Source organism: Pristiophorus japonicus, chromosome 1 (genome assembly GCF_044704955.1).
Source record: "Pristiophorus japonicus isolate sPriJap1 chromosome 1, sPriJap1.hap1, whole genome shotgun sequence".
In the NCBI taxonomy this organism is placed as follows: domain Eukaryota; kingdom Metazoa; phylum Chordata; class Chondrichthyes; family Pristiophoridae; genus Pristiophorus; species Pristiophorus japonicus.
The window spans coordinates 517,505,364-517,649,542 of record NC_091977.1 but is presented as its reverse complement, the minus strand read 5'-3'; the positions used below and the strand labels follow the sequence as shown (position 1 = coordinate 517,649,542).

The following is a 144,179-nucleotide window of genomic DNA, read 5'->3' as shown; positions in this document are numbered from 1 at the left end:
TGAGTCCATGATCTTATTGAATGGTGGAGCAGACTCAAAAGGCCATATGGCCTACTCCTGTTCCTATTTCTTATGTTCTTTCTGTATAAAGACTTCAGCCACTTTGTCCCAGGAGGTTGTTTTCGAATGTTGATTTGATCTTATTTTAATTTTTAAAAATTTTACTTCACAAAGTTGCATTTTCTTTGTCATGTATTGTCTTCTGACCTCCTATTGAAATGTAATTAATTTATTGATATATAAAAGAAAGTAAATATTTGAATTTACATAGATCCTTTCACAACCTCGAGACATCCCAAAGCGCTTTACTGCAAATGAAGCACTTTTGGCATGTAGTCACTGTTGTCATGTGGGAAACACAGCAGCTAAATTGCGCACAGCAAGGTCCCACAAACTGCAAAGTGATAATGATGTTTTAGTGATGTTGGTTGAGAGCCATTACTAGAGGCAGCCTGTGTCCACAGCCAATACCTTCAGGATAGGAGGGAATGAGATAAGAGGGAAAAAGAGGGCTCTAACCCTTTGAGGCCGTGTGTATTCAGGGGAAGCTTACAGAGTGCCAGGCTCTGAACACTAGCTGCAGCTCAGCAAAGACAAGAGTGAGTAGTCAATGGCAGTGACACTTCCTCCCACCATTTCCATCTCCCGCGTAGTCATCCTCCAGTCCGAGGGACTGCCTAAGGAAAAGAAATTGAGAAGGATTGGTGCCCATCACATCACAACTGGCAGACATGGCGGGGATTCTTGTATTGTAGATCATTGATGTAATGTACAGGTGTAAATACCTAGAAACGTTTTTAGATGAGGTAGCCTGTTTGGAGTTGCATGCGTGAGAGGAGTACCGGTGTTAGCGTGTGTGCGGAGGCCCGACCCGGCATTTGGCGCAGTGGCCCGACCTGCCAGGACCATCAGCAGGTCGGGGCCTTCAAAGAAGCGGCATGCAGAGACATTCCACTTCAGGTTACAGCTGGTGCAGGAGAGCGACGGCTGAGAAGAGGGCAACTGGATTGAATGTCACCATAACCCAGGTCAGTGATTGGAGCGTAGGCTGGTACAGCAGGAGCGGTGAGAGATCGTGGAGCGACATGATCGGGGCCCAGGAGAGGCGTGAGTTCGGGGCCCAGAAGAGAAATGGGCCCAGGGGCAGCACGGGCCAGCCCACACTGCGATATGTGTGCGTACTAGGTCCGTTCACCAGAGCTGGTCTCCAGTCGTCTTGGTTAATCCTTGCCACTGGACCAACACCTCGCTCTGTCAAGCCCGTGTGGTGGCTGGTGTGCAACGGCCACCACGCGTTAAAAAAATCCACGCACAGGCATTTTCCACCCTTCAACATGTAGTTCAGGATCTGGAATATTAGGTCCTTCATTGAAACACCTGTGAACTCATCCCTTTTTGGTGTGGAAACAAGTCATCCTCACGTCGAGGGACCGCCTAGGATGAAATATTGGCCAGGACACTGGGGATAACTCTTCTTCTGCTCTTCTTTGAAATACTGCCATGGGATCTTTTATGTCCACCTGTGAGGGAAGACGGGGCCTTGGTTTAATGTCTCATCAAAAAGACAGCACTTCTGAGGGGCAGCACTCCCTCAGTGCGGCACGAGAGTGGCTTTTTCTACTCCACTTTGAGAAGGAGCAGTCCTCGATCAGGAGTCACCCAATGCCCGCGGAGGCCCCTCCATTTCTGGACAGCGCTCCCACCGAAACTCTGAGAGCTTTAAGGCAGAAGTCAGGATAACTCTGCACTTAAACCCTCAGCCCAACATTTTCCTCACATTAACTCAGGTATTGTGTCTCTGTCTCGATGTCCAGATGCTGTGTGGCCTGCCGACCATTCCCAACATTTTCTCTGTATTTAACTCTCACCCTCGCCACTGGTGTCACAGCCAAATTTAGTGCTCAAGTCAGCCACAGCACTCACCTTAGAATCAGAAGCTTGTGTATTCAAGTCCCCTCCTCCTGAGACTTGAGCACAACAGTGACTACACTTAAAAAGTACTTTATTCACTGTAAAGTGTTTTGGGATGTCCTACAGTCAGGAAAGGCCCTATGTAAACACAAGTCTTTATTTTTTTTTCTTTTATGTCTCTGGAGTGGGACTTGAAGCCACAGTCTGCTGGCAGAGGCGAGACTGAGTTGAATGTTCAGCTTCAATATCAAATGATAGCTGATCAGTGCACAAGACATGCTTGCACTATATAAATGTTCCAAAAAGACATGACCCAAAATGTGGTTCTTCCTGTCACTTCGGTCTCACTGTGCTAGTGCTGTGATCACAAGGAGCATCACTGTGCTCCTGTGAACATGTGATGCCGCTGCTTATGAGTCACTTCACAGTTTTTTTCAAATGCCAACTCAAGGTGACAACGATGGAGATTTTCTGTCAAACTATGAAGGTATTTATACACTGATAGTTTTCTGCTGGCATTACCCCCTCTATTCCCCTACCACTGATGCCATATTACAATTAAAGGTCGTTGAATGTCTAATGCTCAGCTTTAGGTGGATCCTGAAAATGTAGATTAGAGGTGTGATCCCAATCTCTGTAATCTCCTCCAGCCCACCAGCACCCCCCAACCCCCCCGCCCCGAGATATCAGCGCTTCCCTAATTCTGCCCTCTTGAACATCCCTGATTATAATCACTCAACCATTGGTGGTCATGCCTTCCGTTGCCCACACCCTAAGCTCTGGAACTCCCTGCCTAAACCTCTCCATCTCTCTACCTCTCTTTCCTCCTTCAAGACGCTCCTTATAACCTACCTCTTCCTGCCCTAATTTCTCCTTATGTGGCTCGGTGGCAAATGTATTGTCTCATAATACTCCTGTGTAGCGCCATGGGATGTTTCACTACATTAAAGGCGCTATATAAATACAAGTTGTTGTTGTGATAAAAATGTGCCTCTTCCTATTGATAAATGATATATATTTTAACCCCTCCAAGGTTCTCCCCTTCTTCCCCTGCCCTCCTAAAGGTGTTGGCTCCCTCACTGTGAACTGGTTCCATGGGCAGCAGTCACTCTCCGCTACCTCATCCAAGCCCAACCCTGTCTTCAGTCAGCTTACACGTTCACACAGTTCCAGCAGAGGTCACGGTACAGTTGTCAGAAATGGAAAAGCTGGTCAACTTTGGTACATTTACTGCTGACCCGATTGAGATCAGCCATCTCAGCACCAGTCAGAGATAAAATCTGGGACTTTCCTGGTCTGTCGGGCTCTGAGACAGGATCTCCACTTCTGAGCCATTGGAGGACCGAGGCTCATCTTTTTGAAGCTCTTGTGAAAAGCAGTGTTTTGCTGTATCGCCAATATTGGTGCTCCACCTTGCTGCACCATAGATTGCCAAATTGCAGCTTCTCTATATAATGATTTACTATTTCAACCATTCATCATAGTCGGTCCCTCGAACCAGGATGACTTGTTTCCAAAAGAGTTCACAGATGTTTCAATGAAGGACCCGATATTCCGGTCCTGAACTCCAATTGAGGGGTTGGAAGATGCCTGTGCGTGGATTTTTTTAACATGTGGTGACCGTTGCACATCAGCCACCACACAGGCTTGACAGAGCTAGGCCTTTATCCAGTGGCAAGGATTGAACCAGGACGATTGGAGACCTGCTCTGATGCACGGACCTAGTGCGCACACATATCGCAGTGTGGGCTGGCCCGTGCTGCCCCTGGGCCCTTGGCTCCTCTGGGCCCGTAACCCTCATTCGTCGCACCCCCGCCACAATGTTCCAGGGCCCGGCACTCCAGTTCTATTTATCGCCCCGACCTGCGGGCCTTGGAACATCATGGGCGAAGGTGCGGCGAAGGTATGTCAACCATACCATACGGAGAAGCATAGATTGGAGGCTAGATAGTTACCTTGAGAAAATTAAATTTAAAGGCCCATGGCCTTCCGACTTCTACCATCTGGCTCAAGAGCCGCACTGGCACAGGCTAGTTTGCCTTTGAAGCAGGGAACAATATCATAGAGTCATAGAATGATGCAGCACAGAAGGAAGTCATTTGGCCTATTCTGCCTGTGCCAGCTCTTTGAAGGAGCAATCCCACTCCCCCGCATTATCCCCATAGACCTGACATTTTTTTCCCTTCAAGTATTTCTCCAATTCCTTTTTTGAAAATTACTCTTGAATCTTCCTCCAGCACCCTTTTAGGCAGTGCATTCCAGATCAAAATAACTCACTGTGGACAAAAATGTTTCCTCGTGTCTCTCCTGATTCTTATGCCAATCACCTTAAGTCTGTGTCCTCTGGTTACCCATCGTTCTACCACTGGGAACTGTTTCTCCTTATTAACTCTATCAAAGCTGTTCATGATTTTGAACACCTCTTTCAAATCTCCTCTTAAACTTCTCTGCCCAAGGGTAAACAACCACAACTTCGCCAGTCTTTCCACATAATTGAAATCCCTCAACCTTCGTACCATTCCAGTAAATCTCTTCTGCACCCTCGCTATGGCCTTGTCATCCTTCCGAAAGCGTGGTACCCAGAATTGAACACAATACTCTAGCTAGGGCCTAACCAGTGTTTTATAAAGGTTTAGTATAACCTTCTTGCTTTTGTACTCTATGCTTCTGTTAATAAAGCCAAAGCATTTGACAAGGTGCCACATAAAAGGTTACTGCACAAGATAAAAATTCACGGGATTGGGGGTAATATATTAGCATGGATAGAGAATTGGCTAATAAACAGAGAACATAGAGTCGGGATAAGTGGTTCATTCTCTGGATGTCAACCAGTAACTAGTGGGGTGCCACAGGGATCAGTGCTGGGACCCCAACTATTTACAATCTATATTAACAACTTGGAAGAAGGGACTGAGTGTAAAGTAGCCAAGCTTGCTGATAATACAAAGATGGGAGGAAAAGCAATGAGTGAGGATGACACATAAAAATCTGCAAAAGGATATAAACAGGCTAAGTGAGTGGGCAAAAATTTGGCAGATGGAGTATAATGTTGGAAAGTATGAGGTCATGCACTTTGGCAGAAAAAATCAAAGAGCAAGTTATTATTTAAATGGAGAAAGATTGCAAAGTGCCACAGTACAGTGAGACCTGGGGGTACTTGTGCATGAAACACAAAAGGATAGTATACAGCTACAGCAAGTACGGGAAGGCCAATGGTATCTTGGCCTTTATTGCAAAGGGGATGGAGTATAAAATCAGGTAAGTCTTACAACAGCTATATAAGGACACACCTGGAATGCTGCGTGCAGTTTTGGTTTCCATATTTACGAAAGGGTATACTTGCTTTGGAGGCAGTTCAGAGAAGGTTCACTAGGTTGATTCCGGGGATGAGGGAGTTAACTTATGAGGAAAGGTTGAGTAGGTTGGGCCTCATTGAAATTCAGAAGAATGAGGGGTCATCTTATCGAGACGTATAAGATTATGAGGGGGCTTGACAGGGTGGATGCAGAGAGGATGTTTCCACTGATGGGGGAGACTAGAACTAGAGGGCACGATCTTAGAATAAGGGGCCGCCCATTTAAAACTGAGATGAGGAAAATTTCTTCTCTCAGAGGATTGTGAATCTGTGGAATTCGCTGCCTCAGAGAGCTGTGGAAGCTGGGACATTGAATAAATTAAAGACAGAAATAGACAGTTTCTTAATCAATAAGGGGATATGGGGAGCGGGCAGGGAAGTGGAGCTGAGTCCATGATCAGATCAGCCATGATCTTATTGAATGGCGGAGCAGGCTCGAGGGGCTGTATGGCCTACTGAAATGAAGAAAGGAACACCTCATGCACCATTATGGATACTGACTTCTGCTTTGCTCCACTTGACGAGACAGATATAACAGGTTTATTATAACCCCTGAGCTAAAGGAGGAAACCATGGATGGGACGATGATGGACATTACCTGAGGGGGTTATGCGAAGGCCATCCGGCCACAAGGAAAACCGATACTCGAACTGAATGAGGTACAAACTCGACTGAATTGGACACCATTCGACAACATAGAGAAGACCCCAGGTGGAGGAAAGATAGAAGAAACAGAGGATACCCCAGGTGGGGCATAATTCGAACACTGAGAAAATGTTGGCTCGAAAGGATTTATACACGAACTATGCTGGACTAACTATACTGGTTGTAGTGCAAGGGAACTCATCTTGCTAGTATTATCCTGTAAAAAGTGTGACTTACGTAAGAGGCAGGCCCTAGCCCATACTATCGTTACAACATTGAATAAAGGGAATACAGACAGTCCAGCAGAAAGGACTTATTTAGTATAACCTTGATGGGAAAGCCAACAGATAGGTCCTGGCCTATCTTGGGCATATAGCCAAGGGCCATAAGGGAGGAACTATAAGGGATATAGAGTTTTAGCAGACAAAGAGCAGACAGATAGGTGGTCACAACACAACGTTGAAGGTAGTGAACTAATCAGTATTAGGAGGATCTGAGGAATCGGTGATGGTATGGATTATAATTGCCTATGTATGTAGCACTTGCTTATGTATGAAAAGCACAATTATAACGAATTAAGCCTGATGGTTAATGAGCCATCCTTAACCTTAGTAACACATAACAAGACAGTAGAGGTCAGCAGTTGCATATACATAACATTTTAATTAGAAGTCTCTGAGAAGAGATAAGAAAGCCAGTATTTTGGAACAGTTACTTCAGACGTCATATAGACTAAGGCAAAGTGCACATCAATGAACAAACATAATTAACATTTGATGGGAGATGGACAATTGCATGTACCACTCAGAGCCAGTCTGATAAGAGACGAAAAATGAATGTAACTTCGCTGATAGCAGTAGACCTATTGATGATTTTGTAGGAGGGTAAACCCCCTCCAAAAACTGTACAAATTGTACTTGAAACCTCTTGTACTTTGAAGGTTCCATGATTGAACTTTCCCTTGCATTTGCTCGAAATAAAGCCAGTTGAACCAAAGGTTTTGTTTGTTCAATTCCGTGGTCGTTATACGGAGGGCGAGGGCGAGCTGTCGATTGCCTATATCAGGTAGTCCGCCTCGAGGAAGAGAAGCTTTCCTTTTATCCCAACAGAAAGGGCAGGTGTCGACTTCCTATATCAGGTAGCCCGCCTCGAGGGAGAGGTCTTCCTTTTACCCCACAGTGTGTTACAAGGGAAATTGTTGGAGTGGATGAAATCCAGAAGTCATGACATTGTCACTATTCATTTCATACCCAATAAACCTGTTAACAATCCGTGACCCACACGCAATGCCCCATCTCTGGCGGGGGGGGGGGGGGGCGCGGGGAGGAGTAAGGTCATTCACTGATGCTGGACTTCGGCTTGGGGAAGCAGCACTTGCGCTTGGGTAAGGGACTTCAGCTGGAACTTGGTGGCTTTTGCTGGGTTGTTTGCATTTCTGTCCTCTCTGGCTTCTGAAGTCAGAATGGATCAAATTACAATTTGCAAAGTCAGTCAGAACTTGGGATGGGCGGTTCCAGTTACACATTCCAGAGAAAAGTCAGGGTGTGGCCTATCCTCCAAGGGGACCAATCAGCAATAGATCATGTGATAATGGAGAGCCAATCAGAGAAATGGTGGCTATTTTGTTAGTACAAATAAGTGCATTCCAAAAAAACCTAGTCTGACACTCCAGTGCAGTGCTGAGGGAGCACTGCACTGTCGGAGATGCTGTCTTTCAGATGAGACATTAAAACTGAGGCCCTGTCTACTCTCTCAAGTGGATATAAAAGATCCTATGGCACTATTTTGAAGAAGAGCAGGGGAGTTATCCCCGGTGTCCTGGCCAATATTTATCCCTCAATCGACATAACAAAAAAACAGATTATCTGGTCAATATCACATTACTGTTTGTGGGAGCTTGATTGTACACAAATTGGCTGCCACATTTCCTACATTACAATAGTGACTACACTCCAAAAGTACTTCATTGGCTGTAAAGCACTTTGAGACATCCAGTGGTTGTGAAATGCGCGATATAAATGCACGTCTTTCTTTTATATTAGGATAACTGAAGTCCTCATTATCACTACATTGTAGTTCTTGCAGCTTTCTGTAATTTGCCTGCAAATTTGCTACTCTATCTCCTTCCCACCATTTGGTGGCCTATAATATACACCCAGTAGTATAATAGCTCCTCTATTGTTGCTTAACTCGAACCAAATAGATTCAGTCTTTGACCCCTCACCTACATCATCCCTCTCCTGTGCTGTAATAGTTTCTTTGATCAATACTGCCACCCTCACCCCCCCCCCTCTATAATTCCTTCCTTATCTTTTCTGAATACCTTGTAGCCAGGAATATTAAGTTCCCAATCCTCCCCTTCTTTGAGCCAGATCTTGTGCCCGTAGCTCACCGACCTTATTTACCCCGCCACGTGCATTTACGCACATGCACTCCAAACTCATCTTCGACTGCCTCGCAATTGCCTCCTTGTCTGATCCCTCCTGAACTATTATTTACTGTAGATTTGACTATTCCAACGCACTCCTGGCTGGCATCCCATCTTCCACCCTCCACCTGAGATCTCTGCGCTCCTCCAATTTTAGCCTCTTGCACATCCCCGGTTTTCATCGTCTCACTGTGGCACTGTGTCTTCAGCTGCCTAGGCCCTAAGCTTTGGAATTCCCTCCCTAAACCTCACTGCCTCTCTACCGCTCTCCCCTCCTTTAAAATGGTTCTTAAAATCTACCTCTTTCTGTCCTAATACCTCCTGGCTCAGTGTTAAATTTTGTTTGATAACGCACCGGCGCTATATAAATGAAAGTTGTTGTTGTCTCTCCCAGTCCTCTGTGCACCTTGCATTTCCTCTCTAATGTTTCATTGTGGTGCCTATCCCCGCCCTGCCCCCGCATCCACCACAGAGGAGAAGATCTGGTGGTATTTGCAATTACATCTTGAACCCATTGACAAGACTACAACCAATTCTTGTACCATTTTGTACCATTACATTAAATCTAAATCTATTGTTACATTTTTGAACATTAACATTCTGCACAGACGGTTTCAAAAAATAAAATAAATTCCTAATCCACTTTAATAAGCGAAAGCCCGAACAATACCTCAGTTAGCAAGTGAGCAGGTATTCCTGCGTCAAACATCATTGAAGAATGTCGGCAGGTTGCACAGGCCATTATTCTTGTGATGTTCTGTGCTGCAATGTTCCAGTTGACACGTTTCCAATCTTGGCTCTGATGCTGGGGAGGAGTGAGATCAAGAACACGAGCTTCCTTAGAGGGTTGGAAAATTGGCTGATTGTGAGTTTCTTTTGGCAGAAGCTTGTGAAAAGGTTTCAGCTTGGAAACAGGGAGCGGCTCATTGAGATCTAAACAAGAAGGGGGGAAAGGGGGAAAATAAAAATATCTATGTATGTTTTTAATTTAATTTTGAACACTTTCTAAGGATAAGAAGTAAGCCATTTAGGACCGAGATGAGGAGAAACTTCTTCACTCAGAGAATAGTGAGCATGTGGAATTCTCTACCACAGAAAGTTGTTGAGGCTAGTTCATTAGATATATTCAAAAGGGAATTAGATGTGGCCCTTACGGCTAAAGGGATCAAGGGGTATGGAGTGAAAGCGGGAATGGGGTCCTGGTGTTACATGATCAACCATGATCATATTGAATGGTGGTGCAGGCTCGAAGGGCCGAATGGCCTACTCCTGCACCTATTTTCTATGTTTCTATGTTTCTCTCTCTCCCTCCAGTTTTCCCCTTCTAGCCTGAAGGCAGCGACTCATGATAGAATTTGGTTCCATGTTCCATGGGCACTCCCTGGACTTCCAATGCTCTGCCCGTTCTTCATGTGTGAACCTAGACCATTTGTGTTGGTTGCTATTTGACTGTAGGAGGTGGAACTGTCAGGCCTGATCACAGCCTCACTCAATATCATCATCATCATCATCATAGGCAGTCCCTCGGAGTCGAGGAAGACTTGCTTCCACTCTAAAAGTGAGTTCTCAGATGACTGAGGAGTCCAATTCAGAACCTACTGTCTCAGTCACAGGTGGGGCAGACAGTGATTATAGATAGGAAAGGGGGTTGACACACGCTCCTTCCGCTGTCTACGCTTGGTTTCTGCTTGTTCTCGGCGATGGGACTCGAGGCGCTCAGCGCCCTCCGGATGCTCTTCCTTCACTTTGGGCGGTCGGGGGGGGGATGTTGCACTTTGTCAAGGAGGCTTCAATATCACATCAATTTCAGAGGACCATCATCAACAAAGGAATGATGGGCATGCACACGTAGGGGGAAATGTATAAACATTAGACAGTGCCACAGGCGACGGCTCGTTTCCTTTATTGCCAGTGATACTGCTAACCCGCAGAAGAGCCCAGCCCTGGAAAACAATCAGCTGATGTGGTTCATTTCTCCTGTAGCGGCAGTCACACTGCACCATTTATACTGCAGTGTTGTCATTGAAGAAGGAGCTGCTATTGGCAACAGTGCTGTAATATAACAGAATCACATGAAGTCTACAGCACAGAAACAGGTCCTTCAGCCCAACAGGGTCCGTGCCGGCATTTGTACTCCACATGAGCCTCCTCTCACCCCTCTCCATCTAACCCTGCAACAAGGGTGTTGGGTACAACCTAATACCTGACATAAAAAGAGAAAATGCTGGAAATTCTCAGCAGGCCAGGCACAAACGGCTTCACACTTGTGGTGGAGGAAAGAAAAAAGACAAGTCAGGATAACTCATAGTTGGAATGGTGCCAAGATAATTCAAAGCTACTTGACACCTCATGCATAATTAATTGTATCAGGCACATTAGGCACACTGTAAAGCATTGCCACTTAGCACCTCGTTTTCCCAGCCTAATCCACTCCCAGAGGTTAGTTAACTATTTAACTCTTCGAGAGATTAGCATTTTGAAACACTGTATTGATTGTACTGTGCATAACATTTATAATAAGTGGTTCCACACAGAAGCAGCTTTGTGGGTTCCCTTGTGCTCCGAGAATGTGCGTCATTTACGTTGCAGGTTGGATTACAGAATACCTGCAGCAGTACAAAATAACAACTGCAACAGCCGTTATCGTGGCCTTCACTTCTAGGTACAGGACCAGACTTTCTCTGCTGACAGGACAAGATCCATTAAAAAAGAAAAAAGAAAGACTTTCATTTATATAGCGCCTTTCACGACCATCGGACTTTCCAAAGCACTTTACAGGCAATTAAATACTTTCTGAAGTGTAGTCACTGTTGTATGTGGGAAACGCGGCAGCCAATTTGCACGCAGCAAACTCCCACAAACAGCAATGTGATAATGACCAGATAATCTGTTTTAGTGCTGTTGATTGAGGAATAAATATTGGTTGGAACACCAAGGATAACTCCCCTGCTCTTCTTCAAAATAATGCCACAGGATCTTTTACATCCACCTGAGAGAGCAGACAGAGCCTTGGTTGAATGTGAAAGTCGGCACCTCCAACAGTGCAGTACTCCCTCAGTACTGCGTTGGAGTGTCAGCCTAGATTTTTGTCCCCAAATACCTGGAGTGGGACTTGAACCCACAACTCAGAGGCAAGAGTGCTACCAACTAAGCCACAACTGACACATGATTTCCAGCAACATGACACCTGTAATGATGGGCATCTCAGTAAATGTGCAACATAGATCCATTCCTACAAGTCACTTGGTCTACCTGGAGCCTGAGCTTTGAGCTTCTTTCTCAAATGGTAGCTTAAAGTGCATCCTAAAAACTGGATGGCCCCAGTAATTTACTACCATCCTGGTCTGGGTTTTTGAGTTAGTGATCTCTCAAGTTCAAAAATAGTCAGATCGGCTGCAGCATGCCACTTACTTTAGGGCTCAGAGGGTTAAATTATGAGGACAGGTTGCATAAACCTGCCTTCTATTCCCTTGAGTACAGGAGATTGAGGGGTGATCTGATCTAGGTGTTTAAACTGTTACAAAGGATTTGATAGGCGAGAAACTGTTTGCTCTTGTGGAAGAATCAAGAACAAGGGAAGATGATCTTAAAATTAGAGCAAGGCCACTCAGGAGCAAAAACAGGAAGCACTTTGTCATGCAAAGAATGGTAGATATTCGGAACACTGTCCCCTAAAAGGCTGTGGATACTAAGTCAATTGAGTTCTCAAGACTGAGATAAATAGATTTTTGTTAGGTAAGCGTATCAAGGGATATGGAGCAAAGGTAGATAAATGGAGTTGAGGTACAGATCAGCCATGATCTAATTGAATGGTGGTACAGGCTCCAGGTGCTGTGTCCTAGGCCCAACCATCTTCAGCTGCTTCATCAATGACCGTCCCTCCATCAAAAGGTCAGAAGTGAGGATGTTCGCTGATGATTGCACAGTGTTCAGTTTCGTTTGCAACTCCTCAGAAAATGAGGCAGTCCATGCCCACATGCAGCAAGACGCCTCTATCGCCTGTATATAGCTTGGCTGATAAGTGGCAAGTAACATGCAAATACCATCTGCAACAAGCAAGAGTCCAACCACGTCCTTTGGTATTCAACAGCATTACCATCACCAAATCACCCACCATCAACATCCTGGGGATCACCATTGACCAGAAACTTAACTGGACCAGCCGCATAAAAACTGTGGCAACAAGAGCAGGTCAGAGGCTGGGTATTCTGCAGCGAGTGTCTCACCTTCTGACTCCTCAAAGCCTTTCCACCATCTACAAGTCAGGAGTGTGATGGAATACTCTCCACTTGCCCTGGATGAGTGCAGTTCCAACAACACGCTGACAGCTTGACACCATCCAGGACAAAGCAGCTCGCTTGATTGGCACCCCATCCACCGCCTTCAACATTCACTCCCTCCACTATTAGCGCACCGTGGCTGCTGTGTACACTATCTACAAGATGCATTGCAGCAACTCGCCACAGCTTCTTCGGCAGAACCTCCCAAACCCGCAACTTTCACCACCTAGAAGCAGGCGCATGGGAGCACCATCACCTGCAAGTTCCCTTCCAAGTTAAACACCATACTGACTTGTACATATATCGCCATTCCTTCATTGCACTGGGTCAAAATCCTGGAACTCCCTCCCTAACAGCACTGAGGGAGTACTTTCACCCACGGACTGCAACGGTTCAAGAATGCAGCTCACAACCATCTTCTCAGGGGCAATTAGGGATGGGCAATAAATGCTGGCCTTGCCAGTGATGCCCACATCCCGGAATGAATTTTTTTAAATGGCCTACTCCTGTCCCTAATGCTCCCACCAATCACTCAGCTACTTCTGCTGCTTTGCTCAAATAGTTTTGCGCAATACAGGAGGGTAAGAGTTCAGTTTGCTTATAGCCATGAGAAATGGCAGTTGTGGGTAGGTGGCTTACAGCTCCAGACAGAATAGATCATATTATTGTACCAGTTTTACTGCCTCTGACATAGCGAGAAACAAAAAGCTGCTCTCTGGGTAGTTTTTATCACCGCTGGAGGCAGCTGTGCCATCTCATTTATCTGCATAGAAATTGCAACACGGAAATTCGACCCTACCAGTCTGTGTTGTTTATCCTTCAAGCAAGCATTAGTCCTAATCTCATTTGCCTCTCCTGTTACCAAATCCATTTCCCCTCCCTATCCTTTATCCACTTATCTAACCTATTGTTAAATGTTGACATGATCTTGCTTCAATCACGACCCATTCCACAATCGCGTAACCCTCTGTAAAAAAAGGTTTCTCTGTCTTAAATCTCTTGCAATTAATTTTAGATCTATGTCCCTTCATTCTAGGCACCACTGGAAACAGTTTGCTTAGATCAGCTGTGGCTCAGTAGGTAGCACACTTGCCTCTGAGTCAGAAGGTTGTGAGTTCAAGTCCCACACCAGAGATGTGAGCATAAAAATCTAGGCTGACATTCCAGTGCAGTGCTGAGAGAACACTGCACTGTCTGAGGTGCTGTATTTCAGAAGAGATGTTAAACCAAGGCCCCTTCTGCTCTTTCAAGTGAATGTAAAAGACTCCATGGCACTATTTCAAAGAAGAGCAGGGGAGTTTCCCCTGATGTCCTGGCCAGGATTTATCCCTCAATCAACATAACGAGAAAAGAAAATTACCTTTTTGTGGGAGCTTGCTGTGTGCAAGTTGGCTGCCGCGTTTCCCACATTACAATAGTGACTACGCTACAAAAAAAATGTACTTCATTGGCTGTAAAGCGCTTTGGGACGTCCGGTGGTCATGAAAGGCGCAAGCCTTTCTTTCTTTTAACTGTGTCCCACCCTTTCATAGCTTTAAACCCTTCTATAAAATCACCCTGTACAATCACCCTCTGTCCAACAAAAAGAGCCTCAATTTTTCAAGTTTTTTTTTTCTTTTTGGACAGGTTGCAGTTTGTGAAGGATCGAGCTCTGGAGGCCAGCATTGTCCAATTGCCTGTCAGTAATCACCAATACAGTAAGGGAGAGAATCTGAGCCTGTCCTTTTCCTCAGCTGATCTGCACACATAGCCCACAAACGTTCAGTCAGGGTGACTTTTCCTCCGACTGGCCTTCACATGGTTTCTAGTTTCCCTCCGGCAGCCCATTCTCTATAGTGCTGCACTTGAGAGAGAGAGAGAAAGCAACATTAAATTCCAACACCAGAAAATCAGGCCAGCGGCCAAATAAGTCAGACAGACCAGCGGGCAGGCCAAGGGATTTCTTTTGGACAAAGTCCAGTACATCAGGTGTCAGTCTGACAACTGCAACAACTTGTGTTACTGTAATGCAGTCAAGCATCTCAGAGCATTTTATATTGAAGAAAATAAATAACCAGAGACAGGAGGCCGAATTTGGTCAAGGCCCCGCCCGCCCAAGTGCCGCCCAAAGTGCCGCCAATGGTCGCCGAGATACCGGACGGTACGTTGGGCGGGATATTCATCACCGAGGTCCCTTGAAGGTCGGTGGGCGGCAAATGGACGACGTACACCGCCAATCTGGGTGGCAGCGGGCGGGAGGTCTCATTCTCGGCGGCAGAGGCACTTGCCGCCCAAGTGCCGTCGAGGGTGGAGTCGGGGTCACGGAGGGTCGAACAGTTGGAAAAAAAAACCATCAGGAAAAAATTTAAAAACTATCGGAAAACCTTCGGGGGACCCCATCCAGGTAAGTTGGTGTGGAAAAAATATATATAAAATGTTCACTAACCTTTTTTTCAGGATCTTCATACCTACTGTCGAGGATGGACCAGCCTCCAGCCAGCGATCCACCCCCGTTCTGCGCCGACTCCCGCCCACATGAATATGGGAGCTTGGCGGGAGGGAGGTCAGTTGCGGCACTCGGCCGTCCGCTGACGTCAGCGGGCGGATCCAAGCGGCTCTTCTGTCCCGCCCGCTCCAGGTCACGTCGAAAGTGGCACTGGGCGGATGTTGCGGAGGAATGTCGGTGGCAATCGCCGGCAGTGGGCGGTAAGTTGATCAATTTCGGCCCCAGGGAATTGAAGCATAGTTTTTTCATGCTAGTGGTATATCTGTACAACCCACTTCCATCACAGGCGGAGACAGATTTTTGAACTATAAGGGAGTGAAGGGTTATGGGCAGCGGGCAGGGAAGTGGAGCTGAGACCAAGATCAGATCACCCATGATCTTATTATATGGTGGAGCAGGCTCGAGGGGCCAAATGGCCTACTTCTGCTCCTGTTTCTTATGTTCTTATGTTATCCCCTGAACTGCTCATGATGTTCTAACACTTGCCAAGACTCCTTACTAGTAGCCATATGTGATTGTGTTTATGCTTTCACTGCTGGGCCACTAGATGGGGGCATCTCACCATAAGGAAGAAGCTTGCAACGCATGTTCAGTTGAAAATGGAACTGCTTATAAGAACATAAGAACACAGGAAATAAGAACAGGAGTCGGCCATAGAGCCCCGCTTGTCTGCTCCGTCATTCAATAAGATCATGGCTGATCTTCGACCTCAACTGAACTTTCCCGCCCGATCCCCATCTCCCTTGATTCCCTTAGTGTCCAAAAATCTATCAATCTCTGTCTTGAATATACTCAATGACTGAGCATCCACATCCCTCTGGGTAGAGAATTCCAAAGATTCACACCCTTTGAGCGAAGAAATTTCGCCTCATAGAATCAGCGAAATTTACAGCACAGAAGGAGGCCATTTCGGCCCATCATGCCCACGCCGATCGACCAAGAGCTATCCAGCCTAATCCCACTTTCCAGCTCTTGGTTCGTAGCCCTGTAGGTTAAGCTAAGTGCACATCCAAGTATATTTTAAATGTGGTGAGGGTTTCTGCCTCTAGCACCCTTTCAAGCAGTGAGTTCCAGACCCCCACCACCCTCTGGATGAAGAAATTTCCCCTCATAGCTCCTCTAAACCTCCCCCCAATTACTATAAATCTCTGCCAAGGGAAACAGGTCCTTCCTATCCACTCTATCCAGCCCCTCATAATTTTATACACCTCAATCAGGTCTCCCCTTAGCCTCCTCTGTTCCAAAGAAATCAGACCCAGCATCTCCAATCTTTGCTCATAGCCAAAATTCTCCAGTCTAGGCAACATTTTTGCAAATCTCCTCTGCACCCTTTCCAGTGCAATCACAACTTTCCTGTAATGTGGTGACCAGAACTGCACACAGTACTCCAACTGTGGCCTAACCAGTGTTTTATACAATTCAAGCATAACCTCCTTGCTCTTGTATTCCATGCCTCGACTAATTCCATATGTCTTCTTAACGACCTTATCTACCTGGCCTGCTACCTTCAGGAATCTGTGGACCTGCACTCCAAGGTCCCTTTGTTCCTCTACACTTTTCAGTGTCATACCATTTAATGTCCCTTGCCTTGTTAGACCTCCCCAAATGCATTATCTCACACTTATCTGGATTGAATTCCATTTGCCACTGTTCTGCCCACCTGACCAGTACATTGATATCTTCCTGCAGTCCGCAGCTTTCTTCTTCATTATCAACCACACAACCTATTTTAGTGTCATCTGCAAACTTCTTAATCATACCCCCAACATTTAAGTCCAAGTCATTGATATATACCACAAAAAGCAAGGGATCCAGCACTGAGCCCTGCGGAACCCCACTGGATACAACCTTCCAGTCACAAAAACACCCATCAACCATTATCCTTTGTTTCCTGCCTCCGAGCCAATTTTGGATCCAACTTGCCACTTTGCCCTGAATCCCATGGGCTATTACTTTCATGAACAGTCTGCCATGTGGGACCTTATCAAAAGCCTTGCTAAAATCCATATACACTACATCATATGCACTGCCCTCATCGACCCTCCTGGTTATCTCCTCAAAAAATGCAATCAAGTTAGTCAGACATGGCTTTCCCTTGACAAATCCATGCTGACTGTCCTGGATTAGTCCATGTCTTTCCAAATGAAGATTTATCCTGTCCCTCAGGATTTTTCCAATAATTTTCTCCCCACCGAAGTTAGGCTGACTGGCCTGTAATTACTCGGTATATTCCTTACTCCCTTACTCATCTCAACCCTTATCCTGAGACTATGGCTCTTAGTTCTAGACTCTCCAGCCAGGGGAAACAACCTCTCAGCAGTTACCCTGTCAAGCCCTCTGAGACATCACCTCTCATTCTTCTAAACTACAGAGAATATAGGCCCAATCTATTCAAAAAGGTTTGTAAACAGTGATAAAGGGGAACAGTTCCCCTAGTGCAGATACTGCATGCAAGTGTACCAGACTTTTACTCCTTTTATCCGTTCTGCTGCTTAACTGTTGTTGGTCATCCATTCGTAGGTGACCCAGTAGGTTAACATTGGGAAGACTGAAGCCATTATCTCCGGCCCACATCACAAGTTCTGTATCCTCGCCACCGATTCCATCCCTCTCAGGCAATCGCGGTGTCTTTTTCAACCTCAATCTGAGCGTCCAACTGTTAATCCACTCCATTGCAAAGACTACCGACTTCTGGAACAGGCTATGTAGTAGATGCTAATTTACTGAATTCCTTCAAGCAAGAGTTGGGCCTGTTTCTGGCTGGAGCAGAGATCACCTCTTACAAAAGGTAGGTACTGTTAGGAATTAAGGGCCAGAGTCATCTCCTAGATCAGTTTTGATCACCGAGCGAGTTTGGAGAGGAATTCCCAGATTTTTTTCCCTAAATTGGCCTGGGTTTTTATCTGGGTTTTTTCACTCTCTGAGGAGATCACATGGTTTTTGGGTGGGGTGGAGAGTGTACATTTTGTGATACACAATTGTGTGGGATAGGCTGGATGGACCAGAGGGTCTTTTCCTGTCCATCACTTTTCGTATGATCGAACCTCTGTACAATCGCCCGTCTCCACCATTGCCTTAATCCATCTGCAGCTGAAACTTTCATCCATGCCCTTGTTACCTACAGATGTCACTTTCGAATGGTCTCCTGGCTACTCCTCGCCAACCCCACCATGCTCCAGCCTCTATAAATTTCAACTCATCCAAAACTCTGCTGCTTGTATCCTATCCCACACCTTGGGTCTTCTGTAACGAGAGAGGATTAATTAGCAATCTGGTCGTGCGTGGCCCCTTGGGAAGAGTGACCATAATATGGTAGAATTCTTCATTAAGATGGAGAGCGACATAGTTAATTCAGAGACTAAGGTCCTGAACTTAAAGAAAGGAAACTTCGATGGTATGAGACATGATTTGACTAGGATAGGCTGGCGAATTATATTTAAAGAGTTGATGGTGGATAAGCAATGACAGACATTTAAAGATCACATGGATGAATTATAACTATTGTATATCTCTGTCTGGCGTAAAAATAAAACAGGAAAGGTGGCTCAACCATGGCTAACAAGGGAAATTAGGGATAGTGTTAAATCCAAGGAAGAAGCATATAAATTGGCCAGAAAAAGCAGCAAACCTGAGGACTGGGAGAAATTTAGAATTCAGCAGAGGAGGACTAAGGGTTTAATTAGGAGGGAGAAAATAGAGTTTGAGAGTAAGCTTGCAGGGAACATAAAAACTCACTGCAAAAGCTTCTATAATATGTGAAGAGAAAAAGATTAGTGAAGACAAATGTAGGTCTGTTGCAGTCAGAATTAGGTGAATTGATAATGGGGAACAAGGAAATGGCAGACCAATTGAAGAAATACTTTGGTTCTGTCTTCACCAAGGAAGACACGAATAACCTCCCGAAAATACTAGGGGACCGAGAGTCTAGCGGGAATGAGGAACTGAGGGAAATCCTTATTAGTCAGGAAATGGTGTTGGGAAACTGATGGGACTAAAAGCCGATAAATCCCCAGGGCCTGATAGTCTGCATCCCAGAGCACTTAAGGAAGTGGCCCTAGAAATAGTAGATGCATGCTGGTCATTTTCAAAAATTTCATGGACTCTGGATCAGTACCTATGGATTGGAGGATAGCTAATGTAACCCCACTTTTTTTAAAAGGAGGGAGAGAGAAAACGGAATTATAGACCAGTTAGCCTGATATCGGTGGTGGGGAAAATGCTGGAATCAATTATTAAAGATGTAATAGCACCGCATTTGGAAAGCAGTGACAGGATCAGTCCAAGTCAACATGGATTTATGAAAGGGAAATCATGCTTGACAAATCTTCTAGCATTTTTTGAGGATGTAACTAGTAGAGTGGATAAGGGAGAACCAGTGGATGTGGTGTATTTGGACTTTCAAAAGGCTTTTGACAAGGTCCCACACAAGAGATTAGTGTGCAAAATTAAGGCACATGGAGGGTAATGTATTGACATGGATAGAGAACTGGTTGACAGACACGAAGTAAAGAGTGGGAATAAACGGGTCCTTTTCAGAATGGCAGGCAGTGACTAGTGGGGTACCGCAAGGTTCTGTGCTGGGACCCCAGCTATTTACAATATACATTAATGATTTAGACGAAGAAATTGAACGTAATAGCTCCAAGTTTGCAGATGACACTCAGCTGGGTGGCAGTGTGAGCTATGAGGAGGATGTTAAGGGGCTGCAGGTTGACTTGGACAGGTTAGGTGAATGGTCAAATGCATGGCAGATGCATATAATGTTGATAAATGTGAGGTTATCCACTTTGGTGGCAAAAACAAGAAGGCAGATTATTATCTGAATAGTGACAGATTAGTAAAAGGGGAAGTGCAATGAGACCTGGGTGTCATGGTACATCAGTCACTGAAGGTAGGCATGCAGATACAGCAGGCAGTAAAGAAAGCAAATGGCATGCTGGCCTTCATAGCGAATGGATTTGAGTATAGGAGCAGGGAGGTCTTCCTGCAATTGTACAGGGCCTTGGTGAGACCATACCTTGAGTATTGTGTGCAGTTTTGGTCTCCTAATCTGAGGAAGGACGTGCTTGCTATTGAGCGAGTGCAGCGAAGGTTCACCAAACTAATTCCCGGGATGGCAGGACTGACATATGAAAGACTGGATCGGCTAGGCTTATACTCACTGGAATTTAGAAGAATGAGAGGGGATCTCATAGAAACATATAAAATTATGACAGGACTGGACAGGTTAGATGCAGGAAGAATGTTCCCGATGTTGGGGAGTTCCAGAACCAGGGGTCACAGTCTAAGGATAAGGGGTAAGCCATATAGGATCGAGATGAGGAGAAACTTTTCCACTCAGAGAATTGTGAACCTGTGGAATTCTCTACCACAGAAAGTTGAGGCCAGTTCGTTGGATATATTCAAAAGGGAGTTAGATGTGGCCCTTACGGTTAAGGGGATCAAGGGGTATGGAGAGAAGGCAGGAGTGGGGTACTGAAGTTGCATGATCAGCCATGATCATATTGAATGGTGGTGCAGGCTCGAAGGGCCGAATGGCCTGCTCCTGCACCTATTTTCTCTGTTTCTATGTTTCTGTGTTAAGTGCAGCTTACCTCTCACCCCTTGTCCTTGTTGACTTGGCTCCTGGTTGACATCTCCAATTTAAAATCATCATCTAAGGGATATGGAAATGGGAAGTAAATGGAGTTGAGATGATTGAATAGAATCTAATAGAATGGCAGAACAGGCTCGAGGGGCTGATTAGCCTACGCATATTGCTATGTTGTGATGTTTAAATCCCTTCAAAGCCATGTCCCTTCCTATCTCTGTAACCCCTGCCCTCCCAAAATCATAGTTCCTGTGACTCGAGCATTTTGAGCATCATCTCCCTTCACTCCACCATTGGTGGTGATGCCTTCATCCTTCCAGGACCTCACGCTATGGAATTCTCTCCCGAAATGCCTCCACCTCACCTTCTCCTTAAAATCTACATATTTGACTAAGCTTTCAGTCACCCAAGATTTCCTTCTTTGGCTTGGCATCTATTTTTGGCTAATTACACCTCTGTGACGTGAAGTGCCTTGGGACATTATTCTATGCTAAAGGCATTATATAAATGCAAGTTGTTGTTGGCATTGTCGTTGTCGCTGCTGATATCGTTCAGCAGAGTTTTAAAGCAAGTTCTAATTTGAACAGTTTCAGTCCATAAACAAAGCATATAAAAGCATTAGAAAGCAAACAGAGAACAGCAGCACAGGTGCAAAGAAGATGAGCAATAAGGAAAAGATTCGGGAAATTTAAGCTCTATCGTCAAGGAGATTAAGAAGGTGAGGCTCGTTGCAGTATACAAAGGGCATAGATTGGGTAAACGCTATAATTACTTCAAAACAAACCAGGAAAGCAGGACCAGAAGACACAAGGTTAGATGAGTGAAACGTATATTTAAATCAATATTAGGAAGAACATCTTTATTGAAATAGCGGTAAATGTTTGGAACGACCTGGCAGTGTTAGAGGCAGAACATCGGGAACGTTCGAAAAGAGACTGGTTGCTATGATGGATAACACGAACAGAAACTATTGGAAACGTACAGAATGTCAGTCAGTATCACAGGAGATCACATGGCTCCGGTTGGGGTGGAGTTGTAGAATGTTCCGGTGCAAGGGATGTCACAGTTGTGTGGGGCGGACTGGTTGGACTGGATGCTCTTTACCTTTCCGCCATTGTTCATTGTTCATAGGTTTATATGTAACCTTCAGGGCTGCTGACCGATGGCTATGCAGCTCTTTGTTGACTGGCGCGGACATAATGGGCCGAAATGGCCTCCTTCGGCACTGTGAATTTCTTGTTTCTATGTTTCTATCTGTGGAGAGAACTTCAAGTTCATGTTTCATACTGGGTGTTCCCTCTGGCCTATTGCCTTCTCTTGAACATTTTGTACTTCCCATATCTTAATTTTCCCACCATGCCATCTAAATATATTTTCAACATGTCCAGTCTGGCAAACTGTTCCAAAAACAGATCATTCATTATCACTCTTTGAGTAGAAACATAGAAATTTTTAGAAACATAGAAATTTACAGCGCAGAAGGAGGCCATTTCGACCCATCGTGTCCCCGCTGACCGACAAAGAGCCGCACGGCCCTTGGTCAGCAGCCCTAAAGGTTACATATAAACCTATGAACAATGATGGAAAGGCAAAGAGCACCCAGCCCAATGAGTCTGCCTCACACAACTGCGACACCCCATACACTGAAACATTCTACACTCCACCCCAACCGGAGCCATGTGATCTCCTGGGAGACTAGATAAAAACCAGATAAAAATTTAGGTTGAAAAAAATCTGGGAAAATTCCTATCCGACCCATACAGGCGATCGACACTAGTCCAGGAGATCACCCTGGCCGTATTCTATTCCCTGCAGTACTTGCCATTATATCTGCTCCGTCCAACAAAAGGTCATCCAGTCTAATCCCAATTACCAGCTCTAGGTCCATAACCCTGCAGGTTACTGCACTTTAAGTGCCCATCCAACCATCTCTTAAAAGTGGTGAGGGTTTCTGCATCCACCACTCTTTCAGGCAGCGAGTTCCAGATCCCCACAACCCTCTGCGTAAAGAAGCCCCCCCACTCTAATCCCCTCTAAACCTTCCACCAACCACCTTAAAACTATGCCCCCTCGTAATTGACCCCTCCATCAATGGAAATAGACCCTTACTATCCACAATGTCCAGGCCCCTTAATATTTTGTACACCTCAATGAGGTCTCCTCTCAACCTCCTCTGTTCCAATGAGAATAAACCCAGCCTATCCAATCTGTCCTCATAACTAAGATTCTCCATTCCAGACAGCATCCTAGTAAATCTCCTCTGCACCCTCTCTGGTGCAATCACATCCTTCCTATAATACGGCGACCAGAACTGCACGCAATACTCCAGCTGTGGCCTAACCAAAGTATTATACAATTTAAGCATAACCTCCCTGCTCTTATATTCTATGCCTCGACCAATAAAGGCAAGCATTCCATTGCCTTTTTAACCACCTCATCCACCTGGCCTGCTACTTTCAGGGATCTGTGGACAAGCATTCTAAGGTCCCTTTGTTCATCTACACTATTAAGTGGTCGACCGCTTAATGTGTATACCCTTTCTTTATTAACCCTTCCAAAGTGAATCACCTCACATTTCTCTCAATTAAATTCCATTTGCCGCTGCTCTGCCCACCTGACCAGTAGATTGATATCCTCCTGCAGCCCATGACTTTCCTCTTCTTTATCAACCACACAGCCAATTTTAGTGTTGTCTGCAAACTTCTTAATCATACTCTCTATATCCCAGGCATTTATGTCCACCAGCGATAACACCAAACAGATTTCGCAGAGTAAAGAAGTTTCAGCCAGTACTGTGCACAAAGTAACGTCGTTTTCGAGCAGAAATATACATGGCAGAATGTACATGCCGGCTGCTGCTGCACGAGCTCAGATGACCCAGAGTCCGTCATCAATTGTTAATGCGAGGCAGTTAACACCTTGTTGGCATTGTGGAGGTATCATCGGGCCCATCAATGCTGCTTCAAGCATGATGCGTACAACGGTTGCAGAACAATGGGACACCTCCAGCGAATGTGCAGGTGAGCTGCAAACCCTGCAAGCCCTGCAAACCACCACATTGCAGAGGAAGATAGATCCACTGTGGATCAGGCTGAATTGGGACTCATACCGAGGAGGCAGAAGTGTACAGGGTACACACATTCACCACAAAATGTCCACCACTAATGTTGAAAGTTGAACTGAACGGAATTCCAGTATCTACGGAACTGGACATGGGTGCGAGTCAGTCCATAGTGAGTAAAAAGGCCTTCGACAGTGTTGTATATGCATGCCAGTTTACTGTGTGATGTTTGTAACACTGTTATGCAACACTGAATGTACCCTTACACTGTATACACCTTACCTGTACACCACAGGGTGCTGCTGTTGGAGACCTAAGGGTTACCTGCACATTAAATGTAGTATCTCCAAATTTGCGGATGACACTAAGTTGGGTGCCAGTGTGAGCTGCGAGGAGGATGCTATGAGGCTGCAGAGTGACTTGGATAGGTTAGGTGAGTGGGAAAATGCATGGCAGATGAAGTATAATGTGGATAAATGTGAGGTTATCCACTTTGGTGGTAAAAACAGAGAGACAGACTATTATCTGAATGGTGACAGATTAGGAAAAGGGGAAGTGCAAAGAGACCTGGGTGTCATGGTACATCAATCATTGAAGGTTGGCATGCAGGTACAGCAGGCGGTGAAGAAAGCAAATGGCATGTTGGCCTTCATAGCAAGGGGATTTGAGTACAGGGACAGGAAGGTGTTGCTACAGTTGTACAGGGCCTTGGTGAGGCCACACCTGAAGTATTGTGTACAGTTTTGGTCTCCTAACTTGAGGAAGAACATTCTTGCTATTGAAGGAGTGCAGCGAAGGTTCACCAAACTGATTCCTGGGATGGCGGGACTGACATATCAAGAAAGACTGGATCAACTGGGCTTGTATTCACTGGAGTTCAGAAGAATGAGAGGGGATCTCATTGAAACGTTTAAAATTCTGATGGGTTTAGACAGGTTAGATGCAGGAAGAATGTTCCCAATGTTGGGGAAGTCCAGAACCAGGGGTCACGGTATAAGGATAAGGGGTAAGCCATTTAGGACCGAGATGAGGAGAAACTTCTTCACCCAGAGAGTGGTGAACCTGTGGAATTCTCTACCACAGAAAGTTATTGAGGCCAATTCACTAAATATATTCAAAAAGGAGTTAGATGTAGTCCTTACTACTAGGGGGATCAAGGGGTATGGCGAGAAAGCAGGAATGGGATACTGAAGTTTCATGTTCAGCCATGAACTCATTGAATGGCGGTGCAGGCTTGAAGGGCCGAATGGCCTACTCCTGCACCTATTTTCTATGTTTTTATGTTTCTAACCCAGTATATAAAGGAGCTCACAGCTTGGTGTCCTCACTTGAGGAGCTGCAAATAAAGGACTACAGGTCTACACAGTTTAAGTATCATACCCTGCCTCGTGGAGTCAATACTAAAGGTGCCGACAACTGGCGACGAGAATACGAGGTCAGAAACCACACGCTCAGCATTTCGAATCTCAGCACCTTTCAGCAATTTACCAATGGGCAAGATTGGGACGCTTTTGTAGAAAGATTGGAACACTTAAAGAGACTGGCTGCACCGTGCGACTTTGGTGACCACCTAAATGAAGAACTAAGGGACTCTAAACCGACAAGAGCAGTGTACCGCATGGATACTTCTACGGGCGGAAATTCTGCCCCGAGTCTTGCAACCCTGAGTCCGCTACATGGGGCAAACCAGATGACCCCATGGTGGCGCTGTGGAGGAAACCACAGGGCCCACCAGTGCCACCAAAAAGAGAAAAGGCACCTCCAAAGAATGTGCAGAGAAAGCTTTACTCACCGCATCTCTGATGAGTTGGCTGATCACCGGGGCTCCGACACAGATGAAGGTGAAGTTGCTCAACCCCTGGAAGAGGAGTATGGAACTCATACCTGCTTCACCGAAAGTTCCCCGTGGACGATGAACGCAGGCGTCGACAGGGTCCCAGTTTATATGGAGAGCAACACAGGGGCAAGCCAGTCTGCGATGAGCCAAGCAACCTTTGAAGAACTTTGGATGAATCCCACCAATCGACCACAACGGCATCCTGTCCAAGCGAAGCTGCTCCCAGGCCTCTGGTCCCCAGCAATCGACCTCGAGCATGGATCCATTGCAGCATCCGGAGGTTCCACTGTCCAGCTCGACGGCGCGGCGACGACTCCACAACACCACGGCGAAATCTTCGGGACCGAGGATCCAAACTCCACCTTCCAGGCCGGGGCAGCACTCCAAGAGGTGAACATTGACGAAAGGAATGGACTCCCGATGTCCAGGGTCGAACCTGTGGAAGAAAAGAGCACCACAGCCTACCTGCAGGAGAGCCAGAAGATGGCTGCCGCACCACGAGGATCAGAACCTAAAATCGAAATGGCCGCGGCCATACTACGAGGGGCAGCGTTGGAGGAGCGTCACGTGGCACGGAGCAGCCAATCAGATGGGAAGGCTCCCTCAAAGGAGACCGGTAACCAAATAAATTTAAAAGGACAGTTCCAACTATTTGAGTACACGGACTTTAAAGCTAAAGATGCAATTAAAGGGTGCAAGTATGAAAATATATGCAATGTAACAATGAATTGTGGTGCTGGTTTAACTAATGTGACTAATGAGATGAATGCAGGTGTCAGTAAGGTTAAGAACAAGTTTATTATGCTTAACAATAATGATAGAGAATGTGAAATGCCTAATGTAACCATGTCTGTTGAGACCAGGACACCCAAAAGTGATACAAATGCTGTAATGTATAATGCAGGCTCGACTATGTGTGATCAGTGCCAAGGTGTCATGTATACTGGTAGGACACTGCCAAAGGACATTGGGTCCTACAGGGACCATGCTGATGCCAATGGAATCCCCCTGTGGGAGACCCCCAAGTCCAGCAGGCTACATGACCATGTAACCTGGACCTTTGGAACAAATGTGATACCCCTTGCAGGACACACACACACCCAGTGGGAGCAGACCCACTACAGTGGTCAAGGAGCAGCATAGCCACCACCAATGGCAACCTGCACCAGACCAGCCCTACATCCCCTGGCCACCAGCGCCAACACTAGGAGCATGAGGCTAATACCCTCCAGCTTCCCTGGCAAACCCTGGGATGACCTGACCCTCATCCCAATCGGTGGACAAGGAGCCCACCCAGTCCTGTGGCCCTGTCCACCACCCCACAACTACCCACATCACAGTGTATACACACCACCCACTGCTGCTGTGGCTACCTCCCCGAGGGATCCCACAACTGTGACACCCACTTGGTTTGTGTGTGAGGGAGGGGAAACGTACGAGGCCAGCATCAAGCACAGGGGTCACACCTGGCAACCACACAACCCTCACCACAACCTCCCATAGCCCACCACTGATCACCTCCCCTGGTCATGACAATAAGGATATAAAAAATGCTTAGGGGGAAGTGTTGTTGTATATGCATGCCTGTTTACTGTGTGATGTTTGTAACACTGTTATGCAACACTGAATGTACCCTTACACTGTATATACCTTACCTGTACACCACAGGATGCTGCTGTTGGAGACCTAAGGGTTACCTGCACACTGCAGGTAACCCAGTATATAAAGGAGCTCACAGCTTGGTGTCTTCATTCGAGGAGCTGCAAATAAAGGACTACAGGTCTACACAGTTTAAGTATCATACCCTGCCTCGTGGAGTCATTACTAAAGGAGCCGACATACACGACAGATAGGCTGTGATGCAACAAGGCACACAGGCCCAAGCTCAGCCCCATTCACACCAAACTAAGGACTTACACCAAAGAACTAATCCCTGTAATTGGCAATGCAGAAGTCAAAGTCTCCTATGATGGAGCAGTACACGAACTCCCGCCGTGGATTGTTCCGGGGATGGCCCCACACTGTTTCGCAGAAGTTGGCTGGGAAAAACGCTGGAACTGGGATGACATTCAAGCGTCGACGATGCCTCATGTGCCCAGGTTCTGAGCAGATTTCCATCGTTGTTTGAGCCAAGCATTGGAAGCTTCTCGGGGGCGAAAGTGCAGATCCATTTGGTTCCCAGTACACTACCCATCCACCACAAGGCATGGGTGGTACCATATATGATGCTTGAGAAAGTGTAAATTGAACTGGACAGGCTGCAGCGAGAAGGCATTATCATGCCGGTGGAATTCAACGAGTGGACCAGTCTGATTGTCCTGGTACTTAAAGAGGACGGCATGGTCAGAATTTGTGGGGACTATAAAGTAGCGATTAACTGTTTTTCGCGACAGGATCAGTACTCGCTACCCAAGGCAGACGACCTATTTGCGACCCTGGCTGGAGGGAAGACGTTCACCAAGCTGGACCTGACCTCGGACTACATGACGCAGGAGCTGGAGGAGTCTTCGAAAGGCCTCACCTGCATCAACACGCACAAAGGTCTGTTCATCTATAACAGATGCCCGTTCAGGATTCGGTCGGCCGCGGCGATCTTCCAACGGAACATGGAGAGCCTGCTAAAGTTGGTTCCTCGCACCGTGGTTTTCCAGGACGACATATTGGTTACAGGTCGGGACACCATTGAGCACTTGAAGAATCTGGAAGAGGTTCTTAGTCAGTTGGATCACGTGGGACTCAGGTTGAAACGCTCGAAGTGTGTTTTCCTGGCGCCGGAGGTCGAGTTCCTGGGAAGAAGAATCGCAGCAGATGGCATCAGACCCACCGACGCCAAAACGGAGGCCATCAAGAACAAGCCGAGACCATAGAATGTGACGGAGCTGCGGTCGTTCCTGGGACTCCTTAACTATTTAGGTAATTTCCTACCTGGGTTGAGCACTCTGATAGAACCCCTACATGTGCTACTGCACAAGGGAGATGACTGGGTATCGGGAAATTCACAAGAGGCTGCCTTTGAGAAAGCCAGAAATCTGTTGTGTTCAACAAACTGCTTGTCCTGTATAACCCTTGTAAACGATTAGTGCTAGCTTGCGATGCATCATCATACGGGGTCGGGCATGTGTTACCACAGGCTAACGAATCGGGGATTTTGCAACCGGTCGCTTATGCAGCCAGGAGTTTGTCCAAGGCCGAAAGGGCCTACAGCATGACTGAAAAAGAGGGTTTGGCGTGCGTTTACGGGGTAAAAGAAAATGCACCAGTATCTGTTTGGCCTCAAGTTTGAGCTGAAACTGACCACAAGCTGTTCATATCGCTGTTCTCTGAGAGCAAAGGGATTAACACCAAAGCCTCTGCCTGGATCCAAAGATGGGCGGTCACGCTGTCGGCATACAACTATGTAATCTGCCACAGATCGGGCACAGAGAGCTGCGCTGAAGCTGTGCCATTGCCCACCACCGGGGTGGAAATGGCACAGCCTGCAGACTTGCTCATGGTAATGAATGCATTCGAAAACAAAAAGTCACCTGTTACGGTCCGCCAGATCAGGACCTGGACCAGCCAGAATCCTTTACTGTCCTTGGTAAAAAACTGTGTCCTCCATGGGAGCTGGTCCAGCATCCCAGCAGAGATGCAGGAGGCAATTAAGCCGTTCCAGAGGTCCAAAGACTAAATGTCCCTGCAGGCGGACTGTCTGTTATGGAGTAATCGCGTGGTCTTGCCCAAGAAAGACAGAGATACGTTCAGTTGTGAACTGCACAGCACCCACCCAGGCATTGTAATGATGAAAGCCATAGCCAGATCCATGTGTGTTGGCCCAGCATCGACTCAGAATTAGAGTCAAGCGTGCGCCAGTGCAACATTTGCTCTCAGCTGAGCAATGCACCCAGAAAGGCGTGGCCCTCCAAATCGTGGTCAAGGATCCACGTGGACTATACGGGCCCATTTCTAGGCAAAATGTTTTTGGTTGTCATGGATGCTTACTCAAAATGGATTGAATGTGCAATAATGTCTGTAAGCACGTCCACGGTCACCATTGAGAGCCTACGAGCCATGTTTGCCACGCACGGCCTGCCTGATGTCCTAGTCAGCGACAATGGGCAGTGTTTCACCAGTGCTGAATTCAAGAAATTCATGACCCGCAATGGGATCAAGCATGTCACATCTGCCCCATTCAAGCCCGCATCCAACAGCCATGCAGAACAGGCAGTTCAGACCATCAAGCAAAGCTTGAAACGCATGTCGGAAGGCTCCCTGCAGACCTGACTGTCCCAAGTGCTGCTCAGCTACTGCACCAGACCCCACTCACTCACCGGGGTTCCCCTAGCCGAGCTGCTCATGAAAAGGGCGCTCAAAACAAGGCTTTCTCTTGTCCACCCTGATCGCCATGATCACGTGGAGGGCAGGCGGCATCAACAAAGTGTGTACCATGATCGCGCAAATTTGTCACGCGATATTGAGGTCAATGACCCTGTGTTTGTACTCAATTATGGACATGGTTCCAAATAGCTTACTGTCACGGTCATAGCCAAAGAGGGGAGTAGGGTGTTTCAGGTCAAATTGGCCAATGGGCTAACGTGAAGAAAACATTTGGACCAAATCAAATTGCGGTTCACCAACAGCTACGAACAACCCAAAGAAGACACCACCAACTTTGACCCTCCAACACACACACAAGTAGCAACTGACATCATGGTTGACTACGAAGCTGAACTCAACATCCCCAGCAGCCTGGCAAGGCTGGCTATCCAGCAGTGAATAACTAACCAACTCACCCACACCCGCATTTGTACTGAGACGATCGACAAGGGAGCGAAAGGCCCCAGATCGTCTCAACTTGTAAATAAGTGCACTATTAACTTTACGAGGGAGTGACATTATGTATTTTAACCCCTTACAACCTGTATCACACTATCCCTTGGGAGCACGGTATATAAGCAGGCCTCCCATGCGGTACCTGCACTCTGGAGTCTTATTAAAGGAGCTAAGGTCACACTTGCTCATTGTTCACAGTACTCAGTTTCATCCTTTATTATGAGTGTATCAATTAACACAACTTTTGGAACTCAAGATGAATCATTTCCATTATTTGTTTGATTATTAACACAACTTTTGAAATAAACAAGAATCATTTCCATCATTTGTTCCATTAAAACAACACAACATTATGGAACAGTTCCAAACAGTAAACATGGTCCATGTGGAATAGTTGCTGCTGAGCCCTCCTCCGCCGTCGTGCTCCAGGTTCAGGTAGTTGCATGGCTTCCTCATCCTCCCCCTGCTCCTCCTTGTCATCTGCATCTTCCTCATCATTATCAGCCACTCTCACCTCAGGTGGGTCTTCTACTATCTGCTGCCTCATGATGGCTAAGTTATGCAGCATGCAGCACACAACAGTGACTGACCGACAATCTCAGGGGAGTATTGCAAGTAGCCTCCGGAATGGTCCAGGCATCGGAAACGCTGTTTCAAGATGACAATGGTCCTCTCTATGATGCTGCGCATTGCAACGTGCGACATGTTGTATTACCGGTCAGCTTCCATTCGGGTTACGCGTAAGGGCGTCATGAGCCAGGTGGCAAGGCCATACCCTTTGTCTCCCAGTAGCCAGCTCTGTCCTTCTGGTTGCTGCTGAAACATGGCATGTATAGCGCTCCTGCGTAGGATGAACGTATCATGTGTGCTCCCAGGGTATCTTGCATGACTGACATGATGCAATGCATGTCGTCACACATGAGCTGTACATTAATGGAGTGCAAGCCTTTTCTGTTCCTGTATATCTCGGAATCCTCCAAAGGTGCTTGCAAGGCGAGGTGGGTACAATCAATGCAGCCCTGTACCTTTGGGAAGCCAGCAATCCTGGAGAATCCCACAACTCTGTCACGCATTGCTTGGGTGGTCTTGAGGACCTTTACATAGTCATTCCTCAGTGCATATACTGCAGCTGTCACCTGCCAAATGCAGAAATGTGTTGCATGTTGAAAGATGGTGCACACATCCCCAGTTGTAGCTTGGAATGATCCAGATGCATAGCATGAAAGTGCAGCAGTAACTTTTACTTCAACTGACAAAGCAGTCTTCCTGACACTTCTAGGTTGCAGGTCTTCTTTCACCAACTCACAGATCTCAGTTACAACTTCTTTACGGAAATGCAACCTTCTGACACAGTCTGCATCACACAGCTGGAGGTACGAAAGCCTGTCTTGATATACCTGATGTGGGTAAAGCCACCTGCCCAACATCCTACAGGCTCTGATGTTCCTCATGCGATGACGTCGATTCAATTGTCTCCTACATAGCACCATCATGCAGAAGGCTCGCACGTGGTATGGCATTGTTGGTATTGCCCCTTTAGTTAAATTTTACCTTTGCAACAAGCTCAAAACAGCAGAAAGGCAGGGAGGACAGGTTCTTAGAAACATAGAAATATAGAAATTTACAGCGCAGAAGGAGGCCATTTCGGCCTATCATGTCTGCGCCAGCCGACAAAGAGCCGCACAGCCCTTCATCAGTAGCACTCAAGATTACATACAAACCCATGAACAATGACGGAAAGGCAAAGAGCACCCAGCCCAACCAGTACGCCCCACACCACTGCAACACCCCTTATACTAAAAAACATTTACACTCCACTCCAAACAGAGCCATGTGATCTCCTGGGAGAGTAAAAACTAGATAAAAACCCAGGCCAATTTAGGGAGAAAAAATCTGGGAAAATTCCTCTCCGACCCATCCAGGCGATAAAACTAGTCCAGGAGATCACCCTGGCCGTATTCTATTCCCTGCAGTACTTTTCATTATATCTGCGCCGACCAACAAAAGGTCATCTCGTCTAATCCCAATTACCAGCTCTTGGTCCGTAACCCTGCAGGTTACGGCACTTTAAGTGCCCATCCAAATATCTCTTAAAAGTGGTGAGGGTTTCTGCATTCACCACTCTTCCAGGCAGCGAGTTCCAGATCCCCACAACCCTCTGCGTAAAGAAGCCCCCCCACTCAAATCCCCTCTAAACCTTTCACCAACCACCTTAAAACTATGCCCCCTCGTAATAGCCCCCTGCACCAATGAAAATAGACCCTTAGTATCCACTATGTCCAGGCCCCTCAATATTTTGTACACCTCAATGAGGTCTCCTCTCAACCTCCTCTGTTCCAATGAGAACAAACCCAGCCTATTCAATCTGTCCTCATAACTAAGATTCTCCAATCCAGGCATCATCCTAGTAAATCTCCTCTGCACCCTCTCTAGTGCAATCACGTCCTTCCTATAATACTGCGACCAGAACTACATGCAGTACTCCAGCTGTGGCCTAACCAAAGTATTATACAATTTAAGCATAACCTCCCTGCTCTTATATTCTATGTCTTGGCCAATAAAGGCAAACATTTCGTTTGCCTTCTTAACCACCTTAACCACCTGGTCTGCTACTTTCAGGGATCTGTGGACAAGCATTCTAAGGTCCCTTTGTTCATCTACACTATTAAGTGGCCTACCGCTTAATGTGTATACCCTTTCCTTATTAGCCCTCCCAAAGTGCATCACCTCACATTTCTCTGAATTAAGTTCCATTTGCCACTGCTCTGCCCACCTGACCAGTAAATTGATATCCTCCTGCAGTCCATGACTTTCCTCTTCATTATCAACAGCAAATTTTAGTGTCGTCTGCAAACTGCTTCATCGTATTCAAATCTAAATCGTTGATATATACCACAAAAAGCAAGGGACCAGTACTGAGCCCTGCGGAACCCCACTGGAAACATCCTTCCAGTCACAAAAACATCCATCAATCATTACCCGTTACTTCCTACCTCTAAGCCAATTTTGGATCCAACGTGCCACTTTGCCCTGTATCCCATGGGCTTTAACCTTCATGACCAGTCTACCATGCGGGACCTTATCAAAAGCCTTGCTAAAGTCCATATATCATACACACTACCCTCATCGACCCTCTTAGTTACCTCCTCAAAAAATTCAATCAGGTTAGTAATACACGATCTTCGCTTAACAAATCTGTGCTGACTGTCCATAATTAATCCTTGCCTATCCAAATGCAGATTTATCCTGTCTTTCAGGATTTTTTCCAATAATTTTCCCACCACTGACGTTAGGCTGACAGGTCTGTAATTACTCGGCCTATCTCTTTTTCCCTTCTTAAACAAAGGCACTACATTAGCAGTCCTCCAGTCCTCGGCAACCATGCACATATCCAAAGAGGACTGGAAAATGATGGTCAAGGCCTCTGCTATTTCCTCTTTTACTTCGCTCAACAACCTGGGATGCATTTCATCCGGGCCTGGGACTTATCTACTTTCAAAGCTGCTTAACCCTTGAATACTTCCTCTCTCACTATATGTATTTCATCCAGAATATCATACACCCGTTCTCTAGCAATATCTGCATTACCTCTTCCCTTTGTGAAAACAAAGTATTTGTTAAGAACCCTACCAACATCTTCTGCCTCCACACAAAGATTACTCTCATGATCTCTAATAGGCCCTACCCTTTCCTTAGTTACCCTCTTACTCGTAATATATTTATAGAACATCTTAGGGTTTTCCTTAATTTTACTGGCCACGAATTTCTCGTGCTCTCCCTTAGCATTCTTAATATCCTTTTTAATTTTGCCTTTTAACTTTCTATATTCCTGGAAAGATTCTAAAGTATTTAGCCGTTGATATGTGACATAAGCGTCCCTTTTTAGCTTAATCCTCCCTTGTAAGTCCCTAGACATCCAGGGGGCTCCAGAATTATTTTTCCGAGCCTTTTTCTTAAAGGGCACTGTCATGTATTCAACCAGCATTGTAACCCATGTATAATCTGACCATGTTGTACACTGTGAGAACAATGACCACTAGGTGGGAGACACTCATAACCTGAACCTTCAGGTATAAAAGGGGAAGCTCCACCCACCTTCATCACTTGGAGTGCTAAGGAATAAAGGACAGCTCACAGACTGACCTTCTCTCAAGCATGGGCCTCGTGTGCATTTATACTGTATAGTAAGGACCTATCAATGGCAACGAGAAAATGGGATTTAAACCACGCGAGCATGGCCACTAGCAGAACAGACGAGAGGTACTGTGTTAAGGAATGGTTAGGACAGAGATTCAACATTGTTAAAGCAGCACACAGTTCTCCAGGCAGACAAAGGCAATCGGGCATGCCTCCACAAGTAGTTGAACCCAGAGGGGGAGTTCGACAGAGACAATGGCAAGTTGAACGGCGATTCACGCCATTGCAAGAGACAATGCGGCCAGTAATGGGGCCATCAACACCTGTTAATGGCGCATTCAAGGACAGTCACAGGGGCAGTCAGAGACGATCGACTGGCAAGGGACCTTTTGTTTCCAACAACAGCTCATGTTGGAGGCGTGGAGGCACACACTCAGCCGTAGTTTGCAGAGATGAGCAAAATACCTGCAGAAATTGCAGAAATGAACGCTGGGGGAAATGGCTGGAAGCTGAAGTTCAGCAAGTTGATGTGGAGCACGTATACAGTTCATACACCAGGACGCCACCAATAATGATGAAAGTGCTCCTCAATGGCATCCCAGTATCAATGGAGCTAGACACGGGGGCCAGCCAGTCCCTGATGGGTATCAAACAGTTCGAAAAGTTGTGGGCGTCCAAGGCCAGGAGGCCAAAATTATCGCCGTTTGACGCACAGCTACGGACTTACACAAAGCAGATCATTCCGGTGCTAGGCAGCGCCACTGTAGTCGTGATCCACAAAGATTCGGAGAACAGGTTGCCACTCTGGATTGTCCCAGGGGATGGTCCCGCACTACTGGGGAGGAGTTGGCTTGCTGTCATGAACTGGAAATGGGGCGATGTCAATGCAATTTGCTCTGTGGAGCGAGTATCATGCTCACAGATGCTGGACAAATTTGACTCATTATTTCAACCCGGTATCAGCACTTTCATGGGAGCCAAGGTAGTGATTCACATAAACCCGGACACCAGGCCAGTACACCACAAGGCCAGAGCGGTGCCGTACGTGATGCGGGAAAAGATAGAAGGCGAATTGGACCTCCTGCTGAGGGAAGGCATTATCTCGCCAGTCGAATTCAGTGACTGGGCGAGCCCGATTGTGCCGGTGCTCAAGGCGGATGGGTCGGTCAGGATATGTGGTGATTACAAGGCCACCATCAATCGGGTGTCACTCCAAGACCAGTACCCGCTACCGAGAGCGGAGGACCTCTTTGCGACGCTACCCGATGGCAAACATTTTTCAAAATTGGACCTGACCTCAGCTTACATGGCCCAGGAGCTGGCGAGTGAGTTGAAGAAGCTGACCACCATCACGACACACAAGGGGTTGTTTGAGTACAACAGATGTCCGTTCGGGATTCGCTCGGCCGCCGCGATCTTCCAACGAAATATGGAAAGCCTCCTAAAGTCGATTCCAGGGCTGGTGGTTTTTTAGGACGACATTCTCATCACGGGTTACGATACTGAAGAACACCTCCACAACCTGGAGGAGGTGCTTCACAGACTGGACCGGGTAGGGCTGCGACTAAAAAAGGCGAAGTGCGACTTCCTAGCTCCAGAGGTAGAATTCCTGGGGATGAGGGTAGCAGCAGACGGGATCAGCCGTACTTCGTCCAAGACGGAAGCGATCCAGAGAGCACCCAGACCACGTAACACGACGGAGCTGCGTTCGTTCCTGTGGCTCCTGAACTATTTTGGCAACTTTCTTCCCAAATTGAGCACGCTGCTAGAGCCACTACACGTGCTCCTACGCAAAGGTCACGAATGGGTCCGGGGGGACAGCCAGGAAAGGGCTTTTAATAGAGCACGCAATTTGTTATGTTCCAACACTCTGTTAACACTATACGACCCATGTAAGAAACTTGTGTTAACGTGCGATATGTCATCCTATGGTGTCGGGTGTGTGTTGCAGCATGTCAATGTCAAGGGTCAGTTACAGCCGGTAGCTTATGCCTCCAGGAGTCTATCCCAGGCAGAAAAGGGTTACTGGAAAAGGAGGCGCTCGCATGTGTATATGCTGTAAAGAAAATGCACCAGTACCTGTTTGGCAGGAAATTTGAGCTGGAGACAGATCACAAACCCCTAACGTCCTTTTTGGCCGACAACAAGGCCATAAATGCAAATGCATCGGCCTGCATACAGAGGTGGGCACTCACGTTAGCCGCCTATGACTATACAATTCGGCACAGACCGGGCACCGAAAACTGCGCTGATGCACTCAGCAGGCTCCCACTAGCCACCACTGAAGGGGCTACCGAGCATGCTGCTGAGATGGTCATGGCTGTTGAAGCTTTTTGGAAGCGAAGGCTCACCCGTGACAGCCCGTCAGATTAAAGTCTTGACAAATAGAGACCCGCTATTGTCTCTAGTCAAGAAATGTGTCCTGAATGGGGACTGGGCAGCCATGTACGGGGCATGCCCTGAGGAATTTAAACCATTTCACAGGTGCAGGGATGAACTCTCGATTCAGACCGATTGCCTACTGTGGAAACCACGTAGTCATGCCCCAGATGGGCAGAGAGGTGTTCATTAGAGAAGTCCATAATGAGCACCCGGGCATTGTCATGATGAAGGCAATTGCCAGGTCACACGTTTGGTGGCCAGGGATAGATGCAGATCTGGAACTTTGTGATCGCAGGTGCAACACGTGTGCCCAGCTGGGCAATGCGCCCAAGGAAACCCCTCTTAGCCCCTGGCCATGGCCCGCCAAGCCTTGGTCACGCATCCATGTGGACTACGTAGGTCCTTTCATGGGAAAAATGTTTTTGGTTGTAGTAGACGCCTACTCCAAATGGATCGAGTGTGACATTTTAAATTCAAGCACATCCTCTGCCATGGTAGAAAGTCTACGGGCAATGTTCACGTTGATAGGTCCTTACTATACAGTATAAATGCACACGAGGCCCATGCTTGAGAGAAGGTCAGTCTGTGACCTGTCCTTTATTCCTTAGCACTCAAGTGATGAAGGTGGGTGGAGCTTCCCCTTTTGTACCTGAAGGTCCAGGTTAGGAGTATCTCCCACCTAGTGGTCATTGTTCTCACAGTGTACAACTTAGGTCAGATTATACATGGGTTACAATGCTGGTTGAATACATGACAGGCACATGTTTGGCCTGACCTTTCGGATCTCCTCCTTGAATGCCTCCCACTGTTCCAACACCGATTTACCCACAAGTAGCTGTTTCAGTCCACTATGGCCAACTCACTCCTTAACTTAGCAAAATTAGCTTTTCCCCAATTCATAACTTTTACTTCAGACCTTATCCGTAACCAACTTGAATCTGACTGAATTATGGTCACTGGCACCCATATGCTCCCCCACTAATACCCCTTCAACCTGCCCAGGTTCATTCCCCAAAACTAAATCCAAGGCCACCTCCTCTTGTGTTGGGCTTGCTACATACTGACTAAAAAAGTTCTTTTGAATGCATTTCAAAAATTCCGCACCCTCTACACCCTGCACACTAAATTTGTTCCAATCAATATTTGGATAGTTAAATCCCGAACTATTACTACCCTATGATTTTTAGACTTCACAGCAATTTACCTACATATTTGCTCCTCTATCTCCCTCCCACTGTTTGGGGGTCTATAATACACTCCCAGCAGTGTGATCGCCCCTTTTTTATTTTTCAATTCGATCCATATGGCCTCAGTTGATGATCCCTCTAACATATCATCCCTCCTCACTGCTGTAATAGTTTATTTAATCAGTACTGCAACTCCCCCGCCCTTTTTACCCCCCTCTCAATCTTGTCTAAAAATCCTGTAGCTAGGAATATTGATCTGCCAAACCTGCCCCTCGTTCAGCGATGTTTCTGTAATGGCTATAATATCATACTCCCAAGTGCTCTTAGCTCATCCGCCTTATTTGCTATGTTCTTTGCATTAAAGTATATACCATTCAGCACAGGAAGACCTCTTTGCTTACTAAATACTAAGCCCTGTTTCCTCTGTCTTAGATTCGCTTTCCAGATTCTTGCTATCCAACTTCTGCTTTACTTCCTTCCCTTTTGAACACGTTCTCAGGTTCCCATCCCCCTGCCAAGCTAGCTTAAACTCTCCCCAACAGCACTAGCTAATATGTCCTTACTACAGTATAAATGCACACGAGGCCCATACTTGAGGGAAGGTCACTCTGTGACCAGTAACCTTTATTTGCCAGCACTGAAGTGATGAAGGTGGGTGGAGCTTCCCCTTTTATACCTGAAAGTCCAGGCTAGGAGTGTCTCCCACAAGTTCACCACCTAGTGATCAATGTTCTCATGGTGTACAACTTAGGTCACTTTATACATGGGTTACAATGACAGTTAAATACATGACGACATCACCTCCCCCCAAAGTCTTATTGGGATCACAGGTTAAGTCTCTCTGGTGGTTTACACTCCCTTGTAGAGCGCCTGAGTTGGGGCTCCGGTTGTTGGGGGCTGGCCTGAGTATCTGATGTTTGCGGTGCCTCAGGCCTGTCCGGACTGCCCACAGTGGCTGGGCTCTCCTCCGCTTGGTTCCGGTGTTCAGTCACCTGTGGTGGAGTAAACTCTACGTCATGTTCTTCCTCTGCTTCTTCCAAGGTGTTGCTGAACCTCCTTTTTGTTTGATCCACGTGTTTGCGGCAGATTTGTCCATTGGTAAGTTTAACTACCAGAATCCTATTCCTCTCTTTGGCAATCACAGTGCCTGCGAGCCATTTAGGCCCTGCAGCGTAATTGAGGACAAAGACAGGGTCATTGACATCAATACATCGCGCCCTCACACTCCCGTCATGGTAGTCACATTGTGACTGGCGCCTGCTCTCAACAATTTCTTTCATGGTGGGGTGTATAAGGGATAAGCTGTTTTGAGCGTCCTTTTCATTAGCAGCTCTGCGGGTGGGACCCCTGTGAGCAAGTGTGGTCAGGATCTATTGGCCAACAGGAGGCGTGATAAGCAGCTTTATAGGGAACCCCCTTGGATTCTGAGCATCCCCTGTTTGATTATCTGCACTGCTCGTTCCGCCTGGCCGTTTGAGACCCCGGCTTGAACGGTGCCGTTCTGACATGGTTGATACCATTTCCTGCCATGAAGTCCTGGAATTCAATGCTTGTAAAGCACGGGCCATTGTCGCTGACCAAGACATCCGGTAGACCGTGGGCGGCGAACATCGCCCGTAGACTTTCTACCGTGGCAGAGGATGTGCTTCAATTGAGAATGTCACACTCGATCCATTTGGAGTAGGCGTCTACTACAACCAAAAACATTTTTCCCATGAAAGGACCTGCATATTCCACATGGATGCGTGACCATGGCTTGGCGGGCCAGGACCAGGGGCTAAGGGGGGCTTCCCTGGGCGCATTGCCCAGCTGGGCACACGTGTTGCACCTGCGAACACAAAATTCCAGATCTGCATCTATCCCTGGCTACCAAACGTGTGACCTGGCAATTGCCTTCATGATGACAATGCCCAAGTGCTCATTGTGGAGTTCTCTGATAAACACCTCTCTGCCCTTCCGGGGCATGACTACTCGGTTTCCCCATAGTAGGCAATCGGCCTGAATCGAGAGTTCATCCTTGCGCCTGTGAAATGGTTTGAATTCCTCAGGGCATGCCCTGTGTGTGGCTGCCCAGTCCCCACTCAGGACACATTTCTTGACTAAAGACAGTAGCGGGTCTTTATTTGTCCAAACTTTAATTTGACAGGCTGTCACTGGTGAACCTTCGCTTTCGAAAGCTTCAATAGCCATGACCATCTCAGCAGCATGCTCGGTTGCCCCCTCGATGGTGGCTAGTGGGAGCCTGCTGAGTGCATCGGCGCAGTTTTCAGTGCCCGATCTGTGCTGAATTGTATAGTCATAGACGGCTAACGTGAGTGCCCACCTCTGTATGCGGGCCGATGCATTTGCATTTATGGCCTTGTTGTCAGCCAAAAGTGACGTTAGGGGTTTGTGATCTGTCTCCAGCTCAAATTTCCTGCCAAACAGGTACTGGTGCATTGTTTTTACAGCATATACACATGTAAGCGCTTCCTTTTCTACCATCCCGTAGCCCCGTTCTGCTTGGAACAGACTTCTGGAGGCATAAGCTACCGGCTGTAACTGACCCTTGGCATTAACATGCTGCAACACACACCCAACCCCATAGGACGACGCGTCGCACGTTAAAATGAGTTTCTTACATGGGTCATATAGCATTAACAGATTGTTGGAGCATAACAAATTTCGTGCTCGATCAAAAGCCCTTTCCTGGCTGTCCCCCCAGACCCATTCACGACCTTTGCATAGGAGCACGTGTAGCGGCTCCAACAGTGTGCTCAATTTGGGAAGAAAGTTACCAAAATTGTTCAGGAGCCCCAGGAACGAACGCAGCTCCGTCGTGTTACAGGGTCTGGGTGCTCTCTGGATCGCTTCTGTTTTGGACGCAGTAGGTCTGATCCCGCCTGCTGCTACCCTCATCGCCAGGAATTCTACCTCTGGAGCTAGGAAGACGCACTTTGCCTTTTTCAGTCGCAGACCTACCCGGTCCAGTCTGCGTAGCACCTCCTCCAGGTTGCGGAGGTGTTCTTCAGTACCACAACCCGTGATGAGGATGTCGTCTTGAAAAACCACTGTCCTAGGAATCGACTTGAGGAGGCTTTCCACATTTCGTTGAAAGATCGTGGCGGCCGAGCGAATCCCGAACGGACATCTGTTGTACTCAAACAACCCCTTGTGTGTCGTGATGGTGGTCAGCTTCTTCGACTCACTCGCCGGCTCCTGGGTCATGTAAGCTGAGGTCAGGTCCAATTTTGAAAAAAGTTTGCCACCGGGTAGCGTCACAAAGAGGTCCTCCGCTCTCGGTAGCGGGTACTGGTCTTGGAGTGACACCCGATTGATGGTGGCCTTGTAATCACCACATATCCTGACCGACCCATCCGCCTTGAGCACCGGCACGATCGGGCTCGCCCAGTCACTGAATTCGACTGGCGAGATGATGCCTTCCCTCAGCAGGTGGTCCAATTCACCTTCTATCTTTTCCCGCATCACGTACGGCACCGCTCTGGCCTTGTGGTGTACTGGCCTGGCATCCGGGTTTATGTGAATCACTACCTTGGTCCCCATGAAAGTGCCAATGCCGGGTTGAAATAATGAGTCAAATGAAATAATGAGTGACCATTGATACTGGGATGCCATTGAGGAGCACTTTCATCATTATCGGTGGAGCCCTGGCGTATGAACTGTATATGTGCACCACATGAACTCGTTGAACTTCAGCTTCCAGCAATTTCCCCCAGTGCCCATTTGGCCTCATAGGGCTTACATCGTCTCCATCCTCCTCGTACATCAACCTGGCTGCAGGCTTTCTGCACATACGCGCCAAGTGACTGCTGACATTGCAGTTTCTGCAGGTATATTGCTCATACCTGCAAGCTCTGGCTGAGTGTTTGCCTCCACACCTCCAGCATGAGCCGTTGTTGGAAACAAAAGGTCGATCATCTCTGACTAACTCTGTAACTGTCCTTAAGTGCATCATTAACAGGTGTTGATGGCCCCATTACTGGCCGCATTGTCCCTTGCGATGGCATGAATCGCCGTTCAGCTGGCCATTGTCTCAGTTGAATTCCCCCTTTGGGTTCGACTACATGCTCGGGCATGTCCGATTGCCCCTGTCTGCCTGGAGAACTGTGTGCCGTGTTAACAATGTTGACTCCCTGTCCATTTGCTGCATTTAAACCAAGATTTTTGTCAAACATCATTCTGGTCTCTTCCTCCCCTGAGATAAATGTCTGGACCACCAAAACCGCCGTTTCCAGGGTCAAGTCTTTGGTCTCAATCAGTTTCCTGAAAATCCCAGCTTGCCCGATGCCCTCAATAAAAAAGTCTCACAGCATCTCCGCTCTGCGTGCATCTGGGAACTTACATAGGCTCGCCAGTCGCCGGAGATCTGCCACGAAGTCTGGAACGCTTTGCCCTTCTCGCCGCCGGTGCATGTAAAACCGGTGTCTCACCATGTGCATGCTGCTCGCCGGTTTAAAGTGTTCCCGATCAACTTACTGAGCTCTTCAAAAGTCTGGTCCACCGGCTTCTCTGGCGCTAGAAGGTCCTTCATTAGGGAGTATGTCCTGGATCCACAAAGCGTCAGGAAATGAGCCCTGCGTTTGTCGGCCGAATCCTGTCCCAGCCATTCCTTAGTGACAAAACTTTGCTGTAGTCTCTCAATAAAATCGTCCCAATCATCACCAACACAGTACCTCTCATCTGTGCTGTTAGTGGCCATGCTCGAGTCATTTAAATCCCAGTTTTTCGTTGCCAATAATATGTCCTTACTACACAGTATAAATGCACACGGGCCCATATTTGAGAGAAGGTCAAGTAACCTTTACTTGCCAGCACTGAAGTGATGAAGGTGGACGGAGCTTCCCCTTTTATACCTAAAAGTCCAGGTTAGGAGTGTCTCCCACAAGTTCACCACCTATTGGTCAGTGTTCTCACGGTGTACAACTTAGGTCAGTTTATACATGGGTTACAATGACGGTTAAATACATGACCCTAGCAAAACTCATCGAGAGGATATTGGTCCCAGCGCTGTTGAGGTGCAACCCATCTGATTTGTACAGGTCCCATCTCCCCCAGAAGCGGTCCCAATGCTTCAAGAATTTAAAGCCCTCCTTCCTGCACCAATTTTCCAGCCACGTGTTCATCCTCTCTATCTTGTATTCTTATACTCATTAGCACGTGGCACTGGTAGTAACCCAAACCTTTGAGGCCCTACCCTTTCATTTTCTTCCTAGCTCCCGACATTCTTCCTGTAGGACCTCATCCCTCATTTTACCTATGTTGTTGGTCCCGATATGGACCACGACCTCTAGCTGTTTACCCTCCCCCCCACTAGGATGCCCTGCGTCCGCTCTGTGACATCCTTGACCCTGGCACCAGGGAGGCACAAAACCATTCGGGAGTCACGTCTACGGCCACAGAAACGCCTGTCTGTTCCCCTAACTATAGAATCCCCCCCTCGAGCTTTTTTGTTCTTCGTCCCTCCCCCCTGTGCAGCTGAGCCACCCGTGGTGCCTAGGAATTGGCTCTGGCTGCACTCCCCACAGGCATCATCGTCCTTACCGATACTCAGAATTGAATATTGGTTTGAAAGCGAGATGGACTCATGGGGAGACTCCTGCGCTACCTGCCTAGCACACTTACTACGTCTGGTGGTCACCCACTTCCCCTCCACCTGCACGCCTTTAAGCTGCGGGGTAACCACTTCCTGAAATGTGCTATCCACGTAATTCTCAGCCTCGCGGATGCACCTGATTAACTCTCCGAAACGCAGAGCTCGAGCAGTTGAAGCTGGAGACACCTCCTGCACACATGGCTGTCTAGGCTGCGCGGAGAGTCCAGGACTTCCCACATGCCGCAGGATGTGCACTCCACGGGGCTGAACTGCGCTGCCATCCCTCTAGTTAGACTTATCTAGTTTAAAATCGACTTAAAAAGAAATAGAGAAAAGAGAGCTGCTCACCAACTCAGCTCACCGACCTCAGTGGCCTCCCGAACTCACCAACCTCTGTGACCTCACGACCTTTCAGCCTCCAAATTCCTGACCTCTCGGCCTCCGAACTCCCGATCTACTTAAAAAGAAATAGAGAAAATAGAGAAAAGAGAGCTACTTACCAACTCACCTCAACGATCTCCCGGCCTCTGAACTCCCGGCCTCCGTACTCCCAACTCGCCGATCTCAGGACCTACCTACGCGCTGACCTCAGGACCTACCGAATCGCACGACCTCAGGACCTACCGTCTCGCCAACCTCAGGACCTACCGTCTCGCCGACCTCAGGACCTACCGAATCGCCGACCTCAGGACCTACCGAATCGCTGACCTCAGGACCTACCGAATCGCCGACCTCAGGACCTATAGACTCGCCGACCTTAGGACCTACCTACGCGCTGACCTCAGGACCTATTGACTCGCCGACCTCAGGACCTACCGAATCGCCGACCTCAGGACCTACCGACTCGCCAACCTCAGGACCTACCGAATCGCCGACCTCAGGACCTACCGAATCGCCGACCTCAGGACCTACCGAATCGCCGACCTCAGGACCTACCTACGCGCTGACCTCAGGACCTACAGACTCGCTGACCTCAGGACCTACCGTCTCGCCGACCTCAGGACCTACCGAATCGCCGACCTCAGGACCTACAGACTCGCTGACCTCAGGACCTACCGTCTCGCCGACCTCAGGACCTACCGAATCGCCGACCTCAGGACCTACCGACTCGCCAACCTCAGGACCTACCGACTCGCCGACCTCAGGACCTACCGAATCGCCGACCTCAGGACCTACCGAATCGCCGACCTCAGGACCTACCGACTCGCCGACCTCAGGACCTACCGAATCGCCAACCTCAGGACCTACCGAATCGCCGACCTCAGGACCTACCGAATCGGCAACCTCAGGACCTACCGAATCGCCGACCTCAGGACCTACCTACGCGCTGACCTCAGGACCTACTGACTCGCCGACCTGAGGACCTACCGACTCGCCGACCTCAGGACCTACCGACTCGCCGACCTCAGGACCTACCGACTCGCCGACCTCAGGGCCTATTGACTCGCCAACCTCAGGACCTACCTACGCGCTGACCTCAGGACCTACCGTCTCGCCGACCTCAGGGCCTATTGACTCGCCGACCTCAGGACCTACCGTCTCGCCGACCTCAGGACCTACCGTCTCGCCGACCTCAGGACCTATAGACTCGCCAACCTCAGGACCTACCGAATCGCTGACCTCAGGACCTACCGTCTCGCTGACCTCAGGACCTACCGTCTCGCCGACCTCAGGACCTACCGAATCGCCGACCTCAGGACCTACCGTCTCGCTGACCTCAGGACCTACCGTCTCGCTGACCTCAGGACCTACCGTCTCGCCGACCTCAGGACCTATAGACTCGCTGACCTCAGGACCTACCGTCTCGCCGACCTCAGGACCTATTGACTCGTCGACCTCAGGACCTACCGTCTCGCCGACCTCAGGACCTACCGACTCGCCGACCTCAGGACCTACCGTCTCGCCGACCTCAGGACCTACCGACTCGCCGACCTCAGGACCTACCGAATCGCTGACCTCAGGACCTACTGTCTCGCTGACCTCAGGACCTATAGACTCGCTGACCTCAGGACCTACCGTCTCGCCGACCTCAGGACCTATTGACTCGCCAACCTCAGGACCTATAGACTCGCCGACCTCAGGGCCTATTGACTCGCCAACCTCAGGACCTACCTACGCGCCGACCTCAGGACCTACCGTCTCGCCGACCTCAGGACCTACCGACTCGCCGACCTCAGGACCTACCGAATCGCCGACCTCAGGACCTACCGTCTCGCTGACCTCAGGACCTACCGAATCGCCGACCTCAGGACTTACCGACTCGCCGACCTCAGGACCTACCGTCTCGCCGACCTCAGGACCTACCGACTCACCGACCTCAGGACCTACCGTCTCGCCGACCTCAGGACCTACTGTCTCGCCGACCTCAGGACCTATTGACTCGCCGACCTCAGGACCTACCGTCTCGCTGACCTCAGGACCTACTGACTCGCCGACCTCAGGACCTACCGACTCGCCGACCTCAGGACCTACCGTCTCGCCGACCTCAGGGCCTATAGACTCGCCGACCTCAGGACCTACCGACTCGCCAACCTCAGGACCTACCGACTCGCCGACCTCAGGACCTACCGTCTCGCCGACCTCAGGGCCTATAGACTCGCCGACCTCAGGACCTACCGACTCGCCGACCTCAGGACCTACCGACTCACCGACCTCAGGACCTACCGACTCGCCGACCTCAGGACCTACCGTCTCGCCGACCTCAGGGCCTATTGACTCGCCGACCTCAGGACCTATAGACTCGCCGACCTCAGGACCTACCGTCTCGCCGACCTCAGGGCCTATTGACTCGCCGACCTCAGGACCTACCGTCTCGCTGACCTCAGGACCTACTGACTCGCCGACCTCAGGACCTACTGAATCGCCGACCTCAGGACCTACCGACTCGCTGACCTCAGGACCTACCGTCTCGCTGACCTCAGGGCCTATAGACTCGCCGACCTCAGGACCTACCGAATCGCCGACCTCAGGACCTACCGACTCGCTGACCTCAGGACCTACCTACTCGCCGACCTCAGGACCTACCGAATCGCCGACCTCAGGATCTACCGAACCATCGACCTCAGGGCCCACCAAATCGCCTACCTCAGGGCCTACCTACTCGCCGATCTCAGGCCCTACCAAATCGTCGACCTCTTTGTTCTCTTTCTCCAAGGTCTGTATGGATGGACAACACCCAGGTCTTGTGGCTTCTCCTCCCTCTCCCCCCACCCCAACTAATTGCAATCTTGTGACTTCTCCCCTTCTCCCCCCATCCCTCAAACTCATTGCAGCAGCCTTCCGATCACCACCTCCCTCCCCGGGCTCAGTGCAGAAGCCTTCTGATCGGCACCACGCTTTCCCCCCACCCCGCCCTGGGCTTGTTTTCCAGCCGAGCTCCGAGTCCCTGTGCCTGGGCGCGGGGGCCGATTCTGACAGCCAATGCTATGACTCCCCCCTCCAGCCCTGCTTGAAGATGTTCGGTGGTGGCGTGTGAGTAAAAAAAAATGAAAACTTCAGAAATCCAAGAAACTTCCTTGTACTCCGTTAAAAGGCAAAACAAGTTGCACTTTATTATAGATATTTCAGGTGTTAGAGACTCCCTCCAAAAATTTCGATGACAAACAATGGCGTCTTTCAGCATCGATTTTTCAATGTGCGCTGCTTTCTGTTAACTCACCAGAAGGTTTTTTGGGAGTGGCCAGATACGCCGAACTAGGATTATAAATTTTGGGGCAAACTGCGAAAAATACCAAAAACTGGCACAGATATGAGGTCCCTATGATGTCAAAAAAACCTAACGTAGAAAATCATAACGAAAGCAGTTACACCGGCGCAGATTCCGGGGGAAACTTTGAATTAAATAATTATGCCAGAAAAAAATGGCATGTGCCAAAAAAACAGTGCAAATGACCCGGGAAAATTGAGCCCTATGTCCCCTAGTTTTAGTTTCCCCTATGTGTGGAAATATCCTCTCAGCATTCACCTTGTTGAGCCCCCTCATTATCTTTTATGTTTCGGTAAGATCACCTCTCATTCTTCTGAACTCCAATGTGTATAGGCCCAACCTACTCAACCTATCTTCATCTCCGGAATCAGCCTAGTGAACCTTCTCTGAACAGCCTCAAATTCAAGTATATCTTTCCTTAACTACGGAGACCAAAATTGTACGCAGTACTCCAGGTGTACTCTAGGCTCACCAATACCCTGTACAGTTGTACCAGGACTTCTCTGCTTTTATACTCTATCCCCCTTGCAATAAAGGCCTACATTCCATTTGCCTTCCTGATTACTTGCTGTACCTGCATACTCACTTTTTGTGTTTCATGCACAAGGACCCCCGGGTCTCTCTGTACTGCAGCACTTTGCAATTTTTCTCCATTTAATTTATAATTTGCTGTTCTATTTTTTCTGCCAAAGTGGATAACCTCACATTTTCCCACATTATACTCCATCTGCCAAATTTTTGCCCACTCACTTAGCCTGTCTATATCCCTTTGCAGATTTTTTGTGTTTTCTGACAATTTGCTTTCCCACCCATCTTTGTATCATCAGCAAACTTGGCAACATTACACTCAGTCCCTTCATCCAAGTCATCATTAATATAGTTTGTAAATAGTTGAGGACCCAGCACCGACCCCTGCGGCACCCCACTACTCACTGTTTGTCAACCGGAAAATGACCCATTTATCCCGACTCTCTGTTTTCTGTTAGTTAGCCAATCCTCAATCCATGCTAATATATTACCCCCAACCCCGTTAACTTTTATTTTGTGCAGTAACCTTTTATGTGGCACCTTATCGAATGCCTTCTGGAAATCTAAATACATCACATCCATTCGTTCCCTCTTATCCACCCTGCTCATTATATCCTCAAAGAACTCCAGCAAATTTGTCAAACATGATTTCCCTTTTATAAAGCCATGCTGACTCTGCTTGATTGAATTATGCTTTTCCAAATGTCCCGCTACTGCTTCTTTAATAATGGACTTCAGCATTTTCCCAACAACAGATATTGGGCTAACTGGTCTATAGTTTCCTGCTTTTTGTCTGCCTCCTTTTTAATATAGGGGCGTTACATTTGTGCAATAGAGGATTATGTTGATAGATTTCGATGAGGAAAGATGGGAGGAGGCTCGGCTGGAGCATCAACGCCGGCAGGGACTGGTTGTGCCGAATGCTCTGTTTCTGTGCTGTCTCCCCTATGTAGTCCTATGAACTTTCTTGAAGACTAAATTATTGCCAGGAATGATACTGAGCCATGACAACCAGGGCAGTCCAGGTTCTGTTTCTATTCTATGTTGAGTTAACTGATCTTTGCATGGGCAGCTTTAGGGCAGTAGAATTAGGCCTGAACTAGGGAGGTCGGCACTTATCCAGGACTTCCATTACTGATGAGGAAAGGATCGTGGCTTGGCTGTGATGGCCCAGGAGCCTCCTGAACCACATTGTCAAAGTTTCCACATGAAGAATTGCCACCTGGGAAAGATATCTAAGCATCTGTGGAACCGCACTGCAATAAGAATTTAAAATGACAATACTAAGGAAGAGGGAGAAAACAGATAAGCAAAGTAGATTAATGTTTGGGTTTGACCTTTCAGGAGTAGATGGGAGAAAATTGAAAGAAAAACAGAAAGGCAAGCCACCTACAGACAGTACCATTCCGCTTGTCATGTAGGTGAGGACAAGGTCAAGTTGGTTATGTTGCCATCCAAAATTGAAGAGCCCACCAATATTCACTATCCAAACTCACACATAAAAATGGGATACTTTGGACAGGTACAGGCCCAATAACATTTTGATTTAAAACACATGAAATATCTCATCTCAGTTAGCAGAGGTTCTAAACATGTTTTAAATTATAATGTTATGGAGGAGGAGAAGCGTTTCATTTGATAATACAGTACTTCTCCCAGAGTACTGGTAAAAAGATAAAAGTTTTTTTTACCAAACTATTAACTTATCTTTCAGATCTGCGGCAGACCTTGACTATTTATGTTCTGTTTTTCCTCCTACAGTATTTAAATTCTTGTCACGGAATCCCTTGGAAATTTGATAAGTTCCTGATGATCGTTATGCAGCAATGAAATGATGATTCATTCTTGCTGTAGAATCTATGTAACTATGTATGACCACTCGACTCTTACATATTGATACAGTAATAACCATTCATACAGCCTAGTGTAGAGGATAATGGGTCCTTGTAAGTGAACTACAGCATATGATCCAATCATAAGGTTCAAATGATATTACAAACCTTGATGCGGCATTCCCGGACTCAGATCAGATGCCTCCTCCCCTCTTTTCTGTCCGTCTTTTGGCTGAGACCTTAAACCGAGGCCCTGTCTGCTCTCTTAGGTGGCACTATTTTGAAGAAGAGCAGGGGAGTTCTCCCCGGTGTCCTGGCCAATTCTTATCCCCCAACCAACATCACCAAAAGAGATTAACTGGTCATTATCACATTGCTGTTTGTGGGAGCTTGCTGTGCGCAAATTGGGCTGCCGTGTTTCCTATATTATGATAGTGACTACCCTTTAAATAGTACTTAATTGGCTCTAAAACGCTTTGGTGAGTCCTGAGATCATGAAAGGCGCTATATAAATGCAAGTTATTTATTTCTTTCACTGCTCCGACCTCATATTAGTATGATTCCACAGGTGCCAGCAGCCCTCCTGTACCTCAGCAAAGTACCCATTCTTTATATGTGAGTTTGGATAGTGAATATTGGTAGGCTATTCAACCATGGATGGCATCATAACCAAGCCGAATCGTGTCCTCATCAACATATGTACAGACTTTCTAGTGTGGAGTCACTACATAGTGATCAGGAATGGAAACCCGGCCCTTTAGTTGACCTCCCTAGCCTGGGGACAATGTTGTGTCATTATCACTACCCTGACTAAGATTTGTAATGCAGCACCGATCAGAGATTGAACCCAGGACCTTCCTGGCTTTTAAGGACTCAATACCATCTTCTTCTTCTTTTTCTTAGGCAGTCCCATGGAGTCGAGGCTGACTTGCTTCCACACTAATATGAGTTCTCAGGTGACTGATGAGTCCAATGCGGAACCTGCAGTCTCTGCCACAGGTGGGGCAGACGGTGGTTGAAGGGACGGGTGGGTGGGGTGTTTGTGTTGTCGTGCGCTCCTTCCACTGTTTGTGCTTGGCTTCCGCTTCCACATTGTACACTTACCCACCAAGCCATCAGAAGTATCCTCCCAATTAGAATGTTCTTATACTTAACAATTTGTTTCCTACATTTCCTTGTTGGTTTGCCAGTGCACACATTTATTTTGGTCAAGAGATAGGTTTTAAGGAGCATCTCCAAGGAGGAAAGAGAGGTTGATAGGCAGAGAGGATTAAGGAGGGAATTTCAGAGTTTCGGGCCCAGGCAACAGAAGGCATGGTGGAGTGATGAAAATCGGGGATTCTCAAGAGGCCAGAATTAGAGGAGTGTAGCAATATTCCCTCTTTTTTTTAGGTGTCCTTTTATGTGGCTGAGCAGCCGATTCAAATTTTTGCACATTCACGGTTTCTCCCATATAAAAGCTGGTGAGCGGCCTGCGCAGGACCTAGTGGGAACATTGGAGTGCAGATATCTCGGAGGGTTGTGGGGGTGCAGGAGATGGCAGAGATAGTGAGGGGCGAGGCAATGGAGGGATTTGAAAACAAGGATGAGAATTTTTAAATCGAGGCGTTGCTTCACCGGGAGCCAATATAGGTCAGTGAGCACGGGGGTGATAATGCAATTGACTGTACTTCTGAGAGCCACTGCCATATTTCTTAAGGAGAAACAATGTTAAATAAAAAAAAGGCCGCTGAGAATTTCAGAGCATATGCATTAGAATCACATCTCTTCCCAAAGCTGACATCGGAATCATTTACAGCCATTCTTAAAGCAATCATATACATTTTCCATCTCATTCTCCTGGATTTCCAATAAGCCCAGGAATTCCTACTAATCTTGAAGCACAAAATGTTCACCACATTTACAAATCCTATAACTGGGGACTGCAGGTTTTTTTTTGAACTACTGGATTATAGTCCATTTACAGCCTTACAAAATATTCCCACATATCTCTTGCCCTTACAGAAGACACTATCTTATATTGCACATTGCGTTGCCACTAATTTGGTGTTGGGGCCAGACAATCTAGTTTTTATTGGGCACCAAAGGTCTAATTTCAAAAACATGCTTAGTTTATTCCCACGAACCTCCGTGTCTTACGATGAGTTTTTAAGTTTTCCAATGAATTTTGGTCATCAGCTCAGAAAATATCAGAAGTCACGTCCCGATTCCACTTCTCTACTCTAGCCACTGTCTTTTGGATGACATGGTAAACCAAGGTCCATGAAGAGTAGGTACCCCCAGTGTCCTGGCTAACATTTTGAGCAGATTTGAGGACCTCTTCTTGGGTCTGTTCCTTGTCTTGTACATGCCTGGGGTGGCCTTGAGAGGGATAATGCAGTGTTCACTGGTACACTTGAGGCCTTCCATGACTGGAGTGCATCACAGGATGTTAACTGTATCATTAATGAAGAAACACAATTAATTTGGGCAAGTTGAAGGGGTATTACTGGGAGAGCACTTGGGAGCCAGTGACCATCATTCAGTCAGATTCAAGTTAGTTATGGATAGGCCTGGAATAAAATTCCCAAATTGGGGAAAAACTAACTTTGCTAAGTTGAGGAGTGATTTGGCCACAGTGGACTGGAAACAAGTACTTGTGGGTAAATTAGTGTCGGAACAGTGGGAGGCATTCAAGGAGCAGATCCAGAAGGCTCAGGCCAAGCATGTGCCCTTAAAAAAAAAGGAAAAATAATTCTAGAGCCCCCTGGATGTCTAGGGACTTACAGCGGAGGATAAAGAAAAAAAGGAAAGCTTATGTCATATACCGATGGCTAAATACTGCAGAATCTTTGGAGGAATATAGAAAGTTAAGAGGCAAAATTAAAAATGATATTAGGAATGCAAAGAGAGAACATGAAAAATTCTTAGCTAGTAAAATTAAGGAAAGCCCAAAGATGTTCCATAAATATATTAAGGACAAGAGGGTAACTAAAGAAAGAGTAGGGCCTATTAGAGATCATGAGGGTAATCATCATGTGGAGGTGGAAGATGTTAACGAATACTTTGCATCTGTTTTCACAAAGGAAAGGGACAATGCAGATACTGCTATCGAGGAGGAGTGTGATATTCTGGATGACTAACCATAGTGAGAGAGGAAGTATTAAGGGGTTTAGCAGCTTTGAAAGTAGATAAGTCCTCAGACCCAGATGAAATGCATCCCAGGCTATTGAGCGAAGTAAAAGAGGAAATAGCTGAGGCCTTCACCATCATTTTCCAGTCTTCTTTGGGTTTTGGCATGGTGAAGGAGGATTGGAGGACTGCTAATATGGTACCCTTGTTTAAGAAGGGAGAAAGGGATAGGCCGTGTAATTACAGGCCTGTCAGCCTAACTTCAGTGGTGGGAAAATTATTGGAAAAAATCCTGAAAGACAGGATAAATTTACATTTAGAAAGGCAAGGTTTAATTAGGGACAGTCAGCACGGATTTGTTAAGGGTTTGACTAACCTGATTGAATTTTTTGAGGAGGTAACCAGGAGGATCGATGAGGGTAGTGCGTACGATGTAGTATATATGGACTTCAGCAAAGTTTTTGATAAGGTCTAACATGATAGACTGGTAATGAAGGTTAAAGTCTATGGAATCCAAGGCGAAGTGGCTAGTTGGATCCAAAATTGGCTTAGAGGTAGGAAGCAAATGGTAATGGTTGATGGATGTTTTTGTGACTGGATGTTTCCAGTGGGGTTCCGCAGGGCCCTTGCTTTTTGTGGTATATATCAATGATTTAGATTTGAATATAGGGAGTATGATTAAGAAGTTTGCAGATGACACTAAAATTGGCTGTGTGGTTGATAATGAAGAGGAAAGTCATGGACTGCAGGAGGATATCAATCTACTGGTCAAGTGGGCAGAGCAGTGGCAAATGGAATTTAATTCAGAGAAGTGTGAGGTAATGCACTTTGGGAGGGCTAATAAGGAAAGAATATACACATTAAGCGGTAGGCCACTTAATAGTGTAGATGAACAAAGGGACCTTGGAGAGCTTGTCCGCAGATCCCTGAAAGTAGCAGGCCAGATGGATAAGGTGGTTAAGAAGGCATATGGAATGCTTGCCTTTATTGGCCAAGGCATAGAATACAAGAGCAGGGATGTTATGCTTAATTTGTATAATACCTCGTTAGGCCACAGCTGGAGTACTGCGTGCAGTTCTAGTTGCAGTATTATAGGAAGGACGTGATTGCACTAGAGAGGGCGCAGAGGAGATTTACTGGGATGCTGCCTGGAATGGAGAATCTTAGTTATGAGGACAGATTGGATGGGTTGGGCTTGTTCTCATTTAAACAGAGGAGTTTGAGAGGAGACCTCATTGAGGTGTACAACATTTTGAGGGGCCTGGATATAGTGGATAGCAAGGGTCTATTTCTCTTAGTGGAGGCGTCTGTAACGAGGGGGCATAGTTTTAAGGTAGTTGCTGGAAGGTTCAGAGGGGATTTGAAGGGGGGCTTCTTCACACAGAGGGTTGTGGGGGTCTGGAACTCTGGAACTGCCTGGAAGAGTGGTGGATGCAGAAACGCTCACCACATTTAAATGGTGGTTGGATGGGCATTTAACATGCCGTAACCTGCAAGATTATGGACCTAGAGCTGGTAATTGGGATTAGACTGGATAACCTCTTGTTGGCTGGCACAGATATGATGGTAAGTACTTTAGGGAATCTAATACAGCCAGAGTGATCTCCTGGACAAATTTCGAATGCCTGGATGGTTTTTGCCTCTCCCAGGAGATCACATGGCTCCAGTTGGGATGGAGTGTAGAATGTTTCAGTGTAAGGGGTGTTGCAGTTGCGTGGGGTGAACTTTTGGGCTGGGTGCTCTTTACCATTCCGCCATTGTTCATTGTTCATAGGTTTATATGTAACCTTCAAGGCTGCTGACCGAGGGCCGTGCGGCTCTTTGTCGGTCGGTGCGGACACGATGGGCTGAAATGGTCTCCTTCTGCGCTGTAGATTTCTATGTTTCTATGTTTCTATTTGTACATTTCTTAGTTTGATTGGACCATTGTTAGTAGTGTTGTATCAGTATTGCCTTACTCTTGAAGGTGGCACTTGCCTTTGTCATGGTGGCACTGGTATCCAGTCATGCTATAGGTGGCAATAAAAATAGTCCCTATCCTATCTAGGGTTGTCATGACCTCCCACTGTGTACCACCCCACTCCCACTTCCCATCATTGATTTAGTCTCCAGGCACACTGCCTTCCCATACCAATTGGAATATTACGCAATACATCCACTCCCTCCACTGGCGCAAAGTTGTTGCAGTGTGTACCATTTGCAAAATGCACTGCAGCAACTCACCAAAAGGGAGTTAGATGAAGTCCTTACTACTAGGGGGATCAAGGGGTATGGCGAGAAAGCAGGAAGGGGGTACTGAAGTTGCATGTTCAGCCATGAACTAATTGAATGGCGTTGCAGGCTCGAAGAGCCGAATGGCCTACTCCTGCACCTATTTTCTATGTTTCTATGTTTCTACCAAGGCTTCTTCGGCAGCACCTCCCAAACCCGCAACCTCTACCACCTAGAAGTACAAGGGCAACTTGCAGCTTGCCCTCCAAGTCACACACCATCCTGACTTGGAAATATATCACTGTTCCTGGGTCAGAATCATGGAACTGCCTCCCTAACAGCACTATGGGAGTACCTTCACCTCATGAACTGCGGCGATTTAAGAAGGCAGCTCACCACCACCTTCGCCAGGGCTATTAGGGATGGGCAATAAATGATAGCTTTACCAGCAACACCCACATCCCAGGAATGAATTAAAAAAATTAATCTTGACTGTTCAGTTAGCCAAAAATCTTTTTTCCCATCTCCAATATTTTTTTATAACTAATAGATGAAAATGTTCAAAGAAAATGAATAAATGCAATTTTGTTTAATGCCCCTGTGATTGTTCTCCTGGGTTGCTTGCAGCAGTGCCTCGGAGATTAATCTTCACATCCTGGAGTAAACGTTGGCAATCTCAGGAGATACTTTCTATGTTTCTATGTTTCTACTCTTCTTATTGGTCGGTGAGGATGACACTGGGTTGGCCCCAGTTGCCATCAATTAAAATCAAATGAATAAAAGTTATCCCTCTTTTTAAAGGGGCACAAACAATAGACAGCAATTTATAATTAAAAAAGCAAAGGCAACTTATCAAATGAAAGCAGAGTGACATTATTTTCTGGGTTGACAAGAGGCGCTTGTGTAGTGCGCTGCGGTGCGGAGGCCTTTTCTTCCGGGCAATGCACGCTGCCCGGGCAGTCAGGGCGGAGACGCGCACAATCGCGTCGAGAAGCGAGGGTTTGGGGAGCGCTTTAAATGTAGGACCAGGGGGCAAGATGGCGGGTAGGCGAGAGCTGGCTCCCAATTATTTATTTATTTCTTTCAGAACTACCGAAAAATCATTTGCACAAACTCTCGCTCGTTTGAGTTTTCTGTTTTTAAAAAAAAAAATCTCAACAACTTTATGAATATCTTTAAAAGTTTTTTTAAAAAAGTTGGTTGTGTCAAAAACCCTGAAATTTTCAGGAGTTTGCCCCTAATTTTTTTTTAAAAATGGCTTTTTTTTTCTAATTTTGTTTTTTTGTTGTTGTTGTTTCTGGCAGATTTGTCGCTGGTACAGGAGGAGCTGCAGGAGGATGTGGACGGATGTGAGTGGGGCCGGGGTTTGGGGGGGGCCTGCTTCTCTCTCCCCTCCCTCCCTCCTCACTCGAGCTGCTGCTTTTTCCCCTTTCGGGGTTTGTGGTGCAGCCTCCGATGGGCCGAGGCCGGGGCGGAAATTAAAGCCGAGACCGTGCCGGAGCCCAGCAATCCCTAGACCCGGGGGGCTGGGGGGGAAGAGGTGAAAGGGGCTTCGGCCTCCGAGAGAGAGAGAAAGGGGTGTGGGAACATGCTCGCTTTCTTAAAATGTTTTGATTTTAATTGCTTTTCGAGTTGACAGGAGGGGGGAAAGGGGAGGGGAGTCAGTGGTTAGGACTTGAGGATTGGAGCGGAAATAAAGAAGCCGGGAAATTGGTAGGGGAGGGATATAAAAAAATTACCTTTTTTTAAAAAAAAAATGAAATATATAAGGAAAGGTTTGTTTTCTGGCAAGTGTCCTAATGGTCTTTAAAAGTAGAGGAGAAAACCTTTTATTTAAAGAGGATATCAGCGGCATTTTGCGCTCCGAGATAGCAATTTCGTGCTGTCAGTTTGCCTGACAAAGCGCCAGTTGAAAATGTTTGGGGAGGGGTGGTGGGGAGTATTAACGTTTCACAGGCTTTGTACAGCAGTAAGTTGAAAGCATCAAATGTAGTTGTCAAACGAATGCAGTCCAGTTGATTTTTTTTTCTCCCTTTTTTTTCCCTGAAGGTGCTTACTCCATGCTGGGTATTGATTTTGTGCGTAAGGGCGCCCTCCAGTAATTAGTCCAAGTGGCCATTTTTCATGTGTGACTTGGATGGTGAGTGGCAGCAGGCTGTTCAACTGCATCACAGCTGAGTCTGATCCTATCTTCATCTGATGTCTGAATGTTAGGAGTTTCCAGTAGGGGTTTTTGATGAGAGTAGGCATCCTGTCAGAATTGTTTTTTCCTTCTCTGGCTCAGGAGAGACCAATTATAGCAACTCTGCTGCTGTTGGCCTGACCTGTTAACACAATAAAGACTGAGGATTGTTGTGGTCTATATGATTTGGATTTTAACAGGCTTTACAGAAACAATGCAGGGAAAAAAAAGCAATTGTGAGAGCACCACCAATTCTTTTTTGAATTGTCTTTGGCCTATTCTATTGAGTGTAGACTGTCAAAAATGCTTTTTTTTTGACAATTGTGACAGCAGAGTTTGTGGTCCTCCATGAAACTGCAAAAAATGTTTTGAATGTGGGATATTTTGGAATGAACATTGAATATTGTCATGTTAAAATTGAATGAGAAATGGTATTGTTGGAGATGAAATCTGAAGCATAAGGTGCACTATTTGTGTGCATTAGCCATTTCTGTATCCCTTTCCAATTGTACAGTTGGCATCTGGTTTTGACTGTCCTTTAGACTTTTGTTCATTTGGCACAATGTCTAATTTAGTAATGTGTGTTTACATACTTGTAGGTCTTAAATTTTATGTGTACTTGTTGCAAATATTAGGTAGTTTTATCCCCCAAAAGTATACATATTGTATTGCTTTGGTGTTGTGATCTCTGCATCTGTAGCGGCTGATGTAATATGTACACAAGCTTTGTCTGCATGCATACACTATGACAGGGAATAGCCTTTAATTGGAAAATGAATATCTAGAAACATGGGAATTGCTAGAGCAAAAAAAGGTCCATCTGGTTGACTCTTATGAACCTGCTAGTCACATGAAAGATGGTGGTATGAATTTGTTTTTCATTTAATTAAAAGTGGTATTATTTGTGATGTACCATGTGGGCTCAGCCATCAGTTATTCAAGATCATGTTTTATGTACCCTTTTAATAATTTACTGAATTTTTATAATGTAGGACTTTTAACTTGAAGAGGTGCCACATAATTAATCCCCACTGTGCTATCCCATGGAGCAGCGCATTACATCTTTGCATCTGTTTTCCCTACATGTTGGTTTCCTGTTCTCCTCTAGGCTGCTTGAGGAAGCCACTGAGTGTAACTTGAGGTACTTCCCTGGAGGGATGGCAAACTAGAGGGTATCGTTAACTTGGCCGTGTTTTGCACACTGCACTTTCAAATGGTATTGGCAGAAGCCTAAAGTAAACCTGTTAGTTTCTGTTTGCAAAATTTAGCTGAGGGAGAAGCGGACAGATAACCACATTTCTAAGAAAAATGTAATTTTTGTATTCATTTTAATTTGAATTATTTGCAAAGATAATAAACATACTTTCAAGATTATTGACTTTAGTGGATGTTGCCTATAACTTGGCATTCAACAGTGTTATTGTTGGGGAAGTCTTAACCCTTTATAAAGATGGGTGAGGAAAAGAAAGGAGGAAATTGTCCCTCATTTCATGGCGTATATGTCTTGCAGAACCAGTTCGGGAAGTGGATCTGTAATCATACCGATGACTCCTCGCAACTGACCCCTATGCATTCCAGGGTGGTTTCTACTCGCGTGAAAGCAAGCTTTTGGATAAACACTTGTTTGAAAGTCACTATTTGCAGCTTTTAGCAGATTGCTAGGGAGGGTAATGTACAGGTCAGCAAGAGCAAAAGTGCATTGCTGTATGGCTATCTGACAGCAAATGCTTTACCTTGTCAGAGGTGTAGACTTATGCCATCTCTCTCTCGATTCTTCACTTTCACCATCTATACAAGTGCCATCTTGTTTGTTGCTGACTGCAAAGTAGTAAAGTCAGTGGGTTGTTAAATAGAGTGACATGGACAGCTTGGGTTTCAGCATATGGAGGTCTTTCATCGCAAGCACCAATACTTGGGTTTCCTATTACCAATTGAAGCATTCTTGCTATGGGAGCTATTTATCAGTTCAAGTTGAGATATATAAATAATAACTGAGATGCCAGCAGTGCAGACTGTATACTTTTTTTGAATCATTAGTGTGAGAAGAAATAATCCTCCAATATTCAATAGTATTTCCAAATCACCTGTAATATAATTGGAAATTTCCTTTCCAAGCCACATAATGCCCTCGTGAAGTAACTTGAAATATTTTGGGCTGATTTAGTTAGTAAACGGCATGTTCGTGAAACTATTTTATAATAAAAAAAAGTCTTTTGGATTTTGCTAGAAAGTTGAAATGGGATCCGTAGTTAATGGTTTAGATTATATAGGCTTCATGTGTCCATATTTTGGCTGGGTTATAGTGGCAGTGCAATCCTACAGATAGATGGGTTGTGCCAGGGACAGGTTTCAAGTAATGAAAGATAATTGAAATAGTTGTGACAATCAATGTGCGGATTGCTGTAGTCTGGTTTTCAGTTCTCACTTGGATGCGTCAGTCGTATTCAAATATGTTAATGCCTGTTCTAGTGCAGAGGCCCAGTCTAATGGGCGTGGACTGAAAACTAAAGGGGAGAAAAGAAACTGCCAGAAGAGGTGATCTAAAGCTGAAAAAGTATAACAGGGGAGACCTTTGAATCTTCAAAGAAAAGCGCTGGAAATAAAGTTTACAATATAACAAAGATTTGTATGCAAATTTCAGGACATTTATTTAAGGGAAAGATAACTAGGGGTAGGAGTTACTTAACGGTGTTTTCCTCTTGATTGAGATTGAAATGAAACAACAAGGAGTCTTCTGATAAATGTCAGGTTAATAATAGTCGAAATTCAAACAGAATAAGAAATAAGAAATAGGAGCAGGCGATGGCTGTTTGGCCCTTCGAGCCTGCTCCGCTGATCTACTTCAACTCCACCATCCCGCACTATTGCCATATCCCTTGAATACAAGAAGTGCAGAGGGGAACAGGCACGAGTGCATGAGAAACTATTAATAGTGTCAGAAGGGAACACTGAAGCCTTCTCTAAACATAGAGTAAAAGGGTAGACAATGGAAGGGTGGGGCTAATTGGGGACCAAAAAGGAAATCATTTTATGGAGGTAAAGAGCATAGCTGAGGTACTAAAGGAGTACTTTACATCTGTCTTCACAAAAGAAGATGCTGCCACTGTCACATTAAAGGAGATGGGCTAGAGAAATTAGAAAGAATAAAATAGATAAAGAGGAGGTACTTAAAAGGTTGGTAATGCTCAAAGTAGAAAAGTAATTCCATCCGGATGGGATGTATCCTGTATTTCTGAGAGAAGTAAGGGTGGAAATAGTGGAGACTCTGCCGATAATCTTCCAACCCCCTTGGATAGAGGAGTGGTGCCAGAGGACTGGAGGGTTGCAAATGTTACACCCCTGTTCAAAAAAAGCAGCGAGGAATAAACCAGGTTAACCTATGCTGATGGAGAGAATAATCTGAGAATTCATTTTCAGTTGGAAAAACATGGATTAATAATGACCGCCAGCATGGATTTGTTAATAGCAAATTGTGTCTGACAAACTTGAATTCTTTGAAATAAGAATTGATGAAAGTAGTGCAGTTGATGTGTGTATGGATTTTCAAAAGGCATTTGATAAAGCGCCATAAAATAGACTTGTAGAAAAATTTAAGACTTTGCAAGAGGTAGTGGCAACATGGATATGAAATAGTGCACATTGGTGTCCCCAAGGGGTAGCTATTAGGGCAACTATTTTTTTGATATTTTATTGCTGACCTGAACTTGGGTATGGGGCATAATTTTAAAGTTTGTAGGGGAGCAGACTTCAGGACAACAGACAGATTGGTGAAATGGGCAGAAACCTGGCAGGTGAAATTTAATGCAGAGAATGTGAAATGATGCATTTTATAACAAAGAATAAGGAGAGGCATTTTGAAATAAATAGTCTGATTTTGAAGGGGATGTAGGGACAGACACCTGGGGGTTCATATACATAAGTCTTCAGCTTTTCGCTATAGTTATAAATGACTTGGATGAAGCAAATAGAGAACCATATATCTAAGTTTGTTGACGCCATGTTAGGTGAGTAAATAACGTTGATAGGAATAAAGTTGCAAAAGGATATTGATGGATTAAGTGAGTAGGTAAAACTGGCAGAGTTGAATATGGAAAAAATTAGGTCATCAGCTTTGGATCCAAGGAAGACCAATCAGAATTTTCTACAAAGCTAGGAACTGTGAAGGAGCAGAGAGATTTAGGGCTCCAAGTAGAGGTGTCAATAAAAGCTAGTGCACAGGTACAAACCATTTATAAGGCTAATGGAATGTTGGCATTTATCTGAGGGATGGAAGTTGTATAGAGCTCTGGTTAGACCCTGTCTGGGGTACTGTATTCAGTTCTGGGCACAGCATCTCAGGAAGGATATATTAGCCTTGCGACAGGGCGTTGTGCAGATTCACCAGAATGATACTGGTGCTAAAAGGGTTAAATTATGAGGACAGGTTGCATAGACTAGGCTTGTATCCATGAGCATTAGAAGATTAAGGAGTGATATAATTGAGGTGTTTCAGATAATTAAAGGATTAGATAGGGAGAAACTCTTTCTCTGGTGGGAGAATCCAGGACAAGGGAGCAAAATCTTAAAATTAGAGCTAGGCTATTCAGGGCTGATATTGGGTGTGATCTGGAATGCAATGTATGATAGGGTGGTGGTATTTGATTCAATCGTAACTTTCAAAAGGAAATTGGATATATATTTGAAAAGGAAATATTTGCAGGGCTATGGGGAAAGAGCAGGAGAGTGAGACTAGTTGGACAGCTTTTGCAAAAGAGCAGGTACAATGGGCCTAATGGCCTCATTTAGTGCTGTATGGCAAAGTGCCCATATAGCATTGTTTTAAAAATGAATTATCCTCTTATTCAGTAACACCCTGAAAGTTACATTTCCTTTTAAATGATCCAGAATTTTAACTCTTCCCTCTTGCGTACTTTCAACATAGCATGATAGTTGATTTTTTTTTTTTAGGAAAGCACCTACCTTGGCTTGTTAGCTTAGCTGTGCAGCTAGTAAAAAGGCCTGGCATCTTGCACAAGTCTCAAGTCAGTCTGCCACTTTTTTTTTTTTGCAAGCTTCATTCTTTAGTTGGACCACCAGTTGAATTAAGTATTCTTTCTCTGAAGGATAGCGACAACAATATGTAGATCTAACTAGTAAGAGAAACAATATAGAGAAGGAAAGATCAAATTGAGTTAAATAAATAAATAAATAAAATAATCCGCTTGGAACTCAGGCCTTTTGTGATTTTTATAATTTGAGTGACTGAGCTGTGTACCACAACGGTCTCCAGTTCGTTTTTTTTTGGTGTTGGCTAAGTTTGGTGATCTGTTGAGATTGCAGTTTGCCACAGTGTCCCTGGATTAAGGAGGAAAACATTTAAGTCAAGTTTCCTACTCTTGATTGCCACCTACCAACCCCTGTGGTCAGTGCATGCATGGGTGAAGACCGGCTCAGGATGAGCTTTGGTATCCACCCCTCTCTCAGCCACATTTAAATAGCCTGCCAATACTTGTTGAAGCTTGTATGGCCAATTGGTTGAGATACTAGCGGATGCTCATGGAACTGTATCCAAGCAACTTGCATTTTATAGCATTCTTTATGCAAAAAGGTGATCTGAGCACCTCACAGGAATGAGAGCTGTTCAAGCAAGGGGAGGTTAGAAAATGTGCTGCTTGGGACAAAGCTGCATTTGTAACAAACTGCAAAGAAAAGAGGAGACAGAGCTCACTTTAACTAAACATCTTTCAGCAGTCCTTTGTGGAAGGTTTCTGATATTAAATTTTACTTTTAGGCTACTCATTCTAGGTTTACGAGTGCATTCAGGATCGTTTTCTAGAGCAGCATGCCTCAAGGCCATGAAGAGCATGAGTGATATTTAATTTAGCTGAGTGCAAAGAAATACTGATCTGGTAAGAAGCAAGAATCTTGGCATTAGTGACTACAATGTGTTTGAAATATTGGACTAGTAAATCCAGAAAGAATGGTGTATGAGAAGGTGGCCTTTTTGTAAACATATTGTGTGAAAGTAGTGGACAATTTTAATCCGGTCTTTAGTGAAAAAGGAGGCTAGAGTTTTTGCAACATTAGAGAAAGGAAAATGCCTACATTCATTAGGATAAGAATATTGTAAGGAATAAACGAAGGGTATTGAAAGAAATAGATGAGAAAATTGAAAATCTGTACTTTGGCTCGGTGTCAATTTTTGTCTGATTGCGCTCCTGTGAAGCGCCTTGGGATGTTTTTCTATGTTAAAGGCGCTAAATAAATGCAAGTTGTTGCATCATCTCAACTTTGGGGAATTGTAAATACAACACTTGCAAAACTGGAGCAAACGACAAATCAAGTAACTACAGGCCAATAAATTACACATCATTACACGGGATATACGGCACAAATGGGCCATCCGGCCCAACCTGTCCATGCCGGCGTTTATGCTCCACTCGAGCCTCTTCCCGTCTTTCCTCATCTAAATCTATCTGCAGAACCCTCTAGTCCCTTCTCCTTCATATGCTTGTCTAGCCTCCCCTTAAGTACATCATTCGTTTCAACCACTCTCTGGTTGCTAGTTCCACATTCTCACCACCCTATTGGATTTCTTGGTAACTCTTGTATTGATGGCCTCTAGTTATGCTCTTCCCGAAAAGTGGAAACTTTCTCTCCAGTATCCACTCTTTCATAATTTTAAAGATCTCTTTAAGGTCAACCCTCAGCCTTTTTTTTCCAAGTTTAAAAAAAGTGACCCAGCCTATTCATCCTTTCCTGATATGTATACCCTTGCAAAACTTCTCTGCACCTTCTCCAGTGCCTCCTATATTCTTTTTATAATATGGCGACCAGAACTGTGTGCAGTACTCAATGTGGTCTAACCAAGGTTCGATACAGGTTTAGCATAACTTCCCTACTTTTCAAGTAGTGTAAAAATTGCTAGAATCCATAATCAAGGATATAGTTGCTATGATTTTGAATAACCTATTGAAGTCCTTTTTGGGGAATTTAAATGACTAATTCCCTACCTTTCCGATTATGTGCTTCTGACAGGTAAGGCTCCTCTTCAGGAGCTTGAAATGACCAAAATAAGCCCTTAAATCTGTTGGGTCCAGTGTTAAGCATGTAATGCCTTTGTGTCTTGCCATTTAAACTATCTAATTTGAACAATTTTAAGGTGTTGTAAATTCAAACTAAACAATTTTAATGCTGTAGATTTCAGTGCAACACCAAAATGTGAAGATAGAAGTAGGGCTGCATTTGTCAAAATGTTGCTTTTAAGATTGTAGCTTTGGGTGCCCTTTATAATTTTTCTTTTTCCCCTCCCTGAAAGCTCCACACATTCCATGACCGAGAAATCAGATTGGAAGTCAGCTTCCTCCTGTGCTGTGTTCTCTCTCTGGTCATGGGCATTTACCAAGTGCCTGAGCTAAGAGAGGGAGCACCAATTGAATTCTGTTCTGTATCCAGCTGGTACTGATTATAGTCACTCTAAGATCAATATTGAGACTGGTCGTAAGCTTGTTGATGTGTGGTGTTGGTCACCGATGCAAATGTAAACTATCAACAGAGCAGCTCTCTGGTTCAAGGACACATATGATTGTGGATTTGGAATAATTAGAACTATAGTCCTACAGTCTTTTGTTTAGATATTCTACAAATATGTACTTGGGGCATTTGTGACGAGTGATTTTGTTATTGCTCGAATCTGCCTAGAAGCTGGTATTTTTGCTGCTAGTGGGATTTTTTTTTTAATGCCAAATTGTTGTAGTCGGAGAGCTCTATGTGGTAAGTGTAGAAATGTGTAATGTTTGTCATGGGATGTTGCATCCTGCTAAATTGTTTGGTGTATCTGTATATTTATATTCTATGCATTCCACCCTCCAACACTTTTTTTTTCCCACCAATTTTTTTTTCACTCCCCATGTCTCCCAAATCTTTTGGGACCAAATTTCTGGTGGCAGAGTGGGTTGTAAGTCTGCGATCCCTGAAGATGCAGACCCTGTCTCAAATTATGAGGACCGAGTTAGTGCCATAGCCAGGGTGGCTGCCACGTGTAAGAGCTTCATTTGCATCCTCCCTTTAAAGCTGGAGTGCCTGTTGACTGCTCTGCCTGAGGCCCTTTCTGGGGCAAAGACAAAAAGGAGTTTACAAATTCTTCAGCTGCTGAAGGAACTAGTTCATTGAGTAACACACATAATACCTTTTGGGAATCGATTATCTTTCAGAGGCTTTCCTTATGCCTCGTCCGAACTAGTCAGCTCTCTGGGGATAATGGACAGAATTCCTGTTGTAGCCTGGCTACTCCCCAGATGTGCCCCTTAATGTTGGAGAAGTGAGTTGGAAGATTCACTCCTGCCACTGCCCACCGCCCCCCAGCTGAAATTTCTTGTAAGGGTGAATACAGGGCAGAATCCTGGGGGAAACCAACTTCTACCTATTTTCCAGTCCCTCGACCAGAGAGCCACTCCGCTTGCACCTTGGCCCAGACTGGCATTTCACGCCCCCATGACTCCATCAGATATTGGGTGTCATTTTGAAAACTCATTCAAGTGGTCATTATTTATTGACCTTTACAAGCTAGTTAACTGGCGGAGTCTTGTCCCATCCTACATTTGCCTGACATCTGTGCACTTCCAGATAGTATTATTGGATAGGAGCCATGGCTGATTATACTCTTGGGCACTTGGGTCAATTTAGCATCCCTACTGCAAGGCCACCTGAGAGCTAACTTTTCCCAGACTGGGGATTAAATCTAGTACCTTCTTTCTAAATAGTTCAGTAGGTCATTGGATAAACTGGCTGAACCTTCGGTGAGCCTACAATACTCTCCCTTTAACCAAGCAGATGTATTGGAGCCGCAGAGGTACCTGAGGAGGAGCACTCCCTTTTTAAATCAGCAGTCTAATTTTGATACTTAAAAAAAAAACAATGTTAGCGTTTCTGTCGGGGAAACTTGATGGAAGCGACACTACTGTCTTCAAGTAAAGTCCTTTCGTTGTCTCTTTCTAACTTTTTTAAAAAAAAGTCAGACTAGTAAATCAAAATAAAATAACTATGACTCCATTTTACTGTTTGAGCTGTGCTTTGCAATGACCTGTTTGAAAGTAAGTCTCCTGAATAAAATAAATGCTTGCATTGATATAGCGCCTTTCACAACCACCAGATGTCTCAAAGCACTTTACAGCCAATGAGGTACTTTTGGAGTGTAGTCACTGTTGTAATGTGGAAATCGCAGCAGCCAATTTGACCACAGCAAGCTCCCACAAACAGCAATGTAATAATGACCAGATAATCTGTTTTTGTTATGTTGATTGAGGGATAAATATTGGCCAGGACACTGGGGATAACTCCCCTGCTCTTCTTCGAAAGAGTGCCAATGGATCTTTTACGTCCACCTGAGAGGGCAGATGGGGTTTCGGTTTAACGTCTCCTCTGACAGTGCAGCACTCCCTCAGCTCTGCATTGGAGGTACAGCCTAGATTTATGTGCTCAAGTTCCTGGAGTGGGACTTGAACCCACAACCTTCAGAGGCAAGTGTGCTACAGCTGACTTAATGACTTCTAATACATCAAAAACTTATTTCAACCAGTTCAAATACAATGTTTATCAAAGCAACACTGTCCCAGAAGCAAATACTATTTTACACCCTACAATGCCTATAGTTCCTGTAGCCGCCCTGAACAGGCAGGTGATTTGTGACTTTATACTACAGTACATCGATTTGCCTGTTATGTCAGCACTGTGTATAAGGAGTCATTCAGATTTATAGTTCAAACCGGTTGCAATTACAAATAACATTTCTGATGTCTCTGCCAGTTGGTGTGGATGACTACAGCTCAGAGTCTGATGTCCTTATTATACCTTCAGCCTTGGATTTTGTCTCTCAAGACGAGATGCTAACACCGTTGGGCCGACTGGATAAGTACATTGCTAGTGAGAACACGTTTAACAGGTATGATGTGGTGAAGTACACTTGTGCAGATAATCCCTGTGAAATAAGTATTTATCTCTTCTATTTTAAACTTCTAAAGGTTAAAGTTTCTGTTTCAATGGTAAGCATATTTCATACCAAAATTTCTGATATACATTAGATGGATTATAGAATCAACTTAAAATCAAACGGGACAATATTAGATTCATCCCATTTTTGTTCTGAGGAAGTACAGCCACAATACATAATATTGCGATTTGATCAGTGCATGGTTAAGATAAAACCTAATTATAAAGCACTTATTTGCATTTAAAACTTTAAAATAGTTTTTCACAAGTAGCCTGCAATGTTAGACTTGGTCTAGTACCATTTGAATATAATTTTGTAATATACTCTTTGTTGCTAAACTGGAAACCTAACTAAAGTTTGCTGTTCCATGTTCAGATGTTTATCGTGTAGGTAACTGGGATGGTACTGAGTCATGTAAACTAGGCAGGTTCAAGTTTGATTTCTGGTCTGTGCTGCCCTAGCTGATCTTGGGGCACTGTAATGGCCTTGTCTTGACATTAGGGAAGAGCAATCACCAACCCCTGATCCACTGACTGCTGAAAGGTGTTAATGTGCGGACATTGAGCAAAGACAGGCTCAGCCTTGATTATGATACTTACCTTGGTCAAGTAACCTAAATATCACTGTGGTGGCTGTCGTTACCAGTGGAGCTTTACTCCAACATGAATTACTACACTTGGGAGGGGAATCGGGATAATATAAGATTGATGGGGAAAGTTCATCGTGGCTCATTTCTGTAATTTTATTTTTGACTTAAATTTTCTAGCACCTCGTAACATGGCAAACAACAATTGTAAATGATTTTTTTCCTACATTTTCCTCCTCGAAGTGACTGTTTCACAGCCCTTTTCTGGCCAAGAGGTTGGATTGGAGACTAGTTCTTAAGCCTGTGCAAGTGCTGCTTTCTGAACAGCTCCTGAGAGGTGTGTGAATACAGACCAAGTTTATTTTCCTGTAAAGAAGCACGTGACCTACACTCTGAATTGGTAACTTGCTAAATGGTCATTGAGGCTATAATCTTTCCACTCAACCCCAGATAATTTTGCTAGACAATGCTTTTTTTAATGAAGACCTAGCTGGATAAATAGAAGTTTACTGAGACACTGCATTGGTAAAATGAGAGCTTTTGCTAGGTAAACAGCAGTGCCTCTAAGGATGTTGAACTAGCTGGAAGAGGGGGCGTAGAGAAGAGAAAATGTTTAAGCCTTGGCTCTTGCCAACCTGCACCTGACTTCTCTGGGTTGGGCAAATGGGGTGTGTCTCTGTGGGGAAGGGTGTGTGCATTTCACATCAGGAGAATAGAAACTCTACTTGCATGATCTGTCGCTATGTTTTTCATTCATTCATGGGATGTGGGTGTCACTGGCAAGGCCATCATTTATTGTCAATTCTTAATTGCCCTTGAGAAGTGGTGGTGAGGCGCTGCCTTGAGCCACTGCAGTCTATGTAATGAAGGTACTACCACAGTGCTGTTAGAGGGAATTCCAGAATTTTGACCCAGCAATGATGAAGGAACAGCGATCTATTTCCAAGTCAAGATGGTGTGTGACTTGGAGGGGAACTTGCAGGTGATGGTGTTCCCATGCGCCTGCTGCCCTTGTCCTTCTAGGTGGTAGAGGTTGCAGGTTTGGGAAGTGCTGCCGAAGAAACCTTGGCGAGTTGCTGCAATGCATCTTGTAGCTGGTATACACTGCAGCCACAGTACGCCAGTGGTGGAGAGGGTGGATGGGGTGCCAGTCAAGCGGGCTGCTTTGTCCAAGATGGTGTTGAGCTGCTTGAGTGTTGTTGGAGCTGCATTCATCCAGGCAAGTGGAGAATACACTCCTGACTTGTGCCTTGTAGACGATTGAAATGTTTTGGGGAGTTGGGAGGTGAGACACTTGCTGTAGAATACCTAGTTCTTGCTGCCACAGTCTTTGTGGCTGGTCCAGTTAAGTTTCTGGTCAATGGTGACCCCCCCCCCCAGGATGTTGATGGTGGAGGATTCGGCGATGGTCATGCTGCTGAATGTCATGGGGATGTGGTTAGACTCTCGCGTGTTGGAGTTAGTCATTACCTGACACTTGTGTGCCATGAATGTTACTTGCCACTTAGCAAGCCCGAGCCTGAATGTCATCCAGATCTTGATTCATGTGAGCATAGACTGCTTCATTACCTGAGCAGATGCGAATGACACTCAACACTGAGCAGTCATCAGCGAACATGCCCATTTCTGACCTTATGATGGAGGGAAGATCATTGATGAAGCAGCTGAAGATGGTTGGGCTTGGGGCACTGCCCTGAGGAATTCCTGCAGCGATGTCCTGGGGATGAGATGATTGACGTCCAACAACCATAACCATAACCATCTTCCTTTGTGCTAAGTATGATTCGGCCAGAAGGGCGTTTTCTACCTGATGCCTATTGACTTCAGTTTCACTAGGGCTCCTTGATGCCACACTCTGTCAAATGCTGCCTTGATGACTCTTGCCTCCCCTCTAGAATTCAGCTCTTCTGTCCATGTTTTGGCCAAGGCTGTAATGAGGTCTGGAGCCGAGTTGGAAAATGCTTGATCATGGTAATGGGTTTCTGCCTTTTATAAGGCGCCCAGCTGACCCTGAGCAAAAATGTGGTGAATCATGGGTACGAACCCATGTTCTACTACATTGTGGCATGGCATACTGGCGCCATTGCTGCTTGAATATGCAGCGTTTTTTTTTAAAGTCACTTACTGAACATTTCCGAAATAAACATTTGAAATGTTCAGATGCACTTTGTTACTAAAAAAGGTAACTAAGTCTTGTATAGGTGTTTGTGTTTCAGTCACAGTGATAGAATCGTACAGAAGTCAATGCAGAAGCTGGAAAGGGCTTTGTGCCAGCAGTCCTTTGGGTCTGTCCTGACATGGCGTTTGTTGAACAGAAACAATTCTGATTGTGTCTGTTCCTGTTACTCTAGAATCTGCTATGTTTACATTGAGAAGCAAATTTCTGAGGCAAAAACAAATGTTCATTAACCCATGTTTAAATGTCAACTGCAACTTTTAATTTTCTGCCTGTGAACTTTCCGCAGTATCGGAAGATCCAGACAGATCTGCAATGGGGTAAGCGCTTATTCCGTCCATGCCAAAAATACAAGTGCTATGTGGTGTCCAGCACCTCTGCTAGCAGCCAGTTGGTGGGAGAAGACAAGATGTGTTCTTTCATGCTACCGAATTGCAATGCACCATCTGATTAGAGTAGCAGTGCTATCATATAATTGCAACAGAAGCAACAAGTTTGGGTGTAGATGGTGTGATACTCTCTCCAAATATGGCAACGTAATTTTTCTATGAAAAATTCTGTGCTTGAGGCAGGAAAACGCAATGACTGTTTTGTTCATGGTTAGTTGAGTCAGCAATTGTCCAAATTGGCAGTGTTGAAGTGATGAGTAAGATTAAGGGGAAGGGTGTAGCCACATGATGAAGTGTACTTTTTAGAATCATAGAATTGTTACAGCACAGTCGGAGGCCATTCGACCCGTCGAGCCTGTGACGGCTCTCTGCAAGCGCATTTCAGCTAGTCCCATCGCCCCGTCCTTGCCCCATAGCCCTGCAATTTTTTTCCCTTCAGTTGCTTATCTAATTCCCTTTTGAAAGCTACGATTGAATCTGCCTTCACCACCCTTTCAGGCAGTACATTCCCAATCTCAAATCTGTCGTCTTTGGTTCTCGACTCTTCCGCCAATGGGACCAGTTTCTCTCTCTCTACTCTGTGTAGACCCCTCATGATTTTGAACACCTCTATCAAATCTCCTCTCAACCTTCTGTTTTGGTTTCCATACTTACGAAAGGATATACTTGCTTATGAGGCAGTTCAGAGAAGGTTCACAAGGTTGATTCCGGGGATGAGGAGGTTGACTTATGAGGAATGGTTGAGTAGGTTGGGCCTCTACTCATTGGAGTTCAGAAGAATGAGAGGTGATCTTATCAAACCGTATACGATTGAGGGGGCTTGACAAGGTGAATGCAGAGAGGCTGTTTCCACTGATTGGGTAGACTAGAACTAGAGGGCATGATCTTAGAATAAGAGGCTGCCCATTTAAAACGGAGATGAGGAGAAATTTCCTCTGAGGGTTGTAAATCTGTGGAATTCGCTGCCTCCGAGCTGTGGAAGCTGGGACATTGAATGAATTTAAGACAGAAATAAACAGTTTCTTAAACGATAAGGGGTCATGGGGAGTGGGCGGACGGGGAAGTAGAGCTGAGTCCATGATCAGATCAGCCATGATATTGAATGGTGGAGCAGGCTCGAGGGGCCGTATGGCCTACTCCTGTTCCTATTTCTTATGTTATGTTCTCTGCTCTAAGGAGAACAACCACCCCAGCTTCTCCAGTCTAGCCACGTTACTGAAGTCCCTCATCCCTGGAACCATTCTTGTAAATCTTTTCTGTGTCCTCTCTAAGGTCTTCACATCCTTCCTAAAATGCAGTGCCCAGAATTGGACGTTGTGGCTGAACCAATGTTTTTTAAAGGTTCATCAAAACCTCCTTCCTTTTGTACTCTGTCTCTTTATAAAGCGCACGATCCCAAATGCTTTTTTAATCACTTTCTCAACCTGTCCTGCCACCTTCAACAATTTGTGTACATAACCCCCAGGTCTCTCTTCCTGCTCCCCCTTTAGAATAAAACTAAATAATTTGCAGATCTGAGTGTAAAGTGGCTGAGAAGTTATTTTGTGGTATGGTTACGTTAAGAAATGTAATAGAATTCTGTAAAGTAGGCTTTTAAGTATACAGGGCAATAGAGCTATGTGCATTCTTTACATCTGCTTTACAGTTGGATTTTAAGTGGTACAAAAATATGCTAAAGATGAGGTTTGGGTTTTGTGAAAGATTGCTTTAGTAAAAGGTTTTGTTTTATGTAAGGGCATTCCAGTTAATGAGGTCTTCAGCCATATTCAGTTGCAGTGTGAAGAATGAGTAGTATGGAAGAAAAAATAGTTGGTATTAGTTTCTCTTTTTTATGAACGCTTGATAAGTTTATATTAAAGCATTAAAATGTCTGATGTTTGTCAATTCACACAGCTGAAAGTGAGCGTTGCTCACTAACCTTTTAAATGAAGGACAGCTTTTCATACTCTATGGATGTTGGGATCCCCTTGGTTTCTGTTGACAAATGTCAACAGAAACCAAGGACTAAAAGTGATGACTAAACACATGTAATCTTAAATTGACAGTACAAAGTGAAATAAGTAAAGATAGAAAATTCACTGCAGGATCTTTTATTTAAAAAAAAAGAAAGCAGAGGAGTAAAGGAAGATATAAAGGCACAATCCAACCTCAACTGAATTTGAGCACATAATCTAAGCTGAAGCTCCAATGCAACATTGTTGGCGATGCTGTCTTTTGATAAACCATTGCCTGTTCTGGTGGACAAACAATATCCCATGAACCTCCATGCAAAGCAGGGAATTCTGGTATTCTGACCAACACACTCAATTAAGATGACCAAAAAATGGCCATTCATAATGATATGGGAGCTGGCTGCCTTGTTTGTCTTGCTTCTCCCCAATCATATATTCAAGTGAAGGGTAGATGAATTCTCAAAGGATGGAGGAGGCAAGAGAGGATACCTGCTCAGACACACTTATTTACATATATTTGGTAGTGGAATAGACTACCAGAATGAATCTAACTGTCTGAATCTTAACTTGCCTCGTCTAACTTCATGTCATTCCGTCGTGAAAATTTGACTCTCAATCTCAATTTAATTTGTTAATATCATTTTTAATATTTATTACACCAAGATCCCGATTCCCCTAATGGCAGCATAGCCTTTAATCCCAAAAGTAACTGGCCATGATAATGATTGTAAAAATCAGGATTTTAAATTTAAGTTGTTGGGTTGCTAATGTAGGTCAGTGAGAATAGGCTGATGGGCAAGTTGGACTTAATGGGAGCAGGATATGGGCAGCAGAGTTTTGGGCAGGTTGGAAGATAGAAAGCCAGCAACTCATTGGAGTTCAGAAGAATGAGGTGATAATGAAACATGTAAGATAATGAGGGGGCTCGACAAGGTGGATGCAGAAAGGATATTTCCACTCATAGGGGAAACTAAAACTAGTGGGCATAGTCTCAGAATAAGCAGCCGCCCATTTAAAACTGATGAGGAATTTCTTCTCTATTGTAAATCTTTGGAATTCTCTACCCCAGAGAGCTGTGGAGGCTGGGTCATTGAATATATTTTAGGCAGAGATAGACAGATTTTTGAGTGATAAGGGAATAAAGGGTTATGAGGAGCGTGCAGGGAAGTGGAGCTGAGTCGATGATCAGATCAGCCATGATCTTGTTAAATGGCGGAGCTGGTTCCAGGGGCCAAATGGCCTACTCCTGCTCCTATTTCTTATGTACTTGTGTAACAAGAACATTGGAGTGGTGGAGTCTGGAGCCAAAGAGATGTATAAGCAATGTAGGGGCAGAATTGGGCAATGTTGTGGAAGTAAGTAGAGAATATGGGGTCTGCAATTGGACTCTGTCCAACTGAATGTGAAGGTTGCAAACCGTCTGATTCAGCCTAGTTTGTGGTCTGGTGAGGGGGAAGAAATCGATTACAAGCTGTAAAATTTGTGGCAGGTGCTGAACATGTGATTTTGGTTGAACGAAAAAGTTGCAACCCATCCACAATATGTCAGCAAGCGTCACAGGTAGATGACAAAGGAGGCGGCCAAGGATAGATCTTTGGGCCACTCCAGTGGTAAGTGTGGCGGAGGGAAACCAAGCCATTCCTGTAGTTTTTCTGGCTATTAAGATAAGTAATAATGAAACCATTCAAGGGCAGTCTTGCAGAGCTATATGATGGAGGGGAGACATTGGAACAGATGAAGCATAATGAGACAAAAGGGGGAGGAGGGGAAATCCAATAGTGAATCATGAGAGAAATGGGCACAGAGCTGGGAGTCAGTGACTCATTCAATATAAAGGGGCTTGATTATCTCATGTACTTGGTGAGGATGAAAAGGGTCAAGGTGGGTTTTTTGAGACCTGCAATAGTAATGGCAGTTTTGAGTGGCGACGGATGGTGCCTGGGGAAAGGGAGACTTGCACACATGGTCTCAATTTTGGTAATGGTGGAGTGAGAGGGACTTGGGGAAGCAGTTGGTCATAGAAAAAGGATGTGTTATCCTTGTGCTTCACTATCAGAAATATGTAGATGAAGCCTCCAAGAAGGCGAAGGACATCCTGGAATGGTATGACAGGATCATGCTGGTTGCTGATCCTCGTCGTTGAGGTGAAGAAATTTGGTGAACCTGGTGCCCGTGCACATTAGCAGAAAGGAGGGAGAGAGAAAATGGGGAACTACAGACCAGTTAGCCTGGAAAATGCTAGAATCTATTAAGGACGTGGTAACTGGTCATTTAAAAAATAATAATGGGATTGGGCAGAGTCAATGTGGATTGATGAAAGGGAAATCATGTTTTTTGTAACTAGCAGAATAGATAAGGGGGAGCCAGTGGATGTGGTGTATTTGGATTTTCAGAAGGGATTCGATAAGGTGCCACACAAGAGGTTATTAAATAAAATTAGGGATCATAGGATTGGGGATAATATACTAGCATGGATTGAAGATTGGTTAACGGACAGAGTAGCCAGAAACGGGTCATTTACAGGTTGGCAGGCTGTAACTAGTGGAGTACCACAAGGATCAGTGCTTGGGTCTCAGCTATTCATCATCTATCAATGACTTGGATGAGGGGATCAAATGTAATATATCCAAGTTTGCTGATAATACAAAGCTAGGTGGGAATGTAAGTGGTGAGGAGGATGCAAAGAGGCTTCAAGGATGTATAGATGGGCTAAGTGAGTGGGCAAGAACATGGCAAATGATATATAACTTGGGGGAAATAGAAAAGCAGAGTATTTTTTTTTAATGGTGAGAGATTGGGAAACGTTGGTGTTCAGAGGGACCTGGGTGTCCTTGTACACGAATCACTGAAAGTTAACATGCAGGTACAGCAAGCAATTAAGAAAGCAAATTGTATGGTGGCCTTTATTACAAGAGGATTTGAGTACAAGAATAAAGACATCTTAATACAATCAAAGAGGACTCTTTAAGATGTACAAAGCCCGATTTTTAAAAACTTGTTTAAGGCATAGCTGTACAGCTACAATTAATAATTACAAAACATAGTACAGTTCAGGACATCCCAAAGCATTTTACAGCCCAATGGAAATGTGGCAGCCAATTTGCGCACAGCAAGGTCCCAAAAACAGCATTGTGAAAACGACCAGATAATCTGTTTTAATGATGGATGAATACTGTTTTGGACACCAGGAAGAACTCCACTATTCTTGTTCAGAATAGTGCCATGGGATCTTTTACATCCACCTGATGGGGCAAGCGGGCCTTCGATTTTAAAGACTCATCTGGAACACTGCACTTCAGACAACGCAGAACCCCCTCAGTACTGCATAGAGTGTGAGCTTCGATTTCGTGCTCCAGTCTCGAGTGGGACTTGAACCCACAACCTTCAGCTGGCGTAATCAATTATTTATTCATTTCTGAAACTGATTCTCTGCTTTCTGTCTTTTGTTTGAAAATCAATACTAAGATATTACCTTGTTTGCTGCCACTGACTCTTAGGTTTTCTGATTTGGTTTTAGCATCTATTAGCACTGTAATGGATTCAGTAGTGTGACAAAGTAAAATTCTGTGGATGCTGGAAATCTGAAATAAAAGCAGAAAATGCTGGAAATATTCAGGTCAGGCAACATCCATGGAGAGCGAAACCGTTAACATTTCAGGTCGATGACCTTTTGTCACAACTGGAAAAGGGTAGAGATGTTTAAGCAAGGGGGGGGGGGGGGGGCAGAAGAGACCTAAAGGGAAGGTCTGTGATAGGGTGAAGGGCAAGAGAGATTAAATGACTGAAGGAATGATGTTGCAAGGCAAAAGGGGATGGTAATGGGACAAATAAAGAATACAATGTTAGTCTAGAAGAAGTGTAAATGGGAATATCTGAGTCATCAGCAACCTCTGCAGTCCAAAAAAAATGAGGGCGGTTATGATCTGAAATTGTTGAAATCGGTGTTGTCGGGAAGGTTGTAAAGTGCCTAATAGAAAGATGAGGTGCTGTTCCTTGAGCTTGTGTTAATATCTTGTGTGCTGAATCAGCACTGTATTGTACTTCAGTTTGCTGTAACAAATTTGCTTCTCAAGTAAATTCCCCCAGTGTGCAGTGATTAAACAACTCTAGTTTTATTAAATGGACAGCCTATACTAATCCTGATAAAGATAGGCATTTGGGAGCTGTTGGGAAGCAACAAGTGACAATGTTGCTGATCTATAGCTTTCCTTATTCAAACTATCAGGTACACTTTTCCTGTACATATTTGAGAAGCTGTAACTCTGGTTTTGGGGTAGCACAACATGCCTGACCTCTGACAGTTTGCTACTGTATCGCCTGGGCCACAGAGAGTAGCTGAGCACACATCAGAAAAGACCTAAGTCCAAACCTTGTCTACGCCAAGCTAGCTGATCTCAGCCAGAACTCCGATGGGGTGTATTGTTGGGTTCTTGCTCACTATCCAGCGAGTCCTGCTTTGAAGTGGACGTCTCATGGGCAGTCTTGGGCTCAGCTGTAATGCTCAGCACAGTTTAGATACCTGTACTCGCTCTCATGGTCACTTGAGTGAGGTGCCGAGAATAACTGATGTCTGTGGAACTGTACCCCAGCAAAGAGTCAATAATACCTGAAGAAGACAAATTGGCAGTGGCGGAATAAGTTAAAAGAAATTGTAGTTTTCCAGTGTTGAACACTCAGTCACAAACCATCTTTTACATTTTGCTCATGTTTAATTCCAATCCCACCATCCGTCCCCTGGTGTGTCTGTCACTTAACTTCTCCTGCTACAAGGACAGGCTGCAGATCTTCATCTAGGCTTCTGCTAATGCCAATATCTTACTGCCAGCAAGGAGGTTTGAGGGGGCACTGGGCAACCTTCCTGAGTAGAATTTTAATCCTCTGGAATAGCACCCAAATGTTCTGGATTGTCCTGCATTGGTACAGCTGAGATAACTGCTCATTGTAGTAGTGGGAGGTTATGAACCCATTCTGACCACTCATTGGCATAGTATGTTGGCATTCCAATGCTGTGACTTGCCTATGAGAAAGTAATCTCTGCTCTATGTACTACACCTACAAGTACAATACATGTTGACATTCTTTAATGTCACCGGATTCTATGCAGTTAGCTGCATTGCCAGCAAAATACTTACTTTACTCCAGTTTTCGAGGCAGCGGGATTAAATTTTCCCTTTTAATACAGCGCGTCACGACATTTGATTATTATTTCCGCAACTAAACCATTGAATGCTGATCTGTTGTACAAATTATTTGGGTATTGCTTTCATTTGCTAAAAGGAGAAAACAAATATTGATAAGTATAATTGAGTTATGATGGTTGATGTGCAGAGTGGTAGGACATTTAGAGTCACAACCCTTCGTGTCTGTGCTGTCTCTTTGAAAGAGCTATCCTCTGTGTTTTCCCCATACTCGTGCAAATTTCTCTTTCAAATATATTCCATTCCCTTTTGAAAGTTACTAAGTTCAGTTTAGTTCCAGATTTTAGCAGTGCTGTTGGGAGGCACCAATTCAGACTACTGGCTGCAGCAGTAATCCAATATCATACCAAGGTATTATTTTCTAAGAGTCTGTTTGCTTGCCTGCCCCCTCAGCCAGGGATTGGTGCTAAAGGCACATCATCTTCTCCCACTGTGCCCTCACCCCCCCCCCCCCCAAATTTTGTGATTTGTAGTAGCAGCCCTCCAGCACCTCATTCAAGTGACTATTCTTCCTGTGTTACCAAAGATGGTGAGTTGGCACTCGGGCTGGTCAACTACTGCCTGCTGCCAACATCCTGGATCAGTTAACTCAGCTCAGTGCAGGAAACTGATGTTGGTATTTCCTGGCTCAGTGCAGTTAGCTACTGAGCTGTTGGGGGAGCTTGGGTCGGTCTTGGAGACCTAACTTAAAGGGGCAGTCAAGATTTTACAATAGGCAACAAGATTATGTGGAGAAGAATGAAATATGTGGTGGTCCCTTTACATGGCAGCTGTTTTGGTTACAATGTTATAAAATAATTGAAAGATGTGTTATTCAGTGCCCTGCCAGCCAAGCGAGAGAGAGACTTTTTTTTGGCAGGGTGTTTGGGAGCTAAATGCTCAGCTTCCCATGTAGAGAAGCAGTGTAGTGACTTCTGGAAAAGTTGCAGTGACTGAAAATTGAAGTTTCAAAGCACAGATTTTAAATTGCGTGCTTAGTTTGCTTGCTACTCCAGTCCAATATAAAAGGGCCTATTTTCACACGCTGGTACTCTTTGTACAATATAGCAAATGCATTAGTGTGGTGCTGATAGCTGAGATGGGTATCAGTCCTGGACTTGTGCCAATGCTGCCATCTAACTAGTCAGCAGAAAGTATGAGTATATAACCTGGGGTCAATCTCAGATTGACTTAATTATTCTGTCCTTCTAAAGAGAAGTCACTCTACACCTCAAATCAAGAGTTTGATGCAGTTGTTGTACTTATCTAATGTATGTTTTTCTGTGACTATAATTTTGGCTAACAAAAGCTTAACTTTTCCCTGGACAGGGGAAGAGAAAATTACACAGTAGTTTAAACTTTACAGCAGTTTGCTGAAATGTTGAAGCATTTTGAGTTTTATTTTTTCTTTCTTTAACAGACAAATGGTAGCACGAGGTTTGCTCGATACGCTGCGGGCAGTCAGCGACGATGAAAAAGACTGCCTCGCAGTGCTTGAGAGAATAAGTAAACTAGCAGAAGATCCAGGTAACAAAACGCTTTCACAGATCTATGCACTTTTGTGTTTAGCCTATATGAAGTATTTGAAAATACAGGAATGGAGGGAGTTGATCCTAACCTAATCTGACTGTTTGCTTGTATCTTCTGACTTGCCCCAATTGGCTCCTGGGTATATTCCACATTATTTGCTGCATTATATCTCACTCCTAAATCTGCTGTCTGAAGTGCCAGCATATGCAAATACTTAACTCCTCCAATCGGTGCAGGAAAATCACAATTGGAAAAATTATTGTCTTTGTAGTTTTGCTGATGATTTGTCTAAAATAGTTTTTTTTCTCTCCTTCCTTGTGCCTCTACTAGTTATATCAGTATCCTTTTGATTAAACTACTTATCTCTGCATGCTCTTTGGTTGGGTACTGTTCGACAGTGAAGGAGGACAATATTTTACTGCCTAAAGTACTTCGGACTGACCTCAGTGGCCTTGAATAGAGGTGAATGAGCAAAAGACAAGCAATTGAGGATTGTTTGCCAACATCCCAAGAACAAATGATTGAGAGAGTCCACCAACAAATTGGTGTTTGACACATCTGTCATTTTATTTCCCTTGCTTTATCTGCAGCTCCCATAAAATTGGTTTTGCAGTTCAGACCTGTTTATTCTGATTTGCACGTTTGATCAAAAGGGCTTCCTGATAATTTTGCATCCTAGGAGATAGCACTGTCTCTGGGAGAGATCGTCATGACATTTCGGCTGTAAACAAGCAAAAGATTGCAATTTACTCTTTCATTTGATTATCTTATTGAGCAGAAATGCACAGTAGCTAACTATTGACTTTGCTGTAACCAAGTCCATAAAAGATGGTAGGACAATCACTCGTGAAGCTCTGGGAAGAAGCAGAGGGATAGATTGAATTTTTTGTTTTTATTGAAGGTCATGTGATGAGGTTTGGCCTCCAAATTGGTGAACAGTGTCTCCTTGAACTGCTCTTCAAAATATTTTGTTTAATAATTTAGTAACTAACTGGTTTATTGACTTTTAACTTCAGTGTATACTTAAAATCTTAAAGACTTGGATCTATATAGCATCTTTCATGGCCACTGGACGTCTCAAAGTGCTTTACAGCCAATTAAGTACTTTTGCAGTGTAGTCACTGTTGTAATGTGGGAAATGCGGCAGTGAATTTGCGCACCAGCAAGCTCTCACAAACAGCAATGTGATGATCAACATTTAAAAAAAAAATTATCTGGTCATTGATAAATATTGGCCAGGATACCAGGGATAACTCTCCTACTTGTCTTCGAAATAGTGCCATGGGATCTTTTACGTCTACTTGAGAGAGCAGATGGGGCCTCGGTTTAATGTCTCATCCGAAAGATAGCGCCTCCGACAGTGCAGCGCTCCCTCGGCACTGTATTGGAGTGTTAGCCTAGATTTTCTTTTTGTGCTCGAATCCCTGGAGTGGGAATTGAACCCACAACCTTCTGACTCTGGCAAGAGTGCTACCCATTGAGCCACAACTGACGCAACTTAATGGAAGATGCATATGGCATTCTGGCTATAATGTAGTTGTCATCCTACATTATATTTTGCTTTAGGAGTGGCAAAAAAGCATTAATAAAATGTGCGTGGAGATTGTTCTTTGGCAATAAAGTCTTGGACTATGATAACTGGAGTTAAGGATGTTGATTGGAATTGTCCAGTCATCATAGGTGGTCCCTCGAACGAGGATGACATGCTTCCACATGAGTTCAGATATTTCAATAAAGGACCTGATGTTCCAGTCCTGAACTCTAGTTGAGGGTGTGGAAGATGCCTGTGCGTGGATTTTTTTAACGTGTGGTGACCGTTGCACACCAGCCACCACACGGGCTTGACAGAGCTAGGCCTTTATCCAGTGGCAAGGGTTAACCAGGACGACTGGAGACCTGCTCTGCATGGACCTAGTGCACACACATCGCAGTGTGGACTGGCCCGTGCTGCCCCTGAGCCCTTTGTTCTTCTGGGTCCCGTACCCTCATTCGCCGCACCTCCGCCACGATCCCATATCACTCCTCCGCACCGATCACTCGTCGCAAGTCCGCCACGACTTTCGCGCTCCTCTGCTGTACCAGGGCCCTGCCCCTGCCCATGCTCCAAGCGGCGACCTGGTGTCACCCAGTCACCCATCTCAAAGCTGTCTGACATTTGTGTCAGCTCGCACTGGAAGCTGCAGTAGCTCGCTCCAGCTCTTGTGCTCCCGACCTGCGGTGGTGTCCTCTCGCAGGTCGGGGTGGCCCACAATATTGCAGGGGCCCGGTGCTCCAGCTCTTTATACTCTGTCCAATAAGATGTTTTTGACTCTCCATTACATTGCAGGCCTATTCCATTTGAAGTGCGATTTAGAATGCTCTAAAATGAGTGTCCAGCAACAAGTCAAAGTGCCAGTGTTTCCTTTAGGAATATATTATGTGCTTCAAGTTGGTGTTCCACTTGTACTACGTATAAATGTCATTTTGCTATACGTAATTGCTGATGACTGATTCAATCCATTGTCATAGAAACATAGAAAATAGCAGTAGCAGGCCATCCGGCCCTTCGAGCCTGTACCACCGTTTTAATATGATCGTGGCTGATCCTCTATCTCAACACCATATTCCTGCTTTCTCCCCATACCCCTTTTGTGTCTAGAAATCTATTTATCTCCTTCTTAAATATATTCAGTGACTTGGCCTCCACAGCCTTCTGTGGTAGAGAATTCCACAGGTTCACCACCCTCTGAGTGAAAACATTTCTTCTCCATCTCTGTCCTAAATTTCCTATCCCGTATCCTGAGACTGTGACCCTTTGTTCTAGACTTCCCAGCCAGGGGAAACATCCTCCCCACATCCAGTCTATCCAACCCAATCAGAATTTTATACGTTTCAATGACATCCCCTCTCATTCTTCTAAACTCTAGTGAATACAGGCCTAGTCGACCCAATCTCTCCTCATACGACAGTCCTGACATCTCAGGAATCAGTCTGGTGAACCTTCGTTGCACTCCCTCTATGGCAAGTATATCCTTTCTTGGACAAGGAGACCAAAACTGCACACAATACTCCAGCTGTTGTCACACCAAGGCCCTGTATAACTGTAGTAAGACATCTTTGCTCCTGTACTCAAATCGTCTTGCAATGAAGGCCAACATACCATTTGCCTTCCTAACTGCTTGCTGCACCTGCATGTTTGCTTTCAATGACTGGTGCCTTTTGTACATCGATATTTCCTAAGCTATCACCATTTAAATAATACTTTGCCTTTTTATGTTTTTTTTTCTACAGTGGATAACTTCACATTTATCCACTTTCTACTGCATCACCTTGTGTTTGCCCACTCACTCAACCTATCTAATTTGCCTTGCAGCGTCTTTGCATCCTCCTCGCAACGCAATCGTCAGCAAACTTGAAAACATTACATTTGATTCCTTCATCCAAATCATTTAGATAAATTTGGATAGTCAAATAACAAGGATTTTGCCTACGTTTGTGACTGTTGCTAGGTGTGCAAATTTATTTCTGCCCAAAGGGCTAGAGCTCCAATACTTTATCGTCGTGCTCATACACATTTTTATGTCTTTTTTTTTAATGCCAATGAGTAAAGGTGAAATCCAGGAGAGTTGTGTTTTTAAAAACCACATAATGAGGGGACACTTTCCTCTTGCTAAAATAACTTGCACAGCTCAGAAGTATTAAGAGCAACCGCTCCAAGAGACAATTGATTTATGTTAATGAGTAATTAGTCTGTTCAGCCTTGCCCTGCTTAAGTAAATAAGCCCTCATTTGGGTAGTGCAACTTGTGCTGCGACCGCCCCGTGAATTAGAAATCTAATTGATGAGACTGGAAGTATATTGTGAAAATACCAATTGCATAAATGTGGATTTATTTATTCAGTATAGATGACCAGTTAAATCCTTAATTTAGAGTAAAATATAATGAAATTTGTAACACAGCCAGAGTTGCTTGTCACTATTTTGATGGTGTCATCTCCGTATAGACTGTCTGTGCCATTGATACCTTGGAAGTTCTAAACTGGGAGACTCAACTACACTAAGAATATAGAGATTTTCATTAACTGGCAACCGAATATCAATTCAAATGTTAAAAGCCCAAAGGTGATGAGCACAAGGAAGTTGAGGAAAATAACTTCCAACATATCCATTTTCTCAACTTCAGTGCATTTATGGGAGTTGGTGATGCATAGCGGTTATGTCACTGGACTAGTAATCCAGAGGCCTGGACTGTTGATCTGGAGACACTAGTTCAAATCCCAAAATGGCAGCTGGAGAATTTAAATTCTGGAATAAAAAGCTAGTATCTAATAGTGACCAGATTTTTGCAAAAACCCAACTGGTTCACTAATGCCCTTTTAGGGATAGAAATCTGCCCTCTTTACGGAGTTTGGCCTATATGTGACTCCAGACCCACAGCAATGTGGTTGACTCTTAACTGCCTTCTGGAATGGTGGCTCACCACCACCTTCTCGAGGGCAATTTATATTGGCCTTGCTGGCGACATCCACATCCCGTGAACGAATATTAAAAAAAATATATAGGCCATATGGAAATGAATTGTCCCTTTCTGAGCTGTGAGAAATCACCAGTTCCATTGCAATGTGCTATCCAAAATGATGGTAAATGGCCGCCATGTTAACTATCCTCGGCAAAATAGGTTTCAATAGTTCTTATTTATTTCTAGTTACATAAAACAGGCCATTTTCTTCACAGAACCAACAGTCCGTGCAGAGTTGATGGAACAGGTGCCTCATATTGCCATATTCTGCCAAGAGAACAGGCCTTCTATTCCTTACGCTTTCTCCAAATACTTGTTGCCCTTTATGGTTAGATGCCTTGCAGACCCCAACAACCAGGTACGTTTTCCTTTTCCTTAGTGTGCTGTCAACACATTTTGTTTGGTTTCAGTTGAGAATATTTAATCATATTTTCCATTTGATTGTTAAACCTAGGAAAATATATTTTATTTTGAAAAACCTTTGGTCTACCTAAAATTTAGGCTGGTTAGAACGTGATGCCCTTTTTCTGGTCCTAATTTATTTGTTTTACCAGTTTCTATAAAGCAATGTAACAAGCTGCTTGTTTTTGTTTTATTTTAAAAACGCACAAGTAAGTTCCCTCAATGAAACAAAAGATGCATTTTGTCTTTGTACTTCCCCCACCGACCCAAACTGACTGGTGCAGAGGCATAGAAACATAGAAAACAGGAGTAGGCCATTCGGCCTTTCGAGCCTGCACCACCATTCAATAAGATAATGGCTGATCATTCACCTCAGTACCCCTTTCCTGCTTTCTCCAAACCCCTTGATCCCTTTAGCTGTAAGGGCCATATCTAACTCCTTCTTGAATATATCCAATGAACTGGCATCAACAACAACAACTCTGGTAGGGAATTCCACAAGTTAACAACTCTGAGTGAAGAAGTTTCTCCTCATCTCAGTCCTAAATGGCTTACCCCTTATCTTAGACTGTGTCCCCTGGTTCTGGACTTCCCCAACATCAGGAACATTCTTCCTGCATCTAACCTGTCCAGTCCCATCAGAATTTTGTGTGTTTCTATGAGATCCCCTCTCATCCTTCTAAACTCCAGTGAATACAGGCCCAATCAATCCAGTTTCTCCCCATGTCTCCTGCCATCCAGGGAATCAGTCTGGTGAACCTTTGCTGTCCTCCCTCAATAGCAAGAATGTCCATCCTCAGATTAGGAGACCAAAACTAAACACAATATTCCAGGTGAGGCCTCACCAAGGCCCTGTAAAACTGGAGTAAGACCTCCCTGCTCCTATACTCAAATCCTCTAGCTATGAAGGCCAACATACCATTTGCCGCCTTCACCGCCTGCTGTACCTGCATGCCAACTTTCAATGACTGATGTACCATGACACCCAGGTCACGTTGCACCTCCCCTTTTCCTAATCTGCCATTCAGATAATATTCTGCCTTTGTGTTTTTGCCATCAAAGTGGATAACCTCACATTTATCCACATTATACTGCATCTGCCATGCATTTGCTCACTCGCCTAACCTGTCCAAGTCACCCTGCAGCCTCTTAGCAGCGTCCTCCTCACAGCTCTCACTGCCACCCATCTTAGTGTCATCTGCAAACTTAGAAATATTACACTCAATTCATTCATCTAAATCATTAATGTATATTGTAAAGAGCTGGGGTCCCAGCACTGAGCCCTGCGGCACTCCACTAGTCACTGCCTGCCATTCTGAAAAGGACCCGTTTATCCCGACTCTCTGCTTCCCGTCTGCCAACTAGTTCTCTATGCACGTCAGTACATTACCCCCAATACCATGTGCTTTGATTTTGCACACCAATCTCTTGTGCGGGACCTTGTCAAAAGCCTTTTGAAAGTCCAAATACACCACATCCACTGGTTCTCCCTTGTCCACTCTGCTAGTTACATCCTCAAAAAATTCCAGAAGATTTGTCAAGCATGATTTTCCTTTCATAAATCCATGCTGACTTGGACCGATCCTGTCGCTGCTATTTCATCTTTACTAATTGATTCCAACATTTTCCCCACTACCGATGTCAGGCTAACTGGTCTATAATTACCTGTTTTCTTGCTCCCTCCTTTTTTTAAAAAAAAAAGTGGTGTTACGTTAGCTACCCTCCAGTCCATAAGAACTGATCCAGAGTTGATAGACTATTGAAAAATTATCACCAATGCATCCACTATTTCTAGGGCTACTTCCTTAGTCTGCATCTCAGAGTACTTATCAGGCCCCAGGGATTTATCGGCCTTCAATCCCATTAATTTCCCTAACACAATTTTCCACCTAATAAGAATTTCCTTCAGTTCCTCTTTCTCACTAGCTTGATGGCTTCTGCCTGTGACCAGTCTATTTGTTTCTGGAGGACTTCACAACCAAGCCTAGTCCTGCTGCCAAAAGCAAACTTTTGTAGCGGGTGTCACTGATTAGTTGTCTAATGTAGTAATTTGGGGATTTTATTCCCCCACCCCCTTCTTTCCTTCCTTCCTTCCTTCCTTCCGTCCGCAGAGGTCAGTTGCCACTCCAGCTAAGGCCCCACCTGTACTGACTGAGACATGAAAGAGACTTCCAGATTTCTGTGGCTTAACACTCCTCCATGTGTTGGCCACTGGAGCCAGAGTTGTTCAACCTGCAGCTCCTGAGCCCAGTCATTCTTTTAGATTTCTTATTCAGTGGTTTGCCCAGTTTGAATTTGGTGAGCCTGGAGGTTTGGATAGAGCTGTCCTTCGGATTTATCCAAGATACCAGTGCTAACACCAAGATTATTGGTTTAAGCAATTTGATATACATTTAAATTAATGGGGAAATTATTTAAACTTGCCGCTCCTGCATTGTTACCTCTCGTGTTCCCCAAGGATCTATCCTTGGCCCGCCCTCCTGTTTCTCATCTACATGTTGCTCTTTAGTTTTCAGATGATGTCGTCATCAGTTTCCATGTGTATGCTGGCAACATCCAGCTCTACCTCACCGCCACTTCTCTCGACCCCTCTACGGTCTCTAAATTGTCAGACTGCTTATCTGACATCCAGTACTGGATGAGCAGAGATTTTCTCCAATGAAATATTGTGAAGACCAAAGCCATTATTGGTCCCCGCCACAAATTCCATTCCCTCACCACTGACTCCAACCCTCTAGAATTTGTCTGAGGCTGAACCAGACAGTTTGCAACCTTGGTGTCGTATTTGCCCCTAAAATGAACTGTCGAGCAAATATTTGTGACATAACTAAGCTGCATATTTTCATCTCTGCAACATCGCCCCTCTCTGCGCTACCTTAGCTCATCTTTTGAAACCCTCATCTATGCCTTTGTTACCTCTCGACTTGACTATTCCAACACACTCTGGCTGGCCACCCACATTCTACCCTACAAGGTCATCCAAACTTCGGCTGCCATGTCCCAACTCGCACCGTCACCACTCCCTTGCTCGCTAACCTACTTTGGCTCCTGGTTAAGCAATGGCTTGATTTTAAAATTCTCCTACTTGTTTTCAAATTCCTCCATGGCCTTGCCCCTCCTGTCTCTGTAATCTTCCCCCTCCACCCCGAGATCTCTGCGCTCCTCCTCTTCCCTCTTGAGCATCCCTGGTTATAATCGCTCAACTATTGGTGACTGTGTCTTCAGCTGTCGAGGCCCTGAGCTCTGGAATTCCCTTCCTAAACCGCTCTGCCTCTCACATTTAAAACCTACTTTGACCAAACTTTTGGACATCTGCCCAAATTTCTCGTAAAATTTTTGTCTTGGGGCGTTTTACTACATTAAAGGTATTATATAAATGCAGTTTGTTAAAATATCCTTCTATCAAGGCTACATGACATCCCTAACCACCTCCCCTGCCAAGGTTCCATGGAATGCACTTACATGACTGTTGCACGGAAGCTTGGCCACCCCTAGATTAGGCCATTAAAGAGCTTCTGGATGGATTTTTAAACCAATTCAAATTGGAATCACATGGAAGACTAAAATGTGAGCTGTCAAGGCAAAAGAGGAGTGCTTTGCTGGGGTGCTATTCAGCAATTTTCATTTAATATAGAATCATTTAATGGTTACAACACAGAAGGAGGCCATTCGGCCCGTTAAGCCTGTGCCGGCTCTCTGCAAGAGCACTTCAGCTAGTTCCACTGCCCCGCTCTTTCCCTGTAGCTCTGCAATCTTTTTTCCTTCAGCTCCTTATCTAATTCCCTTTTAAAAGCAACGATTGAATCTGCCTCCACCACTCTTTCAGGCAATGGTTTCTGGATCCTAACCACTCGCTGCATGAAAAGCTTTTCCTCGTGTTGCCTTTGTTTCTTCTGACAATCACCTTAAAACTGTGTCCTCTGATGTTTGTACAGACTGAATTTGCATTTCTGTCCTCGTATTTAAATTGGTAGAATTTGCTTAAATGGGCACTGAACATTAGGATTTTTTTTGTTTCTTTTGGTAATAGTGCACAGTCCTTTTCAGATGTTGAGTTCTAACTCTGACTTAATTTCCATCCAGGAACTCCCGCAAGTTTGATAAATTAATTGTTGAACCATGCAGAGCAGGAAAGTCTACGGTTTAGGTCTCCATTTTTACTGAATTGGCTGATGCACTACATTTGACAGCAGTCTCTGGTTAAGGTTGGGGAAAATGGATCGGGGTACCTGTTTCTTTTTGGTATCCAGTGACTCCTTCTGTAAGTTTGCCCATATTGACATCTAGCGAGGACCAGATCAGGCTTTGTGTGACATCCCTTGCAGTCAAATAGCCTGCTGAGACATCACTTTCTTTCAGTCATGACCCTGGAGAAGGAGATGGGGAAACTACATTTCTTCATTTCAGCCATATCTTGTAGCAGAAAAATAGTCATCATACTGGAGGTCTCAATGAGGAGCACACAAAGATCCACCAGCCAGAGTAATTCAAGAAAAATGGTTTCAGCACTGGTTTAGATTTCCTATGAACTGTTCATTTGTCCCATTTTTTTATTTGAATCGCTAATCAATTTCTATACAACATTAATTTAACAATTGACTATTTTCTATTTAACATGCTACTAATCCAGTAAATTAGATGGGTATTTCTTAACTTGGTGAAGGAATCGTGGGATTTGAATTTCCATGAAATGTAATCATGGTAATGCATTATGAAATCCATCGCATAGAAAATAAATAGGTGCAGGAGTGGGTTATTTGGCTCTTTGAGCCTACACCATCATTCAATATGATCATGGCTGATCATGCAACTTCAGTACCCCACTCATGCCTTCTCTCCATACCCCCTGATCCCTTTAGCCGTAAGGGCCACATCTAACTCCCTTTTGAATATATCCAACGAACTGGCATCAACAACTTTGTGGTAGAGAATTCTCCTAGATGAACAAGTCTCTCCTCATCTTGGTCCTATATGGCTTACCCTTTACCCTTAGACTGTGACCCCTGGTTCTGGACTTCCCCCAACATCAGGAACATTCTTCCTGCATCTAACTTGTCCAATCCCGTCAGAATTTTATATGCTTCTATGAAATTCCCCCTCATTCTTCTAAATTCCAGTGAATATAAGCCTAGTCGATCCAGTCTGTCTTCATATGTCAGCCCTGCCATCCCAGGAATCAGTCTGGGAATCTGTTCCATCATGGCCAGTTTAAAAAGTTAATCACACAACAGAAATACAGCTTTAATTTAAAAAGCATTAGAAACATAGAAACATAGAAAATAGGTGCAGGAGTAGGCCATTTGGCCCTTTGAGCCTGCACTGCCATTCAGTGTGTTCATGGCTAAACATGCAATTAGTTTTACATTTCTTTGCACTGCTTCAAATCAATCAATCAAGAAAATAACTTTATAATTCATATATTCTATTTTATACTCTAGGTGAGGAAGTCAAGCCAGGCAGCGTTGCTGGTGGTGTTAGAACAAGAGATAATAGAAAGATATGATGTGGAGACCAAAGTATGTCCTGTTCTACTGGATCTAACTGCTCCTGAAAGCAATGATGATCTGAAAACAGAAGCTGTAGCAGTAAGTGAAATGCTGATCATTTTTTTTAAAATTAATTTTAGTCATACAGATACTAATGAGAAGATTGCTGACATTCAGTAGGATCTGCATACATTGAGTTCAGGCTAAAAGATGGCAACTGAAGTTTCATGTACAATGTAGACACGGTAATGTGGGTGGTGTAGGAAATGTGCACATAATGGAAGTGTGTCCAATTAAGAGGTGGAAAAGGAAAATGTTTAGGTGGTGGTAGAAATGGAATCTGTGTTTAAAATTTACTCCTCCGATTAATAGGATTCACAGCAGTGAATGTCAGATGTCAGTTTTATTAAGCCTACAACAATTAAACATGCACTTAACAGTATCTGGCACAAACCTTGAGTTTTAACTGGAGAATTCAAATGTGTTAACCGTTCCAAGCTCCCTATATAGGTTCATCAGACTTTAATCAATTTCTAAAGTATCTGTTCCAACACCTACTTTTTATCCCTCTTTCTCACTCCTCCTTCGTGACAATTTGCATGTTTCTTGTGTATCGTTCAGCATTGATTGCATTCTGTCCTTGCAGCCACGACTCCTGTAACTCCCTTTACTTGACTCTTGTTCCCTAACTTTCAAGCTGTAGTCTTTTTCAGGCAGATGCTTATCTTGAGTAACGCTTCAAGACCTCCCTTCGAACCAACGAATAAAGGCGGTTTTTCTGCCTATCCTGTGTCTGTGCCGAACCCTTTCTTACCCATTGCTCTAATTATCTTTTCTCATTTAAGCAGGTGGTTACAACCTTGGAATGGTTGTATATTTCTCTCTATTACTTCCTTATTTTATCTTATCAATAGTTTCACTCTTGTTTCTATTCTACCAAGTGAAACTTCTCATTCTAAATCCTGTGCCATTCCATACCAATCTCCTTTTGGAAAGGATGATGTAATCACAGATGTTCCCTTCTGCAGAACTTGCTATCAACTAATTAAAGGTCTCTGCAGTATGAACTGGGATGTCTTTTAATTAGGTTTATGGTCGAAGCTGACTTGCTTTAAGGTCAGTCTTAATTCAACAGTTCCTGAGGGCCATGAAGGCTCCAGCATTCTATTTCAGGACCCACCACCAAAATCCTGAAGACCCGGGCATCAGCAGGAATAGTGCAGCAAGTGCTGTGCTGCTTTTTTGATTGCACTGCCACTCCATACCTGGCCGGTGAATGAAATTAAAATTAGTCCCAGTGTATCTAAGCTGCATGTCCCCACCTTCAGGCTCTGGATGAATTGGAGATGATTAATGTCAAAAATGGTTCACATTAAGGAGTTGCAGAACTAAAAGTTTGAGGGGACACGTCTTAAATGTAGAAAGGCATGAGGCATATGTAAAATGGTGACTATGTGGAAGTGGAGGTTACCAGTGTAATTTTGATGGTCAAGCAAGGATAGAAGAATTCCTTCCTATGTACCAAGGAGCAGTTATGTGGAATAGACAAAAAGTGGTTATTTCTGCATTGATACTTTTAAAAGAAAAAGCTGACGGGTAAGCTCCCCTGATAGCCTGGTGGGTAACGAGCGTAACCGATGAAGCCTTATAAGAACATAAGAAATAGGAGCAGGAGTAGGTCTTACGGCCCCTTGAGCCTGCTCTGCCATTCAGTAAGATCATGGCGGATTTGATCTTGACCTCAACTCCACTCCCCTGCCCTCTGCCCATAACCCTTGACTCTCTTATTATTCAGAAATCTGTCTCTCTCCACCTTCAATATATTCAATGACCTAGCCCCCACAGCTCTCTCGGGTAGAGAATTCCAAAGATTTATGCCCCTTAGAGAAGAAATTCCTCCTCATTTCCATTTTAAATGGGTGGCCCCTTATTCTGAAACTATGCCCCCTCGTTCTAGATTCCCCACGAGGGGAAACATACTCTCTGCATCTACTCTGTCAAGCTCCCTTAGAATCTTGTATGTTTCAATAAGATCACCTCTCGGGCTTCTAAACTCCAATGAGTATAGGCTCAACCTTTCTTCATATGACAACCCCTTCATCATGAAACCATACTGATTAGGTATTTCAGGTTCTACTTACTGGCCTTTGTTGAGTTAGTTGTTCTTGGACAAGAAGCTTTGACACCACAGTTAGCCTTTGCCCTTGAACAAGAAGAAACATCAACCAGGTTTCCGGCTCCAAATACACTGTCCAGTGACTCTTTTGGCAACTGAATGTATGGACATTGGACGAGAATAGGTTTGGGCTCACTGTAATTCCTTCCATGATGGAATCGGCTGCCAATACAGTGCTAAGGCACAACATGAAGAATGACCACCTCTTAAATGAGGTTCCAGAGGACCACCAAATCATCGAGTTATGCTTTACTCATCTCGTGTGGGGAATGCATGTTATTTCATGAATGAAGAGGACCAGATAAATATTTATTTGAAATCTTGAAGATTTTATTTACTTTTTTCTCCATGCCAGTTGAGAATAGGACTTTATAGGTCAGTAGTAAAAAAGGGGGGTGGGTGAGTGAGTGGGTGGAGGAGGAGGTGGTGGTGAGAGGAGAGTGTTTATAGGTTTTGTGTTGTATGTCCCTAAATAGGTTGTGAATAGTTTTCATGTTTTTAATCGCAGCAATTGCATGTGTGCCCAAAAGGAACAAAACTCCTGTTTCACAGAAGTTAGAAAACTTGCTGCATTAGTTGATTTTGACTTCTATTTTACAGGTGATTTTTGGAAAAGTAATTTGACTGAGAAATTTATATGAAAGAGAATCTTTTTGTGCTGCTATAACTTCCATTGTTTGCTTTTGCCTTCATTGTAGATAATGTGTAAAATGGCTTCCATGGTGGGAAAGGCTATCACAGAAAGGTATATACTGCACCGATTCTGTGAGATGTGCTGTGATTGCCGAATGTTCCACGTTCGCAAGGTTAGTTAATGCAATTCTCACCTGTTGGTTTCTCCCCACCACACCCTGTTGTTTTTTTTCTTATAATTTGTAAGAAACGTGACTTTCTTCTTCCAGGTGTGTGCTGCCAATATTGGAGATATATCCAGTGTCGTTGGTCGTGAGGCCACCGAAGAATTGCTGGTAGGTATGCATAAAATGATAATCGACACTCGAGCAAATCCTGTCTTTGGCTATCGAGGGCTGCAAAGAGGGAGGGGTGGAATCGTTATGTTTTGTTTATCCATTTGTTATCTTGCCATGGCGCATTCTTCATGGTTAATAGTTTTGCTAAGCTTGGCATGTGCCGTACAGCAGTTGATCCTACCCTGTGAATAATAATTCGATCAGAACTTGGTTAATGAAAGCAGTGAGCATGTGCAGTTATTTTTGTGTTTCCTGAAATTGGAATGCAATTAGCAATGCTTCATTGTACACGATGTGTTGAATAAATTTATTGAGAAACTACATCAAAACCTCAGGCAGTCACACTGATGATGAGTGCATGACTCCATTAATATTAGGTCTGTTGATATTTGTTCCTTTGCAGCTCTCGGATTTCTTTCTGTCTGTGAGTTGGCAATAAAGCTATATTTTTCAACAAGTAGAACTGAGTAGGTCTTAGTGTTGTTTCTTATTATTTGTTTCCTATTTCCTTCTTTTCCTCCCTTTCCCTAGAAGGCTCACCCTGGGGTAAGGTTCGACAGGTGCCGACAGCCTTCTGGTAATTCACCAAGAACCATTCTTAATGTATGAACCTTGACAGTGAGTGTCAGCAGGCTATTTGACCATGGCATTAAGGGGGAAAGGTTATTGGAAGTTGAATCTGATCCTATCCCGACACATTGACTTTCCTGGGGGTTGGGGGTGGGGTCAGTGTAGGGACCCTTCCCACCCAAGTGTTAGAGGCACTGAGACCTATTGTAACACCGCAACCACTGCACTCCGATCAAAAAGCTCTGACCCGGGTTTGAGTCATGGATCACTTAAATGTATAAAACTCATTATCTCCGCCGGCAGTGCATTTATTCTCTTGAACGTCAGGGAAATTCGTATTTTGCTTTTCATCTATTGCTTCCAGTTCTTCTGAAAAAGAGATCTTAATCTAAAGTAATTTAATGTTGAATTTTGAAGCAACAACAATTGAAAGGTGATAAAATGTGGAATTGTATTTGATGTTTAGTGTACTTCTCAAATAAACTATCCAGTTTTTTCATTTGTAATTTAATTTAAGGATCCCATAATTGAAATACAAATGGAAAAAAAAAATTACCTCAGGCACTTTGCATTGAAATTAGTTTTCAACCTGTGACACTTTTTTGAGTATTCCTGCTTGTGTTCTGACTTTCATCTTGTAAAGTGCCTTGGGACATTTTGTTGCATTCACTATAAATGCAAGTACTTGAAATGTTGTTGATGATTTGGAATAAAATTTAAAAATATTGCAGCAATATTATTTTGATTTACTATATTGTACTTCTGTGTGTGTGTCTTTGTTGCAAAGGCCGAAGAATTTCACACTCCTCTTTTTTTTTAAAACCTCCAGTCTGAAATGAAATATCAACGATAATTGAAATTCCCATTTTCTTGGATTTTCCTGTGTAGTTACCCAGGTTCTTCCAGCTCTGCTCTGACAATGTATGGGGTGTGCGGAAAGCATGTGCCGAATGCTTTATGGGCATTTCTTGTGCAACCTCTCAGGAAGTTCGGAGAACAAAACTGTCTTCACTGTTCATTAATCTGATCAGCGACCCTTCACGATGGGTGAGTTGCCATGTATTTTCGACGTGTGTTTTGAATCTTTGGTAGATAAGCAATGAACGTTTGTATTGCTACCATAATTCTCTGTAGTGCCCTACACATGCATATGGTAATGAACTCTAAATGATGGTTGTCCTACTCAATACAGTGTTCTTTCTTTTCTGTAGGGTCATGTCTGCGTTTCTAATTGGCATCAAAATAATGTTTTAAATTTTTCTTAATCGGTGCCAGATAGTGTCTTTTTCTTTTTCATGAACTATCATATACCAAAGGAGAAAAATTCAGACCTCTTTATAGCTGCCAAGATATTTTCTTCTTCCCCAATCTCACTCCCAGTCTCTCCCATTATGATCGCACCTCCCAATAGCCTCCTGTTTTCTGAGGTACTTGTCCTTTTCTGCTCATTACCCTGGTCTCTAAATCCAGCATTCTATGTTCTACTTAAGCGTGAACATTGTCTTTAGCCTGTGTGCATCGCTGTAGGAGATGTAGTCAATTTCCTGTGAAATTTCTCACTGGCTGCAAGAGTGTGAGAAGCTGCTGATGGTCAGATACAATTGTGCATATGGGATTAGACAGAATTTAAATTAATTTATGTGGAGAAGAGAACAAACCAAGAACAGAGAAAAATGTTTTTTTTAAATAACTTGGCATGTAAGGATAATCGGTTTCCAAGATGTGTCCCCAGTGTGCAGTACATTGATGCAAATGGATGGGCAATGTTCATGATTTTAGTGAAAATTAACCTTTATTTTAAATGAACTTGTGTTTATGCAGCTGTATATATTCAGCTGGGATAAATAAAATGAGTGCAACCACTTTGATCAAATAATTATGCCAATTTTGATTTCCTGATCTGTTTCAGCAAATCGGTGTATAAGTTGCTTATTTGTGTTTGTATGAAGTTGGCTTCTATTTTTCTGCTAGACAAATTTAATGTGCTACCTTAATATTGAATATTTGACATACTATAGATTGGTATCTTCTGTCGTCTTTGTATATAAATGTAATTCTGGTGGTATGTGTGTGTTGCATTTGTCCTACCTAGAGATATGCAATGCTGTGTCATTTTGTGCAAATGCATGGATGTGTGTGTATATTGTACCATCAGCTCCCATATTTCTGTCTATTACTCAATGGCCACCTCTGGTTACACAATCATTTTAGAATTTTTGTAGCGAATACTGCTTAAATCAGTACTGAAGATTCTGCCAATATTTACAAACTGTTTCAACTTCGCTCTTATTTATAGACCAAAATTACTTTTAAACATGGTAAATTCACCATGTTGACGATTCCACACTTGGTAACTGGAGTTTGTTTACTCTCCACCGGGAAGAATTACTGCAGATTGTTGTGGGAAACTATTGATAGCATTTTAACATTGAAGTGCTCTGTTGTTCACAGGTTCGTCAAGCTGCCTTCCAATCATTGGGTCCTTTTATCTCGACCTTTGCTAGCTCTTCTGGTGCTGGTCATTACTTCAAAGAGGAAGATGTGCTTTCTTCCAAGAATGTATTGGAGAGTAAAGGGACAGAAAACAATAACAGGTGTGCAATGTGGTTAATGGTTAATAGGACCTGTATTTTTTTTGGACCATGCCATTTTATTAATTTTCAGGATGTGGGCATTGCGGGCAAGGCTAGCCTTAATTATCGTTAATGACCTTGTACCACTGAGTGGCTTGCTAGGCTTCTTCAGAGGGCAGTTAAGAGGCAATCGTTTTGCTGTGGAACTGGACTCTCGTATAGACCAGATGGTTAAGGACAGCAGGTTTCTTTCCCAAAAGGGCATAAGTGAACCAGTTGACAATTCAAATTGTGACATGGCCATGGTGTGATTTGAGCTTGTGTTTTCTGGCTCATTTAATCCAGTCCTCTGACTTGCTAGTTCAATAACATAACCATTACACTACCAAACTATCTATTTTGTTTAATAAGAGAAATAATTTGATCTGAACAGGTTAAGTTTATTTCTCACCATTTCCCTCTCGTGCCTTTCTGTGACACTTTTCCCTTCGTAGCTGAGATCAGTTTCAGGCGTTTCGCAGTTCCAGCCATGAATGTGAAATGTGTTTTTTTTAAACCGTAAACAGTCATTAAAAGCATTCTTCATCAAACAATCTGCCATTCATGAAACAATCCATGATAATGCTCTAGAATTTCACCCAGAGGGTGGTGGGGGGTCTGGAACTCACTAACTGGGTGGTAGAGGCAGAAACCCTCACCACATTTTAAAAAAATACTTGGATATGCACTTAATGCCATAATCTACAGGGCTAATGACCAAGCGTTGGAAAGTGGGATTCGGCTGGATAGTTCTTTGTTGGCCGGCGCAGAAACGATGGGCCGAAATGGCCTCCTTCCGTGCTATAAGTTTCTATAATTCTATGAATTGTCCTTGGGAATCACTAATTAGTATTGTCATGTGTTCCTCGAGGTGTGATATCCATGCTGGGCAATAGAACACTAGCACTTTGGAAAATGGAGTGTTTGCATTAAGCACTTCCACGTTAGGTATAGAATGATTTTTAGATGCTGATTTTTAAAAACCTCCATCTGTTCTTCCCAATAGTCTGTCTTAACCGTAGCATTGGATAGGATAGTATGAACAACATGATTCATATATCCTGTATTTGAGCTTTGTTATAAAAACAAAAACAATATTTTTAATCATTACAGCTACAATTTCTGTGGTGTCTGTGTATCCCAATGTCCACAACATCCTGCTACAAAGTATATTAATTGAAATGACTTTCTAGTACTGATTGATGGCTTTCTAATGTTGAAACCATCGTGTTTGTTATGTAATCCTTGAAGTGAGGATCTCTCTCATTGCACTTGATTTTCAAAAAGTTGTCCTCTATTGAAAATGCGTATTAACCAGCATTGGCACATTGCCCAGGTATTAAAATGTTCACCACTCTCAGTCTAATGAAATCAGAGAAATGGTATATCAGTGACCGATCCAATTGAGATTTAATTTTATTGTAAAATAACTGCAGAGCTATGATTTTACAAGGAATACCCTTGGTTAAGACCATTGCAGGAAAAGTTGTGGAGTGTTAAGAAAAACATCAATTTATGCTGCCTTATGAGTCTTTATGATGTCCCTTTACAATTGCTGGATTACTCTTAAAATATTGTCTGTTATGTAGACAATCACAGCTGCTGGTTTTGTGCACAACAAGGTCCTACAAACTGAATAACCAGATAGTCTATTTTTGGTGCTGTTGGTTGAGGAAGAACAACCATGTGCTCTACTTTGAATAGTACCATGGGATCTGTTATGTACATCTGAGCAGACAAATGGTATTTTGGGTTACCAATGTCTTGTCCAATAGACTGCATCTCCAACAGTGCAGCACTCAATACTGCATTCAACAATAACTTGCAAGTCTATAGTGCCTTTTTTAATGTAGAATGCGCTTCCCATATGCCTAATCAATAAATGGATGACTAGCTAAAGGAGTTATTAGGATGGTCTTGGTCAAAGGGGGGAGTTTTAAAGATTATCTTGAAGGGGAAGAGGGAGGTGAAAAGGCAGAAGGATTTTTGAGGAGGAAATTCCAGACAGTTGGACCTAGGCAGCTTAAGGCACATTTGCCAATCGTGGGACGAAAGGAGGAGGATTACACAAGTGTCAGAAGCGTAGAAATGGGGAGGAAAATTGTAGAGGGAATTGCGAGACCAGGAATGGATTTAAATAAGAGGATGAGAATTTTTAATTTGAGGTATTGGGGAACCGGGAGCCAGTGACAGCATGGGTAATGGATGAGTGCAGGACAGGAAACTGGCAGAGTTTTGGATGATCTAAAGTTGGAGGGTGACCGGTGAAAGGGCTGGCCAGAAGAGCATTGAATAGTAGAGCCTGGCGGTGACCAAGTCATGGATGAGGTTTTCTGCAGCAGATGGGCTGTTGGAAGGAGAAGTGGGTGCTGTTTATGAAGGTGAGAGCTGAAACTGAAGTTGGCTTTCGCTGCCCAAAAAAAACCCAGAGAAACCCACCTTGCTCCATGATCACAACCCTTTGTTTATGGATAGCTGTTGTGACTGACTAGTTTCAATAACATTTAGGGAAAGAAAAAAGTCCCATACAAAAGTTTAAATAGATTACTATACAATCAACACACGACGTTATATACAACTAGTAATTTGTAAATTGTGTGGTGGTAGCCTGGTGCATATAACGTACCCACCCATTTCAAACTAAAGCAGTGTGGCCCTCTATCCATTTGTGCAAACCGAGTACATCATGATTAAATAAGCCAGTGCGCAGTGCCACTGAATAGAATGTGAGTTTGCACCCATATTTCCTTGCTCGGAGTTTATTATCTAAGCAGTGCTGTCTTTGCTGCAGGAACAAAAACTAATGGGTAAAATGTTCCAGATTGATCTAAGAAATTTGGCCTCTTAATCAAGACTATTGTATTGCTTGAAAAACCTAAACTGAAAGAAGACTGGCCATACTAAAAATGCATGTCAACTACAGATATTTAATATCTTCATTACTCAATTCTACAAAAAACTAAGTGGTCAATCTTTACTGACCTGTTTCAACTAGCATATTTACATTCCAGGACTGGAAGCAGTACTTCTGTCTCAAATTTTGACTTGTAGGCTAGAAATTCTATTTAATCTCTAGGCCAGCATTATTGGTGAGTTGATTTGTAAATTTGCAGTCCCCCCCCCCCCCATGATGACTTGGATTATTTAATGCTTTCAAACTGACAAACTTAAAAGCTTAAAATTCTAGGATGTGCTGAATTCAGTTTTTTTTAAGGATTTAAGCTTTGAAATAAATATTTGACTGACTTAGGTTTTGGCTATTGTTGATTGAATAAAATAGCTGTTCTGTTTCATCATCTTAGTGCAAAATGTGCCGCAGAACCAGCAAAAGTGGCAGATGGAGTTGTGGAACTTGTTGAAATGGAACAACAATCTACAGGCTTTAGCTATCGTACTATGGAATCTGTAAATGCAGCTGCTGAACTCTCTCCAAAAGATGAACTAAACAGTGGCAGTAAATGTAGAAGTAATGTCAGTTCTGCCCAGGCACCATCATTACAATCACACTCTGATTCTTATGTATGTACTAAATCTGGATCATCTGAAGTAAACACAGTTTTCAGTGAAAGTCGGTTGCCAAATTCAGACGGCACAAATTCAGCACAGTCTTCGCAAGAGTCTGGGTCCAGTTCAGAAAAGGCTGCCATTCCGGAGGACATGTACAACTCATTCCATTACTGGAGGACTCCTATTCCTACAATAGATCTTGATTTGGAACTGGAGCAGCCACAATGTCCTGATAAGCATGACAGCAAAGATCTGACCTGGACAGAAGTGCCATCGGGCTGTCCAAGCATTAACACAGCTACCAGAAGAGAACTGGAAGAGATGCTGGAAAACTTGGAACCGCACATAGATGACCCGGATGTAAAAGGTACAATGACGTGATGTTAAACATCAGTCCTTTCAAACCTCTAGCAATGCAATAACGTGACCATTTCTGCTCCAGTCCTTTACCAACTTGTGGTATACCTAAAATTGGAGGTGAAGTTATTTTGTTGAACTTCAATTTTATTTTGAAGAAAAATAACTAGCCAGCATGCCACAGTTCAGAATCCAGTTTGAAATTGAGGTTTACAATTTAATATGATAGAGAAATGTTATTAAAAAAAAAGTTAGCATGCAACCAAAACAGTTTTAACAGAAACAAAACCCCTCTCCCTCCCCACCTCAAACAACCCCACCATTTCTAAATATCTGCTACCTTTGTTGGCTGATCATTTTATTTTGAGCGCTAAAGTGACACCAGAAGCCACTCGAATAAAAGGGCAAACCTATAGTGAAAAGTTGCAGTTTAACGAGTACATTAAAGCTTATTTTTTATTTTGCCGAACTCATCTCTTGCAAAAAATACTATTTGAAAAGTATTTGTTGGGTAAAATATAAAAATTGTGACATTTAATGGGAGTCAAGCTTGTTTTAAAAAAATAACTGCTTTTCACGCCAAATTTTAAATGAAATATGGTAAATTTATGCATTTCATTCAGTGAAATCTTTTCAATCGTGTGTCTGACCTGTAATATTTGGCACTAAGTGCGTGATATAATTAACAGTTAGAAATGATAGAGAACAATGAGGGACCATGTATATGTATTTCATAAGGTTGCCGCACAAGAGACTGAGAGGTGTGGAGATGCAGGTAGGCTTGTGCGGTAGATATATTCACAAACAAAACTCGAAGGCAAGAATATGTATTTATATCATGAGTAATTGCATTCTCAGGATGTATTGAGTGCTTAACAACCAATAGAAGTTCAGTCAATGTTATGTAGGTGTACATGGCAGTAGGTGTACATGACAGCCACAAATGGCAAATCATAGAATCATACAAATTTACAGCATAGAGGACTCCATTCAGCCCATTGTGTCTGTGCTAGTCGAACAAGCTATCCAGCCTAATTCCACTTTCCAGCTCTTGATTCGTAGCCCTGTAGATTACAGCACTTCAAGTGCATATCTACTTTAAATGAGGGTTTCTGCCTCTACCACCCTTTCAGTACTCCAGGGGATAGGCGGGAAAGTGCTTTTGCAGAGAGCTGGCACAGGCTTGACAAGCCAAATGGCCTCCTTCTGTGCTGTAACCATTCTGTGATTCAGGCATTGAGCTCCAGAGCCCCACCACCTTCTAGGTGAAAGACATTCTCAACTCTCCTCTAATCCTGCTCCCAATTACTTGAAATCTATGCCCCCTGGTTGTTGACCCCTTTGCTAAGGAAAATACGTTCCTATGCACTCTATCTAGGCCCCTCATTATTTATACACCTCAATTAAGTCTCCCCTCAGCCTCTCTTGTTCCAAAGAAAACAACCCCAGCCTATCCATGCCAAAAATTCCCCACTCCTGGCAATATCCTCAGAAATCTGTGTCCTCTCTAGTGCAATCACATCTTTCCTGTAATGTGGTGAACCAGTACTGTACGCAGGACTCTAGCTTGTGGCCTAACGAGTGTTTTATACCATTCAAACATGACCTCCCTGCTCTTGTATTCTCTGCCTCAGCTAATAAAGGCTTGTATTCCATATGCCACCTTAACCACCTTATCTACCTGTCCTACCCCCAAAAATCTGTGGACATGCACTCCAAGACCCCTCTGTTCTTCTACACTTCTCAATACCCTACCATTTACTGTGTATTCCCTTGCCTTGTTAGACCTCCCCAAATGCATTACCTCACACTTCTCCAATTGAATTCCATTTGCCACTTTTCTGCCCACCTGACAAATCCATTGATATCTTCCTGCAGTCTAAAGCTTTCTTCCTCACTTTCAGCTACACAGCTAATTTTTGTATTGTCTGGAAACTTCTTAATCATGCCTCTTACATTGAAGTCTAAATCTGATATATACCACGAGAAGCAAGTTACCTAGTACTGAACCCTAGGCAATACCACTAGAAACTGCCTTCCAGTCACAAATGTTGACCATTACTCTTTGCTTCGTGTCACTGAGCCAGTTTTGGATTATACTTGCCACTTCCCCTTGGATCCCGTGGACTTTTACTTTTCTGAGCAGGCTGCGATGTGGAACCTTGTCAAAAGCCTTGCTAAAATCCATATAGACTACATCAATCATGCTACCCTCATCGATACTCCTTGTAACCTCCTTAAAAAATTCATTCAAGTTAGTCAGGCACAACCTTCCCTTAAACCCTTGAAATGACTGACATTATTTTATTATTTTGATGATGTTGACTGAGGAAGGACTGTTTGCCTGGACTCCAGGAGAATCATCGAATGATACAGCACAGAAGGAAGCTATTCGGCCGATTCTACCTGTGCCGGCTTCCCTTGCTCCTTTTGAAAAATAGCATGAATATTTTATAGGAGCAGGAGTAGGCCATTCAGCCTCTTGAGCCTGTTCTGCCATTTAATGAGATCATGGCTGATCTGCAACCTAACTCCATATACTTCCCCCCCCCCCCCCCCCCCCCCCTTGGCCCATATCCCTCAATACCTTTTTAGTTAAGATATTTCATAACTCGCAACAAAAATATATCCCAATGAAAAGGAAAGACTAAGAGAAGCTATAACTATCCATGGCTAACTAAAAGGAAATAAGGGATGGTATCAAATTGAAAACAAGGGCATACAATGGCCAAGACTAGTGGGAGGCCAGAGGATTGGGAAACTTTCAATAGCCAGCAAAGAATGACAAAAAAAAATGATAGAGAGGGAAGATGGATTATGAAAGTAAACTAGCGTGAAATATAAAAACAGATAGTAAAAGTTTCTATAAGTACATAAAAAGGATGAGTGGCTAAAGTAAATGTTGGTCCCATAGAGGGTGAGACTGGGGAATTAATAATGAACAGGGAAATGGCAGAGACATTGAACAAATATTTTGTATCGGTCTTCACGGTAGAAGACACTAAAAACATCCTAATAGGGGCTATAGGGAGGGAGGAACTTAATACAATCACTATAACTAATGAAGTAGTACTTGGTAAAATAATGGGACTAAAGGTGGGCAAGTCCCCAGGACCTGATGGCTTACATCCTAGGGTCTTAAAAGAAGTGGCTGCAGAGATAATGAATGAATTGGTTGTAATCTACCAAAATTCCCTGGATTCTGCGGATGTCCCAGCGGATTGGAAAAGCACAAATGTAACGCCCCTATTTTAAAAAGGAGGCAGACAAAAAGCAGGAAACTATAGATTAGTTAGCCTAACGGCTATCGTTGGGAAAATGCTGGAGTCCATTATTAAAGAAGCCGTAGTGGGACATTTGGAAAAGCATAATTCAATCAAGCAGAGTCAGCATGGTTTTATGAAAGGGAAATCATGTTTGACATTTGCTGGAATTCTTTGAGGAGGGTGGATAAGAGGGAACCAGTGGCTATTTGGATTTGCAGAAGGCATTCGATAAGATGCCACATAAGAGGTTACTGCACAAGATAAAAGTTCATGGGGTTGGGGTAATATATTACCCTAAATAGAGGATTGGCTAACTAACAGAAAACAGTGTGTCTGGATAAATGGGCCATTTTCCAGTTGGCAAACAGTGACTTGTGGAGTGCTGCAGGAATTGGTGTTGGGTCCTCAACTATTTACAATCTATATTAATAACTTGGATGAAGGGACAGAGTGTAATGTAGCCAAGTTTGCTGATACAAAGGCGGGTGGGAAAGCAAATTGTGAGGAGGACATAAACACCTGCAAAGGGATATAGACAGGCTAAGTGAGTGGGCAAACATTTGGCAGAAGGAGTATAAAGTGGGAAAATGTGAGGTTATCCACTGGCAGAAAAAAAAATAGAAAAGCAAATGATAATTTAAGTGGAGAAAAATTGCAAAGTGCTGCAGAACAGAGGGACCTGGAGGTCCTTGTGCATGAAACACAAAGTTAGCATGCAGGTACAGCAAGTAATCAGGAAGGCAAATGGAATGGTGGCCTTGATTGCAAGGGGGAAGAGAGTTTCAAAGCAGAGAAGTCCTGCTACAACTGTACAGAGTATTGGTGAGGCCACACCTGGAGTACTGCGTACAGTTTTGTTCTCCGTTTTTAAGTGTGATGCCCAGAATTGCTGACGGTACTTACATTGGAGGCTGTTCAGAGAAGGTTCACTAGGTTGATACTGGAGATGAGGGGGTTGACTTATGAAGATAGGTTGTGCTTATATACATTGGAGTTCAGAAGAATGAGGTGATCTTATTGAAACATATAAGATAATGAGGGAGCTCGACAAGGGGTGGATGCAGAAAGGATATTTCCACTTTTAGGGGAAACTAAAATTAGGGGACATAGTCTCAGAATAAGGGGGGTCACCTATTTAAAAATGAGATGAGATTTCTTCTGAGGGTTGTAAATCTATGAAATTCTCTGCCCCAGAGAGCTGTGGAGGCTGGGTCATTGAATATATTTAAGGTGGCGATACAGTTTTTTGAGCGATATGGGAGTAAAGGGTTATGGGGGAGCGGGCAGGGAAGTGGAGCTGAGTCCATGATCAGATTAGCCATGATTTTATTGAATGGCGGAGCAGGTTCGTGGGCGAAATTGCCTACTCCTGCTCCTATTTCTTAGGTTATGTTAACAAAAATCTATCAGTCTCGCATTTAAAATTAACAAGTGATCTAGCATCAATTACTGTTTGCAGAAGAGAGTTCCAAACATCTACCACTCTGCGTAGAAGTGTTTCCTAATTTCACTTTTGAAAGGTCTGGCTCTAATATTTAGGCAATGCCCCCTAGTCCTAGAATTCCCAACCAGCGGAAATATTTTCTCTATCTGCCCTATCTGTTCCCCTTAATATTTAGGGATTACAACCCTAATTTGTATAATCCCTCCTCGTAACTTAACCCTTGAAGTCCAGGTATCATTCTTGTAAACCTACTCTGCAATCCCCCCCCAAGGCCAATATATCCTTCCTAAAGTGTGATGCCCAGAATTGCTGACAGTACTCCAAGTGTTGGTCTAACTGTTGGTGTGTATAGCTGCAGCATAACTTCTACCCCCTTGTATTCTAGTCCTCAAGATATAAAGACCAACATTCCATTAGCCTTTTTGATTATTTTCTGTATCTGTTCATGACATTTTAATCGATAAACCTCAGCCCCCAAGTCTCTTTGGACCTCCACTGTTTTTAGCTTTTCACCATTTAGAAAGTACCCTGTTCTATCCCTTTTGGGTCCGTAGTGGATGACCTTACATTTGCCTACATTAAAATCCATTTGCCACAGTTTAGCCCATTCACTTTAATCTGTCTATCATTTTGTAATTTTAAGTTTTCATCTACACTGCTGCCTATCTTTTTGGCAAATTTGAATATATTACTTTCTGTGCCAACATTTAAGTAGTTAATAAATACTGTGAATAGTTGAGGCCTGAATACAGATCCATGTGGGGCGCCACTAGTCACATCCTGCCAATTAGAGTACCTGCCCATTATCCCTACCCTCTGTCTCCTGTCGCTCAACCAATTTCTGAACCAGGTCAATAATTTGCATTCAACTCCATGGGTTTCAACCTTAGTTAACAGTCTCTTATGAGGGACTTTATCAAATGCCTTCTGGAAGTCCATATAAATAAAATCCATACACATTCCCCTGTCCATTACTTTAGTAACATCCTCAAAAACTTCAATCAGGTTTGTCGGGCATGACAAATCTACCCATCTGATCAAGTAAATAGCACCAGTTTAACATCTTGTGCTGCAAAGAAGCCTTCAAACAGTGCAGCAGTCCCTCAGGATTGCACTGAAGGTGTAATGAGTTCCGAAGGGAGCATAAAATTCAAAAGCCGATGGAGAGTTGAAGCAAATGAATGGAACGATGATGGCCCATGCAGATCAACACGTGTATGAGACTATACATTGAACATAAGAATTGCAGTTGGTAGTTTAATTTAAATGGAAATTCTTGAGGGGATGGATGAACAAATTGATTATGGTTTCAGGTAGATAAGTTATGAAAATCAAACTCCTTGGAATTGGAATAGGCATTGAGCGCCTCAAGCCTGTTACATAAGAACATAAGAAATAGGAACAGGAGTAGGCCATACAGCCCCTCGAGCCTGCTGCGCCATTCAATAAGATCATGGCTGATCTGATGGACTGAGCTCCACTTCCCTGCCCGCTCCCCATAACCCCTTATTCCCTTATCGGTTAAGAAACTGTCTACCTCTGTCTTAAATTTATTCAATGACACAGCCTCCACAGCTCTGAGGCAGCGAATTCCACAGATTTACAACCCTCAGAAGACATTCCTCCTCCTCCTCCGTTTTAAATGGACGGCCCCCTTATTCTAAGATTATGCCCCCTGGTTCTAGTCTCCCCCATCAGTGGAAACATTCTCTGCAGCCACCTTGTCAAGCCCCCTCACAATCTTATACGTTTCAATAAAATCACACCTCATTCTTCTGAATTCCAATGAGTAGAGGCTCAACCTTTTCTCATGTCAACCCCCCTCATCTCTGGAATCAACCTAGTGAACCTTCTCTGAACTGCCTCCAAAGCAAGTATATATTTTCTTAAATATGAAAACCAAAAGTGTATGCAGTATTCCAGGTGTAGCCTCACCAATACCTTGCAAACTGTAGCAAGACTTCCCTGCTTTTATACTCCATCCCCTTTGCAATAAAGGCCAAGATTCCATTGGCCTTCCTGATCACTTGCTGTACCTGCATATTATCCTTTTGTGTTTCATGCACAAGTACCCCCAGGTCCTGCTGTACTGCAGCACTTTGCAATCTTTCTCCATTTAAATAATAACTTGATTCTTTCTGCCAAAGTGCATGACCTCACACTTTCCAACATTATACTCCATCTGCCAAATTTTTGCCCACTCACTTAGTCTGTATGTCCTTTTGCAGATTTTTTGTTCAATGAGATCATGGCTGATGTGTGACCTGACTCCATATACCTGCCTTTGCCCCATATCCCTTAATACCTCAAGTGCAGAACATGGTGAAAAAGGCTAATGTGATGTTGTACTCTTTTTTTTATATATTTTAGAATGTAACAGCAAGGATGAGTGTGGCAGTTGTGCAAAGTGCTAGAGAGACAGCATTTGGAATATTCAGTTTTGATACCTTGACGATTGGACTGAGTTAAGATAAATTGGGTTAACTTGAGTTATATTCCCTTGAGTTGAGTGGGTTAAGGGGTGAGTTGATTACAGTGTTTAATGAAGGGATTTGCTTGGGTAGAATGGGAACAGCACTTCCTTTTTTTAGTAGGGGAATTCAGAACAAGGGGAAATAATGTTGGAATTTGAGCTTATGATAAATCTAGGGGAAATTTGTTGATTCAAAGGGTGGCAGTATATGGAATGCAGTCCCTCAAAGCCACGGATACAAAGCCCACTGAAGTGTTTATGAGCGAGATGGATACTTGACTGAACAAAAATTTAAACATGAGCAAATGTGCGTGCTGAACAATGTGTGTGCGCAGTGTTCAAATTTTACATAGTTTTATTGGCACTAGGAAAGATTACATCTTCAAATTGTTCTCTTAAAATGTGTGCATTGAACTATGCCAAAGATTAAACTGTAAGAATTCATGTGCTTCACATGAACTTTGAAGTTTGTCCTATACTTTCAAAGTGCAGTGTCCATAAATACGTGCCCCTAGCAAAGCTGTTCCAGCACAATTGCAACACTGACATGTATTGGAAAATGTGGAAAATTGTCCAGGTATGTCTTGTCAACAAAAAGTAAGTCAAATCCAACATGGCCAATTACCACCCCATCAGCCTGCTCTCAATCATCAGCTGTGTGATGGAAGGGAGTCGTCAACAGTGCTATCGAGCAGCACTTGTTCACCAGTAACTGTTTCACCAATGTTTTACATAAGAACATAAGAATTAGGAACAGGAGTAGGCCATCTAGCCCCTCGAGCCTGCTCCGCCATTCAATAAGATCATGGCTGATCTGGCCGTGGACTCAGCTCCACTTACCCGCCCTCTCCATGTAACCCTTAATTCCCTTATTGGTTAAAAATCTATCTATCTGTGACTCTAATACATTCAATGAGCTAGCCTCAACTGCTTCCTTGGGCAGAGAATGCCACAGATTCACAACTCTCTGGGAGAAGAAATTCCTTCTCAACTCGGTTTTAAATTGGCTCCCCCGTACTTTGAGGCTGTGCCCCCTAGTTCTAGTCTTCCCCGATCAGTGGAAACAACCTCTCTGTCTCTATCTTGTCTACCCCTTTCATGATTTTAAATGTTTCTATAAGATCACCCCTCATCCTTCTGAACTCCAACGAGTAAAGACCCAGTCTGTTTTGTTTGGGTTCTGCTAGAACCAGTTGGCTAAACACCCCTTTACAGCCTTATTCCAAACATGGGCAAAAGAGCTGAATTTCAGAGGTGGCTGCATTTGACATCAAGGCAGCATTCAATTGTGTGGCATCAAGGAGCCATAGTATGGCTGAAATAATGGGTATTGGGGAAAAGCTCTCCATTGGTTGGAGTCATAGTTATAATGGTTGGAGGTCAGTCATCTCGGTCCCAAGACATTGCTGCAGGAATTCCTCCGAGCAGTATCCCACTGTCCCACTATAGTCAACTGCTTCCCTCCATCATAAGGTTAGAAGCGGGATGTTCATTGCGCAGCGTTCAGCTTCCTTCATAATTCCTCAGATAATGAAGCAGTCCGTGCCAGCATGCAGCAAGACCTGAACAACATGCTGACTTGGGCTGATCTATAGCAAGTAACATTCATGGCACATGAGTGCCCAGGCAATGACCATCTCCAAAAAGAGAGTGCTTAACCACCTTCAATGTCATTACCATTGCTGAGTCCCCCAGCATCAATATCCTGGGCATTACTATTGACCAGAATCTCCACTGGAGCAGCCACATAAATGACACAGCTACACGACAAGGTCAAAACCAAGGTATTATAGGAGAGTGGCTCACCCTGATTCTGTAATTCCACTTTGGTTCTGTAACCCTTATTACCCATGTCTGTTTTTCAACAATATGTTTGAACAAATATTTTTCAGTAAATACATTTTACGGATTGTGAAATTAGCTCGAGCATTGACTTAAAAATTCAGTGCTTCAGTCTTACGCTTATGTAGACATGAATATTTTAATCACAAATTATTTTGAAAGTGGGAAAGTGACGTATTATTTTGTCCAACAGCACAAGTGGATGTACTAACTGCTGCCCTCCGAGCTTCCACTCTTGAATTTGAGGAAGAAACATCTGTGGAACTGCTGTATAACCAAACAGATCCTGCGATAGTTGACCCCATCAATGTTGACCAAGACGATGTGCCTTTAACTGCTGAAATTTCAGCTACTGTTGAGGTAGGATAGCCCTAATGGACTTTATACACTTCGTCAATGATTGAAAAGAATGCTAATTGGCTAAGTCTTATCAATTGACCAAAACTTAATTGCCATTGGTATACAACTGATTTGTATGTTAAGTAAAAACACCAACAAAAAAGTTTAATAATTTGCTTATTAAAACTGGCGCAAAATCTGATGGAACATGCAATCAACAATAAATTAACAGGTAATCACAAGATAGATATGCATGAGGGAGGCATTTCACCTGTTGATCAAAGTGTGAAAAACATTCCTGATAGCCATAATAACACAAAATGCTGGCAATATACAGCAGATCCCACAGCATCTGAAAAGAGGGAGTAATTTTAGGTTCAGATCCTTTGTCTGACTTTTTTTGATTCGTTCATGGGATGTGAGTGTCGCTGGCAAGGCCAGCATTTATTGGCCATCACTAATTGCCCTTGAGAAGGTAGTGAAGGTACTCCCACAGTGCTGATTTTGTCATAGCTGTTTGGTACAACTGAGTGGCTTGCTAGGCCATTTCAGAGGATAGTTAAGAGTCAACCATATTATTGGATGGCAGATTTTCCTCCCTGAAGGACAATAGTGAGCCAGTTGGTTTTTTCCAACAATCTGGTAGTTTCATGGCCACGATTACTGAGTTTTTTAATTCCATATTTATGTAATTCACTGAATTTAAATTCCCCCAGCTGCTGTGGTGTGATTTGAAATCACTTCTCTGGATTGTTGGTCCAGGCCTCTGGATTACTTGTCCAGTAACATAACCACTATGCTACCGTACCCAATATGACTGACAAAGATGAGTTCTAACAATGCTTCGGCCCAAAATCACAGCAACTCTTTCGTGTGATGATGGACCTGCTGTATATTTCCAACACTTTCTGTTTTTATTACAAATTTCCAGCATTTGTAGGTTTTTGACACCAATCCCAAATTTGCCTTTCACTAGTTTGATCCTGTGTCCCGTTGTCCTACTGTTGCAAGTTAACCAAGTATTACTGTGTTTTTTCTACAATGTTGATTAAGTCATATGCGCATGGGGATTCCTCTTGGAACTCCTTTCAAGGAGATCAGCCAGATTTCTCTTGTCCTTCCGCATAAATGAGTCCTGTGATGCTGTCCGCCTTCTCTGAGCCGCTTCCAGTGCTTGAATGTTTTCCCTGTGTCTGACCAAAACTGGATGCTATACCCAAGGTGTTATCTGCAGAGTACTCTGCAATTTTAGCATGATGCTCTCTGCCTCCTGTTTTAGATCTGTAGTTCAGAATTTGTTTTGGTTGCTGCTTTGCGGTGACTGAATATGTTAAACGTGATTTCAAAATCATGAGGGGTCTGGGTAGAGTAGATAGAGAAGCTGTTCCCATTGGCGGAAGGGTCGAGGACCAGAGGAGACAGATTCAGGGTGATTGGCAAAAAGAGCCAAAGGTGACATGAGGAAAAATGTTTTTTACACAGCGAGTGGTTAGAATCTGGAATGCACTACCTGAAAGGTGTTTGAGGCAGACTCAGTCGTGGCTTTCAAAAGGGAGTTAGAAGTACCTGAAGGAAAAAATTTGCTTGGCTACAGGGGAAGGGCAGGGAATAGGACTAGCTGAAGTGCTCTTGCAGAGAGCTGGCACAGGTTTGAATGGCCGCCTTCCGTGGTGTAACAACAACAACTTGTATTTATATAGCCCCTTTTAACTAAGTGAAACGTAACCATCTATTAATGCCAAGTCTAGTGTATTTGCACACTATTTTGATGTGCATATGGTGCCTGTTTTTCTGTGTGCAGTATACACTATCGCATTGAATTTCAGTTGAAAACTAATAGAAGGGGCCTGGTTGAGAAACAAATTCAGAATATCGATTTTTTATTTTTTAGATCACAATTCAAAAAGGCTTGTCCAAACGTTCACTTATCAGTTTGGATGAGGCTGCTTTACTAGAAGTTAAACATGTTCTGGCACTTTCAGTAAGCTGATTCATTGATCAAAAACCAGAATCTGTTTGGAATAAAGATGCAGTGATCAATTTTTCTGTAATACGTTCTTTTTCCTCGCTCTATTTCCCCATCTAAAAAAAAATTTATTAGGTACTTTGTAAGACTGATACCAATTTGAATGCTTGAATAGTTTTGCAAGTTTAGAAATTGTTATTAAGGCCTCTTTATCACACTTGTTGGATATTTCCCTGTGCTTGCAGGAAGACTGCGTGAGTGATGCAGTGTATAAAACCAACCAATCACTGAATGCATCTCCCTTTTCAATAATGGTACCAGATGACCGGGTGTTCACTTACTTTGAGACGGTGAGGTTATGAAAAATAGTTCCAAGTGCGGACCGGTTTATGAAAACCTTGAAATGTGTGTTTAAAGAAGGAAAGGATTTTAAAATAAGTGCCACAATGACAACTTGGCAACCAAGTAGAGTTGTGCTTGAGTTCGATTTAGCAAAGTCATGTATTGCTCAAATCTAGGTGCTCAGTATGATGGGCAGTTCCCTCTCTTAGCTCCTAATGGACCACCTTGCTAAATCAAACTGTATCAATGTGGGCAGGCAGTTAATGGGCCTGAAATTCCCATGGGTAAATTCCCATGGGTAAATTCCCCCGTGGGTAAACTAAAGAAAAATGTTTTTTTTTAAAACTGCGCAATTACCTGTTGCTGCGCCCGCTCGAACTTCCGAGCCTGAGGCCTCCACTCCTACGCGTCGGAGCGCATGCACATTGGGACGTGCGCAGGGCTAGAGCTGTCGTCACCTGGCTCTGGGCAGCCAATCAAGGTACAGTATTTTCTCATTCATAATAGTTCCCATTATTATGAATGAGAAACCCCACCCCCCAAACACACAATCAATAAAAAATAGAAAAATACACAACCTATTTAAGAATCATTTAAATTAAAGTTCTTATTTTTTTTTTAATTTCCCGACTTTTTTTTTAAAAAGATGCCATAAAATAAACTTACTGTAGTAGGGAGGGTTTTTAAACAATAAAGTATGTTTTCATATGTTTTAATTTTAATGTTTTTATATATGTTTTTAAACACTTGCGCCTGCTTTTCCAGGCGCAAGATTTTAAAAGAATATTTGCAAGGCAAGATATTTGTAAATATCGGAAATCTTGCCCTGCAAGTGTCCTCGCTCCCAATCTGCGGATGATCTGTCAAGCCGGAAACTTGACAGATCAGAAAAGCCGGTTTTCAGCGCATGCGCATTGCGTGCTGAAACCCGGCTTTTCCGATGCCTTTCCCGGGTCCGTAGGAACTTCGTACGGACCCGGGACATTGGAATTTCAGGGCCATTATCTGCAAGTGGATGAAATTGGGCAAGATCCTGTGGCTCTCCGTAATGCTGTTGGGGCATTGAGTTGCCTACCATTCTTAGTCAGGTGTTGCTGCAAGGAATGTAAAGTGTGATTGAAAAATAATAAAGAAACTATTTTAAGTTATCCTTTTACTAGAGACTACAGCTTTTATTTTTTAAATGCACCTTATTGAAAATTTAAAAGCTTGTAATTTTAAGCTTCATAAAATGCAGAGGTATTGAATTTACTCTAATCCACATGGAAATGCAGCTGCCTTGTTGTGGAATGCTTGCTTGTAACATTTATTTCCACTTTTTTTTTTAAATCCTGATTTTGTGGGACTTTGAATCACTCCTCCCTTTGGTAAATGGGTAGCTGAAATCCTACTGAGAGCCAGGAATGGGATACCTCTGGTTTGAGTGGGTCTATGAAAATAATTTAAAAGTAAACTGCTTGGTGTAGTACCCGCAGACTTTTTTTTATAACTTCCTGTTCTTTGTGCTAATGTGTACAGCATGTTGAATTCAGATGTTTGTGTTGTTTCCCTCAACAGAACCTGGAAGGCAGACTACAGTTCATCCAAGATCATTCGTGTCGGAGGCAAAGTAGTTTTGATGACGATAAAAAAGCTAAAATTCAGGTAATTAAAAGCAACCAAGTTAACCAATTCCAAACAGCAACGCTGAAGGAGATACTAAACCAATGTCATTTATTTTCATTCACCTAGTTTGGCATATTTGACCCCTGTTTTACAATGGGCATATTCAGCATTCAGAGGTTGTGATTTGTTCCCTTGGGATGTATACCACAACAACCTGCTGTTGTGACCTGCACAGCAGCTGTTGCAGAAATACATCGAAGTTACAACATGGAAACAGACCATTTGGCCCAACCGCGTTGGATTTTATATTGGGCCAGGCCAAGTACTCTCTGTCCTATTCCTTATTTCTCATCCTTATTTAAGTAACAAATTTGAAAACCCATGAGATAGCGATGCAGATGTTTATTAGTTCAAAGTAGAACATGCAGGCTTAGGAACAGTAGTAGGCCATTCAGCCCCTTGAGCCTGCTCCGGTATTCAATGAGATCATGGCTGATCTATGACCTAACTCCATATTCTTTAAAACCTAAAGTTATTCATCTCCGACTTGAAATTAACAATTGAGCTAGCATCAATTGCTGTTTGCGGAAGAGAGTTCCAAACTTCTACCCTTTTGAGTGTAGAAGTGTTTCCTAATTTCATGCCTAAAAGGTCTGCCTCTAATTTTTAGACTATGCCCCCTAGTCCTTGAATCCCCAACCATCGGAAATAGTTTCTTTCTCTCTGCCCTATCTGCTCACCTTAATATCTTGAAAACTTTGACCAGATCACCCCTTAACCTTCTATATTCTCGTGAATACAACCCTAATTTGTGTGATCGCTCCTCAACTTAACCCTTGAAGTCTGGGTAATATTCTGGTAAATGTACACCGCACTCTCCAAAACCAATATATCCTTCCTACAGTGTGGTGATCAGAACTGCTCACAGTACTCCAGGTGTGGTCTAACTAAGGTTTTTTACAGCTGCAGCATAACTTATACCCCATTGTATTCTAATCTTCCAGTTACAAAGGCAAGCATTCCATTAGCCTTTTTGATTATTTTCAGTACATGTTCATATTTTAATGATCTATGTCCCCGGACAACAACTTATATTTATATAGCGCCTTTAACGTAGTAAAACATCCCAAGGAGTTTCACAGGAATATTATAAGATATAAAATTTAAGGAGAAATTGGGGCAGATGACCAAAAGCTTGGTCAGAGGTAGGTTTTAAGGAGTGCCTTAAAGGAGGATAGAGAGGTGGAGAGCTTGGGACTTAGGCAACAAAAGGCACTCTCACCAATGATTAAGCAATTCGAATCAGGGATGTTCAAGAAGGCAGAATTAAAGGAGCACAGATATCTCTAGGTGGGGGTGGGAGGTGGTTGTGGGGCTGGAGGAGATTGCAGAGATAGGGAGGGGTGAGACCATGGAGGGATTTGGAAAAAAAGATGAGAATTTTGAAGTCTGTGGCTCCCGGTTAAGCAACAATGTAAGTCAGTGAGCATGGGTGATGGGTGAACGGGACTTGTTGCGAATTAGGACACGGGCAGCTGGGTTTTGAATGACCAAGTTTACGTAGAGTAGTACATAGGAGGCCAACCAGGAGTACATTTGAATAGTCAAGTCTAGAGGTAACAAAGGCATGGATGAGGGTTTCAGCAGCGGATTAGCTGAGGCAAGGCTGGAGACAGGCGATGTTAGAGGTGGAAATAAGCGATCTTCGTTGCGCTGTGGATATTTGGTCGAAAGTTCAATTCAGGGTCACGTATGACACCAAGGTTGCGAACAGTGTGGTTCCGCCTCAGATAGGAAATGTTAGGGAGAGGGATGGAGTCAGTGGCTAGGGAATGGAGTTTGTGGCGGGGACCAAAAACACAGGCTTCGGTCTTCACAATATTTAATTGCCGCACATTTCTGCTCATCCAGAAATGGATGCCGGACAAGCAGTCTGACAATTGAGTCATGACCCCCTCAAGTCTCTTTGGACTGTCATTGTTTTTAACATTTAGAAAGTACCTGGTCTATCCTTTTTTAGGTCCCAAGTGGATGACCTCACATTTGCCTACATTGAAATCCATTTGCCACAGTTTTGCCCATTTTGCTTTATCAATATGTGGGACTTTATCGTGTGTGTGTGTGGACAATTCCTAATCAGTGTTGGGTGCTTGCTTTGAACCTATTCTAAGACTTGTCGTGTCATTCCTTGTGTGTCATATGCTACTACACCAATAGGTGATAATGTTGCACCACATTTACTTTATTCTCACTAATGTAAGTACGTCCATCTCTCGGTGATGAGATAGACTTGCTTGATTGTAAACAACCATACTTCTAGAATATTAGCAAACCAGTCTAGATCTATCTTCTCCAAACAAAGCCATAATTTCCCCATGATACTCTGTACCTATGTCAGGCTGTTGGACTATTATATTCATTATCTCTCAAACCAATCCGTGTTGGAGTTTGCCCTCCATGCGGGCTGATTGTTCGAAACTCATTTGCCCACCCTATTGTCATATCCCTTCAACCCCTTTTCATTCATCCATCTATCCATTCTAATCTTGACTATTGACAGTTTCTGCCTCGACCACCAACCTTGGAAGTAAATTCCACAGCCTCACAACTCAGTTTATTTTTTTTTTAAAGTTTCCCTCCATTCTAAATCTCTTGCATTTAATCTTGTAGCCATGACCCCTCAACTATTGGAAACAGTACACTTCTCTCTCCCTAGCCTTTCAGAATTTTAAATGCTTCTATCGTATAGCACAGCAATCTAGTCTAATGAGTAAAGCCCCAAATTTTTAAGACTTCCTTAATATCAGGTAGCATCTTCGTGTATCTTTGTTAAACCCTCTGTGAAGCCTCTATTCTTCCTATAGTGTGGAGCGCAGTATTGTACACAGTACTTTAACTGATGTCCTATTAAGGTTTTACATAGAATTTAATTAGCTTGTTTTTATAGCCTCATCGCTGCCTTTAGTATCCTGTGAACCCGCAGACCTAACTACCTCCCCTCTTCCACAGCATCTAACCTATTCCAGTGTATAGTTACTGCTATTTTTTTAAATCTAAAATGCATTATCTCGCTGACATTGAAATCCATTTGCCACTTTTTAGCCATTCCCTCCCCATCTTACCAATATCCCTTCGCTGTTTCCTTTGTTCTGAAGAATTAGCTACACGTCCTATTTTGGTGGTATTTACACATTTTAACCTTTCTTCCTCTGGAAGATTTACATTCAAATTATTCAGGCCCCAAAATTGAAACCTGTGTCATCACTACCCACTTCCAACTACACTGCAAAATAGCCATTACCGCCTACTCCGTTTTCTCCCTTCTAACCAATTGTAATCCAGTTTGCTGTTCTCCCCTAGTTACATAGTGAATGATCAGAGTTACAAGGAAACTTGCACAGACAGAGCTATGCCAAGTCAGTGCCATTTTGATTATTTCTCAAGCTCTTAAAATGATGAACCACAAAGGCACAGATGAACTTGAAGTATTTCTCATCCGACTCCATTTTGTTAAAGGCAGCAATGTCTACTCCAGTGTTGTATTTCTTCATTGTTTCAATTGCACGATGTGCTGCACCTCTTGCATGTTAGCAATTTTGATCATTGTCCTCCTGTCAGACGTTGTGCCTTCCTGATACTAATCTGAAAATATATCTCTCTCCCACTTTCCTGGCACAATTTATAATATAATTATGGATGAGGAAGGCTATTTGGTCATTTGTCCATCCAGAAATTAGCCCGTTTACTGGTGTGATGTAGCTTGTGGGGGGACACGAATCTTTTATTCACTCTTCTGGTGTCGTCTCGTCCAAGAGACCATACTGAATGTATAAGCCAGCAGGCTGTTTGACAATGAATCACATCTGAAACCAGTCTTGGTTTTACCTAAGAACTGCACGTGCACACTTTCCAGCAGCCGTCTCTGGAGAGTAGTTTGGGAGAGGAATCCTAGCTAACCTTTCTCTCCCTCCTAACCTGGTGCAATGGAGAACAATTCATTTTTCTTTATTGATGCCCTGACTGAAATAGGCCAACTCGCCATAGAATAAAGATTGAATTTATTGAGGCAGCACGTGTGTTTGACAAACTGTGTGGTGTATTTACATACTTGGCCATTGATATCAATACAGAATTCATGCAGCATTCCCAAGATTACATCAAAGGGCTATCATCTGGAATGAGAGTTTGAGTACTCTTGTGTGGTTTAAAATGTCTATGCTATGACAGAACTGTTGCACTAGTGCAGTTTGATTATCTATAATCATGCTACTATTAAAGATAATTGTAATGAAGGAAGAACTTCTGCTAACTGTAGAATCTAATTTCTAATTTAAAAAAAAAAAACATTTTGAAAGGTTTTAATTCTGGGCTTCCCTGATGGCTCTGCAAGTTGATGCAGTGAGTAGCTCAGCCATAGTGAGGTCCCAGATTAGTTCCCTAGTCTGTGCTGAGTTAACTGACTTCAGCTGGAGCAGAGATGGGGACACTACAATCAGTGGAAGTTCCTGGATAAGGGAGTGAAAAATCAGCGATCACTGTCCAGCAATCCCTACTGAAAGTGTATGTGGTCACTTGGCTGAGGTACTAAAGGGAGCTCATGGGCCCAGCTAAACAATCAATGCTTTCAGGAAGAAATTAGCAGCATAAACTTTCTAAAAATTCTTTTGAACAGGCCTTTGTTAATGAGAATCTTCTTTGTAGTAAGCCCTATTCTGTTTTTGTTCTCGTTGGGCATTTTTTTTTATTGGCTTAAAAAATTTGGCATTGCACACGCGAGGTTAGTGGAAAAATAAATGTCCAGCCTCCATCCAGCACCAGATGGGCCTAAAATTGCCCAGGAGTTTCTCTGTTTTTTGAGTAACTTGATTTTTCTGGAGTATTAAAAATTCCCATTTTTCACATTCAATTTGCGCCAGTGTAAGTGAGTTAGGATTTTTTGTGTTTTTGTTTAGTTTTTTTTCAAAAGGTGGGCGGTGTCACCAGCCACATACCAGTTTTGGCCATTTAAGCCATTTTGGACAGCTAATAGTTGCTGCAAACTAACTTAGGCCAGCGTATGTGGCCGCACAGAAAACCCTTGCGGAGAGTTAAGAAATCAGCGCAGGTAGCCAGAAATGGAAGTTGGGGGGGGGAAGGGAAGCAGAGAGGACCTTGCAAAGCACTAAACACCATCCCAACAACATTCAAGAAGCATAAAAACCATCAATAATAAATAAAAAATAAAACTTAAGTCCAACCTTCTGAACTCGGCCCAGGAAGTCAGCGGGCTCCCTCCGACGACCCGTTCTCTCTCTCCCCGGCGCGCATCGTGAGGCCACTCAATCTGGGATAGGGGCGGGACGCATCGAACGAACGCTGCAGCACGGCTGGGGGCAGGAGCTACTGCACATGCTCGAAACCTCCAGTGCGCATGTGTTGAGCTGCCGGCGGTGTTTTTCGTGCAGGGCCCTAGCTCTGCCCCCTAATGGACAGACCACGCCGTGCCAAGCCATGGGAGAGGCCACAGAGCGGCCAGAATCCAGGGAGATCTCTTCGGCACCGTTTTCACCCTAGGAAGTCGGCGCATCTCCGGTGAGTGCACCGAAAAAACAGGGTTAAATTTGGGCACGATTCTGATACTGTGAACATTTTATATCCACAAGAAGTGATCAATCACCTATTTTAGTCATTTTGACATGCTTATTACCCTTTTAAAAGGCAAGTTAAGAACTGTTAACGGGTTGGGTGGTAAGCTCTGAAACATCCTATTTTTGAATAGTCATTGCTGAGTTTTAATTAACTGGTAATTTTCCATTGTACACATACATTCATTTAAAGTAAGTAATCCATGTTTTTTTCACCTGTTTACTCATGAGCAAGCATGCCAAAAGCAAGGTAGAATAATTTCCACATATTAAAGTAATACAAAAATAGTGGCATTTATTTGTTTTCATAATGTAATTCTTTCTCTTTCCATATCACATTACCCACCTCTGAGCATTTTACCAATCCCCTGGTGGAGGTGATCACAGGAGTAATCTGGCATGATTTGCATCGCAAGTTTATCTCTCTTGGCAGGGTGGTAATGGGAAGCTGATGTGAGAAATGTGTTGTGTGCAACATTGTGGTTCATGTGACAATTTGACTGTTTCTGATTTCAATCCATGGCTTTCACAGTGGAATCATTGTGAGCATAGTCCTCATTTCCTGCTATTTGAGTATATTTTTGAATTGCAAAGACGGGATTTAATGCTTGCTCTGGCTTTCTAACGCTCATCATTTTGATCAAATTCAGTTTGTTTATATTTAACAAAAGCTATCTTTATACTCATATTCACCACTTTCATAAGCTCTCTTAAATAAAACAATTACCTAGAAGAGCTAGCTCTTCTATCAAAGACAGAAGGAAACTTGAATGCCAATCAAAAAACTAAACCTTCTGTAGCGATTTGAAATGTGTCCAATATTTTGGCACTTTGCAACACTGCCGTACTTCTGTAAATGCATCATTAATAATGAGCTGTTTTATATGTTCAACATGGAGGTAGTTCAGGAGCAGGGTTTCACATTTTTGAAAGTAGTCCAGGAACAGTGCTTTGCGCGTTTTTTTTAATCTGGGTAGTCTCTGGGTATTAGTTTTACAAAGAGATGCGGTCATATCCACTAAGGTTTTGTGGTACTCGGCCATGGAGTGGGTACTCCGCTGGGCAGGCCGCATTGTTCGCATGCCTGACACAAGACTCCCAAAGCAAGCGCTCGACTCGGAACTCCTTCACGGCAAGCGAGCCAAAGGGGGGGGGGGGGGGAAGAGGAAACATTACAGGGACACCCTCAAAGCCTCCCTGATAAAGTGCAACATCCCCACTGACACCTGGGAGTCCCTGGCCAAAGACCGCCCTAAGTGGAGAAAGTGCATCCGGGAGGGCACTGAGCACCCCGAGTCTCAACGCCGAGAGCGTGCAGAAATCAAGGGCAGGCAGCTGAAGGAGCGTGCGGCAAACCAGTCCCACCCACCCTTTCCCTCAACGACTATCTGTCCCACCTGTGACAGGAACTGTGGTTCTCTTATTGGACTGTTCAGCCACCTAAGGACTCATTTTAAGTGTTGAAGCAGGTCTTCCTCGATTCCGAGGGACTGCCTGTGATGATGATGATGACAGTAAATAATTCACTGCATCCTTTTTAAATGGAAATTTCATTCCAAATAAATTCTGTGGTGAAGAAAATAGATGTTTCAACTATTCTTCAGAAAACATTTTAATTTTCTAAAGGTAGCTTTTATTATGGATCATTAAGGCCCTGGGTTTTGCTTCTAGTCTCTGCTGAGTTAGTCTGTGTCCTTGGGTTAGATAGTGATTAGGGACTGCTGCCATCACTGGCGCCGTCAATACCTCGTGCTGAAAGTGTGCATGTTTACACCGGTGAAGATGAGATTAAGTTTGACTGTGATGCCACTATAGTCAAATAGCCCACTAATGCTCCTCTTCTGGCTTCAAATGTGAAGTAAGGCCAATTAGGTAAAATTAGCAGGAAGCCAACGGGTCCGTATGGAACTGTATACAGCATGAGATACTGCCATTCAGGAATGGTGAAGGGAGGGGAAATTTGAGAGGATAGGGGGAGGTTAAATTTGGAAATGAGGCATAAATGGTGAGTTTAAAAAAAAACCTGTCGCGCTTTATTGAAAAATAACTTGTATTAAAAGATATAGAAGATTTTAGATTTTTGTTTGTTCTCAATACTTTCAGGATGTTGTCCCTCAAGCATTGCTGGATCAATACCTTTCCATGACTGATCCTTCGCGGGCCCAGACTGTTGATACTGAGATCGCAAAGCACTGTGCTTACAGTCTCCCTGGTGTGGCGTTCACTTTGGGCAGGCAAAACTGGCACTGCCTGAAAAATACGTATGAGACATTAGCCTCAGATATGCAGGTATGCATTCCTGAAAATAGATGGTTATATATGCTTATACATTCACAGCTGTTTTGATATAGATAAAAACTTGCAATCAAATTACAGGTTGAACCTCCCATATCCGGAACCATTCCCGGCCACCGGGTGGCGCATGCGCAGAACTCCGACATGAACAAATTGAAGTCCTTCTTCGCTGCCGACTCCTGCAATCGCTGGCCTGACCCACAATCCACCCCCCCCCCATGATCTCTCTGCTGCACTCTCAGCCCCAAGCCAGGCAGCCCCTTGGAATTGAGGAAGACTTGCTTCCACTCCTGAAGTTAGTTCTTTGGTGGCTGAACAGTCCAATAAGAGAGCCGCAGCCCCTGTCACAGGTGGGACAGACATTCGTCGAGGGAAGGGTTGGGTGGGACTGGTTTGCCGCACGCTCCTTCCGCTGCCTGCGCTTGACCTCTTCACGCTCTCGGCGTTGAGATTCAAAGAGCTCAACACCCTCCCGGATGCACTTTCTCCCTCAAAGTCTCCCTGATAAAGTGCAACATCACCACTGACACATGGGAGTCCCTGGCCAAAGATTGCCCTAGGTGGAGAAAGTGCAGCCCCGATATCCCCTTGCTCAGTACCTGTACCATCCAATTTAACATGACCACCATTCTTCCGGCAAAATCCCTTACCAGGTCCCGAGGGTTCCGGATAAGGAAGGTTCGACCTGTGTTTCTAGTCAACTTTTAATGAGCTTGCCAGTAACCAGACTACCCTAAAAGGGTGTGCTGACAGATGATTTCATCTGGGTATTTGCAACTTTAGGGCATTGCACTTGACCTCGGGGACCTGGGCTAGAGATGTGAAGAGTACAAATGTGGACAATGAGTGAAAGCAGAACTTTGGCTATGATATCCTCCACAGTACAGTACCCAACTGCAATGTTCCCTCAAGGTGTGCGGCTACGCAGTAATCTTAAAGGTCCCGCACAAGGCCGCTCACCGGCTTTTACGTTGTAAATATCACACATGCACATAAATTTAAAGGGATTGCGCATTAAAAGAAATAGGCTGCTGCCCACCGGCTGAACTCGCACGTGAAGATGGCCAAAAGTGGTTTAGCAGGCTGCTAGTGCCTTTGGAATCTATCTCCGCACGCGTACCCTTTCCTTGTGGAGTGGAGGATTATTCTTGTTGCATTGTGTGTTCAGTCATATTGAAGAATATTGGAAGCGTACAACAGTGGGTGTGGGTGCATAAAGTTTTCAAATTTAAGCTGAAACTTAAGCTTTTTTAAAAAATTGAACATGTAATGATAAATCTGTTGTAACATTAAGGAATATATTGGATATTGGGTTGGGTGGCACAGTGAATTAGACATTTGCTTTTCGCTTATGGGGCCTGGGTTTGAATACAAGGTCAGATTGTTGGGCTGAAGGCTCCCTCGCTGCTGCCTGTATATAAAGAAACATAATTCGGGCTCTCAAACTGGTTTCTAGTGTATGTGAACCCTCAGCCCAAAACTTTGGCAGTATATTGCAATGTAAAGAAATAGTGTTGATGTGCAACAGTTTTGAATCTCAGGTTAAAGTATTTTGTTAGGGCATCTGAAATATGAAGTGGGGGCCGGGGGGGGTAGTAACTGGCAATACACATCAGATTGATTAGCATCTGAGAGAATTTTATAGCTAGTTAAATATGCTTACGTTAAAGTTTAGTGCTGTGTTCAATGTCTTATTTTGCTTAAACTATTCCTATTTTACTTTTTCCAGTGGAAAGTACGAAGGACTCTTGCATTCTCCATTCATGAGCTGGCTGTCATTCTTGGAGACCAGCTGACTGCAGCAGATCTGGTTCCTGTTTTTAATGGGTTTTTAAAAGATCTTGATGAAGTACGGATAGGAGTCCTGAAACACTTGTATGACTTCTTAAAGGTAATTTCTAAATTGGAGTGATCGCAATCTGTTAAGTCTCACAGGAGCTAAAAAGTGAATAGGTGGTGCAAGGTTTTAGCACCCTGTCCTTGTATTTCTGGGACTTGGATTCAAATACAGCATATAGGGATGGAAAGGAAGTCTTCTCTTTGTGGCTACAGGATTCATTTCTGAAATTAGTTTGTACAGTGCCTTCCTCATGAGTTCAAGACCACAGTTTAAAAACTGACCAGAATTTGACACTAAATTGACAATGCCAGGAAGAAGAGCTCAGTGAATTTAGTAAGTAGCTGAATATTAAAGACCAGGAAGGCTGCAGGTTTGATCCTTGGTCTACTGAATTAGTGATCTTCACCTGGGGTGGCATTCTAATCTGTCTCTGCCTGTGGTTTTAAAAACGAGGATAACGGCCACGGTTCCTGCTCCTAATGTCTGTCTAGACACCCCTATTTATATTACGCATATGTGAACAACAAGTAATAGAATAGTATTTCCTACTATGTCAAGCAGCCTCCCAACACTGAGGAGGCTCACACATGATTGATGGCCGGTTGGCCAGAATCCCAACGCTTTGGGAACTGTACCCCAGCAAGGAGCCAATATCTTCAAAAGATGGGAAGAGAAAACTTGTGGAGAAAATTGGCCATGGGTGAAAAAGAAGCCGTGAGGACAGAGGTGTAGGATGTGAAAAAATTGAAACTAAAGTACGGGGGGGTGTTCTCACCGACTTTGGGTAAAAGCTATACTGGAATATCTTGGAAGGAGCTTTACTCCACATTTGGTTCACGCTATACCTGACCTGGAAGTGCTTGCCATGGGCACTGAAGTCACCAAGGTGGAAAGGTATTCCACTCTAGTACAGCGATCGAACAAAATCACACAAAATATTTAAGTAGACATCAGTAAGTATAGAAAATAGCAAAAGCCAGTTTGGAAACAGTAATTAACTATTTTGAACTAGGAAATAGATGTGGTTGTGAATATAGATTTCTGACATATATTAAATTCTTGGACGCTACTGCTGCTAACGAACTGGAAGCGGTCTGCGCATGCGTGCTGCCGGTTCGTCACGGGAGCTGGTTCGTTTTTATTTTCAAAAAAATGTTATAGCCGGGAAGGAAGATGGTTTGTTTAGAAAGCCAGGAAAAATGTTAAAAGCCATGAAAGGAGCGGGCTGGTGTGAAAATCGGGAAAATTTAAAAGGAACCGACCGGGAAGGGAGCGGGCTGGTTGGGAAGACGGAGCATTTCTCAGATTCTCCGTCTGTTGTGGTGAACATTATTTTTTTTAATTTGGGACTTGATCATTATATGTAGAATACTTCTGCAAAGCTTCCAGTTTGTTTGCAGGAGTCACTTCATAAATTCTAAGAGTTAATTCTGAAAACTTGAATATTTTATTACGACTTAATATAGTCTGCAGTAGTTAAAGTTGTGCCAATTGCCTTGTTTTTAAAAGACATTGTCTGTATACCCACAATGCAGTTTAGATCGTCCTTGCCTTCAGATCATGTTTTTTTTGTTCCACAGTTGCTTCAGACAGAAAAGAGAAGGGAGTACCTCTCTCAGCTCCAAGAATTTATGGTAACAGATAACAGCAGGAATTGGCGCTTCAGAGCTGAGCTTTCTGAGTATGTGCTTGAACCAGCAAATATTTGAACATTCAGTAGCTTTGTTCAAGACCCATATTTTCTTTTTTGTTGGCTTGAGTGGACTGATTTTAACATGATTAAAAGCTTTCCCATATAGATAATTCATCCATCAAATTATTCTAGGATTTAGCTCTGGACAAACTTACAGCAGCCTTATTTTTCTTTACTATTCAGTTAAAATAGCAACTTGCTTGATGTTTAAAGAAACTTGAAGGAAAGATTGCATTTTTTTGATTTATGTAAGTGGTGCTAATCCAATTCTCCTCAATACTTGGCTGTTTAAGAACAAACCTCAACTCTAGCATCCTGCCTAATTCACACATCCCTTGGTTCCCCATGAGTCCAAAAATCTATATCTCGGCCTTGAATATACTCAATGACTCAGCATCCACAGGCCGATGGGTAGAGAATTCCAAAGATTCACAACCCTCAGTGAAGAAATTCCTCCTCCTCTCAGTCTTAAATGACCGACCCCTTGTCCTGAAACTGTGCCCCTCCCCCCCCCCAGTTCTAAACTATCCATCCAGAGGAAACAACCTCTCGGGATCCACCCTGTTAATCCCCCTCAGAATCTTGTGTTTCAATGTGATCACCTCATTCTTCTAAACTCCAGAGCGTATAGGCTCAATCTCTCCTTGTAGGACAGCCCTCTCATCCCAGGGATCAATCTAGTGAACCTTCGTTGCATCGTATCTTGATGTGCTCCAACCCGTCTGTCTTTCTTAAGCTTATCTCCCCAGCCCACACTCCCATCTGAAGCTTGAACGGGTGAGACCCCCTCTCTCAGGTCTTTTCCAATGTCACTGTGTGCAGGAGCAGCCCAGTGAAGCGTTGCTACCTTCCTGATAAATTTCAAATAACTGAAATAATTTTGTAATTGGAAACTGAGCCAAAATTCTCTCGCTCGGCATGGTCTGAATAATATGAACTGTTGCTCAGTTTGTCCTGAGAGCAAACTCTGGGTGATGCAGTACCTGCCTGAATTATGAACTGATGATTCTCCAAGTGAAATCTAGTATAAGCTTTAGATCAGGCTGTTTACACAAGCCTGATCTGCACGGAAGAGAGAACATAGTTTTTAAACTTTGCCATTAAGTGAGTAACACACGATTTGTGTGTACATTGGCTGCAAATTTAGAGCTGTAGTATAAAATTATGGCACAGAAGGAATTTGGCCAATCATGCTGGTGCTAGTTCTTCAACAGGAACTATCTATTTCAATCCAATTTCCCTGTCCTTTTTCCATGACCTTTTATAATTGTCTTTTTCACGTGCTTATCCAGTTCCCTCTTTAGAGGAATTCTAGTCTTTCTCAATAGCCTTGTGGTAAAACATTCCATGTTCTAATAACCCTCTGTGAAATAAATTTACCCTTCATTCTTCTACTGACAATCCTGGTTTTTATCCCCCTGATTGGCAATGTGACCTGACCTCACCAAACTTGTCGTCATTTTGTCAACCTTTATTGGATTGCCCTTTGACCTTTTCTGTTTGTGAGGGTGGGGGAGAAATAATTTTTTTCTGAGCCTTCATAACTTTTCAAACCTATACAATTCTACTGAATCTTCACTGGAACCTTTTTCCGTGGCTTTACTATTCTTACTATGATATTCCCAGAGCTGCATGCAATACTCCAACTGCGGTCTAATCGATTTCAAAATAATTTCCTTGCTTTTGTATTCTGTGTTGCCAGACCGAGAATTGCATTTGGTTTTTTTTACGGTCTTTACCACCTTTTTTAAACATCGCTATATCAGCAGCACTGGATTGCTCTCTCTCGCCATTCTTGCTGTTTAGAGTATACTGCCTTTCACTTTTTTTTTCCTCCAGTGTTGGTTCACATTTATCTGCATTCAACTGTTTCTGCCCATTTTGCTGACTTTACTGGGGCCCCCAAACTCGTATAATCCATAACTTTGTATTATTCCTATTGTACCCATGTTCAAATCCAGAAGGATAAACTGGATAATTACAAGCTGTTCCACCCTTCGAGTGGCATATTGGTACTCCTTTAGTGAGTTTCTCATTTTGTTCACAATGTGAGTCAAAGTTGTGATGGCTTGGTGTTCCCCGAGCGAGAGGTGAATCTGTTACGGGTGAGGCACTTCTTTAGCTGTTCATGCGCCTCCTTGTGGTCACAGAACAGCTTTGGCGGAGAGCATATTGTCTGTTTGCACAACCTGTTGGTCAAAGCGTGGGTCATGGTAGAGGAAAAAACATTTAGAAATGGATTCTATTGAAGAATGCATGTGGCCTAAAATCTAAAACAATCCGTGATTCTTATTTTCTGTCTCTCCTATTGGTGTTCTCTTCCCCTCGTACTCGCGTGCCATTCATAATTTTATTGCTGACATTCATTTTCTTAATGATCCCCCTCTCATCTCTTTCCCCCACCTGCTAAATTAGCATGCAGTGGAATAAATGTTCTGCATAACTAGTGTAGGTTTTGACTCTTTCCAATTTTTATATTTTTAGGCAACTGATTTTGCTGTTAGAACTGTACAACCCCAAAGATGTGTATGACTACCTACGACCCATATCACTCAGTCTCTGTGCTGATAAGGTTTCTTCGGTCCGATGGATTGCCTACCGACTGGTAAGCGTAACAAATGCTGATGAAAATAACTGAGGTCTCCTTGGCAATGCAGTGAACAAACGCATTTCCTCCTGTGTGCACACAGGCTAGGAAGGCACCAGGTTTGATTCCTGGTCTCTGCTGAGCACAGTGATTCACGTTGGAGAGGGTTCATGTGCAAACATGAAATGAAGACTGAATCGGGCCCAGCAGTGATGATTTCCCCCAGTCAATCATAGAAATTTATGGCACAGAAGGAGGCCATTTGGCCCTTCGTCTCTGTGCCGGCTGAAAAAGATCTATCCAGCCTAATCCCACTTACCAGCTCTTTGTCCATAGCCTTGTAGGTTACGGCACTTCAAGTGCATATCCAAGTATTTTTTCAAATGTAGTAGGGTTTCTGCCTCTACTGCCCTTTCAGCAGAGTTCTAGATCCCCACCACCCTCTGGGTGGAAAAAAAAGTTCTCCTCAACTCCACTCTTCTTTAAATGACTTTAAATCTATATCCCCTGGTTATTGACCTCTGCGAAGGGAAATAGGTCCCTCCTATTTACTTTATCTAGGCCCCTCTCAATTTCATGCACCTCAATTATATCTCCCCTCAGCCTCCTCTCTTCCAAAGAAGACAACCTCAACCTATCCAATCTTTCCTCGTAGCTAAAATTCTCCAGTCCTGGCAACATCCTCATAAATCTCCTCCCTACCCTCTAGTGTAATCACATCCTTCCTGTAATGGAGCACTCGCTGTTTAGACTCTCACATGAAGAGTGGCCGCCTGCGTGATGCTGTAGAGCAGCCACCACCAGTGGAACCACATTCTAGTATGGGGAAAGAGAGCCCTTCCACTTGTATAGTGCCTGGCTATGACCTCTGGATGTCCCAGTGTGCTTAACTTGCAATGAACCACTTGTAATGTTTCAATTATTTATGCAGATGCACACTGCTGCCATTGGCACATAGCTAGATCCCACAAACAGTAAAGGTGACTGCCCAGGATAATTTTGGTTTTAGTAGCATCAGTTGAGGTTAAAAATATTGATCAGGACTCCAAAAGAACACCCTGCTCCTTTGAATAGTGCTGTGGGATCTTTGTCCTTCAGAACAGCCAGTAACAGTAACAGTTCAACATCTCATCCAAAAGATTGCATCTCTGATAATGCTGTACTCCCTCAATATTGCTGGACCAGGGCTTGAACTCATGACCGTCTGATTCTGAGGTAAATGCTGCCAAATGAGACTAACTCGAGGGAAGGAGCAATAAATACATAATTTGCCCTGCTGTGAAAATGATATTTGTTGCACAGTTAGGAGGTTTTAGAACAAGAACAAGAAGCAGGAGCTTGACCCCGCGAGCCTGCTCTGCCATTTAATAAAATCATGGCGGATCTGATCGTGGATTCAGTTCCACTTCCCTGCCCACTCCCCATAACCCTTTATTTCCTTATAGCTCAAAGATCTATCTCTGCCTGAAATACATTCAATGACTCAGCCTCCACAGGTCTCTGGGGCAGATAATTCCACAGATTTAAAACCCTCAGAAGAAATTCCTCCATCTCAGTTTTAAATGGGTGGCCCCTTATTCTGAGACTATGCACCCTAGTTTTAGTTTCCCCTAGGAGTGAAAATATCCTCTCTGCATCCAACTTGTTGAGCCCCTCATTATCTTATGTTTCGATAAGATCATCTCTCATTCTTATCTCCAATGAGTATAGTCCAAACCTACTCAACCTATCTTAAGTCAACCTCCTCATCTCGGGAATCAACCTAGTGAACCTTCTCTGAACAGCCTCCAATGCAAGTATACGGAGAACAAAACTGCACGCGGTACTCCAGGTGTGGCCTCAGCAATACCCTGTACAGTTGTAGGAGGACTTCTCTGCTTTTATACTCCATAACCCTTGCAATAAAGGCCAATATTCCATTTGCCTTTCTGATTACTTGCTGTCCCTGCATACTAACTTGTTGTTTTTCATGCACAAGGACCCCCAGGTCCATCTGTACTGAAGCACTTTGCAATTTTTCTCCATTTAACTTATTATTTGCTTTTCTATTATTTCTGCCAAAGGGAATCGTTTTCCTACATTATATCCCTTTGCAGAATTTTTGTGTCCTCTTCACAATTTGCTTTCCCACTCATCATTGTATTATCAGCAAACTTGGCTACATTACACTCAGTCCCTTCATCCAAGTCATTAATATAGATTGTAAATAGTTGAGGCCACAGCACCGATCCCTGCGGCACCCCACTAGTTACTGATTGCCAAACCGAGAATGACCCATTTATCCCGACTCTGTTTTCTGTTAGCCAATCCTCAATCCATGCTAATATATTACCTCAATCCAGTGACCTTTTATGTTGTGCAGTAACCTTTTATGTGGCACCTTATGGAATGCCTTCTGGAAATCCAAATACACCACATCCACCGGATTCCCCCTTGTCCACCTGCTCGTTACATGCTCAAGGAACTCCAGCAAATTTGTCAAAGATGATTTCCCTTTCATAAAACCATGCTGACTCTGCTTGATTGAATTATGCTTTTACAAATGTCCAGCTACTGCTTCCTTAATAATGGACTCCAGCATTTTCCCAATGACAGATGTTGGGCTAACTAGTCTATAGTTACTTGTTTTCTGTCTGTCTCCTTTTTTAAATAGAGGTTTTCCAATCTGCTGGGACATCCCGAAAATTCAGGGAATTTTGGTAGATTACAACCAATGCATCCACTATCTTTGCAGCCACTTCTTTTAGGACCCTAGAATGCAAGCCATCGGGTCCAGGGGACTTTCCTGCCTTTAGTCCCATTATTTTACCAAGTACTACTTCTATAGTGATTGTATTAAGTTCCTCCCTCCCTCCCTATATCCCCTTGATTATCCCCTATTGGGATGTTTTTAGTGTCTTCTACCATGAAGACCGATATAAAATATTTGTTCAAAGTCTCTGCCATTTCCCTATTCCCCATTATTAATTCCCCAGTCTCATCCTCTAGGGGACCAACATTTACTTTAGCCACTTTTTTTTCCTTTTTATGTACCTGCAGAAACTCTTGCAATCTGTTTTTATATTTCATGCTAGTTTAGAGTGTTGGGACTGGCTGCATCTCAAATGTATCGATCATATTTGCTAGTTTAAGCTGTGCATCATTCAGTGGTTAGATGCCTAATAGTCACAGAATCTCTCGTACTGAGAAATAAAAAGCTAATCTCTGCAGTAAATATGTATCACACTCTGGGTGGGGCCACCTCCTCTCCCTGCCGCTGTGTCCTCGCCAGTGCTCCCTAGTCTCCAGGAAACAGTGCAGCCAGATTGCCAGCTTTTCAATGCAAAAGCTGCTCATGCGTGGTATTTTGAATGGCCCCCGCAGCCCCTTAAAGGGCCCAGACGGTGCCAAATGAAATTAAAGGGAACGTTGCTCCTCCCCCTGCTGCCACCTCGTCGAGTGTTTGCAACCCCATGGCTTTAGAAAACATTTGATGAAATAATATTTGCTTCTTGCAAGAAAAGTGACACTAATAATTGAGTATACATGTTCTTTGCAGGTGGGTGAGATGATTAGAAAATTCTATGCAGTTTCAACTCCCGCATTAGCAGTGGACTTTATTACTGAGCTTGTTGATAAGTTCTGCCATTGTGCAAAATGGTCAGGTCGTCAAGCCTTTGTCTTTGTCTGCCAGGTAAGAGACTCCAGGAGCGACCTACATAGTATTGTTACCATAAACTGAGACCCACCTAATTGCCTGCTATTTCCCTTGTCTGTGATTGTGTGTATGCCATATACAGTGCAGCCTACGCACAATTATTTGTCATTGCTCTATAAATATGCAATTGAAATTTTGCCCTTATATTCATAGCATTTTACAGCGCAGGAGGATGACATTCAGCCCATCATGCCTGTGCCAACTGTTTGAAACTGCTATCCAATTAGTATTGAGACCTTACATAAGGCTAGTCACAAATGTGAGCAGAGTGTTACCATAAGCCCTCCTGTTACTGAAACCTGGGAGTACCATTTTCCAGGTACAAGGAGTGTTTTCTGTAACTTGCATACAATCAGTGTAGGTAGCTCTGTATAAGGGATAAGTGCCCCCAAGTGCTATTTCCCATAGAACAGAAAAGCTTTCAGCTGTTAATGTCAATTTTGCTTTGTGTGCACAAACATTGCATATTGAAGGATCCATTTTTTTCTACATTTAATTCTCTTTTTAAATGCAGGCTGTAATTGAAGATGATTATATCCCTATAGAGCAGTTTGCTGAGCACTTGATGCCACACTTGCTACAGTTAGCATCTGATCCTGTTCCAAATGTCAGAGTGTTACTAGCAAAAACTTTGAGACAAACCCTATTGGAAAAAGGTGAGGTTTTTTTTGCTGTCCGATTCTATGCCAGTACTATCTGCATTCTTGCTAATTGCTTTTCTTTTTTCAAATGGAAAATTTTATTCGTGATAAATCATCTTGATCATGTGTCAGCTGTGGCTCCATTGGTAGCACCCTCACCTCTGAGTTAGAGGGTTGTGGGTTCAAGTCCCACTCCAAAGACTTGAGCACAAATAAGAACATAAGAAATAGGAGCAGGAGTAGGCCATACAGCCCATAGAGCCTGCTTTGCCATTTAATACGATCATGGACTCGGGTCCACTTCCCTGCCCACTCCATAACCCCTTATTCCCTTATCGGTTACGAAACTGTATGTCTGTCTTAAATTTATTCAATGACCCAGCTTCCATATCTCTGAGGCAGTGAATTCCACAGATTTACAACTCTGAGAAGAAATTCCTCCTCATCTCAGTTTTAAATGGGTGGCTTCTTCTTCTATTATGCCCCCTAGTTCGAGTCTCCCCTATCAATGGAAACATTCTCTCTGTATCCACCTTGTCAAGCCCCCTCATAATCTTATACGTTTCGATAAGATCACCTCTCATTCTTCTGAATTCCAATGAGTAGAGGCTCAACCTTTCCTCATAAGTCAACCCCCTCATCTCCGGAATCAACCTAGTGAACCTTCTCTGAACTGCCTCCAAAGCAAGTATATCCTTTCTTAAATATGGAAACCAAAACTGCACGCAGTATTCCAGGTGTGGCCTCACCAATACTCTGTATAACTGTAGCAAGACTTCCCTGCTTTTATACTCCATCCCCTTTGCAATAAAGGCCAAGATTCCATTGGCCTTCCCGATCACTTGCTGGACCTGCATACTATCCTTTTGTGCTTCATGCACCAGGTCCCGCTGTACTGCAGCACTTTGCAATTTTTCTCCATTTAAATAATAACTTGCTCTTCGATTTTTTTTTTTTCTCTGCAAAGTGCATGACCTCACACTTTCCAACATTATAGTCCATCTGCCAAATTTTTGCCCACTCACTTAGCCTGTCTATGTCCTTTTGCAGGTTTTTTGTGTCCTCCTTACACACTGTTTTTCCTCCCATCTTTGTATCGTCAGCAAACTTGGCTACGTTACACTCAGTCCCTTCATCCAAGTTAATATAGATTGTAAATAGTTGGGGTTCCAGCACTGATCCCTGCAGCACCCCACGAGTTACTGATTGCCAACCCGAGCATGAATCATTTATCCCGACTGTTAGCCAATCCTCTATCCATGCTAATCTATTACCCCCAACCCCATGAACTTTTATCTTGTGCAGTAACCTTTTATGTGGCACCTTGTCAAATGTCTTCTGGAAGTCCAAATACACCACATCCACTGGTTCCCCTTTATCCATCCTGTTTGTTACATCCTCAAAGAACTCCAGCAAATTTGTCAAACATGACTTTCCCATCATAAATCCATGCTGACTCTGCCTGACTGAATTATGCTTTTCCAAATGTTCTACTGCTTTTTTAACAATGGACTCCCAACATTTTCCCAAGCGCAGATGTTGGGCTAACTGGTCTATAGTTTCCTGCTTTTTGTCTGCCTCCTTTTTAAAATCTAGGCTTACATACAGTGCAGTACATGGTGCATTAGTCAGTTAGTCAGTTCGCAGGCCTTGGCTGAGAAATGGTGCTTTGGGGATGGGGAGAAAAAACATTTGGAGGAGGCACAGTGAAGGCTATCCCACCAAACCAGCAGTTTATATCTTATTTTCTTGCAGAATACTTTGTGAACTCTGGCAGCTCTCACCAGGAAGCCATAGAGCAAATCGCTGTGGTACTGCAAGCTGATCAAGACCGGGATGTCCGATACTTTGCCAGCATATACCCCAGCAGCACAAAGCTCGGTGACGATGCTATGAGCACTGCTTCTTCCACTTATTAAAATGGGCTGACACTCTTCGCACTATTGGACTGAACAAACTTTAAGTCACTGATGAGTGCTTTACGTGTGTGTCAGCTAGAATGTACTGGGTGTGCGCTCCAGAATACGGCGAGATATCTGTTCTGTAGACTGAACGATGGGGTTTTGCGACTGTGGTGACCTGCCTAGTGGCCCGTGATTACACTGAGATTCAGTTAGACCATTACTAGTCATGTGGCCGTGACTTTCGTTTTTCGTATTTTGACCACTGAAAAATTCTCAGAGGATCCTACTACCGAAGCCTTAAACTCCTGTATTCTTAAACTTACAAACTTGAACATCTGGAGCCGCCTTAATGGAGGAGGGATTATCCATTTCGAACCTAATCATTCTTTCCAGATAAGTTAAAAGAATGTTACCGACAATTGTCTAAAAGCAACAATTAACTACATTTGCAAAGAATAAGAACTAGTAAAGTTAACGTGTATTTATCTTCATGCTGTACTGATTTCAGAAAAGTTTTTTCAACTGTGCTAGTTATTTAAAGGGGTTTTACCTAAATGGATTAGTTATACCTCATTTAGTTTGAACATGGACAGTGGAGTTGCTTTGGCTCATTGAAGCTACCCCATTCATACTACAGCAAATTTCAGTCTAGCGGGTATGAAAAAAATGGCTGCCGTTCTTTACCCAACTCATTCATCCCCTCTCGTGGGTTTTGTTCTATCTACCTTGGCTGTTGCACAGGAATTGGCAGAAGAAATATGGAATGTAAAGGAAAAAAAGAAATGCACACATACAAAGAAAATGCTCGTGCTTTTCTGTAATTCTTTTTTTTACAAATTCCTCATAACTGCAGAGAGGCGATAATGTGCTGTGCAGGGGGTAGTGATAGCTGTTTTTATAGTTGTGCGCACCCTGCCAAATTGATCTAGATTTCATACCTCAGGCTGAGATGGATCTGATTAAATTCAGATGTATGGAATTTTGCACTGTTTGGTGTGAAAATCAGGTGTCTGATCTTTCTAAATTCACATACAAATCCGACTCCCCTTGAAAATCAAACAAGGCATCTTTTACTGCTCATTCACTCTACATATAAACAGGATTATTCACCATTTGTTTGGGGAGTGGGGAGAGCGAGGCAGAAGAGAGACTGGATAATCACCATGGGACACCGATCCTTCAAAGATCTTTGTCGTGTGAGGCTGTTTTGATCACCTGACTTTCTACCATTTTATAAGGCCTTGTTCTTCTGAGTTCACAGTCCCACCATCTTGTTCAAGCTGATGGTCTTTGTGCCTTATTGGCAGCCGACCAAGGTCTGTCTGTCTGCCTCAGTTGACTTTGTTCTTTTGGCCTCTGGTCAATGTCAGCTCAAGTTTTAAAGCCTGCAATGAGTATCCTGGATGGCTTCTGGTAACTAGCATGCATGGCACCTGTCTTCCATCATTGCATGTCTTTTCAAAATGTCAGGCCTGTTCTAAATTTAACATAATGAAACCATCATATTCATTGAAAGGTTATTCTGGCTACAAGATGTAGATGGGGCGATAGATTCTCATCAGTCCAGGAAATTAGACCATTGGTTAAACAAGTTTCTGGAGAGAGATTGGCAAATTATGCAGTGGATTGTGTCATCTTGAACTACTCCTCGGTGAAGCGGGAGCTGCATTCTACTTGTATCTCATGAGCTATCATGTGGTGGGTTCTCTAGTGTCTACCTGAAAAATTGATGTGTATTTTTTCCCACCCAAGCATTACTGTTATGACCTGAAAGTGTAATGTAAGTGATTTGACATTGCTGTGCTCCAGATCAGGCTACCTCCAGTACTGGCACTAGTGTTGTATTTCTGTTTGTGGAGGTTGAATACATAAAAACAAATTATGGATTTACCTATGGTCTCCCTTATTTTTTGAAAGAAGTTCAACCTCCACCTATTAAGTCTCCTACCTGGCCTACCCAGTCTCTCTTCTTTAACCTCATGTTGATTAAGTTGCTTTTCTGTTCATGGGTCTTGCTGCATTTTAGTTATTGAAGTCTCCTTGCTGTCTCTGACAGACAGATCTCATTCCAGGCAATAGTTCTCTCTGGCAGAGTAGGGAGTGTTTCCCTGATTAGCTCCATGCCATTAACCATTTTATTTAGGCTAGTTGAATTGCTCCCTCCCCTGCCCCTTTCCACCATCAAGATAAAACTGAGATGATCCATTGCATATGTGGACTTTGGACTTTTTTCAGAAAATGAGGAGGTGTTGCCTCTGGCATGTAATCTAATATTACATGTTGCAAAGTGTGGGGAAACAGTCAGATTTCTGTGTGAGTTTAAATGTGTGCAGTGCGAACTCTCTCAAGGGCTCGAGCTTAACACTAACACTACAAAGTAGTCAAATGATTTTAAAGTGCAGCACATTTCTGTGTTTGTCATGCAGAATTCTGCTGTCTGTTTCATGCTGGTCATGTCCTGCGGAGTATGTTTGAATTGGATTAGCACACAAGCTTTAAGTCTGAAAATTCAGGTATTTTAACTTTTTATCATGATCGGTTGAATGCTGCACCTTTTTTATATGTACATATCTGTGAGCACTCTGAGTGCCTGATGTTGATCATGTCATAAAAAGCAGTTGTGATACAAGTTGTTCTGTACTTGTCCAAATAAAAATAAATATGCAACTATATTTCTTCTTGTATAGAGCTTACCTGCTATTCAAATTTTATTTCAAGTATGTTATTTTCATTCTTCTCGACACAGGTGAACGTAAGCAAATCAACTGGGGTTTAGTGATCATCTGGCAATTCTACTGAACTGATAACATTTAGTGCCTGCTGCTCAGTGCTCACTGAGGCTCGAACTCTTGACTCTGAAACCAGTGTTGAGTTTGAAGATTGGTTTTATTCCAGCCTGGCTGTGTGCAGCCCCTTTTTTTTGATGTTGACACCAACAGCAACTTGCATTTGTGTAGCATCTTTAACATAGTAAGGTGCCCCAAGGAATGTAATCTGGCAAAGATTGGCACCAAGTCAAAGGTGACGACATTCAGACAGGTGCCCAAACACTTGGTCACAGAGTTGGGTTTGAAGCAGCCTCTTGAGTGAGAGGTAAAGGGAGTTCCAGATCTTGGGGGCACTATATGGCTGAATGCACAGCTGCCAATGTGCGGGCGAAGGAATTGTAGGAAAGCAGAGTTCTGAGAGTTAGAGGACTGAAGGAGGTTAGCGATATGAAGGGGCAAGACGACTTGAACATGAGGATGGGAATTTTAAAATTGGAGTGTTTGTGGTCAGTGAGCACATGGGTGATGGGTGAATGGGACTTGGTGCAAGTTAGGTTACAGGCACGAGTTTTGGATGAGCTCAAGTTTGTGGAGAGTGGAAGATGGGAATCTGTCCAGGAGAGCACTGGAATAATTAATGCTTCTCTAAATCATTTTGTATTTGGTGTGCCTGGGAATGAAGCAGCTTTAGTTTTGAGTGCTTTACCCAGCTGAAAAATATGAGATCAAAGGTTCTGGACTTGATTCCATTACCTGAAGATCTGAACCATGCACCAGTTTGTGCAAGTCTAAAACCCACTAAGCAAGTCTCCTGAGGCCAGAGGTTCCCATGCTCTTTAAGCCATGTTTTTGAAAACGTGGCATCGTGAGCCTGCAGGAAAGTGTTGAGGACATGTGTAATTTAAGAATAAGGTTCAAAAAGGAAGTGTCCAATTCAGCAACTACATGCTAGCATGCAAACTGGGTTTGGGCAATGTTTGAGGGTTCTTGGTTGATTCTAAGGTATAGAGGTCAGCACCATAGGCAGATAGATACAGCAGTAGAATTGGTCACTGTCCCATTAATCTGGATCAGTTTCTATCGAGTGGAGGGTAGCCAATGTAATCCCACTTTTTAAAAAAGGAGGGAGAGAGAAATTATAGACCGGTCAGCCTGACCTCAGTAGTGGGTAAAATGATGGAATCAATTATTAAGGATGTCATAGCAGCGCATTTGGAAAGAGGTGACCTGATAGGTCCAAGTCAGCATGGATTTGTGAAAGGGAAATCATGCTTGACAAATCTTCTGGAATTTTTTGAGGATATTTCCAGTAGAGTGGACAAGGGAGAACCAGTTGATGTGTTATATTTGGACTTTCAGAAGGCTTTCGACCAGGTCCCACACAAGAGATTAATGTGCAAAGTTAAAGCACATGGGATTGGGGGTAGTGTGCTGACATGGATTGAGAACTGGTTGTCAGACAGGAAGCAAAGAGTAGGAGTAAATGGGTACTTTTCAGAATGGCAGGCAGTGACTAGTGGGGTACCGGAAGGTTCTGTGCTGGGGCCTCAGCTGTTTACACTGTACATTAATGATTTAGACGAGGGGATTAAATGTAGTATCTCCAAATTTGCGGATGACACTAAGTTGGGTGGCAGTGTGAGCTGCGAGGAGGATGCTATGAGGCTGCAGAGTGACTTGGATAGGTTAGGTGAGTGGGCAAATGCATGGCAGATGAAGTATAATGTGGATAAATGTGAGGTTAGCCACTTTGGTGGTAAAAACAGAGAGACAGACTATTATCTGAATGGTGACAGATTAGGAAAAGGAGAGGTGCAACGAGACCTGGGTGTCATGGTACATCAGTCATTGAAGGTTGGCATGCAGGTACAGCAGGCGGTTAAGAAAGCAAATGGCATGTTGGCTTTCATAGCGAGGGGATTTGAGTACAGGGGCAGGGAGGTGTTGCTACAGTTGTACAGGGCATTGGTGAGGCCACACCTGGAGTATTGTGTACAGTTTTGGTCTCCTAACCTGAGGAAGAACATTCTTGCTATTGAGGGAGTGCAGCGAAGGTTCACCAGACTGATTCCCGGGATGGCAGGACTGACCTATCAAGAAAGACTGGATCAACTGGGCTTGTATTCACTGGAGTTCAGAAGAATGAGAGGGGACCTCATGGAAACGTTTAAAATTCTGACGGGGTTAGACAGGTTAGATGCAGGAAGAATGTTCCCAATGTTGGGGAAGTCCAGAACCAGGGGTCACAGTCTAAGGATAAGGGGTAAGCCATTTAGGACCGAGATGCGGAGGAACTTCTTCACCCAGAGAGTGGTGAACCTGTGGAATTCTCTACCACAGAAAGTTGTTGAGGCCAATTCACTAAATATATTCAAAAGGGAGTTAGATGAGGTCCTTACTACTAGGGGGATCAAGGGGTATGGCGAGAAAGCAGGAATGGGGTACTGAAGTTGAATGTTCAGCCATGAACTCATTGAATGGCGGTGCAGGCTAGAAGGGCCGAATGGCCTACTCCTGCACCTATTTTCTATGTTTCTATCAGAGTCTGTTACACTTGTTACTGCTGTAGTCTTGGCCTGGGTCCTGTAAATGCTCAATAGGGTTTTTTCTATCCAAAGGGAGACTGAACCCTCTACTAATTTGTCCTGATGATTTTTTTTTTTTTAAAAAGAGGATAAATGTTTCTGGAAAGAAATTAAAGAGCGAGTGGATTCCAGTTAGGATGGGTTATCTGTGTAATGCTGATTCATCTGAGGTTGGATTTAAGGTGTGTTTGGCATGTAACCTGCACTGTCCCTAAGCCAGGTGTACTAGTGATACCACTGACTCCAGGAGACTGCCGAAGAAGAATATAAAAAGTAGACCTATTGTTGAGCCCTGACATGATTCCATTTGATGTGGATAAAAATCTAACCACCACCACACTCCAAGCAAAAAAAAATGTCAAAGCAATAGGTTGTGGTTTGATATTCTCATTCTCTCTCTCTCTCTCTCTCTCTCTCTCTCTCTCTCTTTTCTTCCTCCCCCCCACCCCACCCCGGCAGCCCCATAAATCAGTTTCTGGTATCGAGGTAATCTTTTTAACCATAGAAGTGTACAACACAAATGGTGGTATTGACCCTATTGTGTCTACTGAAGCAATTGAAAATTAATCTCTTTGTCCCCATTGATATATTTTGCTCCTTCAATAATTTATTCTACCCAATGTAATGGCAATCATTGTTTTTTCAGAGCAAGTATGTTAAAGATTTTACACAAGTAGTCGTTCTCTTTTAGACTATGAAAGACACGAGCCCACAGGGAATATTTAAACAGCTGGTTTCTTATGCATGTTACATAGGAACAGGAGTAGGCCTCTCTAGTCTGTTCTGACATTTCAATAGATTATGGCCGATCTGTACCTCCACTCCATTTACCCACCTTTGATCTATATCCCTTGATATCCTTATCTAACAAAAATCTATCTATCTGTTTTAAATTTCAATTGACCCAGAATTCACAAAGTTGTGGGGGAGAGTTCCAGAAATCCGTAACACTTTTGAAAAAAAATTGCTTCCTGCTTTCACTCCTATAAATGGCCTAGCTCTAATTTTTATAGTGTGACCCTTATACTGGATTCCCCAACACATTTTCTCTGGGCAAATCCCGTTCAGCATTTCAAACATCTCAATTACACCACCCCTCAATCTTCTAAACTCAAAGGAATACATTGCATTATGTAGCCTGACATCTTAATTTAAATCTTCTAGTCTTGGTATCATTCTGGTGGGTCTGCATTGTACCCTATCCAAGTCCAATATATTCTTCCTAAGGTGTGGTGACAAAAACTGAACACAGTACTAGAGATGGAATCTACAAAAGAAGTGTAACTCTCTCCCTTATTTCTCCCCCTGCCCTCCCACCCTCCCTTGTATTGCAACTCCCTCGAGAAGGCTAACATTCAATTAGTCTTTTGATTGCACAGATCCTTATCTCTTGTGATTGAAGTATTGTGATTTGTCTTGGATCCTGAGTGAATGACCTCTGACTTCTCAACTTTGAACTCTATCTGCAACTGTTTCGCCCTCCATCTTTTAGTCCATTTGTAACTTCCTGCTTCTATCTGCACAATTTACTGTGCCTCCTAACAGTGTCATCTCAAACTTGGTTATGCCACTCGCTCTTCCTCAATCCAAGTCTTTGATATTGATGGATATATAGGTGGACGAATTAACAGCGCAGGCAGCTATTAACGAATATGATATAATTGAGATTACGGAGACATGGCTCCAGGATGACCAAGGCTGGGAACTCAATAGCCACGGGTACTCAATATTCAGGAAGGATAGACAGAAAGGAAAAAGAGGTGGTGTAGCGTTGCTGGTTAAAAAGGAAATTAACGCAATAGTAAGGAAGGACATTAGCTTGGATGATGTGGAATCTGTATGGGTAGAGCTGTGGAACACCAAAGGGCAGAAAACGCTAGTGGGACTTTTGTACAGACCACCAAACAGTAGTAGTGAGGTTGGGGACAGCATCAAACAAGAAATTAGGGATGTGTGCAATAAAGGTACAGCAGTTATCATGGGCGACTTTAATCTATAGATTGGGCTAACCAAACTGGTAGCAATACGGTGGAGGAGGATTTCCTGGAGTGATTTAGGGATGGTTTTCTAGACCAATATGTCAAGGAACCAACTAGAGGGCTGGCCATCCTATACTGGGTGATGTGTAATGAGAAAGGACTAATTAGCAATCTTGTGCAAGGCCCTTTGGGGAAGAGTGATCATATGGTAGAATTATTTTATTAAGCTGGAGTGACCGTTAATTCAGAAACTAGGGTCCTGAACTTAAGGAAAGATAACTTCGATGGTATGAGATGTGAATTGGCTAGAATAGACTGGCGGATAATACTTAAAGGGTTGACGTTGGATAGGCAATGGCAGACATTTAAAGATCACATGGATGAACTTCAACAATTGTACATCCCTGTCTGGAGTCAAAATAAAACGGGGAAGGTGGCTCAACCATGGCTAACGAGGGAAATTAGGGATAGTGTTAAATCCAAGGAAGAGGCATATAAAAAGCAACAAACCTGAGGACTGGGAGAAATTTAAGATTCAGCAGAGGACAAAAGGTTTAATTAGGAGGGGAAAATAGAGTACGAGAAGAAGCTTGCTAGGAACATAAAAACTGACTGCAAAAGCCTCTATAGATATGTGAAGAGAAAAAGATTAGTGAAGACAAACGTAGGTCCCTTGCAGTTCGAATCAGGTGAATTTATAATGGGGAACAAAGAAATGGCAGACCAATTGAACAAATACTTTGGTTCTGTCTTCACAAAGGAAGACACACATAACCTTCCGGACATACTAGGGGACTGAGGGTCTAGCGAGAAGGAGGAACTGAAGGAAATCCTTATTAGTCAGGAAATTGTGTTAGGGAAATTGATGGGATTGAAGGCTGATAAATCCCCAGAGCCTGATCGTCTGCATCCCAGAGTATTTAAGGAAGTGGCCCTAAAAATAGTGGATGCATTGCTGATCATTTTCCAACAGTCTATCGACTCTGGATCAGTTCCTATGGACTGAAAGGTCGCTAATGTAACACCACATGTTTTTTTAAAAAGGAGGGAGAGAGAAAACAGGAAATGTATAGACCAGTTAGCCTTTCATCAGTAATGGAGAAAATGTTGGAATCAATTAAAGATGAAATAGCAGCGTATTTGAAAAGCAATGACAGGATCGATTCAAGTCAGCATGGATTTATGAAAGGGAAATCCTGCTTGACAAATCTTCTAGAATTTTTTGAGGATGTAACTAGTAGAGTGGACAAGGGAGAACCAGTGGATGTGGTGTATTTGGACTTTCAAAAGGCTTTTGACAAAGTCCCACAAAGCACATGGTATTGGGGGTAATGTATTCACATGGATAGAGAACTGGTTGGCAGACGAGAAGCAGAGAGTTGGGATAAACGAGTCCTTTTTAGAATGGCAGGCAGTGACTAGTGGGGTGGCGCAGGGTTCAGTGCTGGGACCCCAGCTATTTACAATATACATCAATGATTTAGATGAAGGAATTGAGTGTAATATCTCCAAGTTTGCAGATGACACTAAGCTGGGTGGCGGTGTGAACTGTGAGGAGGATGCTAAGAGGCTGCAAGGTGACTTGGACAGGTTAGGTGAGTGGGCAAACGCTTGGCAGATGCAGTATAATGTGGATAAATGAGGTTATCCACTTTGATGGCAAAAACAGGAAGGCAGACTATTCGAATGGTGACACATTAGTAAAAGGGGAGGTGCAACGAGACCTGGGTGTCATGGTACATCAGTCATTGAAAGTTGGCATGCAGGTACAGCAGGTGGTGAAGAAGGCAAACAGTATGTTGGCCTTCATAGCTAGGGGATTTGAGTATAGGAGCAGGGAGGTCTTACTGCAGCTGTACAGGGCCTTGGTGAGGCCTCACCTGGAATATTGTGTTCAGTTCTGGTCTCCTAATCTGAGGAAGGACGTTCTTGCTATTGAGGGAGTGCAGCGAAGGTTCACGACTGATTCCCGGGATGGCACGACTAACATATGAGGAGAGACTGGATCGACTGGGCCTGTATTCACTGGAGTTTAGAAGGATGAGGGGGGATCTCATAGAAACATATAAAATTCTGATGGGATTGGACAGGTTGGAGGCGGGAAGAATGTTCCCGATGTTGGGGAAGTCCAGAACCAGGGGTCACAGTCTAAGGATAAGGGGTAAGCCATTTAGGACCAAGATGAGGAGAAACTTCTGAGTTATGAGCATGTGGAATTCTCTACCGTGGAAAGTGTTGAGGCCAGTTCGTTAGATATATTCAAGAGGGAGTTAAATATAACTCTTATGGCTAAGGGGTTCAAGGGATATGGAGAGAAAGCAGGAAAGGAGTACTGAGACGAATGATCGGCCATGATCATATTGAATGGTGGTGCAGGCTCGAAGGGCTGAATGGCCTACTCCTGCACCTATTTTCTATGTTTCTATGTATAGATATATTGTGAAAAACTGAGGCCCTGGTACAAACCCAAGGAACTGCCAAACTGAGTGTACTATATTACAAGGTTGCTTCCAATTATTTTTACTTATGGAACCTTATCAAATGCCTTCTGAAAGTCCATTGTAGGCAACAGCCATACACATTTGTCCACCAATGTCCTCAAAAACTTCCAACTTGATTAATCAGACATTTCTCTGTTTTCTAATACAGACCACTATCGGTAAATTTGATTTGTCTTTTCAATTCTTCAACCAAGTTGGTGTTTACTGCACCAGGTGGCAGTGTTTCATATAACATTCGCTCCTGAAATCTGGGTTTCTTTATACTTGGAGTATCCTTGGCCTGACATTTCCCAGTGGTGACATCAACAGTAATCCATTCATTTTGATGTTTCACCATGGCATTATGATTGGAAAATCTTGGCTGTTGTGTTTGTAGTGCACAGGTCCCACTCAGCTGGCAATGTTAAAGGTAAATGTGCATTATTTTTGAAGTGCAGCAGTAATGGAGACCTTGAGGCTAATTTCCCTGATCCAGAGTTTGCTACTGCCTTTCAGGCCTGGAGGTACTAAATAGTTCTGATCTAATGGGGACTCCATTGAGGGCCCACTCCCTGCCGAGGCCTAGTATAGAGGTAAGGATTTGACTGTTTCTGGTGAGCAGCAAAAAGATTATCCCAGGTGGGAGACGTGGAACATTGAAGTACATTTTTTTTTAAACTGCCTTCCATGCACTGTTCATGCTACGTTCAGTTGCAAGTCAATCTGAGGCCTGAATATGTGTTGGGCCTAACGTAAATTTCAGGCGAGCACACTGGATGCCTCGTCCTAGTTCAGTAGGGTAAGTAGTGTAGTTCTAGCACTGAATAAGTATGCACATCCCCCTGCCATATTGGACCTTTTGGTGCCCATTTTATGCCTGTAAAATGAGTGCAGTGCAATCCAATTTCTAGGCTGAGACCTTTTAAATGTGCTGATTCTGACTCCATTGCTCTGGCCTTGACATGAATCGCAAGACATTACAAACGGCTGCTGTTATTGACATTGTGATGTCCTTGTGTGTAGTGTCCAGTGTCCCTCATCTGTGCATGCCGAGATGCATTGTTTTTTTTTGTAGAAGTAGGCCTACATGGAGAGAGGTTGTACTTCTCCACATAAATATAGAAAAATAGCACACTTGTGTTGCTATTGAACAGTCTGCATATAATGTTCAGCCTGCAGA

General features: G+C 43.8%; 1 protein-coding gene across 6 annotated transcripts; it reads left to right on the top strand.

Annotated features, from left to right (window-relative positions):
* The first annotated feature begins 56,123 nt into the window (after nt 1-56,123).
* On the top strand, nt 56,124-135,848 carry LOC139277523 (serine/threonine-protein phosphatase 4 regulatory subunit 1-like). 6 transcript variants are annotated; one of them, XM_070896099.1, is made up of 22 exons: nt 56,124-56,135; nt 56,396-56,440; nt 67,108-67,192; nt 78,941-79,047; nt 83,764-83,906; nt 89,389-89,535; nt 92,311-92,418; nt 92,515-92,580; nt 93,115-93,129; nt 94,042-94,200; nt 95,605-95,747; nt 99,068-99,639; nt 108,848-109,014; nt 111,205-111,309; nt 112,859-112,945; nt 120,634-120,819; nt 122,555-122,716; nt 124,246-124,346; nt 126,843-126,963; nt 130,484-130,618; nt 131,157-131,298; nt 133,039-135,848. In XM_070896099.1, the coding sequence occupies exons 1-22, from the start codon at nt 56,129-56,131 to the stop codon at nt 133,200-133,202; spliced, it is 2,967 nt and encodes a 988-aa protein (XP_070752200.1). In that variant the 5' UTR covers nt 56,124-56,128; the 3' UTR covers nt 133,203-135,848. The 6 variants fall into 6 exon arrangements, with proteins under 6 accessions (XP_070752200.1, XP_070752181.1, XP_070752191.1 ...); XM_070896080.1 differs by having other exon boundaries at nt 67,057-67,192; XM_070896090.1 differs by lacking the exon at nt 93,115-93,129 and having other exon boundaries at nt 67,057-67,192.
* The last annotated feature ends 8,331 nt before the right edge of the window (nt 135,849-144,179 follow it).

Coding starts and splice junctions, on each gene's coding strand:
- LOC139277523 (XM_070896080.1), top strand. Junction 56,441..67,056: donor GCAGGAGGATGTGGACGGAT/GTGAGTGGGGCC, acceptor TGTCTCTGCCAG/TTGGTGTGGATGACTACAGC. Junction 124,347..126,842: donor TTCAGAGCTGAGCTTTCTGA/GTATGTGCTTGA, acceptor TTATATTTTTAG/GCAACTGATTTTGCTGTTAG.